The sequence below is a fragment of the Erithacus rubecula genome, assembly GCF_903797595.1.
Source record: "Erithacus rubecula genome assembly, chromosome: 3".
NCBI classification, from domain to species: Eukaryota; Metazoa; Chordata; class Aves; order Passeriformes; family Muscicapidae; genus Erithacus; species Erithacus rubecula.
Genome location: NC_136689.1, coordinates 30,705,308 through 30,849,486, shown reverse-complemented (window position 1 = coordinate 30,849,486; position 144,179 = coordinate 30,705,308). Strand labels below are relative to the sequence as shown.

At 37.3% G+C, this 144,179-nt stretch overlaps 1 protein-coding gene across 1 annotated transcript; it reads right to left on the bottom strand.

The window, feature by feature from the left end:
* Positions 1–34,399: 34,399 nt before the first annotated feature.
* Positions 34,400–140,809, bottom strand: CRPPA (CDP-L-ribitol pyrophosphorylase A). The gene is made up of 10 exons (XM_079302125.1): positions 140,530–140,809; positions 133,457–133,736; positions 114,893–115,042; positions 101,186–101,290; positions 93,859–93,904; positions 85,346–85,443; positions 83,720–83,809; positions 82,890–82,982; positions 78,583–78,711; positions 34,400–36,822 (listed from the first exon to the last, which is right to left on the bottom strand). Exons 1-10 carry the CDS (start codon positions 140,688–140,690, stop codon positions 36,718–36,720), a joined length of 1,257 nt encoding a protein of 418 aa, XP_079158251.1. The 5' UTR covers positions 140,691–140,809; the 3' UTR covers positions 34,400–36,717.
* Positions 140,810–144,179: the final 3,370 nt, after the last annotated feature.

Below are 144,179 nucleotides of genomic sequence, written 5' to 3'. Positions count from 1 at the left end.
AACAGACTATTTAACAAACTGATATTAAAGACACAGAAGGGTGAAAAAAACAACAAAACAAAAGAAGAGGGGAAAAAATAAATAAATAAATAAATAAATAAATAAACCTCAAGAAAATAAACCACACAAAGAAACCAAACTATACTAAAAAAAAAAATTAAAAATAAAAAAAGTAGAATGTGGTCCTTAAGTGAATATCAGTTATTACAGGAAGGGTCTTCTATTAGACTATGGGAAGTAATATGCATTCATAAATCCTTGTCTGTTGCTACCTGATGGATGGGCCAAATTTTATTTAGCCACATCAGCAGCAGACTCACATAAGAAACAGCAGGAGCAATAAAACTCATATGGATAGCTTTCATGCATATGAAAGTTTCTTGTACCACGTGTCACATATTCAGTTTGTAGGAATAAATATATTAACTATGTTTTTCTAACTGAAAATATTTTCCACATGCTAACAGACTTAAAAGCACATTTAAAAAGAAGATGCAATAATCAGATTTTAAACTTAGGCTTTAAATTCAAAGCAGAACTTGAAGTAAGCCTTTGGGGATGTTCTTCTATTTGAAGGAATGCACAATTCTTGTTACCTACTTCAAGCAATGAATGGCAACACTCAATCACAAAAATGCAACAGAACTACTTGGGAGTGTGAGAAGACTATGTAAAATACGTTTGAACACCAAGATCATAATTGTCAGCAAGATTTGGAAAAGACTGAAGCAAAAGTGGATTTGAAATTTTAAATAACAACCTCATATCTTTTCTTATGAATGATTACTTGTTTCCAAAGAAATTATTCATGTCAATTCCAATTCCCCAGCTACCAGAAAAATGGGATATTTATTACTGAAAATAACTTCTCTCAGAAATACAGGGTCAACTATTTCATCAAAGATGTGGCCAACTAGGCAATGTGCAGAATGAATGTTGTTGATTGGATTTCTTTGTTAAGGACTGGCAGAAAACAGGATACAGTAGTAGCTAAACTGTGATCAGATGGCAAAAGAAAATAGCAGTTGCTCATCGGTGCTATGGCCTGGATTTTTATTTGAGTGTGTACATTGGGCCTGTGTGGGCATGGGAGTCAGGCAAACAGCATGGGAAAGGAGTGAGAAGAAAGAAGCCCTGGTGATGAGCCATACAGCATTTCAGAGCAGTCTCTGAAAAACACCAGGGCAGACCCATTTATGAATCTCCTATTATTTTCTTTCTGTGAGGTTATTTTGCACGTTGTTGTCTTTGCTGTGGTGCAGGAATTTTCAGGAAAAATCAGTCTCTGCTTATAGATAGGTAGGATAAAAAATGCACAGCATGCTTTGAAAAACAACAGATGTTAGAAAAGTCATTGCTACTGTTAGAGTAGTAGTTCCCACTTGCAAGTAACATTCTGTTCTTCTTTGATGTGGTCTGTGTATATCTCCTGTTGCAGGAGCCCAGCTAGCAATAAAAGACCAACAGAAGTAGAACCAGGAACTGTAATAGGATGATACAGGTGCAAACTGTAAGGAGGTAAATGAAGTATTTTCCATCACTGGAATGTTTGGACTGGCACCATAGAAAGATCAGAAGACCTTTGTACATCTAATCTAGGAAAATGGGATAGAAGAAGCAAGGAACACACAAGGATTTTACTACTGAGCCACAGTGCCAACATGCAATGATTTCCCTCCCTTCTCTTTGCACTAACACAATTATGAGCTATTGACCCTCTTTGGCTCATAGGAGCAGTCATACCCCACCTTGCACCAGTGGTGCTGGGAAGATGAGCACCCTCCCTTCTCCTGTTCCTGTATGGCAGCAGGAGAAGCATGCTAGCAGCAGAAGATCATGCAACATTCTCCTTACATTATGACATTTAAAAGTTCTTGAGGTGGAGTTTTTACACTTATATTTTGTATCCTGGACTTATCTTTCCTGAATGAACTACTCTGTTTTTTAACCTGTGTAAATTACTGGCATTCTGTGACAATGAATACCACAGACTGATTGTAAAATTGTTACTTCTTTCACTGATCCAGCACAGTCATAATGTTGTGTCATTTATTCTGCCTTTTTTGGCTGGCAGTCATTAAAAGTGTGTGCCTCTGAGTCATTTGGCCTCTAAAATAGTTCTAGTTATATGTTGACAGTTTTCAGTAGGATGCTAGGAAATATTATAGGTTTTGTGATTTCCATTTCTGCCATCCTTTCCCAAACAGTTCTAAACTGAGTGAGAGAACTACAACAGACAGGCTTTTCATGATACAGTAGGACACAGAATATTATTTTATGCTCTATTGTTTGCAAAATCAGCATTAAAACAGTTTGTGCATTTTTGCTGTGTTATAATTAAACAAAATTATTGTTAAGATGGTTGGGATTGGTTGGGTGTTTGGTTTTTTTGGGGTTTTTTTTGGATCACTATTAAATGTAGGTTAAAAGCCACAGCAAAATTTCCAGATAATGTTTTCTTAATATAATTATTTTTCTTGACTTTTGAGACACTTCTTTTCAAAACCCTCCTGAATTGCATTGCCCTTAGGAACACAAAACAGGCAACCTGAACGAGTGCATAACTGGGGTATAGTGAAAACTAAAATAAAGCAAAAGCCCTTTGGGAATACATTTGTATCACAAATACCAGCTGGCGCTGGTTGATCCAGCTTTTGGCAGTCTCTGCAGCAATGTCAAAGACACAGTGTTTCAGAAACAACTGATGAGTCAGTGGCAAAAGGTTGAGGGATTAATTCAGAGGAGCCCATTTATTATATAATGAAATATTTCCGTAACGTCCCATATTTGACATCCCTATGAATACCAGCTACAGGCTGAGCTAATAATACCACCTATTATTGAAACTGCATTAACTAACTCCAGGATCTGACCCTCTTTCCACCTGCCTATAGACTTTTAAATCTTTAACCATTTGGAGCAGTAATTTTCCATGGTTTTTTTTCTGTTGTCCTGTGACCCACTTCTGGGTTTTTTTTTTTTTCAAACTAACAAATACTGCGTTTCTTTCCAAGAAAAGCTCTTGGGAAGAAAAATGTTGTTTTGTTCCTGTGAAATAAGGCCTGATGAACATGGTGAGAAGCTTTCTGACATTCATGCTTTGGAACAGGAATATGAAATTTGGGCTATAGGGAAGTTCTGAGAAGATTTTTTTGTAATTCTCATTATGGTCTTTTACAATTGATCCATCAATTGTAGCGAACTTCCTGAACTAGTTCCTGACATCTGCAATTTTTTTTGAGCTTCACACAGAAAATGTTTGAATGAACTCACACCATTAAAAGAAGCCTTGCCTTTCACCAGAAAAAAAAAGAAAATATTCAATAACTAAAGATGGTAAAACACTCAGCCAGAAAGGTTTTAATAACAAAAGGAAAGAATATTGTTCACTATCTCTGTGATAAAAATAGAAACATGCTTGGTCACACACCACATACAGACTGCTTCAGGAGTGCTTCCTAAGCTGATGTGTTGCACCCTGTGGAAGGTGGACATGCTCTCTATTGCTCTGACCTCTCAAATTTACTGCATTTTCACTAGCTAGGCATTTTCAGCTCTTTATCTAAAGTGGCAATTAAAGCTTCTTTTGCAGCTGTACTTCTGAAGCTGAAACTTTCATTGTATCATTACTGAAAGTTGAAATTTATTAGATCAGTGGAATAGTAAAACTGTTTTTGAGAAAGTGAAAAGTGCATTAAATATTAAAAACATAAGAAATAACTACTACCCCTGGACAAAAACTATTGCCTCATGACAAGATGATGAACACAAGCAACAAACATAAAGGAACAGGAAGAAAAGCAATAGCAGTTTGTCCTTTTCTGGAAAGTCTGGCTTGCTAGCTGACTGCATGGAATGAGTTGCAGGGGAAAAAGAAACTAGAGAATATGTAAAGCTGGGAGATGAGATCATCCCCCCCAAATAATCCTTTAAATTCATAGACACTTCTGGATTCATGAGGTGAGAATAACCAGCACTGAGGACTGTAAAATTCATTTGTAGCATTTGAATTTGCTAACATGCACTTGCAAACTGTCTCCTCCTAGAAGGGGGAGCAGGAGATGCCCTAGAAATCAAGGGTGAAGAAATGCAATCTTTTAAAAATTGCTTCCTAAAATGAGAGTGACAATAGCCTGCATCCAGACAGCCTCTGCTAACAGTCTACACCAACCCAACCTAGTGTTACAGCTACCTTTTAAGTTTTCATCAGCATATTATTTTACAACAGCCTGGTCCTGCAAATGGCTGTTCCCAGGTGCATAATTATTTACCCACAGAGTCCACTGAAAACAATGAGTGTCAGTGCTTAAGTGACTACCTGGAGGACTGAGAGTCCTGAAATTGTTTCTGCATATGATAGGCGAGTTGCATATTTGCAGGGGGATTTTCTTTCATATGTGTGTTTAGGGCTTTTTTGTTTCCAAAACTAAAATGGAGATAGGCCCACGTCAAAATACCCAGACAAAACCTTTTGAACTTTTACAGTGGATAGAGTCCAAACCTACAGCAATCTCGAAATTTTGCATGTATAGTGGCTCTTTATAGTGGGCTGGATCCAAACCTCACATTGAAAAATATCCCCAAGGCAGTAGAACTTGGATCTGTGCTTTCCGGTTTGAACCCAAACTGAAAGTGTTGCAAGAAATGGCTCATTAGCTTACTCTGTAACATTTGCCTCCAGAAATCTGTCACTGAACAAAGGCACGTCAACATCTGAAAAAAAAATTATTAGTTATTTTTGGATAACCTGAAGGCCCTTTAAGTGTTGTAGCTCAATATTTTTCTGGAAATCAAGGTCTATTGCAGAGCTGTCTTAGATCTCTCTATCAGTGCAGACAAGGCTGACTTTTAACACAATGAGAACATCAACATGCCTCTTGGGGTGGCCAAATTTATAAAGATAGCAAAACAGATCCTCCCTTGAGGTGAAAATGAGGGCATGATGAAAAGACAGTCAGATTTTCAGTGACTATCACTAAAAGCAGTAGCTCTTTTCTTTCTCTTTCAGCCCTTCTTTTTTAATGTTATGGTATATGTCTACCCCATCTGTCATGATAGGAACAATCCTCTTCCTCCTGTGTAGCTCTTGCCTTGTGAGCTAGCAGCTCTGCCTGCAAGAGCTGGGAAGTATCTGTAACTTCCAACCTTTGTCATTTGAAGTATAGGCAAAACCAGACCACAGATTATATCAGGATGACAAGTGTGTCCTCCTTCCCTCACCACCTTCCTGGAGCCACAGGGAAAGAGAATGTGTTCAGCTAGGCCCTAGCTCCTCATGGAAAAACAAAGAAATCAAGTACTTGACTGATTTGTGTTCTTGTGAAAGCAAATACAGATATTTATGTGATCCATATTGTGCCTTTGCTTCATTCAAAAGCTCGTTAATGTCACAGCCAGAAAGCATCTTTGAGAAGCAACACACTCCTATTTCACATCTTTAGCTCTGTTTATGGACAAATGCAATGCTTCTCATGACTTGACAATCACACAGAGAGACCAAAACATGAAAAGAAGGGAGGTTTTGATAACTCATATTTGTACCTTCTCAGTCCTCAAAGAGGCCTCTCTGAGGTACTGCACTGATCATGACCCCTGGAGCATTGATGGCTACATCCCCAAAGCAGTATGTCACCATGGATTTGGTCACATACTGGTCACAGAGCATTGATATTCTGACTTTGAAGACATGAATTGTGTGAAGAGGTTGTTTGTTTTCTGTTTTTTCATTTTGCTTTATTCTATTTGAAGGGAACCTTAAACTGATTTTCATAAAGCACTAATTGCTTTTAAGCTTTGGCTCAATGCCTATAAGTGTTTAAAACCTGTGTAAGGAAGTCATCTGTCTTAACCTATGTAAGGTCAAACTTATTTTCCATTTTAATTAGACATATTGGATCTGATAAGTCAATGACAGTGCTTCATTTTAATCAGCACAGAGAGGACTCTTAACCTACACAATGCATGTATAGCCTTTCCCAAACTAATTGTAATGAGTCTAGAAATTATAAAATCACAGGCACTCATTACAAGGCCCTGGAGATGCTGGGTGTTGTTTTCCTCCATGGGCCCTCACTTGTGGTAATAGAACATTGGAATTCTACAGAATAATTATCACTAAATTACAATTGCAGTAATGGATGTGTTAAGTCACTCTAGCAAGACCAGTCCTCTGAATATAATCACCTAAAAAGGATGTATAGTTATTTTTGCTTTGACCCAGTGGAAATGTTCAAAATATCCTTGTGATTTTTGAAACAGCTACATGCAATTTTTGGTACTTTCCAGAGCAGTTCTGATTAACCCAGTAATAACCAGAAGGTTGGTTTTTTTTTTTTTTTTTTTTGTTTGTTTTGTTTTGTTTTTTTTATCACGTGTATTTGAAATATTGCTCTGTGCACTGTAGCCTCTGCTCTTGAGTTTTCCTGCCAGATAAAGGGGACTTTTTGGAACATATTTGTGGAAGTAAATTCCCAGTGTTATGACAGCTGTTCTGAAATGCGTTGTGACAAAAATAGCCACACAAAATTACTTTTTAAATACTTTTTCCAGTTATTGAAGAATAACAGCAGAACTTATTTCTTTGGAGCCTGTACATCTATGTATCCATATTTATACACCCTTTTTAATGCACATTCTAGATTTAAGCTCTAAGGATCTGAGACCAAGCAGTCTTGTCAGGACTGCATTGTGGCAAGTCCAGAGCTCAGCTCAGCTCAGCAGGTCCCAGCAGGTGGGTTGGTGCTGCCCTGGTGTCCCCCAGGCTGATCCCAGCCAGCTGTGCCTGGCTGAGCTCGGCTGTCCCCAGCCCATCCCAGTGCAGCCTGCTCCCCCTGCACTCACACTGCCACTCTGGAAGGCCAGGGCTGTCCAAGCTGCAGTGCTTGGCACTATCAAAGGGCACACCATGCTGTGTCCCTGGCACATTCCACACTGAAAACTGGGGGTTTACACCCAGGAGTCCTTAGGGCTGTGGCATAAACACTGCTCAAAGGCTTCCATCACAACTCATCCTTCTCTCAACTTTCCAAAGGCAGCTGGTGTGTTAGTCAAGAAAGCATCACAAGAGAAGAGTTTTCAACCATTTTTAGATGATATATCATCTATTTTAAGGAAGTAGAAACAATGGAGGTTATATTAAGCCACTCCAGATGCAGACAGGCCCTCTTTTGGTCCTTCACACCTATAGGTTTGATTCCCTGATGCCTTTAATTTGAGTTGCTTACTGACATTACTGCTAAATTCTGTTTCTTCTATTTTGCACTAATGTGAGCATAAAGGAGCCAGAAAAACTGAATTTTGTTACCAAGGGCAGAAAACCCTTCAACAGATGGGAAAATGATCCCACTTGGCAAGAGGCAATGTTTGGTGCTTAAAAAAAAGGAAAAAAGCTTTTGGATTTCAGCCACCAAATCCAGTCCCAAATCTTGAGCTGTGCAGAGTAATTCCCAGAGCTCAAAATTGTAATGCACTGTTGTGGATCATCCATTAAACTGTCTATTGAATAAGCTATAATGCTAAGCAGGCTGAGGAGAGCCTATCATTCAGATTAATGCAACTCCAAATCACAAAACCTTCAGAAATCAATTTTGTAGGTAGGGCAACTTGGTTCTAAATAAGTTTGCTTGCTTTGAGAGCCAAGATGTTAGAGCATTAGAAGCCCAGAAGAATATGTCTATTTCTAGGGGCTGAATCATGGCCCAAGTATGCAACAAAATGGAAACAGAGTAAACACTAATAAGCAAAGAAAACAATATAATTTTCTACCTCTATAATAAAAACTTAGCAACAACATATAGAAAGCATTAAGAAAGTGCCATATATTCTTGATTTAAGGGTAATTTTTAAAAAGCTCTTTCAGTCCAGTGGGTCTCTAAGAATCCCATTCTGACTCTGTAATTCCTTGTCAATAGTGTGAAATGCATAATTTTGAGCTGTTGTCTGGATAAAGTTTTAAGCAGACACTGAATGTGTTCCCAATGTTGTCATCCCAGTATGAAATACCATACACACAGTATCATAGAAAAAGCATCCTAAAATATTGTGGAAAATGTGGGTTGACTTAAAAATTAACAAAAATACCATGTAACTCAAGATTCTTGAGCATCTAGTAACTGGGAAAGTTTTGGTTTAAACCATCTTAGCACATGAAAAGAATATTTTCCCCCAAAAACACTATGATTGAAATAAAATAGCATCATTAATCTGGCTGCCCTGCTTATAGATGAGATACACATACATATGAATATATCTGTATATGTATCTGTATCTATATATATATATCTTCAGTTTATAGATGCCAGTGGGAAAAATAATAAAACATTAGTGAGGTGAAACAGTTAATTAAGAGATGTGTTTCTCTATTATTTGCTTTGCTCATGCCATCAAAATAAAAATGTCTTAGCTATTAGGTGAGTTGACTTAAATTTAGGTCATACTGTTATCAATTTGCATGAAAATACTCAGAAGTATTGTTTTACTTACTCATAAGTGTGGACAGTCTGTAGGCAGCAAGCAGAGAGGGACAGGAGAAGGGAAGGAGAATACATACTTTTTATATTAAGTATTTTCAGTGGCTTTATAGTGAAAACTCAATTATATTCTTCTTAGTCCACAGCCATAATCTGTGACCCCATAGCAACACAGCCATCCTCACTCATCCTCCTTCTGATGAACTTAATTTTTCATATCCCATGACACCTGAAGCAGAAGGGACACAGAACATGTGTCTTAAAAAATCATTTCACTTTATATACCTATCATTTATTATAATATTATTTCATGATTATGCTTGAAGTGACAAACATGGGACCCAAAGATTGTATGCATATTAATACAAACCTTTATTATTTTTTTGCTAGTATTTTAGGGAGATAGCCAGGTAATGGGAATATACAGTAGCATCCTCAGTCTCTTTGTCCCTCATGAGTCTCATTCCATTTTAGTACAGGCTGGGATATTTGGATTCTGGGTGTTTGTAAAACACCCAAAATGAGTGCACAACAAATGGGAGCTCTGGTCTCAGATTCCTCCCTTTAAAAACTGAGTTGCTCTTGCTGGATAATGCTGAGAAGCATTGGGTCAAAAATTAGAGGAACTTTGTATCTTTGCCCTAGTTGAAGGAAATAGTAACAAGACAACCTGAACCAAACATGGACATAAGCAGCTTCAGCCCCCAGTGGAGATCCACATCAAGGTCATCTGTCAAATAAGCAACAGTGAAGTATGTGTGCAGACTATTTCTTGTGACATATGCCCTTTTCTGGCACTGAAAGTAAGTAGTCTTCATCAGACTGGGACAATTTGTTTTAAATTGCAGCTAAAATAGATACATTGAATTTAAAGTGATAGGTCAAAACCAGAAAGAAAAGTCTTATGAACATGATTTGTAAGTTTAGTGCATTGAAAGATGAATACAGAGGCTTTCTTAACAACCATGTGGAAACACTTAGTTAAAACTCAGTTTGCTTGGTATTGTAAAGACTATGACTCAGCTTTCTGAAATATATTCAGGTAGAGAAAATTTTCATAGAGAGCACAGTGGCCAGTAAACGTGTAATATCTACACTTTTTCTTTCATCCACTTTTTGATGAAACACCAGTGCAATTAAAGGATTCCACCACTACAGGTCCAAAACAGACAGAAAGGTAATGAGTGTTCTGTCCAGAAGCAAAGGGTTTGCACAAAAGAAATGACCCAATCCCACATCTGAGAAATGTAGACCAGTAATTTAGGGGCCATTTGCTTTTATATGACAATCCCAAGAACCCTCTGCTGGGACAATACACTTCTGTTTCACACTGCTATCAGAACTTTCTCAGTTGTGTATGAGACAATGAGAAAAAAAATTCAAGTTTTGTGGTGCAGGGTTTTTTTAATCTGTAAAATTAGAATGATACAAGCATTAATATTGACATTTCATAGCTGCTCCTAAATATCCCATTATGAGAAACAGATCTCCAGGACTCTAACCAAGAAAGACTGTTTTTACTTCCTCTAGGAAAAGGTCTGGATAATGCAATATTTTATTATGTCTATAGAGACATTATTTTTATAATACTCTCTTTTAAGGATCTTCCTCACAAAGAGTTCAGAATTTCAAATTAGTTAAACATCACTAGAGTAGTCCTTGACTTTTTAGGTCACTGGATTCAGACTGTGCTACATAATTTTTTTTAGTATCTCTCCAGAACAAATACCCTTGGTCAGCGAGAGCTATTCAACACTGAGGGGGGGAATCTGATTGCTAAAAATAGGTGTCTGCTGCCAGCTTAACCCTAAGGTATCAAAGACAGATACACTGCAACAAAAAACAAAACAAAGCAAACAAAAAACCCAAAACCAAACAAAAAAACCCCAACTCCTCCCCCCCAGAAAGAGGTGAAATGGCATTAGATATTTATAGTTGTATGTATATCAGATATACCTTTTTTGGGGTACTTGAATTGCTTCCTACATACCAAAGACCTCATCCCACTGAAGATCCATTAAGGAAATGTTTATTCATGATCTTTGTGTAACTGATTATGTGTAGGAGACTCAGGACAGATGCTTTTCTGTGAAGGACTTGGTCTGCCCAGCAAAGATGCTCCCAGAAGGCTTGGGGTTCACCACTGTGAAATCACTTCTCTGCTACAATGAAGACACCATAGCAGTAATAGCTCATGGCCTTCAGCACTTCTTAACAGCAATGGCTACTGCAGATGCCTTGAACTAGCCCAAATGACCTTGCCCTAGATAGTCTCAGAAATCCAAATAAAGAACTGCATGGACAGGGGCCTTCAGTAACATGCTGGCTGCAAACAGCTGGGGATAGTAACATTTTAAACTAACACAGCTGTCTGCAAATTGAACATCTGTCCACAGGCTAAGTATTCAGCTGTATAATAAATAGAACAAACTAGATTCACTCTGGATGACTTAAAAATATGATTCTTACTAGTAGATATCCCCATTAAATATTACAAGTCACTAAGTATTTCTTGCTTTACAAATATGGCAATGATCATTTTCCTACTTTGTGTCACAATTCTCTGTCAACTTGAAGAGAAACAAAGGAGCTGCAGAAGTTGTACAAAGTCACTCATACAGGATGTTACTTGCTAGGGATTAACACCTTTACTTTCAGAGCAATGGTGTTAATGACACACACGTATATATGAATGTATGTATATATCTTCAGATAAGTCCTCTTTAAACGGAGCAGACTGTGATGGGCTACAAATATGCAATAAGAAGTGAGTAAATGGAATGGATGGCTTGTTAAAACATGTTACTGAGACTGTCCTAATCATAGGATCACAGAACCAATTGGTTTGAAAAAGATCTCCAAGATCTTTGAATCCAACCAATGACTAAGCATGACCATGTCAACTAGACCACAGCACTAAGTGCCACATCCAGTCTTTCCTTAAATGTCTCTGGAACAATGACTCCACCACTTCCCTGGGCAGTCCATTCCAACCTCTAATCACCCTTTCTGTAATGAAATTTATCCTAATGTCCAAACTAAACCTCCCCTTATTTGACCTTATCATTACAGAGGAAGAATCACTTCCCTAGCTCTTCTGGCCACTCTGTCCCTGATACAAGCCAGGCTGCCATTGGCCTTCTTGGCCACCTGGGCACTGCTGGCTCATGTTCAGCCACTGTCAACCAAGGACACCCCTGGGTCCTTTTCCAAGGGACAGCCTTCCAGCCACTCTGCCCCCTGCCTGCAGCACTGTCTGGGGCTGTGTGGCCAAAGTGCAGGACCAGCACTGGCCTCATTGAGCCTCATGCCATTGCTCTTGGACCATCGATCCAGCCTGCCCAGATCCATCTGCAGGGGCTTCCTACTCTCCAGCAGATCAACACTCCCACCCAACACTGACCTGACTTGGGCAAAAGCCTATGACTACCTTGAATTGTATGTAGAGTTTGTAACATTACAGTAGTGGAACAATTCTCAACTAGATTGAGAAAAATTATCAATAAAATCAGGACCATCTTTTGATGAATTCTTCTGTGCCATGACTGTATCTATGACACATAAATATTCTGCTCCTGCCACACTGTATGGCCTGTATTTGAGATTAATACCAGGATCAAGGCAGATTTCATCACACAGTCCCAGAATAGTACTTACAAATAAGGCATTTTGGCAGATGTTCATTAGAATGGTGATGAAGAGACAAAATTATTAAATATCCCATTATCAATCATGAATCATGAAGTATTCTTATTCATTGCTCCACATACAAATCCCAGTGAAGAATGAAAATTGTGCAACAACAAATTCTCAATATACAATAACCCCATAGAAATGCAATTATATTTACATCTGTATAATAATCAGTGATTTAGTCAAATAACAGAAATAGCATTCTTGGCTGAATATTTTAAGGATGTCTTTGATCTAACAAATACATACACCCAGATAGAGAGACAGAGAGACATGGATGAATAGATAGATAGATAGATAGATAGATAGATAGATAGATAGATAGATAGATAGACAGATATCTCTACTTGAGTTAAATTCCTCCTTGTGCTACTGAAACTAAATAAATTAATAACATGTGCCTTTGTCTCTTTCTGAGTACTTGTGAAATAGTCTTAAAAAGGATTTCATCATACATAATGTCTAATTATTACATAGTTATAGAGCTTGTCAAAAGGATTTCTGTCTTCAGAGCAATCTCATCACATCACACATCAGGCCTCACTGCATCTTTGTGAAACAGCTGTTTAGAGCAGACCTGGACAAAACTCCCTCCTTGAAGACAGAGAGGCATGCATTTGTGCTGCTGTGTAGAAACAGTCACTTCACACAGTGAAGGTGCATCCTTGCCTCACACTGTGACCAATCCCTTGATAAGCTTTTTGATTTGTCTGCTGTGATGGCAGCAGGACCACAGCTAGAGAGCTTCTGTCCTTCAGACTGTTACACACCAAATGCAGGGTGGCTGAATTATCCTTGTCTATCCTGATGAAAATAGAAGACTGTAACTGCACCTGTGTGTGTGAACTGCAGGAGAGGCTTTCTTAGGAGACTCTGTTAGGCTCTGATGCAGAACAAGTTCCATGCATTTTGTCACAATGTCCCAGTTTTATGACCCTCACTGTCCTTGTCCCACTGACTTGAGATGGGAGCAGAACTTCCTCTCTTGTCTTCATCTCCCTTTGTCCTACCACCAACCCAGTAGGTGTTTTAGTTTTTCTGGTTTTTCTGGAAAAGATGCTCTCCAAGACTGCCCTTCAGAATAGGATATATGGAAAATTAGTTCAACTCAGTCAAAGAGAGTTGCTGTCAGCACTCTGCTGTCATCTTCTGCTTTGAGTACTATCCTAACTAGAGTGGTGTGCTTTCAGGGCTCCACTTGCTCCAATTTACTTGCAGAAATATTGAGCTGTCTCAAAAAAAACTCAGTCATATCCTTCAGCATTACAGCTGTTAGATTTTGATTCAAATTTCTCACTGACTGTGCAGGAGGCTGAAACCAACACAGTTTGCTTGTGCAGTTCTGGAAGAAAAAGCCCTGGTGTGGAATTTCTCCAGTTTGAGTTGGTGCCAACCAATTGGACAAGAGGCAAAGGGCAGAAACTGATGCACAGGAAGCAACACCTGAATGTGAGGCAGGTGACTGAACACAGGAATAGGCTGCCATGAGAGGTCATGGAATCTCCTTCCCTAAAGATACTCAAGATCCATCTGGACACAAACCTGAGCAACATGCTCTAGGGGATCATTATTTAGAAGTGAGGCTGGGCTAGATGACCTCCAGTGATACCTTCCTACCTTACCCACTGTGTGATCCTGTGGAATCTGTTATCCCAGAGATACCTGTTATCCCCACTGTCACTGCCTGGCTCAGCCTTGGCCAGTGGTGGGTCCATCTCAGTGATTTAATAACAATTCTCATCCTGAAAATGTCCCATAGGTGTGGTCAGGGAGGCCAGTTCCTGGTAGGATCAAAGTGGGGCCTTTTTCTACAGGATCTATGCTTTCTCCAAAGAGAGGCAGAAAGTACTTCTAGATTTCATATCAACTCATATCTGCTATACAGTTCCTACACCTTAAGGAGCTTCTGCAGGGAACTGCCCCAGAAAAATAAAGAGTTGGAAATGCAAAAGATGAGTTCTCATAATTTATCCCAGAAATGGCTGGATATTTTTCTCATCAATGCTAGGCTTTTTGTTTGAATTATGCAGTGTTAGTTACTTGTACCCATCACAGGAATAGATCATCAAGACCAAATCTTCTGTGGCACACCAGGATGGCAATTCACAATTTCCTGTAGTAAATAATGCATTATTTATTTTTATAAGCTATGGCAAAAATCTGAATCCTGCCTCAGTGCTTGCAGCAACCTAGGGTAGAGAGAGGACTGAAATGGGCCAAAACTACCTTTACTTCTCCCTCCCACGAGAGTAGGAGTCCTGTGCTCTTTGGCAGGTGACACAGACCTTCACCCCTCACTGCCACTAAGATCCACAAAGAGTATCCTCTAAATTTAAAAACAGGCATATTTTGAGAAAAGGAGTGAGAATAATATAGCCGTATAATAATACAGCAATAATATAATATTGCACCAGAACTGCTCTGGTATCCCATGAGAATGTCATAGCACCCACCATGGATCTCCTTGCCTTCCTGCAAGAAGCCAAGCCAGAAAGAGCTATTCCCTTTGGGCCAGGTCCCAGCACACAGCTTCTTCCATGTACAGGCTGCTTCCACCAGCACTGGGATAGCAGAGTCAGGGGTTTCAGAAAGAAAAATGAAGAAAAATTCATCCCCCATCTTAAAATCTCATATTTTAAGATTTAGTTCAGGTCACTTCCCATGACCATAAAACAAGGTCTAAATGGAACAAGAAGAACTAGAGGGATATTCTTATCCTAATGAAAAAATTAGTAGGCACACAAGCCCAAAGGGGCACAATGGAAATAATAAGCATTTCTTTGCTCTGGCAAACTGTCTTAGCAATAAGAGCACCAGAGAAGAGGCTGTCAGTGGCTAAAAAGAAGAAATCCCCAAAGTGACCACAACATTCAAGGAAGTGTTCAGGCCTGAGTCAGCTTCAGTTAATTAGGTAGCTTCAGATGGGAGAAACCATTTATAGGAAGCCCTGATTCTGAAAAAAACCAAAATCCCATGTACTCCATCTGGCATTATGATGGGTCAGTGAATATCAGATAGAACAGAGAGAAAGAAATGGGGCAAAAGTTTTAATGGTGGCGAGGAAAAGTCTTTAACTCCTTATGACCATCTCATTAACTTCTCTCATGTCCATCAGTTTTCCCCTCATCTAGATACCTTAGATTGGCTGGTGGGATGACTCACTCATTGAGGTGAATAAATTCTTTCCACCAAAAAAGCAGAAGGTGGCATAATGTTTATCCTAGTGGCCTTCATAATCATTCCCCCAGTGTTCCAGGGACAAGGCAGAGAATTAGATGCATGATGCACAGTTTTGTGGTGTCAACCTAATTTGAAACAAACATAAGTGGGGAAAACAATTCTCCAAATCTCTTATTTATAATTCAATGCTACTTGTGTGATCCTATCATTCCAAATTAGTGGATTAGGTAAACAAACTCCTCTAGAATAATGCTGCAGTGATGGTTTCTTGCATTCTGTTGGCTTGTGTCTAATTTATTTTATTCCTATTAAATTTGTAGAACAGACTCTTGTATTTTCCAATAACTTCTAAATTTCTACAATTGCTGAGATAGTGTCTCAGACAAAGACCTATAGGGCTGAAATAAAAATAGTGAAGGGTTCAAGATGACATCATGTTTTATGAACACAAGACGTGACCACAAATAACCTACAATAACCTTTAAAATTAGTTTTTTCCTGACTTCATAAAACAATATTTTATTTGGCAGGCCCTTATTGGCAAGCACTTTGAACAGTTCTATTTGTTTTCTGTAACCAGGAAGACACAACCAGTGTTTTCACATAGGTTTCCTCAGTACTGTGGTTTTGCCATTTTTTGCCTCTTTATTACTGCCTGCTGCTGTTGAATATTTTTCTTTGGGATGTTTATTAAGAACAAGGATATGAATTTTAAAAAAATCCAAACTTTCTTTGTAACAGCACTGGTGAGTTTCTTCCACTGAAATATTACTGTATCAGAAATAGATCATGGTATCTAGAATGATCTGGTTGCTTTAAGTCTAAAGTTATGTAATAACATGCAGCTGGCTACATGTATATTATGAGAAACTGAAGGAAATCAGCCCATATGTCCTTTGATGCATAAACCAAGACCAAGATTTAGAAATCCACCATAGCTTGTAACACCATATGAAAGAGCAAGGGGCTTAACCAGTGACTGAACTAAATAAAAAAACAAAAAACAAAAAACCCAAGCATTCCAGTTAAAGTAAATTAGAAATGAACATCATTGAGTGACAGAAATACTCCTGGTTTCTTAGGGGATTGTACTCAGGATTAGTTGCTGTTTCATTCCACCATCACCAGTGTTCCTGGTTATGAGAGCCACAGCTTGAGAGATGTGTTTCCATAGGAGCTCCTGCAACTGAATGGGATTGCTCTCTGTACCAAACACTCTGCAAGCTTTTGTTGTTCTGAGTTGTGCTGTTTTAGACAAAATGGACCATTTCCCCACCACATCTGTAGGGGTAGTTATGCTGCTCCCAGTGTTTCAAATAGGTTAATTTGGGAGTTTGTGGAGTCTAGGTAGTTTGGGTTACTCTATATATATATATATATATATATATACTTATATAAAGATACATATATATAGTTACATGTAGATATATAAAAATATAAATCTCTGTAAGATTTTTGTTCAGTATATTTTTAACTAAGATAGAAATTTCATCTGCAGTCCCAGATTGCACTATTCAGCAAATTCAACCTTCTCTGCTGCCCCTGTCCCCTCACCAAAAAAAAAAAAAACAAAAAACCAAAAAAAAGGCTTTGTATGTTTGAGCCATGCAATTAAATTGAGCTTTTCAGCTTCTGTGCAGTTTGGAGCTCCTAGAAATCCCTCTTTCTTCTGTACAGTGTGAAGCTTGAGTGAATAAGGTAGGGTACAATAATTAAACTTGCTCTATTGACCTAACCAAAATTAACTGGCCATGCAACAATGTAGCTGTCCATGTAAAAACAGGAAGTCAGATTTCCCCAAGTAACCCTTATTCACCATGAGAAAAACAGCTGGTGCTCTCCCTTTACATGCGAGTGTGTGGGGCATGGATAAAAGATGTATAATTCTGATATCCTCTCTTTTAAAGGGCTGTGTTTTTTTTCCAGTGGAAGTTTTCTAGCACTCAGTTCCTGAGAGGTAGGGCCCCAAGATAGTCTGGTCAAAAGAGTTAGAATCATATCTTTGTAAGGAGAAGTCTGTGAAATCGAACAAAGAATCCACATTAGTACAACATGAATAATCCTCCCTGACCTCCAACGAGAAAAATAATAAAGGATTTATTACGCTTTTTTTTCCTCCCTAAGAAAGAGTAATAAGAAAAATCCTCCTTACAACAACAATAACCACTGTTTCAGAATCAGAGCCTTTGTGTCACTGTTTTTCAGTAGTTACGCTACATTTCTCCCAGCACACTGCTGGGATTTTTTTATTTTTTATTTTGCTACGCATGCTCTCACATCTGCTCCACATGTGTGATCAGCGACTGGGTTTTCGGAGCTGAACGTCCTGTTAAATGGACAGAGTGAGCAGATCATTCCTTAGAGAGCAGAGAATCTGCCTCTGGTGGATTGCTGCCAAATGCAATGGTGTAATAAAGAAAAGAAAGCTGCTCGTTCGGATTGCTCTGAAATGAACTGTGTCCTCTCCTAAAATTCCATCTGGTTAAGATCCCGGGAGGCACAGTCCAACACACCTAGGTCTGGCAGTCTGTGCATTTGATGGCTGTAAATGTCTCTGTGTAGGTTGACTGGGGGAAGGCAGGATCATTAAGAATTAGAAGAGGTGAAACCATTGTACTCTCATTCCCTTTCACCCACCCAGACAAAATTACAGATGAGGGTTGTGGAGTTGAATGTACCTTCTGTTGCTGACACTGACAGATAATCTTTACAATAGGTGTTGTAGGCTTTGACTTTCTCTGTGTTGTCTAAAAGCTTTGTTTTCAGCTGGTGGAAACCAGCAGCAGTCAGGACTGATTGTCCCTCTGCAGGTTTGGCCCTTACCACATTAATCAAGGGCTTCATAATAAACTATGAAGGAGATTGAAGTGAGCATTTTGGTATGTGTGCAAGGAAATCCAGCTTCCAAAAATCAAATCACATGAGGGACTGATAAGAGATGTACAAAGAGAAGAAATCAACAGATGCTTCCCAGTTTGGGCCAGTCATTGCTTGAATTAATGAAACCCAACTTATATTGATGCCTTAAGTTTTACCTTTCATATTTTCCAGATTCTGTACTGCATTGGTATATAACTCTGAGCTTCATATAAAGTGTTAGCAAGTTCTCTTCACAGTTTAGTTATATAAAGCAATCCTTTTCCAGCTTGAGAACCAAGCTTCGAGCCCAAAAAGTGTAAACAACAGCAAATTGAGGAGAGCAATCCAGAAAGATAGAACTTCATAACCTGAAGCTGAAATTGGACAATTAACCCCAATATGTAAATGGACCAAAAGTTATAAAAGTGTGAAAACTCATGACATGCCATCCATCTCGGGTGTAGCCATAGCCAGGCTCTTGTACTGACTAAGGTGTATCCTTTGAAGGTCTTTTAATAAATACCTATTTTATTCCTTTAACACTGTCTAGCCTTTATTCTAGGTAGTCTCTCAAGGCTTCAATATGGTCCATAGGTCACATTAGAGTCTGCTGCAGATTAATTTGGCTCTTCACTGATGTTGGCAAAATTAAGATTCACTTGCAAAATGCTGCAGTATCCCCGAATACAAGTGGATTTTCTGAAGTACTACCAGTGCTACTGAAAGGATTCTTTTGTGAGTTTAGCAGTTGTTCTGCACCAGGCAATAGTATCACACTGGTTTAATCCATCTCTGTAATAGATGTCCTGTGGAACATGACAGTTCTATACTCAACAAACCAAATATTTCATTTTAATTTTCTTCTCAGTCTACATGTATCCTTGTGAAATAAACAGGGCCTGGGAACAGTCCTGGGCATTGAATTATGTTATTTTATGGTGTTAAAGAGCTAGGAGTCCCCAGCAGCCTCAAGGCTGCTGCCAGCTACCCTTCAAACCACTCCCAGGCACAAATCAGAAGCAGGGGATTTCCAGAACCATTCCCAAAAGACAATTTGTAAGCAGACACATGGTTTTGAAGGATAAGAGTGTTTACTGGAGCAGAGCTGGCTGCCCTGTACTCATTGGCCTTGGCTCCTGGGAACCCTCTGGGAATGTCTCAGCTGCCCATCCATAGGCCTGGACAATTCTCATCAGTGAGACATTATTTTAAGGAGAGGCAGAGTCTACCACTGTTTGAGACAGAATTGTGGGTTTGGGTTTTTTTTTTTGTGTCAGAGACAATTTTCTTTGTAAAAATTCACAAATCATAAAGCTCTGAAATTATTTTCAAGGCACCCCTCTGCAGTTACCACTGGACAGGGTTTTGTTTCTGTGATTCTCCTGGGAGCTATTGGGCAACTGAGCCCCTGCAGTAGTGTCACAGATGGGGTGGATCTCACAGCCTCTAGTTAGTGTAATCACACTGCCCCACTGAATGCATCCTAAAAATCTTTTGGTTTGCTTTTTCTTTACCAGAGGTGCTTTAAAATAACTAGCTGTCAGTTAAATTGTGAATTCCCATTGTCCTTGTTTATCCATATGCTTGTAATTGTGCTGGTTTTGGCTCAAGATAATTTTTAACTAATTTGAAATCATTAATTTGAATATTGCTTACCACCCAGAAAGAAATGGCCAAAATCCAGGATTCTGCCTTTGAAAGACTTTTCAAGAACTTGGATCTAGCTCAAATACAAATGAATTATTATTTTTCAAATTTCTCAAGCCAGATATTATAAAAAGTTGCATTAGAAAGAATTACAGAGGGGGGTGTACCTTAAAGAAGTTTCTCCTTTGGCTTAAGCTGTTATTTTAACAACTATAAAACTGAGAAAAACATTACTTTCACTAATAGCTGTGCTGGGTCATCAGGTCTCAGACCAGTTATTCCAGGGAAAATCTCACATTTGACTGGTATTTTCTGGGGTTCCTTGCAAGAACCTGCAACCTGGCAGGAATTCCTGACCCAATGGAAGGCTTTGTCTGAGCCAAACACTTTCAGGATCTTTGCTCCCAGGCACTGGGGACAAAAACAGAACCAAGGGCCAGGACCTGAAGGGCTTCCAGCCAGCTGGTGGTAAGCCCTGATGCACACACCTGTGAAGCCATGGACTTTTCCACCTTGACTTTCTGCTGCTCAGATTTTGAGAAATGCAAGGCCTTTGGTGTTCAGTTCCAGAGTTGATGAACCAGCTTTCTTCAGTTAGCAGTCTCTGACAGATCATCCCATTAGACTATTCCTGATACAAATTAGTGGATAGACACAAGGTAGAAAAGAAAGCAGTGAGAGGAGCTTTTATTAAGTAATCACTAGGACTAATTAGTGTTATGTGAAAAAGTGAATTCCTAAAGCCAGATGAAGGTTGTCCAGTTTGGCAGTGGGAGATAGCTGGAGAGGGGGCTTGCATGTTTTCATCCAGACCTCAGATTAGATTTAAAATAAGTCAGGATCCATCTATGGAAATCATACTTGCAAAATAAGTTTAAGTAAATTAAAATTTAAGTAACAGAAAGAGCTCTCCAATTGTTTCAAATGCAGATAGTCTCTTGATCAATTATTATATACAAAAAAAAAGAGGATTTAGCAATTAGCTAGTTGAAATAGGACAAGACCATTAAGACAGAAGATTCACTCATTGTCCAAATCATGGTGACAGCATAATAACTACTGAGTAGGTGAATGAAATAGATTACAGAGCCCACCATTTGAAACTAACCCATTCTGAAGTTTCTGAAAGTTCACTTAGATGTTTTGAGCATTTTCTTGTTTTCTCCCTGCTTTTCTGTGTCCACATTTGTGCTCAGCCTTCCCCTCTGTTCTCCTTGAGACTGAAATCTCCCAGGATTTTAGGGAGCATGCATCCCATGCATTTTCCTTGTCGTGGCCACAGCACTGCATGGCAGAAATGTGGCTCCCACTGCAGGAGGTTGGGGTCACACCACCTGTGCTAACAGTGCAGTGCCTCCTGCTAACCAAACCTGTTTGGAAGGGGGGGGGGCAAAGAATCATCTGGAAGTGTACATGAGAAATGCAGAGTTACTTTAAACAGAAAGGATTCCTTCTTTGAAATTTTATCAGACTTGGAAACTGTTTCCACTGTCTTAGGTGGGGTTTTGGATTGAGTCCTCCATATAGGTACAGTAGAAAGCCCCTAATCAAACAAATAAAGTCAAACTGTCCTATACTTTGCAGTTCTGCTAAAACTTATTTAGTATTCATTGAAATCTTTGTCATTTTATAGGGTTACATAAATGAATGGAAAGGAATACATAGGAAGGAAGACATAGTGTTGTGTATGATAAATAGGCTATTTTAGCACATATGGGGGTACAGAGGCAGAGCTCTTCAGAGCCATGCAGCTGCCTGCTGCTGTACCTGGCATATAGCTTTTCAGATCTTTCTAGATCTAGATCTAGATAAAACTTTAAAATAGACTCCATAATACAGTACTGTGCCAGACCACACCACATACATCTTCATTTTGCAAACAATATGACAGCATTAGGGACTAGTGAGAGAAAGAAAAAAAAATAATAATGAGGAAAAGTATTTGCCAACTTTATCTCCTCAGTGTTCAGTACTGTTTTTAAATGCCTCAGCAAGTTGTTCTTAGGTGAAATATAACAGTCTGCCAAGTCTTGAGAGTAAGCATTTTGTGTTGGTCCACCCAAAATGCATTCACATAAGAAACTGGAGCTTATTCAGTGTAACTCAGGTTCAACCATCTCATTTTCAACATAGTTTGTTCTTCATGGCCTTTCAGATCCATCACTTCATGTTTGTTCTCAGTCTCTTAAAGCTTCCTGTCTGCTCTTTCATGTTTGACATCTGGCTTAATCAGACTTAGGTTATCATTATATTTGTGAACACTTCTGATGAAGGTGCCTCTTTTATTACTTACCTGCAGTCTGGTTTTAAATATTCACATCTTAAATATTGACAGGTTCTGTTCTTATTCCCCAAACTGCATATTGCTTACATGTGTTTCTCCTAGGCCTATGGACATTCAAATGGAGAAAAAAAATTATATATATATATATATTTGCATACAGATACTTTTTTATATAGATCATAGATTCTACAGATAGATAGATACAAGTGCATATGATATATATATATAATATAGGCAACCCTTGAGATTATATATTTTTAAGAAGATTTGGCTCTAAAACTGAATATTTCTGAATTACAATAGTACGTGATCTCTCTGTAAACTTCCTTAATGTTAGAACAGACTTCTTGACAACAGAGCAGCACAGAGTCTCAGAGCTCCATGTAATTGAGGGCCCTTGCCATGTGTGTAAGGTAGTGGCTGTACCAGGAGGAGGAAGATAGTATGAAAAATGGGAAGAAAAGCTTTGCCTCTGATATTATAGAGCAGAAGAGGAAAACACAAAGGGTGCAGGTAGTATTGTTCTAGAAAACAGAAGAGGGATATACAGAGATTTCTGGTCTCCTGTGGAAACTGGGGTCGATGAGATTTGTCAGTTTAAGGAAGACTAGGAAAAAGTAATCCAAAGTAGGAAAAAAAGCCTTCCACTGGAAAAGCACACATGAAGCTCATGATAGTATGGGGCTGGAGATGTTGGATTTGAGGCTGAGAGTAGCTGCCTATGAAGGGAAGAGAAGCTTTGCAGCTGGTGTAGCAGAAGGGAGCTGGGCCAGCAGGACATGCAGCTGGGGCTGAGATTCTGGAAAGGAGTCTGACCAGAAGGCCTTGACCATTCTGAGAAGGGTGTGCAGTGGTAAGTGCTGGCAGCAAGCTCCCAGATCTGTCACTCCCTGAAGCTATCTTGATTTCTAACCCTGAACTGCACACAGATCACTAAAGGATGGAGATCTGTACAGTGTGGCAACCAAAACAACGCATGAGAACCTTTATCTCTTTATCTTAAGAATTTGGCTGTCCTTATAGCAACTTGCTTGGAGATTATCACAGGTTGTACTTGTGACTTAAACCCTGTCCCAGTTCAGAAGATAAGAGTACAATGGTTTTTCTGGCAATTACTGAGCTATATAGTTTCTCGGTCTCCATTCCTCAGAAGAAATCTGATAAATTACCTTGGATAATTTGTCAAAACCTCCACTCTTGTTGTCTTTTAGGACCTCAGAAACTGGCCAACATTCAAGGAGTTTGGACCATTACAAAGAGGAGAAACTGGTCCAGAAATCAATACCTCTCTCACACAACTCTGTATATTTATAAGGACTGTATTGAACCTCTTTTCCTGAGAAGAAAACTCACAGTTATTCATTATATCAATGTCCTTCTAAGTTACCTCCCCACAAAGACTCTCCCGAGACTTTCCAGGATTGAGCAACAAACTGTTTGTTGGTATCTGCTCCTTTTCCTTCAATACCATGAAAACCCATATATTGTAGAGGAATCACAAGTAACAGAAGCCAGGCTGATAGAAGATCAAATTAACACAGTCATGCCAGGCCTGTGTTGCAGGTGAGATAGTAAGATTTGCAGAAGGCAGTGCTTATAAGTGCTAGCCCAGAACAATGCACAGGGAGTTGATTTTTGGGGGGGATAATGTTTACAATTTCCAGAAGCAACACCTTGTAAAGTATGGCTGGACCTCTAGGTTACTGTGGGGGATATCTAGGCATGTCTTTTTCCTGCTTCCATTTATTTTTCTCAGTTAGGCAGCCATTACATTAAATGACACCTTTTTGGCCATTCACACAGACAGCTGAGATTCCTCAGTTGCTTTCAATATGTCCTTGTGTTAGTGTGAAGACCAAGGGCACTCCATGAACAATTTGTGTACTTGATTCCAGGTGGTCAACACTGCCAACTTTGGGGGAGCTGCACTGCACTGTCTGTGACTGAAAGTACAAGGAAGAGTTGCAATTTCAACAGCTGTTTTCTCTTTCTTTGACTAGCATAGAGAAAGGGATAGTTAAATCATATGCTGCTTTACAGTTCTATCTGGAGTAAGCTGCTGATCTTCAGTGTGGACAATATAGATTTTGGTTGGAGTACCTGTGAACCAAAATTAGTCATGTTAGTCTCTTAAGCACACCTAGTCAAATCCTTTAAAACAGCTGGATTGTCACAGACTTCTGTAGAAATGGCCAATGAGCTATTATGGGGAGAGGTCACAATGTAAGGAAAGGTGGGACCAGACATAGCAGCAACTCTTGGTGGTGTGCTGCCTTAAAGAAGTGTAATTGCATTATCTTGCTGTCAAGGCTATAGGTAAATCAAGACTCAGAAATTGTGTCTCTGCAAAATGGGAACAGCTCTCCCTGGCTATTACACACTGCTTGCTGTGACCTCTAATGGATGTTTATAAATTACATGGGGATCTCCCCATGCAAAATGTTGCACATAAGCCGCTGAAAATCATTTTTTATTGTGTACTTGTTTAAGCTAATGCTAACAGTAAGTAGTGGAAAACTTTTATCTCTGTTTCAAACAGATCAGAATAATTGGAAGGAGCTGACTAAGTAAAATATGTGAAATCTGAAAAAAGTCTGCATGAAAACTGTGATGTGTTCACAGAAAGAGAAAGGGATTCTGCCATTTATTAGTGCTTGTATTTGATCTAATGAGAACAATCAAGAATACAGCAAGCTGATACAGCTGATACAGCTGATACAGTATATTGCACTGGTAACAGCCAGCACTTAAGTTGGATAATGTATGTAAAAATATCTGGTATGTATAGGTTATTCAAAAATCTCAAAAAGTGGTCTTTAGAAAACTTTGACATTGAGCAAAGGAGTCCAATCAACCTGGAGCTATGAATCTTCTCTGAGTGGGTTGAGGCTCTTATTAACTACACCTCCAGCACTAGTGCTTAAAACAAGTGGATGTAACAAACAGTGCAAAAGAATAAAGAGATTGATGACAACTGAGACTAACAGTGACTGGCCCTGGCTTAAACACTGGACCTATAAATTAACACGTGTGCAGGTGCAATTCCGAACGTGCCTTTGTGCATGTGCGCGTACTTTCCGTGTCTGCCAGACAGAGATCACAGGGACCTGTTGCAGCTCCCTCAAGCCCTGCCTGGCTCTGGCAGTTGTTGAGGAGCTGGTAATTGTTTCCCCAAACTACATACCAGGTGCAGCTCCTTTGGCTCTAGATTGTCATTCACGAATCTGCTCTGGACCCATTTGGGAAGAGCCCACACCTCCTGCACACACTATCCTAGAGAAACAGGGCAAGTGAGAACCAGAGAAGAAGTATTTTGATATGGAACAGATATTGATCTTCAGTCTTTGCTGATTTTATCCTTAGCCATTAATCTGTGACTGCACGACATTTTTTTTTTAAGATAATGATTTATCACAAATGTAATTTTAAAAAACTCTGCGTAGGATTTGCTGAACAATATACTTTCTTTTCATAAGTTTTAATACAGTTTAAGGTATGATGGAGGTACCTGTGAGCCTGGAACTGACTGACTACATCAGAGGCCAGAGATTTTAGGCTTTCTTTACCTGGAAGCCTGCAACCTGAACCTTGGTATATGCCAGGAGGCTACCCTTTCCCCCTACACCCACATCCACCTCATAATATCATAAAGTACTTTGCATTAGCTAAAGCCATCGACCAAGCTCTATCACACACAACACATAAAACACAGCTAATGGGATAAGCTGCCTAGGCGCTGGGTAGGAGCAGAACCGTGCGCTCCCCAGGCTTTGTGCGCTCCCGGGCTCTGTGTTTTCCCCGGGCTCTGTGCGCTCCCGAGCTCTGTGCGCTCCCCAGGCTCTGTGCGCTCTCGGGCTCTGTGTGTTCCCCGGGCTCTCTGTGTTCCCCAGGCTCTGTGTGTTCCCTGGGCTCTCTGGGCGCTTCCCGGGCTCTGTGCGCTCCCGGTTTCTCTGTGCGCTCCCCAGGCTCTGTACGTTCCCCGGGCTCTTTGTTTTCCCCGGGCTCTGTGCGTTCCCCAGGCTCTGTACGTTCCCCGGGCTCTTTGTTTTCCCCGGGCTCTCTGTGTTCCCCGGGCTCTGTGTTTTCCCCCGGCTCTGTGCGCTCCCCTTCTCGCAGCGCCCGCGGGAGCCCCGGGAGCCGCGGCCGCTCCCGCCCGCTCCCATTCCTGGTGTTCGACTCCCCCTGCAGGGCGAGCCCCTCCGCTCCGCCTGCTGCGGCTGTTTGCTCCCTGACCCCTGCAGACACCCTCCACTCACCGCCGCCTTCACCAGGAGTGGATGGAAAGGCTGTACAGTTGTTTCAGTGCCTCAGAAGAAGAGGGTGGTTGTCCTTCAGGCACTTGGCAGAGGACAGCTGCAAGGTGGGGATGAGACCTTGCTCTGCTCTCCTCTGAAGCCAGCATAGAAATACCGAAATGCTAGGCCATGGCTTTGGTGAATTGATTGAAGCCTGTGTGTTTTAAGCAAGATAAAAACCCTGACATTCCAATTTGGTTCCAGAGATCACTTCAACTTAGTAAGACAACATGTTTTCTTCCAAAACAATTCATTCAGGTGGAATATTGCCAAGTGTTTTCTTCTCCTCATCCTACCAAGTGTCAGCCTCCACCCTAGGCAGAGAGCAGTCAGCAGTGAAGAGGGTGTGGGGATGTTTCCTGCTGCTGGTCCCTGGGGGAGATGGTCCTGAGCTCAGCCACCATCCCTAGGCCTGGTGGGCTGGGAAGGGGCTGAGCTGGCACCAGGATTGGGCTGAGGGTGCAATGTACCTGCAGCAAGGTCTGTGCAGGGATCAAGAAGAAGGCTCTGCCTGGAAGTGAATGATAAGAGCTGCCTGTCCCCAGCCCTCTCCTCAGATACCCCCCCCAGCCCCACCTCTGTTTGCAATTCACAGCCTGGGCTGGCAAGGTTGCACACACATGGGCCAGCCCTGCTCCCCTAGTGCTGCACACATAACCTGAAAGTCCAGTCCTCTATTAAATGCTTTCAAAAAATCAAATTCTTAACAGCATAGTGTCAATGAGTCTGTTCAAGAAGGATTTCAGCTTGATTCATATTGCTGATAAAAAACTTTAATATGGATGAGCATTCATAAATCTACTGCATGACATCAAATGAGTCAAATGAGAAACATGGCTGAGTAAATTTAATACACAGATAAATTCTGTGGTCCAAGGTCCTTGCCTATATTTCAGGTACATGAGTAATACACCTATTATCTCTAGAGCCACTGAAAAATGAATGCAAGCAAAACAGGATTTCCATGGTTCAACTGGTTAATCAGGGGTTCCCTAATAGACAGAGTTGTTTTCGGCACTTGAGTATCATCTCAGCAGCAATAAATTTTACAAGACAGCTTCTTCAAGCATTTATGGCTTTCAATTTACAAAATACTTCATAAATATGAATACATTCACAGTAAGAAATGCTGCTGTGGAGCAGCCATTATTCATATTGCATAGAGAGAGAGGCTGAAGCATAGTGAAGTTTACCAACCTGCCAGTTCTCATTTTCCCTGAGCAGTGCCCAGGAAACCAGATTCCTTGATTTTTATTGAAAGATGGGACCATGTGCACCATATTCCCTTTCCTCTTTTATGGGATGACACAGTGGGGGCCTAAAGGTCTCTGTGATCTGGCATTGCCTCACCATTCTGGGGTTTTGTGTTTCCTCCAGCTGCACCTGCCTTCTTGGCCTTCCCCAGCCTCTTACAGCATCTGTGTCCAGCCTCAATCCTAGGGTGGTTAATTTAGGCTGGAGTTCCTTGGAGAAAACAGTCACTGTCACAGTCACATTAATGTCTCAGTGAAGATCAGGAACCCGAATTAATACATTGTGTATTGCAACATGTTAGTTTCTTCCAAGATACTTCTGTTAGACAAGTGTCTGAGTTCAAACTTTGTTTCTACTAATGAAACAGCAGTGATAGTGAGAGCCATAGCCCAGAGAGCTTGCAGGATTTATTCTTGTTTCAATTCCACATATAAAAGATTTTATATATGGACCTGTTCTAATACACAATGGAAGCCCGTGCCAGAATCAGTAACCAGCAGTCACTCTTGAAAATGTCACTGGTATGAAAAATAACTTTGATATTTTAAATAGCAGATCACCTTCTCAGCATTTCTGACTTTTCCATCTTTTAATTCCTTTAATCATTATTATGATTATTACTGCTCTTGTTATTGTTATTAATTCTTTCACTTAATTATACCATACTTATTCTTTCCTCCCCAAGAGTCCAGTTCTAGATAATTCAGGAATGACCTTAGGCACTGTAGAAACTGACCATTTCTTCTTTCATCTGCCGAAATTTTTATGCACTCTTGCACACTTCTCTTCAAATATAAGTAGAAGGGCTATGGTGCACTATTTCCGAATTTTGTATGTCCAAAAGTTAAACATGTTTTTGAAATTAGTTGAAGATAATCAAGGTACAATCAATTGAAACAAGACACTTTTTCTCACCTTCTTTTATAACTATTTTGGGTAGGATGATTACTTCAGATGATTCTATGCAAAAATATGATCAGCACTTTCTGAAAGCAAAGAAGTTACATGTAGTGATGAGACTCACAGTTGCTTTAAAGTAGTTTATACAGTCATCTGTACATAACTTCTACCTGACAGCAAATATGCATGAAACTCCAGACCTGACTGCAGATGGATGCCTGCATGTAGAGAAACCAGCAAAGATCTCACATAGGAAGGCATCTCTGTTTATTTCTGTGCTCTCAGCTCTTGCTGTGTAAGAGGCACCACTGTGAAAGCACAGGATTACTGTAATGCCTGTAAAATGTGAGTGTATAATAAAAGTCACAACCTAGCCTACAGGCAACCCCAAAAAATTTCCAATAGTATTGACAGTTTTACAGTTTTTCTTAACCTTAGGCACTGAATTCTGCAACCAGGAAAAGCACATTGACTGCACAGACACAAAACAGAGTTTTAACTGCAGAGGGCATGAAAGAGCTACTGAAGAGCAGAGTGCTTTACTTCCAAGGCATTATTACCTTCAACATAATTTTCTACAAGCTTAATATTTTTCCACACTGAATATCTACAATATGGCATTTTTATCCTGAAAGATCATCTCAGGATCCCTTTGAGTGCCTTCTTGTGGAGAAATACAAACCTAATAAAGAACATAAATTGTTAGATTCATTCTAAAGGATATTTCTTTATGATAATCATAGACTAGAAACCATTCAGTTATCCTCACTGACTAGTGTATGTGTATGTCAGAGATTTTCTTTCCCATTTTACTTCACACCCAAAACAGGGTTTTTCTAAATTTGCATACATGCTTGGTAGTGTAGGCTGAGCTTACATTCACCTGTTTCCAACTTACTGCCATTATGCCCAGCCATTCATTAATGCTCACTTGACTCATGGACCACATCTATCATAGTGCAATACAGTTAATATTTTCTAGGTTTTTTTCTGATGTTTCTAAGGTTTTTATAAAATTTGACTTAAGAGTCATTAAAAAAACATAAAAGAAAAAAAAAAAGAAAACTTGAGCTTTTTAGTAAAGTGCAAATTAGCATTCAAAAAACCCCCTTGAATATTCATCATTTGAACATAAATTGTTCAAATATCCATTAATTCTGTAATTTAGGGTTTTCCTGAAAGCTGAAACTAATCTTACTCAGTGTGTGTTTTGAGAGGAATGAAAAAGGTCTGCAAAGCCACTACCAAAAATTCAGCCTGAGGCAGATACATGCTGGCAGGAGCCATCCCAGACGATAACAAATGTTTTGCCATCCTCCACCCACACAGCCTGATTAGTATGAATCCCCATTTTTCCATTAGCCCACATGCTAAGGGTGTTTTCCAGCCTCTTCTTGAAGGTAGTTGCATCTTTGTTCTTCACTTTGTAGCTGACATCATGCCCAGAGTTTTTTCATCTCATCTCAACACCTTATGTTATCCCTGCTGGGAATCAGAGAAGATGGAGAGAAAAATATTGGCCCTTCCTCTCACATTACATTTGTTGATTAGTTAACTTGGGGAAGATTTTGGATAAAATATTGATGGGCACCAGCAGAGGGTGCATTGCTGCCACTTTAATGACCATTCTTATATTGTAAGTAACTGTAAGCAACCATGGTGCAGCAATGCTTTGGACAAGTCCTGCACATTCCAAGGCTGTGGAGCTGCTTACACAAAGGTGCACAATCAGAAGCAGGATTAAAGACCAAAGTGAGCAAAGCCAGTTGCTTCAAAGATTAAGAAAAAACCAAACAACCAAGGAGAAGTAATGTGTATTTTCTGCTGTGCACTCAAGGCATTTTGCAGCTTTTCTTGAAATATCCATCATAAAAGTACTTCTTTGATCTGTTCTAAGCAGCCACTCCCAGAAGGGGTGAGAGACACCTCGTTTCCTTCCTTCCTTTTTTTATCCTGACCTACCAGTCTGGAATGCAGTTCACCTCTGAGCATTTTCAGATTTATCATTTTCAGAGAGGTTTGCATGTCACAACACACAACCAGGCTTACTTTGCTGCTCACAAAGACTGCACATGACAGCCAAAGAGAGGAGCCACATCCAGGGTCTGACCCCCCTGCACTTCAGTCATGTATATTATGTGACCTTGTCTGCCAAAGGGGCACAACAGTGTTAGAATAACAAATACTCATCTTGCCCTCAACACAGGAAGGACCTGAAACTGCAAAGTTAAGAAAAGAGTGCCCCACAGCTGAGTCACCGTTTAGGCAAATGGGATCTGTGATTCTATTGCTGCAGCCCTGCTGTGCCTCCAGCACATCCCTTTGCAGCAGGAGTCACAATGTACCTTCTCCCCAAAAAGACATCCCACCTGGTGACTCTGCTGAGAGCTAGCCACTTTTTGCAGGGTTAGTTTCCAGGCAGGTAATAGTTTTTCAGGTTCCTTGTCTGAATTTATACACAACAGCAGAACCCTAAATGCTAGCATACAGGAGAGAGGGACAAAATACTGTGTCCCATAGAGGCCAAGTCTTTTTCTAGTCCTGCACAAAATCATCCTTTTATGCTTATTGTGCTGTCATTGGATTCAGAGTGAGTACTCAAAGACAGATTTTAAATTCTGAACTGCCCTTCAAAAGTGTCCCTATAACCCCACGTACCATAGGCCTGTGGGTGCTTAAGCTGGAGTCACAACTAAATTCCAAAACATAGTGGGTATTAATCAAGACCAGAATGTTCCCAACCAAATGGCAAGGGAGTTGAGCACAGCATAAATACACACTTAGAACTGCAGCACAATAAAAATAATGATGATGATAATAATAATAAGCCCCTAGCACAAGCAGCATGGTTATGTGTGAGTTAGCTGGAGATGGCCGGAGGGAGGAGATGCCGTGCATTCTTGAGTGCACTGCAAGGATATTTCAGTCCCACTGACTTCAGTGGGGCCTCAGTGAGGCCATGCCTCTGCTGTGGGAAGGAACTGCTTAGCACAGCATCGTGGGGTTCCTTGCTTTTTGTCTCTCAGCAACCCCTGGCAAAACCACTGGTTACTAAGTGAAAACACACTTTTTCCAGTCGCCAGGACTGTAAGCCATACCTGGATTTGGCTTTTTCTTCTTTGACTCTTTGTTGCCGCTGCCATTCTGATAGATTTGCGAATCTGGCTCCTTGACTAGGTGCTGACTTTACAAAGCCTAGTTTGGCTACTGAAGCAGGGGAGGGGGGTCTGGCCTCGGGGTGGATTATTGCCCCTCAGCGGGAAGGCTCTGCTTGCAGCTTGACTCCAGCTAAGAGGCAGCGCTCCGTGTCAGCCCGGCAGCGGCACGCAGGAGGTCTGTCCCTTCGGGCAGCTGCTGCTCATCTGCCGGCAGCTGGCAGAGGAAGTGACATCTGTTTCCAGTCCCAGCTGTGAGCAGCACGGAGGTGCCAAAGCCCAAACGCCTCAGTTCTCGATCCAGGAGCCAGGAAGGGCTTCTGGTGCCAGACCACGGCCTGGCTTGCAAGGGAAGGGAGGGGAGATCATCTCAGTCGACGATGGTGGGCTGGGAGGAATGGAAAAAGAGTGGCAAATATGGAGAGAAAGAATAAGCAACAGAAGTGGGGGAAAGGATTGGAAAAGAGCACAGGAGAAAACGGGAATGGCTGAATTGAAAAGGAAATAAGAAATTTGAAGTGGCCAGTCAGAGGCACAAAAACAAAAGGAAGGAGGAAGAGTAATGAAAGAGATGCAGAAGCAATAACAAGCCAAGACAGAAGGTTATCTGAAAAGGCTGCTAAAGAGAGAAATGCCTTCTTGAGCTGCCATCTGAAGTGCTACTGAACCTGGAAAGCATTCCTGCCTGCATCCCTTAGCCTACTGTGCCATTCAAGGGGTCTCCCCTGCAGGTTTTGCCATCTGGTGGAGCTCTGGTATATTCTCTTTTGCCTCCTTGCTTCTCTACACTATTTAAATTCACATCACTTTTTTCTTGTCCAAGTCTCTTGCTCTCTCATTTATCTTTGTAACTGTGTTATAATTCAGTGTTGTGGCATTTAAACAAAATTATAATTTTAGTTTCTGAGACAGGAATAGGATGGACAAATCCATTTCAATCTAAATATTGAAAGTACACTTAAATTAACCTTGGAATAAATATATTAAGAAATGCCATTTGCTCCCCAGATTGGCGTATGCAAGAGAAGTGACTTTATTCTATCATGAAAAGTATTCTCACAGTTGAGACTGTTTCCTAAGCACAGGTGCTGAAATGGTGTTTTTTAGATCTCTAAACTAATTGAGTATTCCTGGAAGAAATAATGAAGGAAAATGTATATTTACAAGTGCTGTACAGCCCTGTCAATCAAAATCAACCTACACTGGGAAAAATGCAGTGTCAGTGACTGCTTCTTTTCCTTGGTGCTTGCCAGAAGCACAAGATATACTGAATTCTGGTAAACAATTGGTCTGGGAAGTGGGCTCAGGGAGACAGATGTCATAAAAAATTACCAGTCTGAAGTTGAAAGTACAGGCACTGGGGCACAAGGATTTGAACCCATTTTCACACTTTGCCTTTGGTGTCTCACTGTAGGCATCCAGAGCAGGGAATTAGGCATTGAACTGTGTGCCTTTACAAATTATTCAAAATCAGGTGCAAATTGGATTGAGTTGGGCAGGAATAATCTTGCCCCAAATTCTGGCCTACAGGAACACTGTTAGCCTAACCTTATCCTTGAACCCCCAAACCTTCCTCAACAGCAATGAAGGGATTGTCTGCACATTAGTGGATGCTTGATAAGATGAACTAGAATTTTTCAGATCCAAGCTATGGATGAAGAGGAAGGAGATACAAAATAAAAAATTATTTTGCATGTCTCAAAGTGAACATGCTCTTCCTCAGAAATAAAAGCCAAACAAAAAGCGGTGAGAAGTGGCAAGTGTCTGAGACAGGGAGAACAGAGCAACCAAAGTATGACCCTTCTCTGGTGGAGTGACCTACAGACAGGAAAGGTTGTATCTTCAGAAATTGCCAAACATTAATTGGAAATGTTATGTCTTTGCAAGCTTCTGTTTGGATGGCACCTAGAACAGCACTGTGGAAATGATGAGACTTGGGTGTCACACAGAAATACAAATTTGAATACACCAAAGGCTTCATGGCATCCAGAAAATTTTTGTTCTGCAGCCTACATTAATTATTAAGATGAGCTCAACCAAAGTTGACTCTATTATGTCACTGACTACAATAGGTTACATCTCACTTTCTTTCTGTTTCTTCTTGGTATAGTTTTGGAGTGTTGGGGTTTTTTGTTTATAATGCCACCATCTCTTCTACCCTTTTCATTTCTTTCTTCTTCAGAGGACCATCAAGCCACTGTTTTTTCAAGCTAGGTTGTCTGAAAAGCTAAAGAAAAAAAGACTAAATAAAAAATCTCTACCTAACTGATTGAAGACAAAGTAACATAGATTTCAGATTTCTCATGAAGTTGGTTAATTTCAGTATACAAATCTAATTCACTCAACTTTGCAGTTTTGAAAAGCATTTCTAGGGGCACATTCTGGCATTCTGCATTATCTTTTCTCATGAACACTACCCAAGGAATACTAATTAGAGTGCTTGAAGAGTAAGGTAAGCAAGGCTGGCAGAGTCTGAGCTTCTATTTACTTTCTGTTATCTCTGTCCAAATGTTCAAAGCAATATGGGTGGTGACTGATTCACTAGTTAAATTCAAAACAGCATGTGTGTACGAAAGGCTGCCAAGTTTCTCATGTATACTGCTATTTGTGAGAAGCTATGCACAGACAAAAAACAATCAGCCAGTTTCTTAATTTCATTTTATATCTTTATTCCCATTGTAAGTACTAACAATCACCCCAAAAACCATTTAAATTTGGTTTGGATACACAATAGCATTAATCACAGTCCAATTTCTTTTTTTTTTTTACTGCAGTTTTAGTAGTTCTGTTGTTGGTGTACTTGCTTCCAGCAAAATGGACTTTCCAGTGTTTGTAGATTATTTTAAAAGATTACTAAAGATTTAAAAGGAATAACGCAATGATTAACAGTAGATTAATAATGCTTATTATCTTCCATTTAGGATTAGTACTAAATATATTGATTGACCCAAAACTTACTTTTTCTTGTGCATTGTCTGTTCTTTTTTCAAAATAAATCCATAAACAACTATTTTTTTTTTATTTTTTTTTTTTTTTGTTACAGCAGTTTATTGTGGTATACTTTTTAATTGGATTGAAATCCTCTTAGGAAAATGAGGTAAGTAAAACAATCCTAAAAAATAAAAGTTCTGTTTAAACAAATGATGTTATACACAAACAAATGTTAATGCAGTATCACAGTGTATAAATTAGAATTGATAGAAAACATGAAGGATTTTCTAAATTCACCTTCTTATTGTTTGGGGAAAACACATCACAGATTGCATTTTAGTCTTCGAGCAAACAAGAATAACAAAATCCAGTCAAAGAGACATCTTTCATCATGCCTTTTAAAAGCCTGTGGGACGAATTCCTTCATCAAATTTATTAATGTAAAAGCACATTCAGAGAATTTATTTGTGAGAGCTGTCCTGTTAAATTATGAATACCAATAATAAATTCTTTAGTTCTTAATTTATTTGTGTGCTCTGCATATGAACAGACATGAATATATGGATGAATAAAATATGCCTATTGTATAGCCATACACAGAGCTAATATGAATGCTTATGTTGTACAATGTCAGAAAAGGACAAATTATTAATCAAAGTAGAGAGAAGAAAGAAGCAAAGAAGAAAGCAGATGATGCACAAGAACTTTCTTAGTTACCTTTCCATACTTGTGTGTGGAAAAAAATGTCTGCTTCAGGTATAGAACTGTAAGCTAACAACTCTATTTTATTGTGCAATGAGGTTTGGTACCGAGATCTGCTTCTAAAAGGATTTAAACCAGAGATATAAATAGTCATGTGAAGAGAAAGAGGAAAGGGACCAAGCAGGGAGCTTGTTATCCTAAGTTTTGTCTGAGCATCAGAGAGAGTGGAACATGGTGGAGTAAGGGTGAGGGAGGTTGTTTTTAGAGGAAAACTTGCTGAACTGACAATGACAAACTGAATCAGGGACTCACTGGATGCTTCTGGTGGGGATACTTCTCCAAGATCTTATTCCAGCCATATCAAGTATGTAAGACACTAACTAGCCCCTTCACAAATTGCAGCAGAGATAAAATTCCTGATGTATAGGGAAAGACGAGTTTTCAGGGAGACTGCTCATATTGCTTTTATTGGTTGCAATACCTGGAGATACTCCACATAATAATCATCCACCATTTCATCTTCCTGTCCCAAAGATCCACACTTGACTATTAATGCAGTGTATCTTTGAATTCATAATACTTGCTCTCCTTACTGCTATTTACTACATACATCTGCTAACCAGCAAGAGATGAGAATTGCATTCTTATACATGAATAAGAAGACTCTTGCTATTTCATGGAACTACAGGAGCTGTGAATGATGCCACATGGGCACTGAAGAAGTGTAGCACCAAGGAGGATACAACCAGAGCATAATTCATCTGGAAAACCAGGGGTTAGCACCTCGTTGTACCCATGCCTATCTTTTCTTTGACTTGAAGTTATCTTCATTCCACAGGGAACAGGTACCTGATCTTTCCAACACTTCCTGCAATATGCATTTCTCTTTATGTCAGGAAAGCTACACTCTGTAAGGAACTCTACATTCACTAATAGGTATTACAGCAGCAATTTTTAAATAATTTCACATAAAGAAGATGAGCTATGCTTTAGGATTAATTTATCCAAAATAAAACTTCAGTCATGCAGTCCTAGAGTACCAGATACACACACAGTTAAAAACAATTCTGCATGAATGCTTTGGTGTCCTCTGTGCACCTTTTAAAATATTAAAAAACATTTCAGTATCATTCCTCACAGTATATACCCAGTGCATCTCAGAATTATTTGTATTTCCTTTTACACTTTGCACATAATATTAGATTGCATTTTAAATATCAAAAATATGCTGTTCAAGGATCATAATAATAAGTGGCACAAATCCAGAGTTTTCAAAAGAATAAAATGGCTTAAGACCTTTGGTGAACAGATGATGACTAACATTTCCAAAAGCTACACGATTTATGGTCTTATGCTACCAACAGCTGGCCAATAAGCTCCGGGTTTCTGTCCTTTATTAATGCCATGATAAGAGCAGCAGCAGAATTTACTGTCTCCTGAAGCAGCAAAGGGTCCTGGAACAAAAAGAAAAGGAAAAAAAGGAAGTAGGGAAAACAATATATTTACAAAAGTGGAAAAAGTAAATATTTTAAATCTATTTTCATTTACACCAAATTACCATATGATTGCTGAAGAAACAAAGCTCTTTATTGGAAGAAGAACCTCTAAAACTTTTATTTTAAGGAAGTGTAATTTCATAGATGTAACAATTTTCTCCAATTTCCTTGATGCAAAACTGCTAGAATTCTACCTACTCAGAGACCACCAAAAACTTGATTCTGCCACTGGCTTCCTAAGTGAATTTTAAAATCTAAAAGGAAGTAAAAATTTTGGGGTTGAAAACATGGAACAAAATGCAGAATTTAATCAACTAGCATAGTTAAAGACCGGCAACTTTAGGCACATACTGTGTCACATCTGTAGTCTACCAACTACTTGAATTCACAAAGGCATTTAAGCACTGAGATGTCAATGGTTTAGGCTGATTTTTGTATCAAATAACTTCAATAAGTTGTCTGGTTTTGATAGGTGAGTATAGAAAACAACTAAGGAAACAGCAATTAAATGAGACATTGATTCTGTGTTCTAATTGAGCACTCCAGCTTACATTTGAAAGATTCTTTTATCTAATTACTAAATTTTTTTAATTGTATGGACCACAAAAGGTTGGCCTCTTGCTGCCAGTAAGATTTCCATTTGTCCGCTGGGAAAATAGCAATAGGTGTAGTCAGGCATGGTGACATCCTTGGAGTGAGAAATAGGAGAGAACAATTTCTGTGAAGTAACAGAGAAAAGTCTAAAAAAGTCTAAGGTAGGGAGAATCTGCTAAGAGAAATCAAGAGCAGCTCTCCATAGCCATGATGGATAAAACAATAGGTTTTACCTATCCATTTATTCAATTTATTCCATGATGGAAACAATAGGTAAGGACTAGTATACAATGGACAGATCAAGGAAACTCATCATGAGGGTCCTGTAACATGAGGATCACATCCATGTAAAATGTGATATAGAGGATACAGGAGGATGGAGCAGTTTAATTCCATAACTTTTCATCTCTTTTTCTAAGATGCTGCATGAAGGAAGAATTTGTAGAGAACACTTAAGAAATTTGGACTAATGGACATAGAAGAAACTGTTTCTACAACCTATACAAAAACACAATATCAAAACTTGGGGTTTAATAAATAAGGCAACTGCTGAAGGGACCAGCTTATTCAGCTAGCACAGAGGGGAACTGGAGACTAAGAAGTTGCAGTTGAAGGGAAAACTGCAAGGAAAAAGCTGTCCCTGGAACATTCTTAGTGTGGAAAAGGATCTAGAGGTGTGTCACAAAAAATGATGAGAGGGTTGGAGCACCTCTCCTATGAAAAAGGGCTAAAGGGTTGGGGTTGTTCTGCTTGGAGAAGGGAAGGCCCTGTTGTAATTTTATTGCAGCCTTTCAGCACTTAAAGAAAGATGGGGTGAGACTCAGAGTGGTCTGTAGTGACAGGACAAGGGGTATGGTTTAAACTAAAACAGAGTCAATTCAGACTAGATACAGAGAAGAAAGTTTTTATGATGGGCAGGTAAAGCAATAGAACAGGTTGCCCAGAGAGGTGGTGGATGCCCCGTCCCTTGAAACATTCAAGGTCAGGTTGGACAGGGCTCTGAGCAACCTGGTCTAGTTGAAGATGTGTCTGCTTACTGCAGGGGGGTTGGAGTAGGCAACTAACTTTTAAAGGACTCTTCCAAACCAAACTAGGATTCTATGATAATGCTCTTATTAACTTTGTTACTTAAATGAAATTGAGCATGCCAGAGAGGTAACTGGATCAAATTAGCAATAGCTAGTATATAACTAATTTTTTTTATCATTCTTGAAAAAACGGTTTTTGTATTTGCCTAGAATCTTGTCCTAAATATCATCAAATAAGTAAATTACAATTTTTAAATTTGCAAAACATTACACTCCTCACAAATTCACGTTATATATTCCAATATGCAGTATATACCAATATATTCCAATATACTTCCAATATAAGTAAAATTATTTATAAGAGTTCTAAAAAACTGGCAGAATAAAAATTTTCATGACATGTGCCTTGCTTTTCACTGAGTGACACCTTCTAAGTTAAGCAAGAAGTGCAGAAGCCTATTGAGATCCTGCTCCTTCAGAACCTTGTATCATGGACCAAGGGTGCAAAGGCAAACTCAGAATCCACTGCTGTGGTTCAGCAGAGTGTTCAGTCCCTCATTTCCCATGGGTATAAACTGCTGGATAAAGTACCAGGAGAGTGGAAGTCATGCAATGGCAAACACTGCAAGTGATTTCCAAACCCAGCAAGGCAGCTCTTGCTATTTACAATGCCAAATCTCCCTGTGCCCTTCATCACTTTTTGTTCAGTTTATCTCAAGAAGCATTTTACAATCACAGATACTCTCTTCCAAATGGGCTTCCAGCCATATCTGAAGTTGGCTGGAGGTGTACAGTATTTTTTTTCCATTTCACAGAAAGAAATAAAATACACCTGGCCAGGAATGCTCTTAATGTTTTTCTCAATAAATCTTTCTACATCCTCTGTTGGTTACTGGATTTGGTACACATTCCTTTGCAGCAATAAATTATAGTTTCTGAACATAAAAGGAAGTAAGAAAAGGAAATTTAACTTTCACAAGAGAGATTGAAAGTGACACCATAAGATTCCTTTAGACTGAAAAAAGCCTTTTCTAAAGCTAAACCTAAGGCTTTAGTGCTATTTTCCATGTTCTGAAAGAAAAAACATGCAAAGAATTATGAGCAATATTTGCAAGGCAGGCAGTGTGGCAGAGTAATGTGTACAGAAACGTGCATGCAGGTGTCTAAAAATCACTGAAAATGGCTGCTGAATTGAAACTGCTTCAAAAACAGAAGCACAGTAAGTCAGTAGCACAAATTAAACCTGCATGCTTTACTGTTACTTCACTTCTAATAATCTGATTATTAATACTATCATTATAACTCTCCCTGTCTAGGATTGGTAACTGTGAGTCTGTCTTTTGGAAATAACCAAAAATGTTTTTCTTTAAAGGAATATATATAATCTCAATTAGGATAACAAATGTAATAGAAAAGATACTCTAAGTACAGCTTCAGTTGATGGTTTAACTGGCTTGTGAAGTATACAGTGAGGATTTCAATAAGGCAAGCCTTTAAAGTATTTATCATAGGAGTTACTAATGTTAGATTTGTGCTGACGTTCCATCCCAGTATTATTATCCTATTCTAATCTCAGGGTCACCCATTCACTGAAGAGTGTCCAGCACCTGGGCCCAGGAACCAGCCTCTGAGTGCAGGAGAAATCAGTTCCACAGAGGTCAAGTATGTGTTGACTTTAACTTGCTTTTTTCTTACAGCCACAGTCTTACAGGATGGAAGTAGCAAATAACATGATGAGCTGGACTCCTCCAGGAGTTTTGACTTGTCTATCCTTCATCTTTCTGAAAATCAAGATTCACTCTTATGGTAGGAATCATTATTGTAGTATCTGATGGTCACTGGTCACTGCCTGGGCATAATTTAAAACTTTTGTTGATCATTTCTAGTCATTATCACAACCACCTCCAACACCTCACCCCAGGGAAAAAACCAAAAAAACAAAAAAACAAACAAAACCAAAGAAACCCTCTCAAAAAAACCCCAAAAAACTCCAAAAAAGAAACCAAACAAAAAAGCCCAAAGAAAACCACAGAAAAAAAAAAATTAGCAACAGAAAGGTAACACATTGTTCAAAGTGTAGTCATAACAATGACTGATGGAACAGCTAAATTACATCTTAAGTATTCTCTCTTCCAAATCCTCCTAGGACTTGACTTCACTTTGCTCTGCCATTACTCTGCCTGTAAGTAGATTATTTTTAATGTAATTTGAACAGTAGAAGTTTTTCTCAAGAATATTGAAAAGAAAAATTATAGGATTCAACAACAACCCAGGAATGGAAAAAAAACTTCTGTGGATCTTTATTAATTTACAGTTAAACAAACAAGTGAACACTTCAAGTCCTCTGACTATACCCTTAAAACACTCATGGTTTTGACACTGCAATGTTATTTCTGGCAACAATGTTGATTACAGCTGATAGTGCCTACAGGGAAGCTTCAATAAGGATGCCAGGACAAACTTAATCTACCACACCTAACTCCGCTGCACATACAGGCCTCCAAACTTCTTTTATATTCAATGGCAGAACACTAAATCTTTCAAAAATCTCATTATTAGCTGCAGGAAGTCAAATAATCGAGCAGAACCATGTCTTCACATGTTTAATTGCCTGACGTGTCTGCCTACATTGTAACCACGATAAAGCCCAGGATGTCAGAGCAGGAGGATCAATACAAATCCTCTTGCAGCCACAGGAGCTCCTGCACGTTACTGCCCACCCACAGCCCAGCACTGCAAATTCCAGGCACAGAACATCCTCCAGTCAGAGAGTGCACAGCCCTGCACACACTGGGCTCATCAAACAGAACAGCTCTTTTCCTCATTAACCAAATCCTTAAAAAAGACTGTGACCTTTAAAGAAGACTTGGAGGCAGTAATGACTTTAATGGATTAATAACTGAAGTTCCACATGATCAACTGGTGTGCCACAAACTCCTCTCAAACCTTCATGATATTCACTGTCTAGTCATTTCATCCTGTTGATTTAAATGATCCTCCTGTAAAAAGAAAAACCAAATCCCCCAAACATTTCTTGGCCATTAATAAAGAGATTTTATTTTATTGTTTGAGCAGATTATTAACTACATTTATAAGCTAAAACCAAAACTTTTACCACTTTATATTTATGTACTTTGGAAAAGAAAGTATTCAGAAACACTGCCAATGTTATAAACTATAAATCCACATAACAGCACTTTGATTCCAAAATAAAATATCTACTTTGTCTGTTATTAAATAGTAAAAGTATTCCAGTGTAACCATATTGTGTGATGGCTGTAACTCATAGTCAGAATTTATTTGATGTAGAGTTTCTGACTGTAGGGGTTCTCTGGTCTGGAGACCAAGACTGGGAATGACTACAGGGACAGAGTTAAAGTTGTGTTTGGAATATGTAATCTGATATTTTACAAATGTGCATTTATTTAAGAAACTGTGAGGGTATCTGAATATTTACTGACATTTCCCGTACGATTCATTTCCTTTCTTCAATCTGTTTAGGATTTATTTTTTACCCCAACTGGAACTTCACATTTATGCATTTTCAATTTACATAAGTACTAGCTCAGTGTAAGAATAGTTTGAAAAACACACCTATCATTTTCAGCTCAAATAAATAAAGGCCCTGCCAGTATTACCTCTGTCTTATAAAGAATAAAACTGCTGTGTTCCATTATTTGCACTCTGTCTTGCTGTAATATTATTTGACATTCCATGAAATAAAGGGGTTTTTTAATTAATAGAATTGTATAGTCCTGATTATATGGCTGACAGAAAGCCTGAAAACAGGATTTAAAGACATTGCTAAACTTAGGCAGTATCAGTATTAACACAGTTATGTTTCTATCAGGAACAAAAAGAGGGTCAGAGCATGTGCTGGCATGCTGGTGTGCTCCTGCTCTTGCTGTTCCATTGTAAGCCTGGAAACCCTGGCACAGTTTTGGCTCCTGACAGCTAACATGTTTCCAGACAATGGCTGGGCATGGTTCAGGGGACAGCACAGGCCAAGGAATGCTCCCAAGGGACAGGATGAATGAGGCCTCCCTCTTTTGGGAAGTGAGAATGTAGCCATATGGAGATGAGACATGCTGTGCCTTTTACCCCTAGGACAAGAGAACCATCCCTGGCCTGTTTTACTTACCAGCATGGATACAGCCTATGTACCACAGGGAAGTGACACTTGAGCATTTCTGTCCCTACCAAATGTGTCAAGAATGCATAGAACCACAATCAAACAGTGCCCCCCAGACTGAGGACAAATTCCATGTTGATATCACATAAGCACAGCCATGAAAAAAATGAAAACTAACTACTCTGTAGACACCTTTACCACTAAAACAGAGGAGAGAGATTAATCATACTAGAAGACAGCAACTCTGCTGCATTGCACATTCCTGCCACCTTAGGGAAAAAGACTGGAGCCAACAGAGGGAACTCATGCCCACTGCTCCTTTTCACAGTATGGATATGGTGCTCACCAGGTACACCAGGAAAAATGGGCAGAAGAGAAAAGTGCTCTGTTCTGGAAGTCATCTTGCAAAAGACCATGTTGGCAGTACAAGAGGAGCTGCTGCTAATTTAAAACTCCATGGAATGCTGCAATTTGTACTAAGGCTATACCAGGTCCCTCCAAAACTCGCCTGACATCACATACTGAGTGTTTGATTTATGTTCTCCACTCAGAGAAACTGAGTGGAGGATCTAGCCTCAAAAACCTCAATACTTGACATTTTCTCCTTCAATGAATACTTTTAATTGAAACAGTTGGTCTGAAGAGGGATTGAGGTTCTTCCACTACCAGAAATCAATGATCTAACATAGTTTGCTGTTTAATCACACCATGAGGAATTCATCAGTAGATTCACAAAGAAGCATTTTCCCCCCCTCAAGATATGTACTGGCATGCATCTACATATTAAAGCAACCTCCATTTCTGTAATAGTACAAATTAATCTGAAGTCTCCTTTCTTCTTAAAATGCTTCCACATCACATTTTTAATCCATGTGCCAAAGGATCTATTGATAAGTGTCGTCTCATACATGATATCAATGCAAAAATTTATCTCAAAAAGAAGCAAGCTATGCAGATCATTCTAAAAGATAAGAAAAGTATTTCTCTGAATATTTTTAAATTTGCTTTCAAGTAATACATAAGTAATTAAGGTAGCACTTCAGATAGGGAGCTGGGTTCAAAATAAGGAATCAATTTTCATTAGTGGATACTCCTCAAGATATAAATAATATTGAAATCTAGATACTAAGGATGCAATAAGGATTGAAAAAAAATGATGTGGCACTGGAAGAAACAAGCTGTCACTGTGCTAATGTAGTTTAGCAGACCACTTAATTAGTGAACTCTGAAAGATGAGAGTTAACTCCTTGCAGTTAAATGGTCATACATTCATGCTAATCAAGCCAAACCCAAATAAATTGTGCATAAATACATGAAACTGTACTGTAACTCTCTCTCATATGTTTGATGAGCCATGCTTCTTATAGTTTATACGAAGAAAATTGAGAGCCATGAACATTTAAAATGACTGTGTGAATCTACTGAGGACAAACAAATAATTTAAATCTTCTGGAGTCTGTGAGGATTAAGTCTCTAGTGCTTTTGCTTCTGTCTTTTCCTGTAAGACTGACAGATTGAAACCTGAAGGTAAACATCACTCTTTTGTTTAAAAAAGTCCAACAAAACAGTACAAACAAACAAATTCTCATATTGGATTCCTTTATCTAGTATGATAAGAATAGACAGATTCACCCTAGGTCATCAGGTTTAAAATAGGTCCATTATCTGCATGTTCTACAGCACGTAGATGACCACGGTTCAGTTCCCTCCTTCAGTTCTCCAAATCTTCTCCTCCCCCCACCCCGCCCAATAAAAAACATTGTGTGATCATGCCAAATGATCAATAAAAAGTCCTGGACCAGAAAATTCTCTGAATAGTTTGTTATGAAGAACCCTTTCAGTACATTCAATCACTGCAGCTTAGGCAAGAGTTTTCATTCAGCACTTAACCACTATCTGATTGAAGCTCTTTGCAAGACTGAGTGTGCCAGCAGTGACAGCACAATGCCAGTGAATCATCTTGCCCTGTAAGCTACTCCAAAAGCTACTTAATGCTTGAGCTAGCAGCCAGTTCTGCCACCTGAATGGGACTGGTACAAAAGTACTGGCAGAAATAGGCCATTTAACAGAGTGGTTGCCTGCAAAATTATATTATGTGTTTGAGGTTTCTTAGAGGTGGTCTCTTAATATACTATGTTACCAAATAATCCTATAGTTTGAACTGTATTCATATTAATACATGTTACTGTGCTACCTACAGGCTCTAATGAGGTGTCACTCTGGTAACCTTGCAAAAAACATCATTAGGGTTTTTAAGGGGAAGGGAAAAATCATTTTTGTCATCAGTACAGGCAATGCTCCAGAGGCAGAGGAACCTTGCTTTCTGCTCTGACAAAGCTGCACTCTGTGACCTGCTGAAAATCTTAAGATTTGTCTGAAGTTGACTGAAGCAATAGCAAGTTATTTCTCTGTTTTCACAAAGCTGTGGATTAATCTGATAGCATTAACAAATTCAAGTGGAAGTGGGATATTAGCCTTCCACACAGCAGCAGCATATAGAATCACAGAATATCCTCAGCTGAAAGGGACCCACAAGGATCATTGAAGAACCAGCTCCTGGGTCTGCACAGAACAGCCCCAAAAATCACTCCATGGGCCTGAGAACATTTTCCAAACACTTCTTGAACTCTGCCAGGCTCGGTGCTATGACTGCTTCCCTGGGGACCCTGTTCCAAGTGATATCCAACCTCAACCTCCCCTGACACAGTTTCATGCCAGTTACTTGGGTCCTGCCACCAGTCACCACAGAGAAGAGATCAGTGTCTGCTCCTACACTTCCCCTTGTGAAGAAGTTATAGCACCATTCCCCTCACTGTGTTTGTGTGCTGGGGTTCTCTGCTGTCTCTTCCACTGTGAGAGTCTATCAATACTTTAATGGGCTGGAGCATTAACTTTTGCAGCTAGCCAGGAATACAGACCCACCACACACACACAGAGAAAAAATGGGTTAAGAGGTGCTGGCCTCCTGCACAACACCCCAATCATGCAAATCATTTACAGACTGCTGCATTTCTCCAGGCACCAAGCTAAGATGGAGCAGCTACAGATCTGTATGACTGCATTTGACACGTGGGGCTATTAGCACAGCTAAAGCAGATCAGAATAATTTAGCTGGTTTTCCCCTATTATAAACAGAGAAATACAGCACTTTCAAGCTCTGTTTCACTTGATGACTGTTGTTTTAGCCCTAGCTGGCAATAAGAAGGAAGGCAAAAATGAGTATGTGAAGAAGACAGAGAGAAGTGATGAGAGCAAGTCAAGTAAGATCTGGGGTCATCTAGGTAACTGTAACACAATATAAAAAAAAATTAAAGGAATTCCAAAAACCTACCTAATAGGGACAGAGGAAACAATATAGCACTTCTTCAATAAACTTATAGCAGAAGCAAAAAGTACATATTTACAGTATATTTAACACAGTATATTTCAATATTAGTTTTTCCTTTCTATACCATATTGCATTGACAACATAGATTGGTTGTGTCACTTTTCAAGAAAAAAATGTAGTTCACAAACATCTAATAATATGATAATATGTAGTACAAGACATTAAATGCTTTAGCTATCACGTTACAGAACTTTGCATACAAATGTGCTGCAACAGTTTCATATACTTCGTGACATACAATTTGTGATTTTGACTATCAGTGTTAATAGAAAAAGACTGGGCAAATTTTACTTAGTGACTAACAAAATTTTAAGGTTTTTAGAAAGAATGAGCAATGTATTTGAATCTCCTGGGGATGCTAAAAATCAGTGCAGAGGAAATGTGAGCTTTTGTTTTCCTTTCTTCCAGTCTAAAACACATCTTTCTTCCCTTCTATAAGTGCTAACTTTATATGTAATATTAAGCTTAATAGACCTCCAGATCTCCAAAATTAAAAGAGGCATGTGCCCATTTGTTAAAATGGACACACGCCAATAGTCAGTCATTAAAATCTTCATTATACAACTCCTACAGACTGTGAATAATCTGAAATATAAGCACACTGCTGCAGTAACTAATTGATTGGAAACATTCCTTATGATTACAGATAATTTATTTGAGATAGTTCAGAGGAAAAACCATATGGCCTTCTAAAAAGCAACAAAAAAATTTCTCCTTTGGGGAAAGAAGTAAACAAAACCCAAGAGATACTGAGGGACAAAGTATGCATAGACATGCACTGGGCCATTGTTCACATCCAGCCTTGTGGCTTCCAAACTTTTAGGATGATAAAATCAGTTCAGTGGGGTAAAGGCCACATTCCAATCCTGGTTACAGAAATACAAACCAAAGTAATGACAGTATTACAAGCCTGGCTATTTTGCAGTTGCAGAGACTGAATTTCAACTTTAAGCTCTGTATTTTGCTACAGCAGATCTAATGCATAATTGGTTTTACACTGCTCTCTCAAAATTTCAAAAGCAGCTTCAAAGTTACTCAAATGTCAGTGTTTTGGGCAGTGAGACACAGTGAGAGAGAGTGGCTGTTCAGAAGCTCGTTGTTAGTTGTTTGATACCACAGATTTCCCTAATTTGATACTCTTAATTGAATCTAGCTAGTTGCATGCAAAGTGGTTCTCAAGTTGCATCATCTCATCATTCTGCAAGGAGGGACTGATTACAGAATAAACCAGTAAAACTTTGTAAGTTACACACTGAAATATGAAAAAATATTTGAATTATATCTGAACAGCTACCTGAACTCCTACAGCTTTCATCTTATCACTCAGATTCTACTTCTCTGACTGCATCTCTGTGATGTTAAGGCATAGTTTATGTTCATCTCTGTCTTTTTTCTGTCTGTAACTGAGGCTCTACACCCTGCTGGAATGCAAAAATATAAATTCCTTACAATTCAAGTCTTTCATCTAAGGCCAAGTTAGTTTACATTTAACAAAAGAACACAAATTAAACCAAAAAATCTCACACAGAAAAACCCAACAATGAAAAAACCCAACACAGAGTGATGAAAAAGCATTCAGAAATGAGACAAAAAGGTTACAGACATGAGGTGACTTCTCTCCTTGAAGAGTAAGAGGAGAGGAGTCAACAGGGGTAAAACAAGTTACAACAGAATTTAGTAATAAGATTTATTCCCTTTGTCTCTCACACCAATATTAGGTTTTAACACATCAATTTTGCAGTAATTCTAATTGTTCTCAACATTCTTTTGCACAAAACACAAACTTGTTCCAGCTCCAAAGCAGTCTTCACACAGTGAATGTAATAAGCAGAAAAGGAACTTAAATCTCTTGCAAGCATGAATAATTCCATGAACACAGGTATGCTCAAATACACTCAAAACTGCAGCAAATGGAGAAAGTGAATTTGCACTCCATTGTTTTCTTTCAGGTATTTTGCCTACACAAAGTTTACCTATTCACTTAAGACTGGATAGTTTATCTGACCAGCACTCTAGGACATGAACTGAATGAGTCCCTACTCAGAAGACAAAGGAAATAAGAATAATAATTTCTGAAAATGCTGATCCAAATTCTCAGTTTCTCACTTCTTTATTTCTTTGTCATCCTTAGTCAAAAGTCATGCAAATAAAGCGTCTGTCCTTTCTAAAGTTTTCAGCTAAGCCATAGTGGAAGCATATGAATTTTGAATAATTAATCTCAAAGAAAGGATGAGTCTTAAAATCTGGTGTGAGCAGAAAGCAGCAGTGAACAGTCTTCACCTAATCCAACAGATGGGGCAGGGAAATATAAAAACACAGTAAGCAACCATCATGGTAAAATGCTCTCTTTTCATTAAGTAGCCAAGAGGAATGGCAAGCACCAGACACTCCATATCTTCCCATGGAGGTGTGGATGGAAGTAAGGCCATTTGCTCTCTAACAGGTCCGTGAAAGGAGGCTGTAGCCAAGTGGGGTGTCAGACACTCCTCCCAGGCAACCAGTAATAGGACAAAGAGGAAATGGCCAAAAGTTGCATCAGGGGAGGTTCAGGTTGGATATTAGGAAAAAAAAAATTAACAATAGTTAAGCATTAGAACAGGCTACCAGGGAAGTGGTAGCTTTCCACATTCCTTGGAGGTGTTAAAAAAATTAGTAGACATGGCACTTTGCAATGTGATTTAGTGGGCACTGTGGTTTTCTATCAAAGGTGGGACTTGATGATCTTGGAGGTCTTTTTCCAACCTCAATGCTCCTGCTGTGATGGCTCTTCTGAGTCTCACTCCCACCTGATCATGTCTCTACTATTAAATTAAATGGAGGAATCTCTCCTGCCACTAGCTACTGATTTAACCATGGCATAGCTGGGGGGTAAATAGCCAGTTAAAAAAAAAAAAACCAAAAACAAAAAAACCCCAACTTTTGAGTACAAGCTCAGTGATAGGAAGGCAGGAAAAAGCACATAACTTGCTTTGCAGCAGAACCATGGCAAACAGATAAAGCGGATAGTCGCATTCCTCATCCTTATCCTTCAACTCAAAATGCTTAATCCTTACAAGCTATAAGGGAACCATGTGCTTGTTTTTAGACTCTAGTTTTCTCTTAGGCTATGAGGGTCCAGCTACGCCACAAAGATAGAATTCACAGATGCTCTTTTATATAAAAATCAGGGTTTGCCAAGATTAACTTCTCTCTCTTTCTGCCAACAAGTATCAGCCCAAATCATGTAACACAATAGCCTGTCTCTATACAAAAAGAAAAAGCACTCAAAATGAAAATATATCCAAGTGATAAAACTGCTGTAAAATAACAAAAAAATTGTGCTTTTAGAAGAAAGGCTATTTTAAATCTTTAAACATAAACAGAATTTTAAAAAAGGAATGAGTCCTGCTTTAGAAGATGGATTAATTTTACTCTATAATTAGATATTTTATTAAAAATAAGGCATATGAAATATTTTGATAGCTATGAACAAGTCTGTTTTTATGAGATTAAGCGTTAAGCCTGTTTTTCAGGTATGGTGCATCTTGAGTTGCATAATAGAAGAGACTGTTTTACAGCCTTTAACACTTTCAATTAAACTGATACCAAAGTTTCCTTTCAAAAATCCTAAAACCATCTTGTGCCTATTTGCCACTTAAAATATGTCTGTGACTGGCTGCACAGGTAAGTTTGGTTCTCCCTAGTACCTTCTGTACTAGGCATTTAGGAAACTATCTATGGAAGTTTCCAAGGGCATGATTAAACATGATATGTAAGAGTTTATCACATCAAAGTTTGGGTCATCCAAAGCTAATTGAAATCCATGGACTGAACAAGTGACCAATGCTATTTTCACGGTGATGGATGGCAATAGCATTTTTTCATAAGAAAATTGATTGCCATTTTTTCAAAATAGTATGGTAGGAGGTGATATTGCAGATTCTCTTGTGGACTGGCTGCATGTGAAATGGTTTTGATTTTCATCTTTCCCTATAAAAATTGAATGTTATTCATCTGAATTACTGTTGCAAATATTTAGAAGTGATGCAAGAATCATGATAATCATTAGTCTTGTATAATTCACTTGCAAAATGTCTAAAGTATTTTAAAATATGATAATTTTCAACAGTATTTAAAACAAACTGAAGAATAATTTAGAGGGTTTAACAAAATAGTTGGATTATTCTCTGAATATAAGTAAAAAATGAAAGCAAACAGAACACTAAGTAGCCTCCACCCTCATAGCAAAAAAATTGACAGCCTCTAACCATTGGAGATCCTGGATATAATATTTCTGAGGAATTTAGAATTTATTTTTAAGTCAATACTTCTTTTTTTTTTTTAAATAGAAACTGTATAATAATAACATTTATATTTAAGGGAAATGTAGTTGCTTAATTTTGTGGAGTTCTGGTCTTGGTATCCACAGTTACCAAGGAAATAATACACACAAAAAGGTCAGTTAGTCAAGTGGGAACACTGGATGGCACAAATATGAATCCCAGCACTCACCATGTGAGCTCAGTTATGACAGCCTGCAGAGCTATTATGTCATAGATTTGTTTGGTAATAAAGGAAAGGAGTGTAGCTCTGTTTAAGCCTTATCCAGAATTAAACACCAGTTCTGCTGTTCAAATAATTTAGGTGTTAGTTTCAACTAGAAAGCACAACTTTTACTTTTCCTCTGATTTTGATTCACTCTTTTTTTTCCCTTCCAGCTTCAGTATTTGCTTCCAAGTTCACAGCTGCCTTTAGAAGTGCATGTGTCTTTCCACATGGGCACCGATTTCACATTGTTCATCTCCTCAGCCTGTATTGATTAGATAAATGCGTGGTTTGGCTTTTCATGGACACGCTTTAAAAGTTTCCTCCGGACAAAAGAAGTAATCCCTGACTCCATTTCCACTAAATCCTCTCTTGGTTCAATATCTCTTTTGTCTTCAACAAACTGTATTCCCTTGTGCCCGCTCTTGGCCTCAGCTTTTACCCTGAGTGTTCTGCTTCCATAAATCTGCTGCCTATTCAGTCAGCAGAATAATGTCTGCAGCAGTACAGATGTGCCACAGCCTCTTCTCTTGACATTCCCAGTTGTCCTCAGTCACAATGTCCCCTTCACAATAACTACTGAGATTATCTTGCCATTACTTACTTGAAATTTACCTGGTAAGAACTTCTGCATTAACTTTTGCTGCTTAACACACTTTTAATCTCATGAAAATGAGATTCAATTCTTCCAGTCAAAAAATCTAACAGCAACATGTTCCCTTCAAGGTCCCTTAGGAAAACACAGGCTGTCTTGTGCTTGAGGTTGTCTGTGGATTTGATCCAGTCTAAAGATGGGACTTAAAAATCCTAAGCTACTGCATTTTGATTATTCCTCACTGGTTTCTGCATATCCTTTCCTATAACCAGATCAGACACTAGCAGAAAGGATTTCCTGAATTGTTTAGCCTAATCTTCACCTGAAAAAAATATTCTTGTGTCCATGCATCAGTGATTTACTCTTCTAATAATACTGATGGTGCAGGACATTTTTACAGTATATAAACTAAACAATATTATAGAAAAATGCAGTAGAAAAAAACTTCCTGTCTTCCCTGAATTATTTATTTTTTTAATATTTGCTCTCTTACCAATATCCTTGACAATATAAGCAATGAGTTCCAAAATCCACACTTTTCAGACACAGGTCTCGCTTCTACAGAGAGAGTCATTAAGTCCAAACTCACTACTGAAATATTTTATAGTTGCAATGCATATATATGCCAAGAGTATTATCCTTATTGAGAGTAAATTAACTGACTTATTCTTCCTTTTAATTTTTTCGATATATTTTTATAGAACCTTAATACTAGGATGGAAATTTGAAGTGTCAATTTTAATTTTTGTGCATTTATTTCTGACCAATCTCAAAGCTTTATTAATATACACTAGAATTAATTTGTTCAAGCAAACTCAGAAATGAAAAATGGTGTTGTACCAAACAAATATCAGTTAGGGGCATTACAATTTTGCAATGACATTTAAACTGATTAATCAGAAAATCTCTAAATATCAACCTAAATATCAGAAAGAACATATTTTAAAATTCAGAGTTATTTATAAAATAAACTTCAATTACGTCAAAAATCATCTTTCTGAAAACATTTCTAGATTCATTCTACTTTATTAGGATGCATTTAGGGAAGTAATAAATTTTAAAAGCATTGTATATGAATCCTTGTTTCTGCAACTACCATCATATTAAGTAAATAAATCACAGAATCATCAAGGCTGGAAGAGACCTTCAAGACCAGCAAGTCCAACCATCAACCCAGCACCACCATAACTATCCCTAAGCCATATCCCCCAAGTGCCACATCCAGTCACCTCTTGAACAGTTTCAGAGACAGTGACTCCACCATCTCCCTGGGCAACTTATTCCAAAATCTAACCACTCTTTCAGTGAAACATTTTCTTTCTAATATCTAAATATGTGGCAACCAAATTCATATTCTGCAGTCAGCAAATATCAGGAGCTCTCAAGCCAAATCATTCAGTAGGAGCAATCCTTTATTGTGCTTAATTGATAATGTTCTGAGAAAGCTGTCATAGACCCCAGTCAATTCTCAGGGTCCTTGTGTTGGCCACTGTGATGTTATATTCTGCTTTGACTTGAGTATGTGCTTAAAGGAACCAATGCTGTATTTACACAATAGATAATACATAAACTGTAATAAGTTATGACAAGCATTGTATTTCAAGACAATTATAATTTGCCTCTAGTAGATTTATAAGGCATGGGACTAAATACCTATTGAGTTTTACCACCCAAGAAGTACTGTTTTGGACTGAAATGCCTGGATTATATTACTGATATAAAATGGAAAATAAACTTCAAAATAAGGAAAACAAGCAATAGACTGATTTGTGAATGATGTCATTGCACACCAGCTCCAGGACATTAATTTTATCAAGACTGAAGCTATTTATAACAGCAATTGCTATCAGTTAGTTTTCAATTTCTTAAAGTGTTAGGCAAAGAGAAAAACAGTTCAGATGAAAAGAACTAGAAAAGTCTCATAAGCAGCATTACAAAGCAGAACAATTGCACAGTTGTGAGGTTCTATCTGCACCCCCTGTTTACAGTTCTGATTTGATAACTCAGAATCTGAAAATAAGATTTTTTTAAAGTTCAGGTATACAGAATAGTACTTATTCATGACCAGTCAAAATTCAAGTTTAAGTTGCACGCATTCATTAAAATAGACAGTCCATGAATCCTTGTATTTAAGTCAGGTAATTCAAACTGCTGTGTCACTTTCAAACTGAGGTTTGTAACTTGCGGAATCTTCTAAAGTTTATTTTGGAATCAGCTCCTTCTCTTGGAAGTACTGCTAAAACATAAAAAGCATCACAAATCACTATCAGAATAGATTAGCCAGCTACTGCTCAGATTGCCAGTTCCACCTTATGTAAAGAGACACATCCAAGATTCAACATCAACAGATCATCAAGCCTTGGCTTCATTTATTTCATTGGATGAAACCAAGTTCCTGCAGAGGCTTTTGGCAATAACAGACTCCCTCAGCCCTTCAGTGGGTAGACATACACTTTCTGATATCACACACATAACAAATACCATGCACTTCAGGTGTTTGAAGCTTTCTTGGAAAGGTGTGACTATGTCTGATATGAATTGCTCATTTGTCACAAATATATCCACAGTGTACTTAATCTAGGATTCTACATCTTATTGGTTTTAAGCCAAAGCATTACTGAAAAAAATCTGCACCTCAAAAGTATTCTAAATTAGTCTTGATAAAACATGTAAAATGCATACCATTTTTTCTACTATAAAAAATTTCAACTATGTCTACAAATGCCAGCCATCAAAAGGAAAAATCACCATGAACAACATGTTCACCCAAAGTACATTTTGTTCACTATTTCTGCTACCTGTCTACTGCTTTCTCTCTCATGAAAATTCTGCTTTTTGACTGTGGCTTCAGACATCACATGAAAAGTAAAGAAAACCAGAAAGTGGAATATTACTGTGAAGCTAAATGAGCAAACTATAGAAGTTGATTACAGAAATAAAAGTAAAAGTAGGAATCAGATTTCAAAAGGCAACATAAAAAAGTGAGAAATCTAGATTATACACAGGTCAGAGGTACCTTTTCATATTTTATTTAATGTGAAAGTAACAGTGAACTACAGCCTTCTGGGGTACATCTACAAACAGTAACTGAATGACAGCAGAATTTACCAATATGGATAATATAATGTGTTATAGGTTAATAGATAAATTGATTTATAGTAAGAATAAATTCAACTCTGGAATACAGATCATCTTTATTTCATAGGGATTATTTTCTTAATTTCTATTCCATGCCCAAGAACAGAATAGTTAGCAATAGTATTTAGGAGAGAAGGCAAAAAAAGTTAAAGGATTAACACTGAGTAGATACAATTCATTAATAATCCCTAACAAACCCTATGTAATAATTTGATCTAATATATATGGAAAATCCTTTAAAATAAAGGGTTTTAAAAATATCCTTCTGTATAATATCAACAGTTCCGAGTGCTTATAGGGATGAAAGCAAGATGTAGCTACAAAAGTTGTGTAAAAGTTCTACAGGTTAAGTAACAGATATATTTTTAAAGATCTGTGACTGTCTGTGTTCAATTAAATTAATTTGTTCAAAATCTTTATTTATTACACAAATATAAGAAAATTCAAATGCCAGGCTACTTGATTCCAAAGATAGTTCAGTGTAGCAAAGAAGGTTCTACAATCCAAAGCATTAAGTTCCAATATGAAGTGGTTTAGTTAACATTCTAAAAAAAATGAGAGTTCTTAGATGAAATGTCATTGTGTTATTTTTACAACTTTCATAAACTGAATGTAGAAAATTTTGTAACTGAAAACACAGATCTAGATAATATATCTAATAAGAATTCAGCAGATTTGAAATATTCCAATAACAGGATGGAGATAAAAATCTTTAAACTGGAAAAAGCTTAGATTCTTTCTTGTGGTTAGTAAAAGGAGTGAGTCTGCACATTAGAAGTCTCTGCTTGCAGTATTTATTATACCTATCCCTCAAGATAAACTATTTTAAACGTGAACATTTAAGACTCCTAACACCTAACTGAGCATAATTTATATGAGAAATTCCATAAGCTTCAGTGAGGGTCAACCTAATGTTAATCTCATTTGCTAAGTGCCTAGGTTTAATAAATGAATGACAGAAAATATCAGAAACATTAAACATGCCTGCCAGATACTGTCGCTTAATTCATAGAAGGTATACAGTGAAGCAAGAGATAAATGACCAACAGTGTTTGTAACACACAGATACTGCCAGTTCACCTAAAAGTTCATTTTAACAAATGAACAAAGGAACTCAAAAAATGTCAGCTGCATTATCTGTAACTCCATGAGTTTATTGGGTCTATTCCCAAGCAGTACTTATCACACTCAGTCAGTTAGGCAGAGATAATTGTTAATAAAAGATGTTTTTTAGTTCAATCTGCTCAACCCCTGGTACCAATCTGTATTTAACAGAGCACTTCCATGTTGCCTGAAGTCAAGTTTTCAAATTGGAAGCAAACACGCTGGAGGAAAGAAACTCGACTCTTCCTGTGCCATACCTTGTTTCCCCATACTTCAAAGTTAGAATCATTTCTCAGGAAGTACTTTTCACATCCCTTGTCAAGCCCAGTTCCATCTGTGCCTTAGGTTTCCTGACCCCATCCTTATACATCCAAACTACATCTCTCTACACTGACAAGGTTACTTGTCCTTGCTTCCACTGGCTGTGAATTTCTTTCCTACTCCTCAGTTTGAAATCCTTGCTCAGATCTCAAGACATCCCTTCCAACCTCCTGACAGTGCTGTAAACAGGCATCAACCTGCAGGTATAACTGTCAACATTTACTAGCAAAAGAAGCAAGCTGGGGGCAAAACACCAATACAAAAGCACAATGTACTTCATTATCATACTTTCTAAGCAGTGCTGTTCTCAGCTGTACATCACATCTCAGTGCACCAGTGAAATCACTGCACACATCCACACTGCTCTCTTAACATACCTCTTGGAATTACCTATTTTTAGAATGTTATTTTGCATAGAGGTGTATACTTTTATATCTCATATCAAACACAGTCCTGCTTGCTTAAGTTGCAGCATGTGTTTCAGCAAAACTTTCTATCAGCAAACAGCAACAGAGTTTAAATGGCATTTATGTAGAAGGTGTTTAACAAGCACCTGACAGAACACATTATCTGCTTGTTACTAGGTTATTATTGATGCTGCCTGTGGCCAGCAGGACCAGAGCAGTGTTCATCCTCTTGTACTGGTGAGGCACTGGTAAGGCCACACCTCAAACCCTGTGTTTGGTTCTGGGCTCCTCACTACAAGAAAGACATTGATGTGCTGAAGTGTATCCAGTGAACAGAGCTAGCGAAGGGTCTGGAGCACAATTCCTATGAGGAGCAGTTGAGGCAGCTGGGGACATTCAGCCTGGAGAAAAGGAGACTCAAGTGGGGCCTTATCACTCTCTACAACTGCCTGAAAGGAGGTTGTAGCCAGGTGGAGGTCAGCCTCTTATCTCAGGCAATCAGTCACAGGATGAGAGGAAATGGCCTCAAGCTGTGCTAAGGGAGGTTCAGATTGGACATCAGAAAGAATTTCTTCACAGGAAGTGTCATCAGGCATTGGAAAAAGTTGTCCAGGGAGGTGGTGGAGTCACCATTCCTGAAGGTCTTGAAGAAACTGCTGGTTGTAGCACCTAGTGCCATGGTCTAGTTAACAAGGTAGTGTTGGATCACAGGTTGGATTCAATGATTTTGGAGGTCTTTTCCAACCTGAGTGATTCTGTGACTATTCACAGACAAGCCTTATAATTGTTCATCAAACCAGCAGGTTGGCTACCTTGTATATGTTGTGAGATAGATGTTTACACTTAATAGAAAATCACATTCTGAACTCTGACCATTACAGTCAACAAGCAGACTGTGTAAAACTGTACAAAATTGCTATGTTAATACCAGCTGGCTTTAAATGTTTCTGCATGCTGTGACAAAATATTTTTTTGGTAACTGCATTCCCATCACTTTGAATTTTACAACATTCTCTAGTTAATGACCAAAATACTACTGAGCAATAACAATGCTTATTGTTTTCACACTTTTTTCATCTTCAGTCTATCAAAACAAATTGCCACAAATAAAGCAGATGATGAACTCTGTTCCTACCAAGACAAGAACCTTATGTACATAATTTTTTTGTGAATTATGAATTAAACCTCATGAAGCATTTCCCACCACAGTTTGCTTTGCTCTCAAATTAGGCACACAGTACCTTCTCTACCTGCTTCACTATTGTGTACTTCACTATTGTATTCCTTGCAACTACAGTACCAAGCACAATCCTGAAAATCCACCAAGCAAATATGGGTCAGTGTAGGCTGCTCATCTCACTGTAAAAGTATATGAACAGAAATGGAACCACCAGCTCCACTTAGGATCATGCTGCTCTTGGGTAGATTGCAGAATTATTCAGATTGCCACACATACCCAGTGGAGAGGGTTTAGTGAAGTTTGGGATATGTCAGGAAGAATTTCTAATTATCAATATTTGAGAAATTCTACCTGCTCGGGCCAGCCTGTTCAGAATATTCTCTTTTGATGAAGGACATGAACAAAATAACATCTGGAAGTCTTTTATATCACCCACCCATGTTTAAAAAAAAAAGCTATTGTCTGTCTTGATGATTCACGGTTATAATTTTTCTAGTAACTGTCAACTTTCTGTTACCAATTATTTAAATATCAAAAAAATATATTCCTGAGTATATACCTGAGGCAATAAAAAGGAATAAAAATAAGAGTTGGCAGTTATTACTTACATTATAAAAATCTTGATTCAAAGAGTTCATGCAATTAGTAAAAGAATAAATTGCATAGTGTACCTTTCAGCTGTGTTTAATGCTGTTTTCATTAACATTGCATTTAGACTGTATTTATGTTCAAGTCCAACAACAGGGAGTGAGAGTGACAGGGATCCATTTCATGGATCCTGCCATCTGGCACAGGATCCCTCAGAAGAGTCACAGAACATCTGTGCAGAATAGCAGATGCTCTTGAGGCAGACAGATGACTTGTGTGAGGGGCATGGAGGTTAAAAGGTCACTCAGATGGGTGTCTCACTGGGCTGCAAGATGTTTCCTCCCAAGAATAGCCACAATACTAGCTGTATCCAGGCTTTTTGGGTTTGTCTTGAGCCAAACATCCATTCCAGACCACTTCTGCTCCATACCAGTAGTCAAAAAAAGAGGAGCTGGGTGGAAACTTCTGAACAGGAGTTGGAAAATAAGGGAAATTAAGATAATTTAGAGTAAATAATAAAAGTAACAGGTTATTCTATTGCTGAAGGGAATAAGGGACAGGGACTATTGGATTATAAAAAGAATGTTGCTCCTGCTGCAGGTGAAAGGAAAAGAGAATTTCCTGTACCAAAAAGATGACAGGAGAATGGAAGATTGCCTGGCAAGATAAAGGCAAGAAGGTGTTGTGAAGAGAAGAGAGTTGTTGCTGCTTTCCAGTGCAGAAGGGACAGAAGACTGAAGCCCAGGTCAATATTTTAACCCAAAGAACCCAGGTAAAGAGTATCTCCCAGGGTTCCCTAAATTCAGCTGTCTTCACCAAGAAGAGCAGCACAGTAAGAGCAGACCAATGCAATGATGCTGCTGAGGACCTTGTAATTACACAATATATATTTTGTAGATTTTTACTTCAGTCTAGTTCAAACCTCAGGTCCAGATAAAGTATTTTCACTCCAGAAATTCCAAGGATAATTATCCCACAAATCTTTGGTTTCCATGAGCAGATATATCAGGTGGATACTTGGTGAAGCACTTCATCATCCTTCATCATCCTTTTGGCTGTCAGACATGGTAACACCAGGAGGCAAAGGCAGTGACATGCATCTCCTTTATAAGCCTCATATATGGAGTCAGCCCTTTCTGTTGTTTTTTGTATCTGCTTTGAGTCTTCCTGTCTCTCCTTACACTGAAGTGCCACCATAAAGCCATCAGGAGTTCCCTCCCTCTCCCACAATTCCATCTGAAGTAGATACTCTGTGAGAATACCCCAGATGAACTGACTTCAGGGAGCCACTTGAATCTAAGGAGAGAATTTTTTTTCTAGGAATCTCTAACACCACTGCTGCTTTGATTCTAGTCTGGTGCCAGCTGGAGGCACCAGAATCTCTGGATGAGACTGCATCATCCTGGGACATAGGATAAAGCATACAGTACACACAGAACTTCAGGATACTGTCAAAAGCTTACAGTCAAGGCCTTCTGCTATGAGTTGGCATTGTGCTATCACCATGCTCATTATAAATTACAGGTGCCTATGATTTTTTTTTCAGTTACAGTAGGCAAAGGTATAATCAAGACTGCTGGAGCAGGTTTTCAAACAGTATTTTTTGAAAGTGCATAGGTAACTCTATATAGACAACATCTTTCCTCACATGGAGCAGTATGATATGATCAAGTCTTGAACCCAGAGATGTTCACATTACTCATGAAAACTCCGGTGGAACTGGTACAGGGGGGACAATGATTACTGACAGTGATGTCAATGGCAAAGACAATGAGGTTTTATTAGTCTGTGGTACGAGCAGAATATTTCAGTAGTATATTCCACATGGAGCAATACAATATGGTATGATTCCACAGTGGTTCCCTTTGTTATACTAGTGTTACAACTTAAAACAAACAAACAAAAAACGCCATTAACATACTTAACATTTGTCAGCCAAGCTAAGGTACTACAACACCAATACCAGAGGATTACTTTGGGAAGATCCATCTGAGGCTCTTCCTTCTATACTGTTCAAGTATTGACACATCCTGAAAATATTTTCAATTTGGCAGCCTAAAGATATATGGGAGAAGTTTCTTATTCTTGCAAGTCTTAGTAAATCTGTGTATTTATTTTGGGAGTTAAGTTTTACTTTGCAATTCCAAAGGAATAAATGGCCCTGCCATTGTTTTATGTTGCTTTTATTATCTTACTTTAAAATGCAAAGTGAAAGTGTTACTTCGCTAATGTTAATTTTTATAGTATTATCAACCAGTCTGCAAGAACAGTGGGGTGTTGGGTTTTTTCAATAGGATATACCAGCGTCACTTCAGAACTCATTTAATTGACATGAAATTATTTTTCCCTCAGCATCTCAGATGATAATTGGGTCTCTACTGAATGTCTTAATCAGTCATTGAGGAAAGCTTTTTAACATGCATATGCAGGGAAATATGATGAGTAGTGTGGCACAATCATTTTCAAAATTGAGTAGCTGTTATGAATTACATTTTGTAAATATAAGCATAAAACTGGAGGAAATATCCACCACTTTCCTGTGCAAACTCTTGCTCCTGAGCTATCCATGATCAAGATATTGAAAAATTGTTATACCAACATTGACTGTAACACTAACTAAATCCTGCTTCTCAAAACCAGACATGCAGACAAACCCCCCATTCTCCTAGGACTCACAGGTTCCAGGCTTCTACCCAGTCTACTTTAAATTCAGCTTCCTTGAATATAATTAACCAAACCCCACATTGTTTATAAACACATATAAATAATGGAATGTGGTATCAAAATAAATTCTGAAATAATGTATAATTAATTTGCATGCCATAAAGAGAATATATTTTAAATAAGTGTTTTTCTTAAAAACCATAATTGTGGAATATCAAAGCAATGGAACAAATCAAAATCTTACAAGGAAAAAAAACTGGCAAAACAAAAAAGAAACCAAAGCCCCACTATTCAGGCTAAAAGCTCAGAGTGAGGTACAATCTTTCTATTCCAAGCTTATGATGGAGAATTCCTCACCACTTTTTCTTTCTCTCTGTATGTTCATTCCTCCCAGATCTTCTTACAAAAGATGACAGAGAGACTAAGATCTGTATCTCCAGATCTGGCCAGACACAGCATTCCCTAGAATGTGTTCCCCCACACAGAGCATAGCATCAGTGGTCGTGTCATCAATCACAGATACAGAGAAATGAATATAAATGTGCTTATTTCTAAACCTGATAGCTTGTTCATACTTGAAAAGAGATAAATCACTCTACAAGTATCTCATAAATAATGTTCACTTACAACGAAAGCATTAATAATTGCAATAGTATGTACGAAGATCTTTGCAGAAGACTATTCACCTATCACAGGGTGTGGAAAGAAAAAAACTAATAGCATGAACAGTTCAAAAACTCTGAGACACAATAGACTTAAAAGACACAAAGTGCTGTGGGGAGGAAAACGTGGAATCACACAAGAAGTTGTGAAGTAAAGCTGTGAATCCGTACGCATTCCACTCCTCCGCAGATACCGACCTGGGGCTACTATATGTCTGAAAGAGGGAGTCTGTGGGGAGATTTATGAATTAACTGCACTGCATTTTCAAAAACTGCTATTCATCATCCCATGGTGTTTTCAACAAGGGCAGTCCAGCTAAAATGCCTCAGCTGAAGCCACTAAGTATTTGCTAACTTGATACTGATGTCAATTCCAGGGTGGAGAAAAGGACAGAAATTAAGGATTGTGGTAGGCTAATTTCACAGGAATTTTGCATAGAACACTATTTTCTGATTTTTACAACTCCTTTCTGCTACTTGAATTTTTACTCCAGCTCACTCTTCCTCTTTGCTTATACTAAAACCATTGCATCCTAGTTTATTCTCTATTGAAAGATGCTGATAATCTCTAGCAAGTGGGTAAAATAGAATAACAAGAACATGATCTGCATTGCTGGTACTTTTACTTACATCTGACTGATCACGAAAAAAGAACAGTTTTGTTGTTGCTCCCACTTTAGCACTTGAGCCTCCTCTATGGCATGATGAACAGATACTCTTCATCAATACAATAGCATGCCATGTTTCAATACAGGGTGCATTTGTAACTCCTGGTAGGCCTTGAGTGCTCCTGCATGGATGAGCATATTTAGCAATGTCTTGTTTTAAAATAAATATTAGAAACTTGAGTAATAAATATATAATCATCATCTGGATAAAGATGCCTTAAATCCTACTGACTCTGACTTTAATTATAGTAATAAAAGTATTGCTGACTGATGAAGAAATATACTATTTATGCTTCAGGGATTGCAAATCAACACTTTTTTATACTCAGTCAGTTAAAAATCCAGTCTGCATTATAAAACTTCATTGTTATATAAAATAACTCACCTCTGGACTGCAGTGATTAATCCTTCTGGATTTCTCCTCCTATATTATCTTTTTATGATGATCTATATTATTGCCATGATAATAAACTCATCAATTCAAGACAATATTTGGTCTTTACTGGATAAAACATGTTTATGTAAAATGCATGCTCATTGTCCTAAATCATATCTTCAAGATAACTTTCATATGTAGTAAAACATTGTCTCAATAGATTAGAGAAAATATTTCCAAACATGCCTACAAAGCACAACCCTTAGAAACCTCTTATCTTATTTTAATATCATATCTTTAATCTTATTTTTCTCACTATATCCCTGGAGTGAATATTAAAAAGTAGACCTATTTTACAGTTGCCAAATGGGGATATATCATCTGAACTGCAAATTTAAATTTAAATACTTTAGATCTTCTAGAAAGATTAAAAATATGAGTAGCATTTTCATCTATATTTATGAAGTATGTATTGATAGAGTTTCCAAATTCCATCATTAGGAGTAGAAGAGCCTTCCTTCATTCAGAGATGATGTGGTTATTGCAATGCTTTTCCTGCTCTCTGGAAGGGTTGTTGACCATGGTCTACATTCAATTGAGCCAGCTTATAATTAATTTTATATTACATGCCTTTTTGAGAAAATAGAGCGTTCACTGTATCAGTGTTCATTTTTAAAATACAAATGTTAATTCAAGTGTCAGAACGCAAATAATGAAGGAGTTTCTGTGCATACTATTTCAGGATATTTTTGCATAAAGCATTTTAATAGCATATGGTTATTCACTTTTTGTCCCACAAGACCCATTGGGAACAGCACTAACAAGTGTGGCAAACTACCAAGACTGGTAAAATGATTATGGACTCCACTGTCTACTCCACCCATGCCATAAAAAGCCAAGTTCATGCTGCTGCCCTGCCCCCAGTCTTTTTTATTTCTCTCTTCTGCAATGTTTTCTCCTGTCTTTCTTTTTTCACCCCATCCCACTAAAATGTCTCTTTACTCCTTATTCTCTCTTCTTGACACCAGGTGGTTATGAACACATGAAAACCCTATTGCAACTAGAACACACTGTATACCACCACCAAATAGGAGCATTGAGCTACAGTGTCTTCCCTGGGGAAAAAAAAAAATGGGGAAAAAATGCCAAAGCCTGTGTGGGGTCTGTTCAAAGTCTTTGTGGAAAGGGCAGCCATAAAGAAAGCTGAAACCCATGGACAATAATCCATGATGAATACAGAGGAATGTCTGCAAATTTCACCACTGTAGCTTTCACTAGCATCAACAGTGTATGTACAAGAGAGAACGTTTATACAGCTGAATCACTTGGCCAAATTTGGATTAATCATCATATCATATCATATCATATCATATCATATCATATCATATCCTCAGTTGGAAGGGACCCACAAGGTTCACTGAGTCCAATACACAGGACGACCCCCAAAATTACATCATGTGCCTGAAAGTATTGTCTCTCAAGAAAAAAGTAAAAACTATTCCTAATATTATGCTGGTTCTCCCAGCCAGAAGGCAGCTTACCTTCCTCAGGCAAAAAAAAAAAAAAAAAAAAAAAAAAAAAAAAAAGGAGGAAAGAAGAATTTACAATTAAATTTAATTCATTTACTGTAGCATCCAATCCCATCTTGGCTCATTGCTCAGACTGGACAGAGTCTCCACTAGCAGGAACTCTATCAAGGATCCCTATGAATGGGCAGAAGCTACTATAGTGGCTGCATAGAAGGAGGAGCTCATCAAATACAAAAGATGCAGCCAAGACATTGCTCACTTTACACAAAGCACAATGTTAGGACAGCTAGAAGTATTTTTAAGTAAGTGAACAAATCACATAGCTCTGTGTATAGCACTGCATAGAGTAAATACACTTTCATGTGCTAAGAAAACAATAAAAGTAAGAACATTCCTTTCCTAATTGGAGAGCCACCTCTATGCATGGCCAACAGAGTCTTTCCTAATGGCACCAAAATAAGCACCCTGTTTTTAAGTGGAAAGCTTTTGTTCAGTTTTACATTCATCTTGTACTAACCTTGATTACCAAATAAAGTAAAATCCTACAAATAGCATGAATTTAAAATAAACACAATTTATAAGGATATCAAGTTACAGTGCTTACTAAAACTTGTAGAAATAATAATCATGCTGCTACCAATGATAAAATCGCAGGAATAAAAGGATTCATAGGACTAGTACCATTGAAGTGCACTAGCTTAGCCCAATGCCAAAGTACACAATCATAGGATCACAGCATGGTTGGGGTGGGAGGCACCTCGAGAGGTAATCTAATCCAACCCCCCTGCAATGAGTCAGGACATCTGCAACTAGATCTGACTGCTCAGAGCCCTGTCCAACCTAACTGTGAATGATTCTGGGTTCTGGGCAACCTGTCCCAGTGTTTCACCACCCCCAGTGTAAAAAACTTTTTTATTTAACCTTAAAAACTCTCCTTCAGTTAAAAACCACCAAAGATTCTAGTGCTTCTCTGCAATAACTTCACTTTTGCCCATACACTTGATTGCCTGTGCTCTTTGGTGGAAAAACATCATCAAGGAGAAATAGTTGCTATATTATCAGGATACAGAGGGCTTTTTTTTTCCAAAACACTTGCTCCAGGATTAAAATTAAACTGTTGCTGCACTTCAGTATGGAAACAATGTCAAGAGCCATGTGCAAACATTTAATTTCATTTCATTTCAGACTAAATTGATCCTGTTATGTTTTAGCAATGTTTTAGAATGGACACTGAGTATGATTCCCATTTTGGCACAATCTGGTGCAAACTTATGATGTAAATTAGTACTCTGAGGTCCTCTGACCAATGTTCCCTTCCCAAATGAATCTGATCCTTCACATCCTTAATTATATTGGCAAGTACTCTCTTCAACACAGCTGTACTGCTTCTAGCAAAATGGAATATTGATACAGAATCTTTGGGGAAAAGAAAACCAAGGCCAACTCTTGATGGTTTCACCAATGCTTCAGTTTTTAAGAAAAAAAAAGTCTTATTTTAAAATAAGTTTCCCACTTGTTTTTTCTGTAAAGAAAAAGTTATCTCAGCTCTGTCCTGTTGCAGCACTTTAATTTGTGGTAGTCTTTTATTTGAGGCAAGAGTGAACATTATTTTCAAAAGGCAATGTGAAGAAAGATCCTGACTTACAAAAAAAGAAGTATGTTACTGTGATTTGGGCAGTTGTTTTTCAATAATAACCCTGCACATTTCTATGTGTCTCTGTGTTCTAAAAGATGTTGCTCATATCCCACTTAATCAAGAATATGTAGGTGGTAATTAGGCATGGAGCCAGCGAGTCTCCAAGCAGTTTTTCTTAATGTTGTAATATTGATTAGTACAAAATATGCCCTTGTCAAATAGAAGTATAAAATAGCCTAATTCATACCATAAGGAATCCGAAAAGGAAAAATATACAGAGTTAATTACATAACAATGTTTGCCAAGCAGTGAATAGCTGAAATAGATGGGTATACAGCACAAATACATGTTTTAGATGAGCTTTATCAAGTCATGTAGGCAAGATGAATAAAGTTACTAGAACCAGTACAGAAGGAAGGCAAAGAGAGCAATGTTTGCATAAAGGAATAATCTTGCATGTAGAATGAAGGAGTTGGATGCTCTTTTTTTTTGTCATTTAATTCCTATTTTTCTATGCATGAAGAAAAAGCAACGTTTTTAGCTACTTGTTTTGTTTAGCAATGACATTGAGATCCATTTCTTTTAGAAACATACCAGTTTCAAGGTATTACAGACAAGGTTACAAGGAGTTGCTGGCACATGAAACCACACTGGCCTCTTCACTAGAAATGCAAACCCTGGTAACAAAGCAGCAGTACAGCTACAGAATTGCCAACTTCTCTTTGATATTGCTGTGATTGACACACGAACTTTCAGCAGCTGGTTTTTTACACCATTAAATTTCATTCGCACTCTCAGTCCTGAGATGAACTATTTCAAGCAAAGAGATTATACTGTTTAGGATAGAAAGAGAGGTTTTTAATTCATGCCTGAAAAAAGTAGTGTGGCAAGGTATTTTTCGGCAAAACTTTGATCAGTCAGATAAGGAATTAAGGAAAATTAGAAAATCATCTGAGTTCACTGAGCCAATTATTCAATAAGCTCTAGAAAGATCATAATTAACATTTGTTGGATGATTTTAGGCAGTAAAATGCCTTGTCTCTATCATGAAGGGAAAAAATCTAAACAAACTACAAACAAGCTTTAGTAGAATGTCAAAAAAGCTAAGAGGCTGCACCTAGAGATAACTGTTACCTTGTCCAAAATTTCTATTTATTGCAAAATTGATGTAAAATCTGAAAAAAATGACATGCTAGTAAGAGTTACTAGTTAGTTAATCAGCAAAATCTTACATCAACTGGATGTTGATGCATGGTTAGCCCTTATTTATTAACAGCTAACTACTTAAAATTGGGTTTGGGGTAAACTTTAGGAAATGGAATTTTGACATACAAACAAACATGATTAATGGAACTTCAGAGTGCAATAAATCACTTCAAAACATTTTGAAGCTTTATAAACAAAGCAGACTCCTCTTTTTCCAAAAGATTTAGAAACAGTACATGCAGAGAACATATACTTCCATGAAAAAATAGCTCTTCATGCTATTTCTTCTAGAGAAATCCTAGTTTAAATTATTTTCATAAGGTGATTGTAGAGGGTATAGAAGCATAACAGTAAATTTGAATATAACTTTTCAACAAGGATTTGATATGGCTTTATGAGAATGGGCTTGAATTTACTCTTGTGCTACACTGTATTGCAAGACATATCAGGGCAAACTACCTTTAAAACACTTTATTCAATACCTAAGGCACTGACAAAATTCTCTGATTTTGGCACACCACTAATACCAACCAGAGATTGTTGTTCAGAAGTAGGTTTTCACCAGTAAACTCTTATCAATTAAGCAATTAGGACATATAGTAGAAATGACAGTTTTAAACCTGCTGAAAGTTTATTCTCAGTACAAGTATCAGTGACGGACTGCAACTCTCTCAGCACAGAGACTTTAACTCCACTATTTAAAGCACAGTCTCACTGAAGCTTCAACTTTGCTCCCTCAAAGTTGAGAGCTCCTGAAATGCACATTTCTCAGTATCAGAGTAATTCTAACTTATCATCTGCCCTTATGCATACAAATAAAGCCATGGTTTCTGTCAGACCAAACCTGCCCAGGCAGAGATGAAGGGTGGGATCTGAAAAGTGATCCACAGCATTACATGTGTCTCCCATGATAACTGACCTAGAACCAGGCTCTGTTTAGAGTTTCATTTATTTCACCCTCTCCTACAGGATCAAACACCTGCATACAAATTTACTACGCCATATATCAAACATTAATACTCTGCCTTACCTCCCTTTGTGTTCCTGAAAATGTTCATATGATAGAACATTGGCTGGTGCAATAAGTTTCTCCTACAGATGCACTTGCAATACAGCATAACAAAATGGTCAAGAAGTTTGAGAGCAAATGTTACAAATACATCATAAAATCCTTTCCTATCCAAAAGTAAGTCCCTGCTTAGGCTCCCATTCCCTAATGGAATTCTAATAATATTACTTTTTGTTTTGTTTCCTGATGTATAAGACAATGCTTAAAGAATGTTTTGAACATAAAACATTTTACCTACAACAAACTCATAATTTCTGCTTACATAATTTAAGAATACACTGCAAACCTTCTCCATAAAAATTTTTGAGTAACTAGACCCTTCATACCAACCACTGTTGAACAAGTCCTGAAAAATCAAAATCAGCAAAGTTTGATTGTAGAACCTCAATATTTCAGTCTCTTTGCAGAAATGTAATTATTTTTAGGCCACATTTATGTCACTGTGTTAATTATTCATCAGGAAGCAAAATAAAAGTTACAGTCCTAACACAAGCATCTGCAGCATTTTATGGATGATTTTTAAAATCCACAAAATAAATGCAAACTCTGAAACATTAATACCTTTGCTTCAGTTTTAATATTGAAAGACAGACTCCTCCTCAGTTACTGCCACTACTTTTAAGGAGTAGAACTCAAGATGTTTTATCTCTGGGTAACTGCATCACCTGGTTTTCCCATAGTATATATAACAAGGTCGGAAAAGTTACAATTCTCATATATATATATATATATATATATACACACACATTTATTTATATATATATGCATATATGTGTGTATATATATATATGTCTTTAGTACAGAAGTAGAGAAAATGTGCAGATTGAAGTCTATTATCTACAAAATGATGAAAAGCTGCACAAGAACAGGAGTCTCCACAAGAAATGGAGATTCACCCTGACCCCCCACCTTTTGAAGTCCTTGAAAGAAGAAATTTAACTTTTACAGAAGGAACTAACATCCCCTCTGCTTCCAAAGGCAGAGTCAAAAGAGAGAGTCTACCCTCTACTTCAGAGGAAAAGGCACATGCTGTCCATTTTGACATCAACTATTTTAGTTTATTAACTCCATGAGCTTGTAAACATAGTTATGCCATAATTCCACAAGAATCTTTGTGCCTTGAACACAGCAAGCATAGAGCACACTTTGAGGACAAAAATCAAAAACTGGAACTGGTATCTAACCTAGTCGAAGGAAAGTTCTGAACTCATTTGACCTCATTTTGAATAATGAAAAACCTCGTAGGATAGGGAAAAACATCTAAAATTGCACAGTTCTGGGGGCAAGTCACCATGAAGTTGGTATGTAGTGAGCCTTACAAAGCATACTTCATTATGCTGCTGTTGTTTAAGTAGAAATCACACATTATCTCCATCTTTCATATCATTTGCTAAAATTTTGCCTACAAAATTCAGTCTGGTCTGCTAAATTTAAGCACAGAACACTGGAATTAAATAATCAAGGAAAAGACACTTGAGCTCATAGCTGCATAAGAATGGAAAGACTGAGTCAAGGAAAAAGCTGAAGGCAGAGGTTCTGCCAAAAATGTGCATTCATGCTGCTGCCAGTACCACACAGGTTGAATAAAACTCAAATGCAAACAATCCCATTTTTTAAAAGATCCTGCTTGGTAGAAACTTCAAAGAGCAAAAGAGTTATAAATCAAGAAGATTTATAAAAGTACATTGTGAAGCAATGGGCTCTGATGTTCAATAGAAAATATGACCTCTGACCTGGTGAGAAAGTACACTGTAAGGCTTGGAATATGGCTACAATATTAGTTAAGAGGATAAATAAAAATTGGCTTAGGAAAGCAACTCCTCAAAGAATGCTTTAAAACCAAATTTGATTAGTTCAGAATGAAAATACTGGAAAATCAATAATGGTGACACTTTCCACTTTTATTCAATCCAAGTATTTGACTGGAAATAACTTCCAGGAAATACTTCACAACAAAATTCAGATGAAAATCACTATCCAGTGGAGATTTCCTATGATCTTTTTCTGACTTCTGTTAAGCCTCAATCCATGCATTTCCATCTCTTAAAAGAACAGTTTAATATAACTTCAAACACTCTGCATATCATAGTCTTGAGATACAAACATATTTTCATATTCAGATGTTCCAAAACATATTTAGATAAAAGCCAGCTGAAATGTTTAGAAACTTAACATTAGTGAGATGAAGTTGCCATGAGATTTTCTCCTGTTATCTTTAAATGTTAAAAAATAAATAGCCCTCAGCAACCACAACCCAGCACCAGAATGCACTGTGATTGTTCTGGCCTTATCACTCATGAAGAGAAGCAACAGGTTCCCAGTGGTGTGCATCATCTCCAGTTTAAAAATTGCCTTATTAGGCACAACAGTATGGTAATAATTTCCAGTTTACAACAAGAAAATTCTGAAAATATACAGACAACTACAGAACAGAAAGGTGTAACTCCATACCAGAAAATTTAACAAATACTCAACAGTAATAGCAGAAAGCAAGTTAAGATGATGATAAAGTCAACATGTCTTTGTTTTTAAGTTTGAATGTGCATTCTCACTTTATTTCTTCAAAGAAGTGGGTGACAGTTGATTGAATTCACATTCAACAAAATTCACAATCAAAAAAAAAGTTGTTGAATTCACATTCAACAAAATTCCTCCCCAACGATTTTAAGAAAACGAAGGTTCCAGGACTTAAGACAGAAGACCTGCCAGGGATAAATCCTTGTTCAAAAGACTGAGTAAAGTGGGTAGGAGAATACACTTAGTCCTCAGAACAGAACCAACAGAGATCAGGTGGGGTTTGTTATAGGATCTGTATTGTTCAACACATTCATAAACAAATTGGAAAAAATAGCAAGTAAGAATATGAGTGTAATTATGATACAAAGTCTATTAGCGTAGTGGCTGACTTGTAATGCAGGAAGTTCATTATAAACTGAGTAACTAGACAATAAAATGATAAATGAAGTTGAATGCAAGTGAATACAACACATTTTATTTGCACTTCACTTTTTAAATTATGAGATCTCAGCAGACCAGAAGCAAGACCCTGTGCTTAAGACACTACTTTGTGAAGAACCCACTCTCTTTCTTTGTTTTCCAGTCTATGTAATTGTTCATTAGGGGACACAGTGGAGGCTAAAAGTTTACACAGATCTCAGAAGACAAGAGCATGAAACAGAAATCCACCAGGGCTAATCCTTCCACAGAAAACCTGTCAGGCTCGGGAAATACTTAAGTTAGCAATTATTGAGTGCAAAGAGAAAATTTAGGGGTGTCAAATATGCTTGCCCTGATCTGATTCTCTCCTAGGGATTTCCTTACAGTTATGGTTGGACCCAAGACAATGACTTAGATAAACTTCTGATCTGGTCCATTATGGCCACTTTGATGGTGACATATTGCAGCATAATAAATCCCACTGCAGTGAAACCCAAATCTGGGATGTATCAGGACAGATACTTCCAGAAGAGATGGGTGACAAATCTGAAAAAGGTACAAGTGCAAAAAGCAGCTCCTAGGATAGACAGGGTATCACTGGGATCTGGTGGCTGTGCATAGGCTGGTGCATTTTTCATTCTTGACATTACTGGGCTTTTGCATAACTGGGCTTTTGTGTAACATCACATATTATTTTTAAATACTTTAGCACTGGGTATGATCCATAATGGATGACTTTCACTGAACAGACAGACATAAGCCAGAAATAAGATTTGGGGCTTAGTGTCTCAAATATACACAGAAACTCCAACCACAGATCTTCCAGCCCTTCCAAAGAAATATCCCAAAGTTAGCCTGAGGCTGGAATACTTGACTCCTGCATGTATATCCTATCATACTGCAGAAGAGGATGAAAGAGGAAATTAATACTTCCAATATAGATTTGATGGTTACTGCCTCTGCTGCACAAATTTTAGGAATAACCACACTGCAGGACTGCAGTAAAAGCCTGCACAATTGTTACAGTCACTACAATGTACAGCTCAAAGGGAATTTTTGTGTTTAAATGGCTGAAGAACCTCCTACATTTTCCTGGTACAATCTAGTGATGAAAATGTGCTACAACCTTTGCAAACTTTCACTATAAAACTAAACTTTGCATTGAAACTGGAAAAGTTATCTGAAGAATTCCAGCCATAATAGTAATGATGTTAATGATGCTAATGTTTCATGTTAATTGAAAAAGTGCACTCAAAATACAAAAGCTCATTAGAAAACTAACACAACAGCAAGCTGTTAACATTTTCAAAATTAATCTTAAGCACACAGAACAATTCTGGAAAGCTTCTTTGTTACTGTTGCTTTAAGTAATCAGAGCTAAGCCAGAAAAAAAAAAAAATTAGTATTCTGTACTATAGGTATTTTAGCTGCTAAATGATGCCTCTGGGGGACAGCATGGAAGCCAAGTGAGATGATTACTTTTTGATGCCCAACTTAGACAATACAAGAATGCAAACATCACTTTAAGTGAAGAATTGCAGCACTAACAACTCAAAAGTGCAACTGTCCTTAAACAGATGCAATGGACTTCAGAGGTTTCTGTCAGGCAGGCTAGCAATGGAAAAAGAAGTTAAAAGCCATTTGTTTGCAAACAAGATTTTGTGTTAAAAGTCCTTTCATCTTAAATGTTTATGTTTCCATTAAGAGATAAGAGGTCAACATCAAAGCTTTAATAAGAAATAAAAATCAAAATAACTCATACTATCATATTTGAAGATAAAACTCAGATTTGATGCTCATAGTATTTGTTTTTACAAATGGTTCCAATTCAATGTTTATTTCCTATTACAATAAAGTATCCAGAAAAATTAATACTGTCATACTTTTCTAAGCTCCTATATTGTATATCACATATTTTCCTTTCTACTAGAGAGTTTGGTAGTTCACCTTAACTCTACTTGCTCCCCAAAATTCTTCATACTAAGAAGCTATTTTAGAGGAATATGTTTTATACTGCAAAAATATCCACAAAAGAAATAACTGGCAACATTTATTGACTAACACTGTCACAATGGCTGAACTGAGGTATAAGAGCAAGGATATTTAAGGCTATTTTATGAAGTAATGACTTTTAGAAGATGTCTATATACCTTCACCACTTTGACTGACAAGTCGATGGAAGAACTCTGGTTTCTCCAATTATAAGTTAAATAAAAAGCTGAAATGAGTTCTAAAAAGGTCATGTGTAAAAGACATAAAATATTAACCTCATACCATGCAGCTTGGTAAACTCACAGAACTCGTCATAGCAGAGACAAATTGAGCAACTCTCTGACCTTTCTGTGATAAAACCCTACACAATTATCCTTCAATGAAAGCCCCAAAAGTTACCAATTATTTTTCTGAAAAGCCCATCTTCCTCATAGTGAGAATTTGCTACTTCACTGAGAAATTACTTTGTGGGCATCTTCATTTGAGTGCTTTTAGAAGAGTTGCAAGTCGGTAGAAAATCCATTAGTTTGTTACCTGTTTGCCTAGAAAAGGAGGAAGACTTGAGGGGAAACAAGAACAACAGAGAAAGGTGTCAAGAAAATAAAAGAGCATGTATGCATGCATTCAGTGTAGACACACTAAAACTCTGAAATAAAAGAGTAACAATCCCAATTTTTGATCAATATTCTCCAGTATGAAGCTTCAGGATATCTAATGAAATGAGCAGCAGCACAGCAAAGCAGCTGTGCTTCCCACAATGTCAGGCACCAGAGTGTTGCAAGCAAAGTGAGGTTGCAAAGTTCTGTATTTACAACCTTTCCTGACTCTAAGCCCTAAACTTCCCCAACATTTTGGTAAAATTTGAACTGATACATTTAATTGACTTCCACTTAATTGACTAATGTGCCAGAGACATGTTCTTTTCAAATTTCTTGATATTCTCTGAATGGAACAAAACAGATGCAAAAGGCTTTGTTTGATCAAATTGACTTCCATTTTGAAGCCATGTTTGTAAATCTTTCTCATCATGTCAGTTCTACTTATTGCAAAATATGCATTCATGACTGATTGCAGATAGTACTAATAATTAAGGATAAAAATGTGTCAAGTTTCCATAAATATAAATTTCTGGTTTTAGTGGTGAATGACTGGCTATGAGTTTGTATTAAAAAACCTACAGATTCTGATTTCTATGGGCCTATCCATAGAGAAAGTTTCAGACTGATTTGATTTTCCTCCTTGTCCCAAACTCTATGAAAACAAGACCATTCTGGGTCATCACATAATTTGCACAATTCTCCTTGATGAAAGAATGAATAGCCCAGAAGACCACAATATTTAAAAGTTCAACTTCTGCCTCTTGAAAATACTAAACAGTAATTACTTGGTCTTAAGGATTTCTAAGAATAAATGCAAATTTCCATATTCATTACAATCTATTATGTCACTGCAGCTGAAATGAAAAAAACCCTCATTTTGAGAAAAGTGACGTCTCCAGGCAGCATCCCAATCATTTAAATCAGATTGCAATCATTTGACCAATTCTATGCTGATTATTATGTGAATTGAGAAGTATGTGGGAGTCATGTAGGGCAGAACATATTTGTTTCTAATGAGTTTCCAAAGTTTTATTTTGTGATTTTACTTCATTTGCCCTCCAGGTTCATTATCTCACTGCTGTTTGCCAAACCACCTTCTACTTTGTGGATTATCCCATTGAGGGGTGTGTTCTCTCTTTTGAGAAACATTGCCTTAATGTTTACCCATAATACTATTTTAAGGGATCTTTGATGAAAAAGAAATCATAAATGTTTACCTTTGTGGTTTACCAAGACAGACATAAAACACTCCTAGCACAGCAAGTATTTCTTGAGCCATCAACCACACTGAAGATGGGCCTCTTGTCTTCAAAAAGTATTTAAGGCTACAGTAAGTGTCCAGTATGTTTGCATAAGAAATCACCCACAGTTCAGGTTCCTTTTAGTTTCAAGCAGCTTCATAACAATTACTCTATTGCATCATCTGTCTCTTTTTAGTGTAGGCACTGTGATTTTTCTGATAGTCAGTGAATAGTTCCTTTATCTTAAACAAATAGAAGTTCTAGAGGGAAAAGTATTTGGGCCCACCTTACCTAGGCAAGCCTTACCACATATTTGCTGCTCTGACACAACATTCTGTCAGTGCTTCTCTGTAATAGAATTATTTTAAATTAATACAGTTCTATAGCTGAGATATATTAATGTTACTTTCTTATTTTAAAGCTCTCTGTAGTTTCCTATGTCTATCCAAATGTGCTTTATTTTGGACAATTACTGTTTCTTTTTACTCCCTGTGAACAGTAAAGAATTCACTACTGAAACCTACAGACCAAGATTTTATTTCTGTAACGTTTACAAGTTGTTGGATTTGAACACAAATGCTGAGAAATGCTTCTTATATTCTCTTTGGATTATTTTGTTGATTTTTATTTGTAATTCAGTAATAAGATTATTATCATTATTACCATTATCATTATTATAATTATTACTATTATTTTTATTATTATTAAAGGGAGAGGAGCAGTAAATAGAGAAAATAAGGTTTTGTTGAAACATTACTGTCATATTCAAGCATAATCCCATTAATTACCTAGAATTTGTTTTAAGATAATAATATGTGTGTGTGTGAGGCCCAATTTCAGTATTATTCCATTGCTCAGAATATAGAAAAACAACATGCAGCTGAGGTATCCTCCCAAATCTTGTGGCTCCAAAGATAGAAATCAATACTTTTAATAAATATCCAGCCCTGCATGGATGCAATTATTTGACATTAGCTTTCATATTCTCTGGGCTTTTAGCAGTTCTTAAGGCTCCTTCTAAGTACTACTTTGTTTATTTAAGAGTATTGGCTTTTTTTCATAGGTTTTCCTCCCAATATTCAGAATTTGCTTTCTCCATTTCATCCTACTTGGTCATTATTAAAGCAAATATTCTTATTCTATCATATAATAATATCATGCCAGTCATAGCTATTTTCAAGATTAACCTGTCATTAAATTAAGGAGTTAGAATTTTCAAGAACCCTTGCCAGTAATATCGTCCATAAAAAATGGACCTTTCTCCCTATTTTTAATTCACCTTGCTTATCAGCTATTTCCTTCAAATTATCTGAAAAATAGTCAAAACTAATTCCATAATTTCAGACTCTGGATACTGAATACTCTTTGTCTTTTGAATGTGTAAACCACTTGTAAAATTGCAGAACTGATTTAGAACAGAAAAATAAATATTTCATAAGTGCCATTTAAATTAATAGCATTTTCAAGATGCAAACTAGAGGTTTTATGAAGTGGATCCAATCTGTATATCAGTATCAGTAATGTGGTATCCTATGCATGATCTTTGTAAGAGAAATAACTATTTGTGTACCAGCTGTGAGCATGCACTTGTCATAGGTAAAAAGCAGTTGATTTATACAGCACATTAAAGCCTTTCCTTTAATTCTCCTGATTACCTTCTTAGTGTATCAAATAGTCATAAAAATACTTGACATCTTTTTCTAGATACCAAACAAACACTGCATTTAAGAAGTGAAAATAAAGGCTCATACTTTTTCTTAGGGCTTCACAGCTCCTTCAATACCATCAAACTGAACTCCTTAGTTCCAAAACATTAAAAAACACAACTTTATTTTCAAAATGTATTTCTTTCAAAAAATTTGCCTTTCTAATGCAAAATCCAAAAGACTAACCCTATTTTCTTTTATATCAACATATTCTTACACCCACTTAACATATAACCCTTCTAAACATAACATAATTTCACATGAACAATACTATAACCATGTCTCAATAAATTTCCTTTTTTTTTTTAAATTAGGAAGTGTGTACCTACCAACTGTGTATGCCTGGTAGTGATGATATAAACCTGTCAGCTAGAGAAAAGCTCCATGAAGTAACCTCATCACACTTTTCCTGAAATAAACTATAGCTTTCTGGGACTTCAAGAGAGCATCTAGTGACAGAAGTTATTGCAATAATAGGTTATCCTGAATTATCATAGGTGGTTTTGGTGTTTCTGCTTCTTCTGGACTCTCAATTATGCTTATATGAAATTCCATCCTGAAGCATGGAACTCACATACAGGTTCATCTATTAATGGCTTGCACTAGAAGTAAAATGCCTTGGTGATTCTCAAATCATGCTTTGGACTTAAGATTAAAAAAGAAAAAACAAACAGTTTTAAAGATGTTTTTTCATGCAACAAATTGCTTTTATTCACAGTCTCTTAGTCCCAACCAGACCTGCAATAAACTTGGGGCTATGTCATTTCTAGATTCATATGCCAAGTCTTTCCATAGGTCTTTACCTAGAAACGATTATATTCTGTATAGATCTGCAGCCAAAATTAAACTTAATACAAATATCACATATATACAAATATATATGATGTGTACAGCCTATTTTTTTGTTATCAATCAAACTAGACAGCAGGAAGTCAAGACTACATGCCTTTGTAAGCAAGGACATGTTTGAAAGTCATTTTAAAACAAGACAGCCAGAAATAGTTTACTTACTTTGAAATGTTTTACTCTATATAAGACCTTCTCCATGCTAACAAGTGATGATTCTGCCTGCAGTGATCTTATATAATGATTCTAGCTTTTTGTTTTAAAAGAATGAAGGAAGCAGTCTGCTGCAATCTTCTTATCACCACAGATCAAGAATTCCCACTCAGATCTCAACTGCTCTTATATGTGCCCATTAATATTAAAATATCTTGGTGCCATGCACATCAAAATCCACTAAAGATTATAAAAGGTTTTTCTTTCTTCCAGTCAGCTTTAGTAACTGTTGCTATCCACATATGTCTATTTGATTCACTTGCATGTAAACTCATATACACACAACAAAGTCTAAAAGGCAAAACCTGCCATTAGACTAAAGCAATATTTGAAGTGTTACTTTTTATCATGATAAGGTGAGTCTTAAAGCTATATTTCCATAGTTATTCGAATTATTTTGTACCAAAAGAAGCCAGAATTCACCTGAAAAAAATAGGGTTTGATAGCAGCAGAAAGAAAACTGAACAGCTGCATGTCCTTCAGTGTTTCACAAACAAGAGACAAACTAATGTCATATAATAGCAATATTTGTACTGTGATGGCATTAAAAGTCTATACAAGCACAAACTGATAGGTATAGGTATTGATAGTTCTTATAAAGCAATAGAATTAGATGGCAAAAATCAAGTGCTTGGTATACCAGAAAAATATATAAAATTAAAGCCACATTTAATCAATTATATATAACCCCAAACACATAATTCAACCTCCCAACAAAAAGCAGTTAGGATCACACTTATTCTTGTTTTTAAAATTTCTAGCTTATTTCTTCCTTTATTGTTTACTGAGTTAAGAAGCTGCAAAACTCTATCTGCACTGGAGGCAAGGCAGCCCACTCTTCTGGCTGACAGAACATGCTTCCCAGGCAAATGGTTTCTTTTTAAATAGCTTTTGTGAGTACAAAGTATGTTGGAGTGCTAACTCTTTTTGCCTCCAGCAGAGCAATTTGCTACTATTACAGACACTGTTTCAACACCTATACTCCATGGCCTTCCTGTCACCTGAGTACCAAACTGTTCTGATGAGAGACATAAAATACTGCAGACCATGATTCGATGTACTTTCACAATTTTTCTCCTTTTCTAATGCTGAAAAAAGCAAGTTCCTAAGCAGAAAAACAAAAAGGATTCTGATGTTTTCATTGATTTCTAAAGAATGTTTACCATTTATTCCTCTCTAATCAAAAAAGCTTACATTTTTTATGTATAACTACAGGCTTGTCTGAATTTTGAACAAGAACAGGCAAGAATCTTCCCAAAAAATCCTTTTCGTGTCATATTTATTTCCCTTTGATTCTGTTTTAAATAAAGATTCTATCATTAATCATATAAATTGCAAAAGAAGATAATTTGCACATAGAAAGATAATTACATACCTTATATTGGATAAGGAGACCGTAAACTAAAATGTTTTTCTTTTTAGTTTCTCTTGCAAATTTCTTGATGGTAGTTAGGTCTTCCATCCCAATGCTGACAGAATTATTTTCTGAAATATCCAAGAGCACCTGCAAAACAACAGATGAAAAAACAAAATCCACTTTTTCCATACTGTGCCATTTTAGACTGACAGTTTTTAGTATCTCATTTTTATGTGTTAAGCACCCATAAAAATAGAGATTAAAAAAGGTTTTTCTTAGATAGTTTCTACTTACTACTGAATTCCACTACTTACACATTTAAGGACATGAAAACTAATTTTTTCAAAGCAGAAGAAACCAATATGTCAGAACATGTCATACATCTTAAAATATTCAAGTAAATTTGAAAACCATCAGCATGCTTTTATAAGCTCTAGACTTTCACAAGAGATTCAGTTTTGTTTTGATTTGGGTTTTTTACTATCAGAGGGATATAGAATGCACATCTTTCGTAAGCATCTTGAAGGTTTTTAAGACAGAGCTGAATTCTCTGAAGTTTAATAGGAAATTTATTATCCTTCAGCATACCATATTAGTTGCCTAAATTGCATTAATTTCAATGTAATACTTTGAGTTTAAAACACAGAAACTACCTCAAAAGAAAGTAGGGATATGACTACCCTGAGCTCTTGGGCAGGGAAAGGCAGGTCTCATTTCCATCAGGGATGCTGCACAAACATGACAGGTCTTGAACAGGTCCTGCACTGAGTTCAAGAAGTATTTGGAAAACATTCTCAAGCACATGGTGCAATTCTTGAGGTGTTCTGTGCAGGAGATGAGTTCCTTCCAACCTGGCATATTCTATGAGCCCATGGGTATCCTGTGCAGAGCCAAAAGTTGGACTCAATGATCATTGTGAGTCCCTCTAACTCAGAATATTCTGTGCTTCTGTAACTGGTATTTCCAGGGAGGTATCAACCAGCTCAATCCTTTCCCAAACCTTAAGTATTCCACATTTTAATCAATTTCACTTACAAGGCTTCTATTAGCTGTAGAAATCAAAAATAAGGATGATGATTTGTACATATAAGGTTTCAGTGCCTATTAATAGCAGAAGTACTTTTATTCCTGAAAGAAAGGAAAAGCATTTTTCTGACTGAATGATTCCATCATATAAAACTTATCTGCAACTACTACACAGAAGTAGGATTATAGAGATCACCCCAGAGATCAGTGCTTAGGAAAATTATTTCGAGTTCTCTTTCTACTTTATGTGTTCCATTTATACTGACAGAAAACAGGTCTTCACCCATTTTCTCTTGCAACACTTTTTTCAAAAGGGCTGTTTATTGCCTAAATGCATACTCACCAGAAGAAAAGCTATTGTCTTCTACTACACAAGCAGAGATTAAATTTCACACATACTCATTATTTTGTTATTTTCTACCCAAAACAAGGCTAAGTACTACTCATTTACAGCTATTTACAAGAAATTATAAAACCTTTTATTTTGAGAGAACTTAATCTAGCTTCTATTTACCATTAACCTCTTCGACAGCTTTGAAAAGAGATCTTTCTCAATCTACCTTTGGTACTGAAATGCAAATAATTGCAACTACAGAACTGAAGTACTAGCTTCCTTTCTTTCTAACCCTAAGCAAAGTAACAATATAGAATCAAATCCATTCATACCATTTACAAACATGAAAATGTATTGCTCAAAAAAGCAATGTCAGTTTAAGAATACGATTTCTCAGCATAATTGGAGAAGATACTGGCTTGATGCAAACAAATAATTGCCTGAAGTTTATCTCTGTGATGCCTATTTCTCCTGTAACATTAATCTATCCTTTCGTCCAGATACAGTAATCCAATGCTGCTTCAGCTTAGAGAAGCCACAAAAACAATCCATTCAGGCACCAGGATACTGGATGGACTTCAAATCTGTGGCAACTGATAGGTGGGAATAGGACAGAAGCCATGGTGGCAAGTGCAAGCTCATCCTTTTATTGGATCAGTGCTCACTGGCACAGTAATAAGATCTGTCATATTTACAACTAAAGCAGATGACTCTTAGATGGGAAAAAAACCTTTTTTTTTCTTAATATCAGATAATTATGAAAAAGTTGCTTTTGTCATGAAATCAAAGAATAGATAAGAACTTTCCAATTGACCAAATCAAATTACATTAGACTGCTCCTAGTTATGAATTTAGAATGGAAGCAGTTAGCAGTTCTCCAATTTATTCTTTCAAGAGTTTTACTTTTGAGAGTAGAAAAACATAATATTTCCCTTACAGCTGGTACCTAAGGCCTATGCATTTAAATGTCAGCATATTCCTTAAAATTCTCATTCACATTTGTCTGAGAAATATTAATATGCCCTTTTACATTGAAATAAAGTGTATGACAGGATTTTTCATGAACAATTCATTCAGGTGATAAGTCTAAAAAGTATATAGGAAAAAATAAAGTTGAGGAAAATCCCAGTCATGAGCCTTACTGAAGAGGATATCCAACACTGAATTTAAAGACTGCTGAAGGAAGTTTCTGCCCCACATACCATCTGTAATGAGTTTTAGAGATCAGGAGTTTAAAGAACTTCAATACTTCCTAGCGATTAATATGAGATAATGATTTGTTAAGCTAATTCTTGTCACTTAAAACATACCTTCCAGATCTCCTTTTCTTCCCTTCTCATATTTGTAAAATTGAGTGTGGTACTTCCAGCAGATGTCCAAGTTAAATTAGGCAACATACTTTTAACAAATGTATATCTATCAGTGTTTTAAATATTAGCAACTGTTCCCACCTAGTTATGAGATTTTCTTCTGCTGTCTAGTTCTTAGAAATTTCAAGTAGTTGCTAGAAACAATTGATGGATCTGGAGTATAGTAAAGGGATTAAATGTATTATTTTCTCCTAAGGCTATTTTAAAAGGAGTCTACCTAAAAAAATAATTTGTGCATGCTTCAGGCTGCTCAAGCAAATACACTTTCATTTAATGTGGTTCTGGGTTCTACAATGACTTCAAGACTTTTGCCCTATCTGAGGGGCAAAACCCGAGTTTCATGGGGAGATTGTGTAAGAATTATTTGCACTGCTATTTCTTAGGACATTCTAAGATCAGAATCTTTATAACTACAAGTACCAAACCAAAGTTTTCACTTTCCTAGCATCACACTAAAAAAATTATTTAATTGAAAGTCTGTACTGGAAAGTGCTATCAATTGGGCACAAAATACGTGTGCTTTTCATATCTTAGCATTAACTAGTTTATAAGCAATTCCAGCTTTATCTTCACACTCAAAATCCAACACAGATAGAAATGGTTTTTTATATTCTTGGTAAAGGACTAATGAAAACATTTTCAATCCAGAAAAGAGCATTTTGCATATTCAGTGGCTTTGTAAATGACCAACAGAATTGGAAACATGTAATCGCTCTGATTATGAAAGGAAGAAGTAATTTATCTTTGAAAATTCAGTAAAACAAAGTTTTACTCTGAAGTTCCAAGAAACAGGGTCAAGAAAAAAAGATGGTCTAGAAACAAAGTGCTGAATGTTGATCACAGAATCACAGTCAGTCACTCCAAGAGAAGAGCATACAATAGGTGAGGGTATAATAGGTATGATAGGTTAGGCTCTACAGAAGCATCTGGACAGGCTGGATACCTGGGCTGAGGCCAAGGGTATAAGGTTTGAGAGGGGAGAGTGTCCTGAACTTGGTTCACAACAACCATACCCAGCTCCATAGTCTGGGGCTGAGTGGCTGGAAAGGTGCCCAGTGGAAAAGGACCTGGGGGTGCTGGTTGACAGTGGCTGAGCATGAGCCACCACATGCCCAGGTGGCCAAGAAGGCCAATGGCACCTTGGATTATATCAAAAACAGTGCAGCCATCAGGACCACACATGCATAGGAAAAAAAAAAAGCCACTTAATTCTGTTTCAACTGAACATTCAAGCACAGCACATGCTTTGCAGCATCCCCAGCAGAGACAGAGCACAACAGCAAGGCAGGAGTTAACAGTTCAGTACAACCAGCCAGCCACAATGAGCCTTCCACAGATATATGTAACTAATAAACTGTCATTTGCTACTATCAGTTTGTTTCTTTGTAGGATGTAGTACATTTGTTGAAGTGTAAATGAGTTTCTTTAAAGACCAATTCACAATTTGAATTTACAATTGTATTCTGAGTTAGCAGCAGTTTAAACCTGGTCTATCTTTAAAAATATTCATATTAAATATTACTTACATTATATTAAATATTAATTTAAAATAATCAATGAGATGTCTTCTAGGGTAACTTACAGGAGTTACCTACCGAAATAAGGACAACTGGACACAAGAGAGGAATATTGGATTTTTCCAACATATCCACCAGCTCCTGTGTTTCTTGAAGGGCACACCTTTTTTCCTAAATTAAAATAAATGTTTAGAATTACTGAAAACAATAATTATTTCATAAAAATGGAATTTGAAGACCTGTTGTTTACCAAAAAAAGAAGAAGATACATCACTTTTTTTGTTTGGGGTGAGGGGGTTGGTTGATTAGCTGATTGTTTTTAATGCAATTCTATGGTATTGTCTAGTAAAGTCATAATATTAATAACCTTTTATATACATATATTTAAAATCAAACAAGATTAAGGTTCTTGATTGGTCTCAGATATGGTTCATCTAAAACCAGCCTGTTCCCATACATGGACCCAAATACAGATCACATGGCATGGACATGTCCAGAATGGGAAACACCAATTTAGACCACGGTAGCAATGAATGCACAATGAAGTTAGATGACTTCATGTATTACAGGCCTCTCCTTAAAATAATTCACTTCAATACAGCACTTATGAAAGGAACCTTTGCACTACTTCAGATTTTATCCCTCTCGTTCAAGAATTCATGGCTGGCTAACAACACAGTGACAGAAGTGGAACAAGAGGAGATGAGAAGACCAGTGTCTCAAAGGTCTAGTTTAGTGCACATCAGAAACACCAAACATCAGAATGGACTCAGTACATGAGGACAACAATAAAAAAAACCTTTTTACTCAAATATTTAATTATTATTTACCATTACTAGTAAGTTTAACAGTAAAATAAAAAGCATGCATCCTCACTACTTACATTTACATGCATCCTCACTACTTACATTTACATAAACAAAATTGTAGCACTGTCCTGAAATGATGTTTTGTAGATGGCTATCATTTTTGCTTAGAGACACTGAAATAGCTTCAACCTGATTAGACAAAAAAAAGAAAAAAGTCAAAAATTCTCATTCAGACGTAACTATCTGCTAAAGCTTCCACCACTGTGGCAGAGGTTGTTTATTCAAATTATTTAAAACTGGCAATTATTATTTCCAACACAAAACTGAAAATTGCTCAAAATTTTGGGGCACTCCACAGTGAAGCATGGATTCCAACACATGTTGAAGTATGTATACTGCTCAGGGCAGCCACTTGAGAAACAGCACTGTAAGCATCAGACATGAGTGCCTTTACATTGCTTAAAATAATTATTTTACAAAATCAACTCTCTCTCACTCAAGGCATTGTGCTTCATTTGAGAACAAATAAGCTTGTGTATAAATTCTTTCTAAGGTTAGAAATTCTGTATATTGGTAAACTTAAGAATTAACTCAGAGGTTTTATTTTTTTAAAAGTATATGGATGAGTGATGTCTTCCTACTAATAGCAATATAGTTTACACAGGGATAAAAAAGAGAAACAGCAACGCATCTGGTATCAGTGAAATGGACATATACTTCTGCCCCATCATACTAGAGCTATTCAGGCAAGAAAAGATCTTATTCAACTCTGCTAATTTTTTTTTTTACTTTTAGATGTAGACATTTAATAGACATAAAGCATGATTCCATGCTAAATACAATTCTTTCCAAATAAAAACTTTAAGTGCAATGGCAAATGACATTTCCATACATAAAACAGCAATACACATTGGTACAGAAACATATCCTTCTAATAATTAACACACCATGCAGAAGATTGATAGACATTAATAAAACCATTGCAGAATTAACATTATGCAAATTAGAATACCTGTATTTTTGAACAGTTATTCTCTGTCTGTTTCTCTGGGTAACAGGAACTTGTGATATCATCACATAAAATATAATTAAGAATCACCTCAACACCAGTCTAAATTTTAGCAATTACCAAATGTTAATCACCTTTGGGAAAATGGAAATATGACAGCTCTATTAGGAAGAATAATGAAAAAGGAAAAGATAGTTAAATGCCAGTAGAACATTCCATCAATATCCTAAGGCAAAGGCTCTTATGAGCATTCACTGAGGGAAATGTATTCCTATCACTCTACAAAAAAGCTGGTTAATTTGATTTTGCATTCACAGTTCTGCAGGAAAACGATACCATTCAATTGGTTCAAACTCCAAGTCAGACTTCAAAGTAACAAAAGCATTCCCTCTGTAACATATTTGTAACAATTTGGGCTTACTGAATTCATAAAATCTAAAGAAAACTGCCTCTCTGTTGTCTGGCTTCAATTACTCCTCTAATCTAATATGGACATTTTAAGTGGACATGTAAGATCCCCTCTACAGCACAACTGGGCTGAAGATGCTTCCTTCTTGGTAACTTCCACACCTGGTGTTAATCCCTTGTAATAAATACTACAGTGACACAGGAAGTCTCAGTTTCTGTTTTCACATTATTTAGACCACTTCTTAGGAGCAGAGGCAACCAGAAACATTAAATTAATCAGACAGTTGAGAGTGAAGAATTGTACTTACTTTTATTTGGCTTTTCAGAGATTCGGGAAGGAGAAAACCTACTTGTGCAAGAGTTTCCTTCTCATTGGTGATAACACAAACTTGTTGTGATAGGTTTTCTGTGATTAATAAAAAAACCTTAGTACTTCATGCAAAAATAAATTAATCCAAATTACTAATCTGCTAAACATTACCTTCAATCTATTGTTTCTTGACAGAACATTTTCAACAGCTGTAAATTTAAAGGCTACAAGGTACAGTTAATCTAACTATGTAATTTATTTTATTATACATCTCAAAATTCAAATTATATTTTATATGATTTTATACAACATGAAATCATTACATAAGGCCTGCCCCTAAAGCCCATTTAAATCTATTAAAAGATATTTGTTCAGATCCACATTGACACTAGATGACAATCAAGAAAACTTTTTGAAAATTTTATCCCTCTTATCACTTCAACAGATAACTAAATACAATGTAAGCAATTTTGAGTAAACAAAGGGGAAAAAAGAAAAAGCAAAACAAAATTAAAAACAGGAGATAATATAAATCCTATTCCCAACAATACATACAAAAAAATTGCCAAAAAATTTATTTCTGATACTGTTTAAGAAGACAGCAGATGCAACTGCTCACCTCAATAGCAAAGAAGTTGCAAAGTTGTGACACAGATATGGGCCCAGGCAACTTTCTAGATCTTTTACTGGTGGGCCAAAATACAGCATTTTGTTACTATCCAGAACAATAGTTTCAAGGTATTGCTTGCTCTGTTCCACAAAGCCAGTATCTCAGAAAACAATAATTCCTCTTGTTATTGAGTTCAGGTTTTAGATTCAGTGAATATATTCCTTTCTTTAAGCCAATAAATCCAAAATTGAAGTCTGAAACCCTCAAGTCTAATTCAGGACTTTATCCTTTAGATGCTGAATTAACACGCAGAACAAAACACAAGATTTCCAAAGTTTTTGGCATAGTCATTCCACAAGCAACTAGAAATTTCACACACGTAAAGTCTAATTACTTTTAAAGCAGACTTCAATGAAACTCCAGAGACAAAAATATACCAAACACCACCACAAAATAAATTAGGAGTGAAAGACAAGAAAAATTATAAAAATATGGGCAAACTGGTCTTCAAACAAGTCTGGATATAAACAATACATATTTGTTGCATGTGGAAAGTTATTTCTATAATTACATCCCACACAATATGTTCAATCAGATGCATAACTTCAGTAGAACAGAAATATCTCACTTTCTATTGTAAACCCGCAGGCTTCTTTATAAAAATAAACATAAATACCTGAAAATCAATTTTAAAGCTGCTGTAGAATTGACATTATTAGAAAGTGACTTGTGATTTTTAAGCAATTTTATGTGAGCAGGAAAAGTGAATTAACCACTGAGAATTCCAAAAAACAATTATAATGATTTTTTGAATCATGGATATTTATTATGTCCAATATTTATAACGTGGCAACAAAAATAGTGGTGGCAACTGACTTTGTATTAAGTTAGCAAGAATGGGGAGGGAGGAAGAAAGGGAGAGAACAATAAACATCTGCTTATAAACCATCACAACCAGATGGAAATGAGAATTAAAAAAATGCATGGCCAGTTCTCACAGGACTGGAAATCAGAGGATACCACAACTGTGGGAGAAATTATCTTCCCATAGATTCACTGGGTAAAAAAGTATATTGAACATGCATCACAGTTGGCTCCTACTAAATAGAGAATAACTTTATAGTCTGAAAAATGGAAAACCATATTGAATTAATTTCTTATCAGCAGAAAGAAACTAATGGGCAGATTGAAATCAGAGCAAGAGCCACTTGAATTTAGTACTGTACACAAAGTACAGATACAAGATAGATACACATAATAAACCAGACTAGCATATCAGATTTCAAGAACTCAGACTCTATTGAGCTAAGTAATTTAATGAAGAAGGTCAGATTGGAGCTATTACAAGAATTCACATGTGGAAGAAGGCTGTGGAATCCAAAAAGGCACCATAACTTAGGCTCAAACAGTTCTCTTTAAAAAGTAGTCTGTAATCAACAGCATCAGAAGTATTCTCACAAAAGACTGCTCAAAGGCTGCAGCTATAAAAACCCATCTCACTACTCTCTCCAGCCCTCTTAGATCTCTAATTTCCTGTAAAATAAATGAGAAAGGAGAGACAAATACAAAAAAGCACCTAAGATTTGCAGGCTGAGTCTAATAAAGAAGAGAGAAAAACCAAGGAAGTGTGGAAAACTATTTTTTATCTGGAGAAAAAACATAATGTTATAAGGGGAAAGTATGTTAATAAAGTAGGAGACCCATAAAGGAATGATAATACACTCCATGATAATATGCTCCATGCTTTTAAACGATCAAGGAAAAGAGTAAAGGAAGTCTGGAAGACAATCATTTATAAAATCACCATAGTAAAGCAACAATCCTGTTCTGGTTGAGGTTTGAAACTCAGCTTCAATTTAAATCCAAACTATTTCGAGTGGTCAAAAAAGATCCATGTGTGAATTTAGACTGCATCCTTGCTGCATTGTGGGAAGGAAGACTGAGTGGAGCCTTCCTTCCCAAGACTGCTAAGATGATGGAGCTCTGCCACCCACCACAGTCACACTGAACCCAGTGAGCACACTGGAGTGCTGGCTTGTAACTCCACGGATTACGAGTTTTGCTGCCTGCCAGTAAAGCTGACTTTCCTCAGCATTTCCTTCCTGGTTTTCAGAATTCTATTTGGGTGAATGAAATAGTCATTCTGGAAAGCCACAACATGGCCATGTCACAAAGAATTTAAACAGTCAGCTAAAAACATTTTGTTTGCTATTGGACCAATGGATAATTGAGGCTGGAAGGAACCTCAGCAGGTCTCTTGTTCAAACTCTTTCTCAAAGCAGGATCACCCATGAGGTCAGGCCTGGTCACTCAGCCCCTTACTGCTCTGGCATACAATCTCTCCAGGAAACCTGTTCACTGCTTTGAAACTTTGAAACTTGGGTGAAACTTTTATCAAGTTGGAACTTCCCTTGGTTGGGTTTTTTGTGTTTCCGCCTGTCCTCCCACAATGAACCACAGTTCTACTTAACTACTTTCTGCCATAATTTCCTTTTCATCTGTGTAATGCTTTTTAAAATTGTGTTCTCACTATCACATTACATATCAGACTCTACCTTACTTTGGCCTCCTCTTCCTCTACTTATTTAATCTTATTATTTCCCGGAAATTTCCTCTCCCTAACACACATCACCTATTTACTGCCAGCTTCATTTCAGCTGTACCTGATAATGGAGTAGTATTCCCTATTCACATGCACCACATTTGATCCCTTTCAACACTTTTAACATACACTCAGAGCATATTTTTTGCATTAAATAAAAAATAGTTAAAACTTTACACTGTCAAATTTAAACATTAAATTTCCCTATCAGGAGTTTTCTTCATTAAAGCTAAATTTGATACAATATTTCAGAATTTATTCCATTAAATCTATTTTTTCTACATCAGAAAACATAATTTTCAATTTTCCACACCCTCCTTTGATATCCTGAAAGCTTTAGATCACATTATTATTCAGCAACACCTGCCACAGTCTTTATCCTAGGATCATACCCAATTGTAAATTAAAATGCGTGCATGTTTATGAAACTACCATAGTTAGATGATATATTAAGTGTACTGTAATGAAGACTTAGAAGTTTACCTTGAAGAGCATGCCACAAACAAGCAGCAATTGAAATAATATTTTATTTGAATAAAGATAATAAATATCATATCCTAGAGAATTAATATTGTAAGAAAAAAAAACATCTGAGTGGCAAATAGGTTTTAGCCTACAGACATAAATTTTTTCTCTTAATTGCACATATGTGTTTGTACATACACTTGTTTTTGGAAACAAGTATGCCACACCATTCTAAGTCTCCTATTACAATTCCAATTATTTTAGAAGCACATCCTAATCATCAAAATGCTTTTGAAGTTCACAGTGAATTCCAAGTAGTAAAATAATTTGTCAGAAATCCATTTTCACTTTCTACATAGCGATGGCTTGACTGGTCTAGAAATTCAGTATGGTTTCCTCTGGCATCTTTAGAAACATCTTTGTTATGAGGTGCCACTACTGTAAACATAAGAAAAATTAAACTGTTGAAAATGTAATTTGAATAATATAGGTAACCAAAAACATCTAACTTTTTTTGTTGTTGTTGTTTACCTATTCCCCATGTCTCTGTAGCCACATAAACTAAAAATCAAACTTAACACTGACCCAACCAATATTAGTACACAGGAAAGAAAGCAACATTTTGTGGTAGAAGGCAAGAAATGGGGGTTGTTTTCACCTAACAGTAGCTATCCAAGGAGTATTCCCCACCTGCCAGTTTATTTCTTTGGCTCAGAGCAGAGAACAGACATTGCTTCAAGAGCATGCCCATGAAAATGCAGCCTATCTCACATAATATCTCTGTCCTTTGCTAAACAAGGCTTATCTCAATTTCTAGTTTTATAAAAAGTCACATGGTTTCTTCACAGAGCACAAGTCATAATATGTAGCTCCCAACAGTCATAAACAGTTTGAAGGCATTACAATATTTTTTTCGGCACTTGCAAAAATCATCATTTTATCTATATCAACAGATACTTCTTTAGCCAAATGTGAGGGCAAATTATCCAACCTGCAAATGCATGCTCTTGTGAAAAAGTAATTTATAAAGTAAGGCCCTTGAGAAAGGAAAACAAGGAGGAGGAGGAGGACAGAGAGTCAAACTGTAAGTTACAAACTTCTTCTGAGAAGCACCATTTAAAGTTTACATGTTGGAACTAGAGTTCAAAGTTATCTACCTTGAGGGCAGTAATCCTAATGGAATTTTTTTAGGATGTTTTGTATTAGCTTGATCTTAACTACATTTCTAGATGAGTCACCCCTATTGTAAGACAATGTTTTCTTACTTCAAGACTATTAAAAATAGGCATGTGCCACCTTGTCTGCATACTCTACAAGTTTGTACCTGCTTAGCTAAGAAAAGCATTAAATTTGCTTTTTATAAAAGTTATAAAAGAGAATTGAGGAAGTCAAGAAACTAAAAATAAATGTCTTAAGAAAATAGTCTCAAAAGAAAAACAATTCATTAGTCTATTTACATCAGTGGAATGCTTCTTTGTGATGCCTTGAATGATATGCATGCATATAAATATTTAAGGTAAAACAAATGCATGAAGGGATGCATGTTTTTCTTACTTTCACCTGAGTCAAGCTTAACAAACTGAAATTTCTTGAATTCCTGAAGAAAACCAAAAGTTTTGATCCTTAACAAATACAAACTGCAGATAACATAAAATTTGGAATTGTAGTCACAAAATTAAATGTGGATGCTCAAAAGTTCTTCATCACTACTGAATTCATCCAGAGATAAAATGTGCATCCAGCACAGCAAATTGGGTAACTTAATAATAAGCAAATCAGCCGTGAAGACTGAAACAGCAGTGGGGAGCAGTGTAAGGCCAGAGCTCTTAGTACCCAGCACCCTCCTAGTCCATGCATTCAGCTTCTGGGACATGTCCTAAGGACCCTTACAGCATGAAAGTGGCATTTAGAGAGCTGGCATCCTGCAACTCGACATGTAGGACCTCCCCATCAGGCACCCTACATGACACAAAAAGTGATAAGCAGGAGCACCTCACTTACAGGAGCATGTAGAGATAGGGCAAGTGGGAATGGCTTCAAACAGAGTAGATTAGATTCAGATTAGATATTAGGAGGAAATTCTTTACTGTGAGAGTGGTGAGGGACTGGAACAGGTTGCCCAGAGAAGCTGAGGATGCCCCATTCCTGGAAGTGTTCAGGGCCAGGTGGGATGGGACTCTGAGCAAGCCAATCTAGTGAAAGGTGCCCGTGCTGATGGCCATGGGCTTGGAACTAGATGGTCATTAAGGACCTTTCCAACCCAGGCCATTCTATGATTCTGTGATTCTACAATACAGCACCACGTAGTAGGTTCTGAACTCTCAAGAAAAGCAGACACTGTGCTATAGTCAATTAGACAGATTGCAGGAAAGGCCTAACTGAACATGCCATTCTCTAAGGTGACCTGTCCTTGAAGGTTTCTCATAGGTGCAGCACAACACAGCAGAACATAGATAACAAGATTTCTTCTGTAAAACTAAGACATAAGACAAAATTATACCATACAGGGGTACATCAGAATGATGCCCCAAAGGACAAAAATACATTCTCCTCTTAAATATGCTTTAAGTGTGGAAGGAACTGTGCATAAATCATCTGCCCAATATTAATTTACATGGTTCAACTGCCCACTACCAAAATAATTCATGATATAGCCACCTGAAGGTCTAAGATTTTAAGCCTTTTGAAGGGCACAAAATAGATAAGGCACAGCTTTGAAACTGCTGTCTTGGAGGACTAACAGTACCAATTCAAAACCCCATTAAAGATAATTAATTATGTAAAATAGCTCTGTTATCCAGTGTCCTAATTTGCTATGAAAGATTCATTATACTGCTTGCATAACAAGCAAAGAACATGTAAGGCTTCTGCTTCCTGAACTCATGCAATGCAGCAAGAAGTAAATCTAAACTTCAACAATCTTAAAGTACAGATTTTCATAGAGCCCACCATAAGACTACTGTACTTACTGAAGCAGATATATTGCATGCTGCCACAGCAAAGGGACATTAGGAAAGGAAAGGGATCAGCCTGATTGAGCCTGATTGACCACCATGAAGGTGGTCATATAAACTAATATAACAACTAATCTCATTTAAAGATCTATGAGATTATTGAAGCCCTTGTATACACATGGAAATTCATTTGGATGAAGGTTAGTTTCATTCCAAATTTGCAATTTTTTGACCACTGATTCCATCTCCGTCTTCTTCACTGTGCCCCATCTGGCATTTATACACACTGCTAAGATCCCTGTGAGCCCTCTCTTCTCCAGACACATATCTCGAGAAGCATCTCACAGCATATCCTCATTTTACAGATGTTCCACTACTTAACCATTGTCATGGTTCTTTGCATTATTCTCTTCAATAATCATTTCTTCCCCGATGTGGAAACCCAGAATTGGACCCAAAACTCCAGATGTGAGCTCACCAGTGCTGAACATAGAGGAAGGATCACCCTCCTCAGTCTGCTGGTAAATGCTCTGCCTACTCTAGCCCAGGGAGCTGTTGGCCTTCTGTGCCATAAGGGCATGTTGCCAGCCCCTGTTCAATTTAGGGGTGCATTGACAGTTCCTGTTAAATTTCTTGTCCACCAAGACCTCCCAGGGCCCTTTCTGCAGAGCTGCCTTCCAGCTGGTCAGTCTCCAGCCTGCAATGATGATTCCCAAGGGCAGGAGTTGCATTTCCCCTTGCTGAATCTCATGACACTGCTGTTCACCCACTTCTCCACTCTGCCAAGGCCCTTCTCAGTGGCAGCACAACCACCCTGCTACCTTCTTTCCTTTAAAATATTTGGAATTCCCAAGCTTGAAAGCTAGGAGTGTGGAACTTCTAAGAATCCTATAAAAAGCAGGATTTTCAAAAATTCCAGGCTTCTAGCTATGAAGATGAGAGCCCATTGCCTGTCAGAACCAGAAATTTCCAGGCTTCCCAATTCTATCTTTTTGATTTGTGCCTATAAAATAAATTTAAGTAGTTCTAAAAATTCATCTAATATGAAATATATGCCCACTGTAATAACAAGAGTGAACAACTAGCCAGTCACTCACTGTTCCCAAATAGCACACAGATTTTGCTCTGATTTTCTTGCATTCTTTTCTCTGGAAAGGAATTTTTAATCCAAAGGGAAGTCCCTTTCTCTTCATCAGTTTCTGGGGTTTTATCCCTCAGTTCTCAACAAGGAGTCAGGCAAGAGTCCCCTGAATCACTGCCCATCAATTTACAACAACCATCTCATTATACAGCATTTGAGAATTCTTCCTTCCTACATTGTTTTTAGCGTGAGTCCACCTAGATAAATGCTAAATGCAGCCTCAATGTTAAATTGGCATGAAAACACTACCATCAGAAAAAAAAAAAAAAAAAAAAGGTTAACAAACTGTTCAACAAAATATTTATAAATTAATGATATACCTCAGTATCTCATACTTGCTATATAAATTTAGGCAACAACTGACTTTATGTAAAACAGTGAAGAGCCCTAAAGAGTTAATATTTAATTTTCACTCTACTACACAGACTAGAAAGATGAAACATATTCAGAATCTACCTGCAAATGAAAGGAAAGAAAACATGTTTATTTCTTATAAGGCCCTCCAAAATTAATCTCTATTTGACTGTAATATACACAGCTTTTTATAAGGGTTTGTATTCTGAGAAAAGTAAATAAATATGCATAATACAAATATTCCAGTAAATAAGCTAAAACAACTTGCCTAAGCATATTTTATCCATTATATAACTTTTCTTAAGGACATTTCAAACTATCACACACAAATTCTTAATTAGAATCAGGAATATGCAAAGTGACAGTCACAAGGACAAACACATACCCTTAATGATTGATTCAGCTGCATACAGATCCCGCTTGTAGGTCACCTAAAGGACAGACAAGCCTCATTAGATTTAACACAGCAGGAAGGAATGTAAAACCAATAAAACAATGCCCTGAAGGCAATTCTTTGCATTTTAAACACCATAAACAAGTGATATTGTCAATTTCTTAAGTTCGGTAAAATATTTCTAGCAATTTATGAGAACAGAGGTTGCAGAAACTACTGGAGACTTGTGAAAATCCCTTTTCCAAACACTTAGATCTGCTTAGAACTCATTTGAAACCTAAAAGTATTTTCAATCCTTTGAAAAATCATGAAAACATGATAATGCATCTATTTTTCTACACATCCACTCTACTCCGATTTTATTGCGAATAGATTAAATTTTAACAGGACTTGAGATCATAAAAATGACAGCAAGGGAGAAACCTTGTTATTGCTTTTACTAATACAGGTGCAATTTTTCAGTAGTGAAAGACTATTACTGTTAATGAGAGTCCAATTAACCAGTGGGAGTCAGTGAGACTACAAGTAGACAGCATGAGCTTTCAGAGAATTAATAAACATCAAATTCCTCTTGAAGACATTAATCAGATTAAGTGAGAAGAACAACAAGATGCTGAGTATTTACTTGGTACTTGCAAAAACACCCTTCATATCTGTCTTTGTACCCTCATGGTGGCTGACAGTCGCAATAATAGGCTTTGCAAATAAAGTAACAGAAAATTAAAGTCAGCATCTACCCAAGACATTAACAGCCTTTGCTAGCAATGTCTTCACAATGACAAGCAGTGACTTGAACTGACATGAATCTTAAATATTTGTATTTGTTTCTACTGCAAATTCATTTTATGATAACTAAAATTTTTCTAGACTTTCTGAACTTCTTTACTCCAGAGTCTGAATAAATTTTTTCTTTCTTTTTGAAATGAACTGAACAGAATTCCAAAAGCTTTAGTGCTGCAAGGTAAATCTTACAGCAGGACACCACTAACAGTATCAGCATCTTAGTTTCCAAGTGATTATTTGATTTTAACGTAAGGATTCTTGTAACCACTTTCCTTTCAATTTCATAAGTTAAGCTCTGTATTATGTCTCCATCAGACACAGATGAATAACATTTCATTATTTCCCCAATGCATTATATTCTTTTTAAACGAAAAACCAACTTCCCTACAGTTTGTCCTGCAGGAGGAGCTGCCAGAGAATGAATCTATCCTGCTAAATCTTATGTCTAAATACAGACATTTACATTTTTACTTACTGTTGAGAAGAATTAATGTCTTGTACTTACATTTAAGGATAGAGTGACCAATTGAGTGACTGTTTTTGCTGATAAGTTTATTTCTATTCACCAGATTCTAGAGGGCTGCTATACTGAACTTTCAGTCAAGTGTAACAGATTATAATCTCTAAATCTTTCAAGAAACAAGACTAAAGTCTGTTAGAAATGGTCTCACACTCTAACATTTACAGTCTCTTTGCTGTGCAAAAGTTTTTTAAAAACCTTTTAAGCAGTCTGATCTAAAAAAATGGTAGGTGTAGTCTTCAAAAAAACAGCACAGGAGAATAAAATTAAGAACAAATTTTTAAAAAATCTCAACTGAAATTCTGAGACAGACATCAATAAATGCTTTTGTTTCTAGAGAAATAAATCTTTGAAGACTGTATCACATGCTTCATTTGTATTCCTTTCATAATCTTTGATCCTAGAAAATAATTTTAGATACGAGCTCCTATAAGTTTTGTGAAAATAGCAGAGTTCACAGAAAAACCCTTCCAGATACCCTCTGTGACCCCTTACCAGTCAAGGAGGGAAAGTTTCTCTACACCTCTTTCAATTTGACTAAGATGCTAAACTCAGTTCCCTGAATGGTCCCTATTTATAACAGTTGCACAGAGGTTGAACCCAGATTTGTCCATAGCATTCTAGATGCACTTGAAATACTACAACATCTCTCTTCTAATTTCATGTTCTTGTTTCTCTAGCCATGGCTGACATAGGATATTTTGCCCACACAAGGTGGAAACTTCTTATTCTCTGTGGTGCGTACACCACATTCAAAGCCACTGCCTTCCAAGAACAATCTACTAAATATGACCTATACTTCATTTGTTTCTAAAATCTGTTCTTTATATTTGGCTGCAATGAAAAGCATAGTCTTTTTTGAAAATGTTTGCTAAGTAATCCTTATAAATAGGCTACTTCTGATCAATTATATTTTTATTTACAAATCCTTAAATCTTTGTTGGCAAACTTTATCAGACAACTGTTAAATAGCTTAGAGACAATAACAATTTCTGCAGAAACTGGTGAGACATGATGAGAATTATCTTTTGAAATATATCAATTATCTTGTTTTTCATCTATTTAATAAGAACTGGTATAATTACAGTCATCCTATTTTTAATTAAGATGTCGTGTAATAACAAGTCAAACTTCTGCCAGTTGTATATTGCAACATACAACTACCATATTTATCAGCCAAGATTATAGTCTTGTAATAGAGTCTTGAATTCAATTTCACAAAATAAATAAATTCCATGTTGGTTGATATTAATTACTTTAATCTCATTACTCTTTATTGATCAAGTTTTGCCTGTAGCAGTGCACCCTTTCATTTTGCTGATCGATATCAAACTCACAGGCTCCAAATTACTCAAATTCTCATTTTTCATGTGATAATATTAATTTTCATTTTGTCCTCTTGAACATCCAGTGGTCCAAGGTTTTCAGAAAGTTATTGCTGCAATCCACAGTATCACTAGGCCAAATATCAAATATAAAACTCAACAAAAATACCTCACAGTTAGAGAACATGAAAACATGACCTGCTTAGAGCAAAGGCAGAATTTATTCAACATCTCTACTTTTCTGTATAATAAATATTTTACTTGCTTAATAAAGCCTTGAAAATAATCAGAGAAGTTTGTTTTCCTGTGTGCCTTTTTGTCAGACTACAAGTTTTCACTGCCTACAAAGATATTTTAGAAGTTATTCCATGGGATGTTTAGAAGTCTTCTTCAAACTGATATAGCCCGATGAATGGTTCAGACTTACAAAAATATATATTAAATGCAAAAAAATAATTCTTTACTCAACAAATAAAATAAAATCATGATCACACAAGTAAACACATGTACTGCATTTCTGTTTAATGAAGGTTTTCCCCTCTTAGACATTGTACAGATCTACTTTGTATGGGATAGTTTTGTAGGATTAGAAAATAATCAGTTGCTTTTTAGAAATAGTGAGGATTTTTCACATTGTCAACATTGTCTGTAAATCTGTCAAAATTTTTAAGAAGTGTTCTTACATTGAATTTTTATCTACAGTACTTAAATGCACATATTAGAGTACAACAAATACATTCTGTTGATTTTACACTTCAAGAGAATATTGCCCCAGAATATTTAAGATCATTTTCCTTCCAAGGTACGAAACACAGAGAAACTTAAAATGTGGTGTTGCTAGAGACTTTCTGGGGCATTTTTTGCCATCCTGATCCCAAATATCTTATATATAGCTATATAATAACTATCTCTAAAACAGAACTTATAGATATTTATAACAATGAAGTAATTTGAATTACTTGGTTGTTTTCACTAAAAAGAATAATTTTAATTTTGCAATTTGTTCCCAGAAAAAAAAAAAATCTATCTACTGCTTTAGCTCCAACAATGACTTTGAAATGTTACATTTCATAATGTACAAGTGCTCAGGTAGAATAATTAATGTTAATTCAAAAAGATAATATATAAACACACATAGCATTTTCCCACAGCTTTGAGTCATTTAATGTTATGTAGGTTGTGCACCTCATGCATAAACTGAGTTCACACAAATATCTGATCTGCTCTTTAAAGACTGAAGGTCCACATAGGATGAATCTGGCTTTTATACTTGAACATTAGAAGCTGTTAATTGACTGCAGTCCTTCTGTTATGCATCCTCTGAAACCTCAACTGAACAATGATTATTGAAGTTCTCATTTATCTGGATAGAACATCTTTTTGCCTTGTGTTGAAAATATAAGACTGGAGCCATTGAGAAAATATCAGTTCTTGGCATATGAAATTTCATTTAGATCAGCATTTAAAACCTAGCAGTAAATAATAACAATATATTACAAATTACAGTATTATGGCAGCTAAGAAAAGACACTTGTGTTTCTGAGAGCTGATTAGTAACAGCAATACTTCCTAATTATTTTATAAGCAAGCACCACTTGAGAAAACTGGCAGTCCTCTGCACTTCATGAAACTGCAGACAAAACATGACTGTTCTCTTCTTTCATGGTACTGCTCCAAGCCACCTGCCAAACACCTTGGTACAGAGTGAGTAACACCAGGTGCTACTCAAGAAGGAGCTGCATTGCTCTGTAGGCTCTAAAAATTAGTGTTTCCTGCAGAAACAATGTAACATTTCACAGACATTGTCATTTTTATGCCTTTCACTTTTAATGTATTTACAAGCCACAGAAGACATCAATGACTTTCAGCTACAAAATTAGCGGCACAGAATGTAAGAAGGTACTTTAATGACCTGGCACCAGAATCTTTGTGTTTACTGTATGTAAAATATTCACTGCTCTACACTGCCTGCAGCACAGTGTCTGCACATAAATGGGTGCTCTTGCTACTGTCACACTCTGCACAACACTGTCAACACTGAGACTTTGCTAGGTTGACTTTGGATGGATACCAGGTGCCCACCAAAACTGCTCTGTCATTCCCCTCTTCAAGTGAATAGAGGGGAGAAAATATAACAAAAGGCTCATGGGTCAAGATATCAGCAGGGAGAGATCACACAAACCAGACTTAACTCAGGGAAATTAGTTTAATTTAGTTTAATTTATTACAAAGCAAATCAGACTAGAATAAAGAGAAATAAAACCAGATATTAAAACTTCTTCACCCTATCCCTCCCTTTTTCCCAGGCTCAACTTTACTCCCAGTTTTCCCTACCTCCTCCCCTCCAGTGCCACATGGGGATAGGAAATGGGGGGTTGCAGTCAGTTTATCACACAATGTCTTTGCTGCTCTTTCCTCCATAGGGGGAGGATTTTCCTTTCCTTCCCTTTTCACATTATCATTTTCCAAATGTTTATAGGCTTCTTTAAAGTCCAGTGCTACTGCAATGGGTCCCACATGGTACAAAGTTGACAGCATCAGGATTTTGTTTCATAAGCAGAGGTGGACAATGACACTTCAACAAGTCTCTTTTAGAACAGAGATGTGCACAATTTCAGGTCCAAATGAGCTGAGGACTGGTTACTAATGCTATTCATTGGGGCCTGATACTAGGGACAATACTGTCTAATATCTTTATTAGCAACCTGAGAAAGGGGAAACACCCTCAGAAAACTAGTAGATGACAACAAATAAACTCAAGGGTCCCACAGAAATTTAGAAGGATCTTGAAAGCCTGGTAAAGGGAGCTGAGAAAAACTTTGTAGTCTGTAACAAACATATAAATACAGCATCCTGCATCTAGGACAGAAGGACCCTGGGCAGAGGCAGTCCATGCTGATGCTGAAATACAGAAAACAGCTTTATAGAGAAGGATCTTCTAGACAAACTGAGCATGAGTCAGCAGAGGGGAGCAGTGGAGAAAAGGAATCCAACAGGGCTGTATCAGTAAGGAAACAGGTAATACAGGAATTATTCCCCTATATCTGGCCCTTCAGAGAACACTCCAGAGTAGTGTTTGAATTTTGGGTTCCCTAGTATAAAACAAAGAGGAACAGACAGAGGCCAGTAGAGGGCTGCTAAGATGGTGTGAGAGAACTAGGCTTGTTCAGCCCAAATTACAGAAGATGGAAAGTGGGAAAGGGTTAATTAATAGCCATAGTGAAGAATAAATTGGACTTTTCTTGCAGAGATTTCTTCCTTTTGGCCTTTCTTCCTTTCCCTGTGCAAGAGGCAGTAAGATAAATGTTGATGAAATAACATGAAAAAGTCCCCATACAAAATGATATTCATTAGAATTGTCTTCCCCAGACAGCCTGTGAAATCTCCCTTCATGGAGATATTCAAAACTTAGCTGAACAAGATCCTGCACTACTTAATATAACTAACCTGATTCCACTTTCAGCAAGGTGTAGGACTAGATGACATCTATCTGCTTCATTCAGACTTAATTATTCTGTCATTCTAATCTACATTTATCTATTGGACATCAGTAGTATCTACAGACAGCAAAGAATCAGACAAACATTATAATAAGCTAAAAGAGCATTACTGGTGTGTTTTGCTACTGTTCATATACATACCATGTATGCCACATGCTTTGCAATGTGGACAATGAAGCCACCCAAAAAAATTATGTCATGTAAATATGCATGACATAATCTGTCCCTTAGAAGACTATATATGAAAACAGATCATATACTGCTTCAGAAAGACTGTATGTCCCCAACAAGATATCAAAATAAATTCTGTAAACAACCAATGCACAAATAGATTTTGCTGTTAAATTGCACAGGAAACTTGCACTGCAGATTCAGGAAATTTCCTTCCTTTGTAAGATTTATGGTTATACTATTAGAAATAACATCTCATTGGAGGAAATTTACTCTCAAAGACAGAAGCAGTCATTTGAGCTGCTTCCAGATCCTTCAATGTGGTAACAAATAAAATAATATAAATAAAATAAAATATAAAAAACTTCAAAATTGCTTGACACTACAGCTACTACAAACAAATAATGTGCCACCATCCAAAATAATGATATGTGATACTTTGAAGTAGAAGGGACAAATACTTTGGCACTTGTACACACAGCTGTTTGGTCAGTCTTCAGAAACCTATCAGATTACCAGACAAGGTAAATGATGTTTAAAAAAATTTAAAATATTATTTGAAGAAGTCTTAAATATTACAGTCTTACTGAATGTAATTAACTACTCTAAAAATCAAATTGTTGATAGCCAGATATTTAGCATCAGAAAGAAAAGTGATGTCCTCATAGGAAAAATAGAGGAAAATAGGCAAAAATACACAGAAACAGCAGGAGAAACCTCATATCATAAAAGAAAATTATTAGTTTTGGAGATTACAGATTTACAGTTTTACAGATTCTGAGGTCATTCAAATATCTATGTTTTACCTATTTAGAGGAAAATGCTGTCTTCAAGTAACACCTGCCCAAGTCTCTCTACAGTAATGAGCTCTAAAAAGAGCTCAGACAAAACTAATTCTGAAAAATGAAACAGAAAAGCCTAAATTACAATTGAAAGCACATCTAAATTTTTATAGTAATATTCAAATTTTATTCATTTAAAATTATGTAGATAGAACTAGATATTATTATTTTCTTTACCTTCCAGAGGTCAGCTGTTCCTTCCACAAGTTTGGCATTTGTTTTGCAGTATTTCAGAGCCAGATGCAAACATTCAGTTCCATAATCCAGGTCGTAGTCTGTACACTGTAGTAATTAAAAAAGAAAAAATATCCTAAATTAGTCTTAGATACTTCTAAGCAATAGCACATTTTCTTTAATTAATTAAACCTTATGCCTCAACAGTCCTATTCACAGTAATACATCTGTATTAGGCACATAGGTTCAGCATGGATCAGAAATAAAACAGTTCCAAGAAGCTTATGCCAAATTGTGCTATTCAACAAAGTCCTTCAGAAGTAAATAAACACTTTTGAAGCACAGATGAATTCAGTTAGGTGCTGCAAGTTTCTTGCTAAACCTCTACATTGTTTAATAAATGAATGAGAAGATACATGTATAAAAAAATTCTTGATGAAGTTGAGAGAGGACTCACCTACAGACACCACTGGCCCTCCAGTGACAAACCTTTAGAGTATGGGTACAATTTAATAGATGTAGAAACATGGATCTTCAAATACTGTTTTGGTTATTGCAGAATCAAAAAAGGGATGGTAGTAACTAAGAACCTCTATTCCTTATGTGATTCCCTCTATCTTTTTCTCCAGTTATCTGCACAGAAAATAGGAATCTTATGATCCTTACAGATAAAGAAAAAAAAAAACAACAAAACAAACAAACAAAACCCACACACACAACAAACAAAGGTTCATCTATCTTTTAATTATCTAGAAAAGATGTTCTCTTGACACACCCTTCCCAAGCAGCTTGGCTTCCTATTGACACTGATTATAAGAACCTCATTAATGAAAAACTGAGTAGGGAGAAGAATCTTCTAAGCTTCATAGGTAGAAAAGTAGGAACTGGGAGCTTATCAGTCAGGACTACCTCAAGATGAATTAGCCTAACTAAGATAAGAAAGTTCTACTCTATTTTCATATTGCTAAATTACCAGTCCATCCACAAACACAAATTTCATGTAACGAGGATAACTTAAGGTAGCATCTTTCATTTAAAAAGGAGGTATTTGAGAAGATCACAGGTGGGCAAGCACACTATCCAGTCTCTATTTCAGAGTGAATTGTCAACAATAAGTAAGAAAGAACAAGACAACAATATGTTATTACCTTCCCAGAATGCTCCCTTTGCCTCATATAAAGCTATTATTCTGGCTTCAGAAATCCCTATAATAAAAAGTCCCTGAGGGACACACTGAACCAGAAGCAACTGCCTTAACAGCACTCAGTGAATTACAGGAATCCTAAATTCACCCAATTATTTTATTGAATAGCAGTATTTTTTTAGCAACTGTAGCAGGGAGTATCTCATTCATCACTCTTTTCATCACATGTTCTGCTATTCTAACTGAAAAACTACCTTCTCAACCCTTCAAAATGCTCCACCACATCTCCTCTCACAACTTTCCACAGATAAAGAGATCAATATCTATCCAGTCATTTCATGTGTAGAAACTACTTAACAACTTTGATCAATCCCTATGAATTTTATCGTATCCTTCTACAAACCTTCTCTGTTAGCCCTCCTCTCTACTACACAGCAGAAAAAAGATTGGTACCTGCATTTCCTGTTCCAAATTATTTATGAACAAAATAACTGCACATGTCTCAGTACAGACCATCATGAAACTCCTGTAGTGATTTACTGAAATGAAAACTGGTCATGCACTTGTCCTTGTTTCTTATCTTCTAACAAATAATCTACTCTGGTATGTCCCCTCTCTTATTCCAAATCTTGAAGTTTCCTTCAAGAGATTTCGATAAAAGCTTCTGTGAAAAATCTTATAAACACACTTAGGTTGTTATTACCTAAATCAACCTCAAACAAGATGCCAGTAAAGTCCTTAAAGAATGACAATTAGCTCTCCAATACATAAGCTTTCCTTTACAAACAATTCCACTGTGTCAAATTTAATCATGTGTCTGCAAATTCATGCTTCAAAGATACTGTGCCCAGTAATTTTCAGTACCTTTCAGGATTTGAGAAACTGAAATTGTCAAGTATGCAAAAATTCTAGTGGATTAAAGGAGAACCAAAAGAGAGTACTGCAATACAACTTGCCTTTCTTTTTATTAAGTTCCTGAAGAAGTTTATTAAAACAGATGAGGAAAATTTTTAGGTTTTCTTCTTGTTATATAATGTATCAGTGAAATTCAAGGAATTCATTGGCATTACACATCTGAATTGCAATACTCGTACACGCAGACATCCTAGAAAAAAACATAGCTATCACTTTTATATTTTCTAAATCAGTAAATTCTGTCATTTTAGCTTGTCAGCCAACTTAGAAAAGCACTTTAAATGTTATTGTTCTCTATAGTTTTTTAGTTTGAGTTACAAAAAAAAATTGACACAAGAACATAGAGTAACTTAAAAAGAAAGGAGTTTAAAAAAAAACACTTTGGAACATTTTTAAATTAAGCAGAAATTTAAATAAACAGGATACAAAAAGAGGTCAATAAAAAAAAAAAGATAAAGGAATAGGGAACTCTATCTCCAAAATACATAAAAATGCAGTAATCCCTCAAGTAAAGAGGTATGGAGATAAAGTGGCAGTAAAACAAGAAATGGCCTGGTAACTTTTAATTCCATGTTTCCTTCTTTCATTTTATTTTTAAGGAAAATTTTCTCGTAGAACACAAATATTTTTCACTAATGTGGGCAACATACAAATTTTTAAAACCCGTGTATTTTTATTTTTGCTTCAGAAGGGAAGACAAAATTTCAGAAATAAATTTAGCTGTGAAAGAATTTACTTTGAAATAAAATTAAGTAACAATTTTAAATATATGGATAATTAATGCAGCTAGGGCAAAACTAAGCACTTTTAGCAAGGTATTAATCATGGATAATTAGAAGGGAGTGGAGAAGTTCCATAAATGGGCTAAGGCATCTTGAGAGTATTGCTTGCTTCAAGGGATGAAATATGACACAAAGCAAAGTAATAATTAAATACATATTTCACTAACACTTGTATATCATGACATTTACCACTCTAATTATCTGTAATTGTTTCAACCTAAACATATTGTCAGAGTGTACTGTTCTCCAAGTCTGATACACTGATGTCAGAGGAAAACAATGAAATTAAGTAGCAGCACAAGGCCAGCTGTTTATATACCATCTCCTGCTAAACATCTTCACATGTGAAATTTTAAATCCATATTCAAAGTGCAGAATTCAAAATTTTCTATCTTGACCTAAGAAATTCAGTTAACAAATCAGCATTATTAGAGAGCACCTATAAAAAAGGTTCCAGCATCAGGCACAACATCCCCAGCCAGTCAAGGGCAGGGATTGTCCAGCTCTGCTCTGCTCTGAGGGTGGAAGCTGTATGAGGACTGGCTGAGATCACTGTTCATCCTGGAGGAGAATGAAGGGAGATCTCATTGCAATTATAACTTCCTAATGAGGAAGCAGAGGGGCAGACACTGATCTCTTCTCTTTGGTGATCAGTGACAAGACCCAACAGATTGGCCTGAAGTTGTATCATGGAGGTTTAGGCTGGATATTAGGAAGCAGTTCTTCACCCAGAGGGAAAGAGCAGGCTCCCCAAGGAAGGGATCCAGCCCCAAGCCTGGCAGAGTTCAATAAATATTTGAAAAATGCTCTCAGGTGGTGGAACTACTGGGGATATCCTCTGCAGGGCCAGGAGTTGGACTCAGTGACCATTATGGCTCCTTGCAATTCAGGATATTCTATAATTCTACAAAAATTCCAGAATATTTGTGAAGAAAATTCTTACTGACCAAGGTATACAACCATTTTCATCCTAAGTCTTCTGTATGTGATTCAGTGTACATCTAGATTCAATTTACAAAACAAAAATCTGTTTAAAACTCTTACTCTTTCTAAAGCCCCTTTATTACTGAAAGCCTTTTTAACATAAGTTTGACAGTGTACAGTTAAGTGAACTTGACAGGCACACATAGCTTTGTGAAACAATAGACATAGTTTAAGTTTCAGACCACAGATTTGAAATTATGGAAACAGCTGGAAATACTGGCACAAAACATCCACAAAAGAAAGAAAACATAATAGTTTAGCTCTTTAAATGGCACAGAAGAAAATATGTTATTTAAAATGCTTTTGTACTGTTGAATATTCAAAGAAATTCTACTAGGTAGTTTTGGGAACACTTTTTTGTGGGTGGTTTTGTTTGTTTTCCAAGACTGGATGTTTGAATAAAGTGCTATGAGTGGAACGAGATACAGATTTCAGCATTACACAGTCTTCTTCCTTCTCCCCCCAAAATTAGTTTGAAAACATTTTGAAAAATACTACTACTTCCTAAAATGCAAGGTCTTTTGTTGTTCCTTGTATATAAATAGAATAAGAGGTTAGAGAAAAGAGCAGTTATGCAGTCTGTGTCTCCCTGGTATTTACTAGTAGTCCATATGTTTACTTACTTCCAATACAATACTCTGAACACTAATTTACTGTATCTTTATATGGGAGCTGGTAACTATACAACAGACCCAGCACAGATAAAAAGTAGGTTCAATACAGGACTGTTATTTTCTAATATTTTCATCATTCTTTAGTTTATGACACAAAATATTCTTTTATGCATTAACTGAAAGAAAATTTTCAGATATGCTCCTTTACACAGGGATCTTTAAAGCCTTTGTAGAGCCAGCATTTATACTTCTGTAACTCTTGACAGTGTAATATTTAGCACTTTTTCCACTGTCAGCAGCAACTCCATTTTTTTATCTCATATAAATCCATTCAGGAACAATATGAGAACACTTGCACTTAAAATACATAACTAATCAACAATAGCAGAGGTTTAGGATTCTTCCAGATCCTGCCAAATCCAGCTTCTACTGCTGAAGTGCCAGAGTACATCATGAACACTCATCATCAGGAATATTTTACTGAGTTAAGAAAAGAAGTAGACACAAGCTCTCACTGAACCTGAATTGGCCTATTTTTATCATATATTATAAAGATTTTTGTTTTGTCACACTCTGTACCGCTGAAACAAAAAAATGCTGAGTTCAAGAGTGGGCTTGCAGCAAGCACTCAGCTTACAACAGTATGCCACAGCTAAATGAGAGACAGCAGAAGCAGCAAACAGAAGGAGGAAACGTGACTGAGGAAATACTGAGATCAATGTAAAACCAGATTATCTCATCTCTGAAACTATTTTTACTGTAATTATTAAAGCGTTGTGACGTACATCCAGATGCAGTAGTAGTGAAGAGAACAAAGACACAGCAATTTACTCCCTAACAGAATGAATCAAGTCTGTTTTTATGCAGACCTGTATCTATATCCCAACACCTTTCAGTGCAATAACTGCAATGCCTTTTCCATACATGCCATGATTGCCTGGCAAACTAACATTAAACCACTGAACATTTCCTGATCGCTCATTGGAATATTTTGTTATTCATATTGCTTCCCAAGTACACTAAATACCCATATTTTAGTTACAACATGAAGAAATAAGAAAATAGTAATATTCTATGTGACAAGAGTAGTAGTCAAAACACTGTGTTAGGACTCATTGTTTAAACTTTTAAAATTATCTTGCAAATTGGAAAAATACTTGGGAAATAATTATTTGGACAAGACAAAGACAAGAAAAATCTTGTCCTAATGTAGAAAATACAGATTATTTAGGTAAGTCTAAGAAAATTTGAAGATGTAATTGTTCATGTTCTCCCAATAGAGAGATTTCTAAATACATCACATTATAAAATTAAGAAACCAACACATAATTTAATTGAGGTCGGAAGCAGAGGTGAGCCAAATTCAGACCAAGCTAAAACGCATTTTTTAATTTAATTTTTTTTAACAGATAAGGTTATTCACTCGAGGAACAATTTCCCTAAGAAAAATTACCTCTTGAATTATGCAGTATCATAATGGGTCCTTTTTCTTGCCTTTCATACACCAAACTGTCAATAACAAGACATTAAAACCTCTAGCTTCACTGCCTTGTCTTGTTACTATCTCAGAACTACCAACAGATGAAATTTAGGTGGATGGTCTCCCATATGCGGGATACCAGGATCCTCACTCAGTACTCAGCATTTTCTGAGCTTGTGCCAAACAGGTGATTCTCATGGATACAGGACACTTACCAGGGTAAATCCAGTAATAGAACAGTATTCTCATAATCCAATCTAACTTCCAACTTGAATATTTGCATTGAGTTTCCTTAATATACACCTTCCAAACAATTGCTGAAGACATAATGCCTTTTCACTGCCATAGGGATGCCAAATTTCACCCATGGAGTGGAAGCTTTGCACCACTGCAGCAAACAATTCCAAGAGCTAATATGTGAATTTGCAAAGTTCTTTGAGATCCTACAGGATGAGGAGTGATATAAAATGGAAGTAATTATCCCATTAGCAAAAACCCTTTTTTTCTTGTGCAAGGCATTAGAATCTCTCCAAACATTCTTGTGGCAGAATTTAATTAGGGGAAGGTGGGGATTCAGACAATATCCTGGCTCTACCATTGCTCCAAAGAACTAATCAAGTACAGAGCTATCTAAACTAGCACAGTTTTCTCCAGACCACCAATCTAGCTTCACTTTTTGAATAAAAGAAAGTATTACTGACAAAATTTCTTTTAGCATATTTACCCTGAAAAGTATTCTTTAGAATTGGGTAAGATTTAAGAATAGGAAAAATTATTTATTCCTCCCTGCTCCTCAGGGCAAAGTTGTCAGGGTGAAAAGATGACAGATGAAATAATAAATGTCCTTGGAAAATACCTCAGAGCTACAACCTGTAGATTATACTACTTAGGATAGTCATTTAGGGGAGGCTGGCAACACTGTAGTTAAACAACATTTTGCATGCATCAGACTGACAATGAACAGAGAAATGCAGAACCTCTCCAAAACTGCATTATTGATGCAATTTTGCATCAAAACAAGAAAAAAAATTTACCAGCTTTCTGTGTGCATTAAATGGAACAGAATTCAGGTTCTATTGAAGTTCCAAATAAATAATTTTTTTTAAGTGTGACTAAAAGAAGTCATAGACTCAAAGCTGAAATGGACAACAACAGTGAAAGGATACTATTAATAATGTTAATTACTGTTAATAATGTGAAATTTCTCATGTAAGAAGAAATAATTTTCTTCTAACATTTAGGAATAGACAGATTTCCTTGTCAAACCATCACATCTAAAATCCTAATGACCTATGACCAAATCAGAAAGGCATCCTTTTTCTGGATTTCATATACTTAGATTGTGCATTGAAAAAGTCACAGATATTTGCCACCTTCGTAATACACAGATAATTAAAATTAGGGCTAGGAATTTCAAAAAACTTTGGCTGAGTATCCAGCCTACTTGAACTAACCAAGTAGGAAGTTGCACTAAAACTGTAATTACCTGTTACATAGGCAGATGGAAGAATGCTGCCTTTAGGACTCCATACAAAGAAGAACAATAGTTCATGGTACTGTCTTCATACAAATCATACTACAAGATTACTATTAGTCTAGCCAGCTTTTGCCTAATTCACAAATCACTTCTTGATTCAGTATTTCAGAATACCTTTAATGAGAAGGAAGAAAACCTATAGACACAACTGGAACGCAGAATTAGGACAAATACAATAATGATGTTACATGGCAAATATTTATAAGACCTGAGCATGTAACTATAAACTACAAAAGTAAAGTGTATGACCAGAGCCTGGGGATGTGGAAAAAGAAGTGGCCCTAAACACTGCAAAATCCATTTGAATGAGGTTAAATGATCATCTTATAACATAATACACTTAATAAAAGATTCCTGATGCTTTTTTTAAAAAGACAAAGATCAAGAAACAACCCAGTACAACTTATGATAAAATGTATATCTATTATGCATTGTTTGTCATATGTTTAAAACAATGGTGATCTCTTTTTCAGTGCTTTTACACTACAGAAATGAACAGCTCTAACCCATATCACTAATTCATGATGGAATAGAATCAGATGAAAAAATTATCCCCAAGTGAATGTTCACAGGAGATAAAATAATAAGTTGGTCAACCTTGATGACAACTTACATGCCTTGATACACGCAAAGTTTAATGTTTGGTGAATGTTAAAAATAAAGGTTGATGTGCCTTGAAGATTTGGATATCTTTAGTCTTGGCAAGGGGATGAGTAGCGGTTTTCTTCAGGATTCCAGCATTAGAATTAAATGCCCAAATTTTGTCCTGCTTGTATCTTGATCCTTCAATCCTTTTTCTGAATCTGACCCTTTCTCTCAAAGTTGCCAAGGTTTTAGCCAACAATTTGTCTACTACCGTTCATCTAATCACTTTTTGCTCCTGGCAATAATAATTTGACAGGCATTGATGTTTTTAACAAAGAATGAAGCCACAGGAAAATCCCCAAATCAGTCTAGACATTTTTGCCTCGAAGGACTGTGCCTGACCTATGCCAAAATATTGTTAAACTGCTACAGCTGATTCCACTTCCCTACTACAGAGGATACTAAAATGCTTCACACATGTTTGAAAAAGAATCCCAGTAATGTTGTGCCCTTTCAAAAAGTACTTTAGAAGTTCACAAAATCCACATGGAATACACTCCCTATTATTTACATACAGAAAAGACAATACTTTCAGCAGATACTTTTACAATGGCCCTAACAATAGCCAACTTCATTTCTTACTCTGGCAAAATCTTCCCTTAACATTTCTAGGGGTTTGTTAGAGGAGAATCATTTTAGGACTTCCTTTTCTTCTACTAATGACCAGGTTGGACAGTTTGCAGACAATCTCTTCTCCCCATCTCCACCCAATCTCTGGACATCTTGCAATGATTTTTCTGGGGAGTGAAAGAACATCTGCCTCCCAGAATTCAGCATCAAAGTATGTGCATGATTCTCTCTGACACACTATTGTTTTGTATCTTGTCATTACTATGTTTATATATAGCTTGTTGTCTCCTATGCAGGCAGATGCTGTAATGGCCCATAAGTAAATGTAATTGATTAATATTCAAAGAGTGGTTAATGTTGGCTATGAGCAGATACACTAATTCAGTGTAGTCCCAAAAAGTACTAATCTATACATATTTTTTACACAGACTAGATAGAATTCTCAAGATCAGACTGATCTGTGTGGATATTCTTTAAGGAGGTTTTAAACCTGAACCAGAGAAATGTCTCTAAACATGTTGAAGCTCATTCTCCTTCAACGAGTATTCCTACTTCCTGTTCCTTTTTTTTTTTAAACTTCAGCTTCATTGTTCTGGTTAGCTAAATATAAACTACCATACACTGCAAAAGGTCTACTATCAACAGATGACTAAACTAACTATGTATGTAATACAAACACCCCACCCTCCCCAAGAAGTGTGTAGTTCTTACAATAGTAAGAAGTTCTGTAGATCTTGAGGAAAATTGTAAGATAATGTATAAATGATAAGCAGAAAAAAAAAAAAGTTATTTTTTAAAAAATAATTCTTAAAAAGCTATGCCTTAATTCTGAATTAGTGATCAGACTTTGCCATACCATCCACATATGAAGGATTCCTGCAGAATTCTAATATGTCCTGCTCTTTTTTCAGGCGTTTGTAGCCATTCCTTCTTAGAAGGTTCTCAGTTTCCCTGGACTGGTGGCGAGCAACTCTCTGTTCTTTCATTCATGCTGTCAACCCCTTAACTATTGTATCATCTTACCAGGGCTGCTTGTTTGCATATCTGACATAGAAGCTGATCAGAATCTTCTACCTACCACTCCTCTTCTGTTTCCATTTTTTATTGTTTCTCTTCCCCATCATGAAATGGTAAAAATGTTCCTGCTACCTTTCTTGCTTTAGCAGATACATTTCAAGTGTTCAGTACTTTGAATATTTCAGTCATTATATATTGTGGTTGTTTGTACAGAACACATGGCATGACACAACAAGATGTTTTGTGCAAAAGACAAAAAAACCTTCGAGATCTTTGCATATTTCACAATATGTCAAAAACAAGTATTACAGAAATCAGTCTCAGCCTACTCTGATTAAAGGAAAATGGTAGTCTATCTGACTTCCTGATACTCTAATTCTTTTAAAAGGTACTGCTCCAGGGAACACTTGACTTCTGGTAAGTGAAGTCTTTTCCCCCACCCACCTCCTCCCAGGCTTGCAGGATCATACTTCACATTTGTTCCTATTTAAATAAGAAGTGGAACAGAAACATGAAACTACCTTAAGCAAAAATGAACAAGTCTGGTCTAAGAAATCTATCCCTTTGGAAAGAGTAGATTTTAAATTAACACTTAAACTTTCCTGATTTTCCATGGGAATGATAAAAATGGAAAAGAAACAGGATTTTTTATTAACATAATAAAATAAAAAACAAAATTAAAAGTTTAATTGGCTGATTTTGTCCCAGGTAATTCAAAATTGAAGTAAATAATGGATTTTGTCATTTTTACAACTTTTCCAGAGGTTTTACTAGTTATAAGAGGTTTGCATTTTTTATTTTTAAATTTTTTATTTGTCCATTTAGTGTGGTTCATTACATTGTGCAGGAAATGAGAACTCACAGATTAGGATGTACGAGAACTAAGAGTAGTGGTGCAACATCACATTTATCCCCTTAACAAATTTGTATATCCTTTTACCTAAAATCCCAAGGAAAATCCCTGGCTAACATAAAGCCTCCCACCCACAAGATCCACACACACTATAAATATAGTTCTTTCTCCCCTTGCAGTTGTTTGCATTGGTCACTTGTCCACCCTGAGCCAGACACACATTGTACAAACAAAAGTTGCAACTTTTATAAATTTTATAAACCTTATAAATTGTACAAATTTGAAAGTTAATAGTTATGAAGTCAGAAGTCTTGATATCATAACAGTTATAAATCAGAAAGCAACATATACCTGAACAAAGATATTTTTGGAATACATGTTTTAGGGAACAGGGAAGATGTAAGACTGAAAACTAAATTAAATGCATCACAATGAAATGCAGGTGAACAACCTGCTGAATTCCTCAAAATCTGTCCTGGATTTTTGAGGCCAAATATAAAGGGGATTCCTTGTAGTACACATATATTTTAAGGTAGTATTGTAAATCAATCTTTGGTATTTGTACATAAAATTAATTAGAGGAGATTCAACAATCAATACTATTAATACTATCTTTTTTATTTTTTATTTGAGCAAGAGTTGGAAAATGTTTTCTAAGGAAATTACTTAGTTTGGTAAAGATCATACAAATATATTTTTTTCATATCTTAATAGTGTTAATACCTTACTCTGTTCTAGTTCTAGATAAATTTAAAACAACCATAAAAGATTAAGGACTTCCAGTCCCCTCTGCCCAGACTGCTACCAGACAAGAAGAGACAAAAAGGACTGCAGATGGCAAACGTGTAAGAGTCAGAAAACTGACCTTCAACTGAATGTCACAACTTTGTGGTCAATATATTTAGAGATGTTACATTCACAAACACATCTGGAAGTAAACACTTTAAACCTATCTATTCACATCAGATGGCATTTAAAAAGAGATGGAGTTTAAAAGCAGTAGTCCACATTCCCCCAGTGTAACTGAAAAGCCTGTGTTACTAGAAGCACTAATTCAAATGGACAGTTTCTTTCCAAGGAATGCATGTTTGACGGTTGTTTTTCCCCACAGTGTTGTTGCATAAAGGTCACAACTGTATAAAATACACAGGCATAGGATCATGATCCCAGGCAGAGCCAGCCAAAACTAATTCCATTCCCAGCAATGAATGACTTGCAGCATGAGTAATAAAATTATTTTCTCTTCTTTGTTCATCTGTACAATGATACTTACCTTCACCAGGTGGTGGGAATTGATTATAGATATATTAATATTTAGGAAGCATCATAAGCTGCATCCATTCCTACAAAAATCTGTCCTACAGTAGCTTGACTAGGTTTTTCAGGACAACGATTATCTGTCTTTTTTTATTTGTTTGTACAGTTCCCAGAACAATAGGGTCTTAATCCTTGACTTGGAGAGCTAGACACCATTGAAACATAAATAATTAGAAAACAATATGAGTTGAGAGATTTTAGCAAAGTGTTATACTTCCCAAGGGTCCATGCACAGAGCATTAAAATGACCAGAATGTAGCCAAAGCAAAGGAAACTGAGGACAAGAAACCATAGCCTTGGTTGCTTCTAACAACTTTGGTGGTTTGTTCTTGAAAGAGCAGGGATACAAGAAAGAAGATTGATGGAATGCATATGTGAGAAAAAAACTCTATTCAGAGGAGCATAGGAACTGCAAATATAGCTGTCTTTTGAGTGAGACATTTAGGGCAAGAGCATTTTATGTATTGCCAGCTCTACCATATTTGCAAATTATAAGTAAACACAGTAGAAAAAGTACTGGGTTGTTTGGGGGATGGGGGGAAGGTGGTTGCAAGAAACAGCACATAAACATGGAATTTGCCAAAAGATACACACTTCAAAAAGGGTTGTACAACCAACAGTAGCAGTTGTCTCTTGGGATGTGTTCTTATGCATACAGAGGCTGCATTTCTTATGAGTATACCCACTACTTTCAAGGTAGAATCTCAGAAGTATCAGCTGTGTGTCATATACATAAGATCAATCCCCTGCTTCCTATCAGAAGCAAAAAGGTTGAAGCCAGTCCAATCACTTGAGCAGCTCTTCATTTTGGGTAGTCCTTCATCTTGAGCATCTAATATCTTCAAGTATGATGCATGAAGGGTATGACACAGAATTTATGCCAACACTTCTAAGGAAAACAATTACTGAACAATTAAGTAACAGCTTCTTCATTGCCTATCCCCAGATTTTTCTGTTGTTAGTGACTTCTAAGTACTGCACTGTCTGAAAGGGAGTATCAGAAACTTGGGCTTGTTTAGAATTGAAAGACTGATGGGAAGCATGACTGTCTGCATCAACATGAAAAATAATTCCTTCCAAGAGACAAATGAAGAAATGCTCTGCTTCCAGTCAGTCTGGAAGATACCTGGAGGACAGGCAATTTCCACAAGGTGATGAATGAAAAGGAAGTAGAGTGTTGAGAAGAAAGGCTGGAATGTTTCCAGTAAACTGTGAATGCAGGGTGGGGCAAATGAAAGCAGTCTTCAGGGCAAATTAAGGCAAAGAGTCAGGGTTTAATACATTATCCACATAATTTTCCTGAATTAAGTTAATTTCAAAGCAATATATTAGGAAGAAATGAAAAATTACAACAGAGACAAGTAAACATTATTTTCAGCCACTAATCAAAATATGCATAATATGCATACAACAAGAAACAAAATAAACATTTGCCTAGATGTAGCAAGTTATATTATCTCAGTATTTTAGAACAGCCTGTATCCCACTAAATTACTATAAAATGACATTATTACACTGTGCATCCAAAACCCTTTGATACTCTCAGTCAACAGTACATCATTTACATAGACACCTAATTTAAACATATAAACACACTCATTTAAGTAATTTATTTCATGCATTATAAAAATTCAAGTAAAATTGTCTTTCCAGCCATTTAGATCCATTACCCGTTCTTGTATTTAAAAGCTAACAATCAAAAATTTTAATAAATTAGAATGATGCAGCTTTTTTAGAGACTCATAAGCAATATGCATACAGTTTGACGTGATCTGAAATAAAGAAAGTTAACTTTTTTTCTTTTTAACTGAAGTAAATGGAAAAAAGGTCTTAGAAAGTCTTAATATCTTACCTGTTGGTATGCTTCATAGATTATATCAAACAAGAAAGCCTGAGGCATTTCACTTGCTCTGTACCTGGCACGTTCCAGTGAGTGGTCCAAGCAGCCATCAGCAGCAGAGGCAACAACAGTAGAAACTAAAGGACGGATTGCTCCTGCTGCCTGTGGAACAAAACACAACGAGCAACTTAAATGTTATCAATATTAGTTTATATCACAAAGCTTTAGTCGAAAACACTTTGAAAATTATTGTGTTTCTTTCTTTAACTTTTCTATTTCTCATAATCTGTAAATCATATTACTTAATCTGTATGAGACTTGCAAGATTAATGTAGCAATGGAAGATTGTATAAGAACACTTTGAAGGACAATTTACCAAAAAAAGAAAGAAATCTTAAGTCCTTCATACACATCTACTGCAAATATGTGTACAGATCTAAGATGTTCATTCTTCAGACTTTCTTCCCTGTACATAGCAGGCAGTGAGGACTGTGAGGACAGTTCTAGACCTAATCAGATAGCAAACAGCAGCAGACACCTAAGAATCCACAACAATCCACCTTGAAAATTCACAACACTTATTACTTTCATAGATCTCAACTTGATCTAAACAGATCAGAACCAAGCTACAAGAAAAGTTTCAGAAAATTGAGCTTGTTCCTCTGTGTTGAATTCACCCTGTGAAATACCAAGTAACCACACTCACCACTGAAACATCAGAGAAAATTCAGAAATCACATACATCTGAAAGTACTTAATATCCAGCAGCACTGTGCTGCAGAACAGATAATTAAACACTTATATTTCAGTTTTAGTTTTGCTTAGGTTTGAAACCAATTAAGCATATACCTTTGATTTGTTCATTAATATATAGTATTAAAGATCTGTGGCATCTCTGAAACAGAACTCTCCTATATGGCATTTTGATACTAGAAAGTTACCTACACTTCATCAGTAACTTATCAAATGCCCACGTGCTTTGGTGTAGCTTAAGACAATTGGGATGAGAGTGGTCCACACAATAATGAAGAAAAGAATGCAATGGCAGGACACTGCTTACCAAGTCACAGGGCATAAAGCATGCCCTCCATCAATGCTAACCACTGACAACAGCATCTTCACACTATACTGCTTATCATGAATTTTTAAAATTAGTTTACAAAGAATAATTTATGCTGTTTCCAAACATGTGGAATTATCCAACATCTTAAAACAGTATACCTAGGAAATCATTCCCAGTGGTGAATTCTAATACTTTTTACTGCAGCCACAGATCTTCTGAAGTTTAGTGAATTTTGACACAGAAAAAAATGCTACAGTCCCTTATCACATATCAGCAATTTTACTTATCTCAGTTGGCAAATCCTGCCCTAATATATGAGTCCTGTCCATTCTTAGAAGATTTCTGACTTCAGATAAGCAAAAAATGGCAGGAAAAGACAAAAAAAGGCTTTGCCATCTCAGAAGAGAAAGAACAAGTTTTCTTTCCTCCCCCTTTTACACTACTAAACAATAAAACAAAGGTGAAATGCAGCCAGAGTGTTGAGCACTTTATGAGCTCTAAACTACAGTTTCTCAGTTCATTTTTTTACAGAATGAATACAGAGATGTGAACCAATTTCTCATGCTCAAAGAGTTCTGATATGCATGACCAACCAGGGCAGGGTGAAGGAAAAGATTCAAAAGATACATGTGAGAAGAGAAATACCTGAACTACTTTCTCAAAATCTGGAAAGCACTTTTTCTTTCTAATACATGGAAAGATATACCTATACAAAAACTACATGGAGTAAAACATTATCATCCAAAAGCAAAATGTGGTACAGGAAGATAAGTAAAAATTTTGGAATCATAAGAACTGTCTGCATAGAATCTCAAGTCATCTAGGCCAACTTTCTGTCCTAGGTAGGATCAATTTTCTTTCTGTAATAGAAAAGACAAACTGAGAAAACTAAACACCACTATAATGTTAATAATATGTCAATGTATTAAATGAGGTGTAAATTTAACAGATGTACTTAGAGCAAAAGCTGTGCATAGCAGAAGTAGAGAGACTAAATTATCTGCAACTTGTCCCCTCTCTATTCCCTATGATTCAAGGACATGGGTTATTACATCTATATCCCAGCTGCTGGGCATTTGGACTATGTTATTTTGCTCTGCCATCATATTTTAATTGGTCACACACACACATACACAAAATTATAAAATTAGAAGGTCATGGGAAAAGAGAGAGAGCAGCATGCTACCCACAGTTTTTCTGCAATTAACTATATATTTGATTTTTTTTTTTTTCTGGAACAGTTACCATTCCAGAAAGCTATTTAGCAAAAGAGGATTCCTTGGGCTGATCCAATATTTTATTACAGTTTTTAACAATCCTGTCATGTTACATTTTCAGCATAAAACAGACTGGAAGAATACAATGTGACTTGCGTAACCAAATCTCACAAGTGAAACATGCACTCTGAGGAACAAAAAACCAAACTGCAATTCTAAATAAAATTGAATACTCAGAATTATGCTCTTAAAAGAACTCTGAAACACATTGTTTTCTTGCCATCTGGTTTATTGCACAATAAAAAATTATGAATATCTGTATTGGTATCTTTGTGACAATACTGAACCACAACTCCCACTCTGCTGAGACCTAGCTTTCCAAACAATTCAGAAAGACCTAATTTCTACTAAACCCAAATGCAACATTTTTTTTAAACTCTGCAATTAACTTCTCAAGTAATTGAAAGCTTCATGGCACTTAACAAGTGCATTTTTCAAACAACTACAGCTTTCTTTTACAATACCCCATAACTGAGTCCAGCATGGCAGGCTGAGTTTTTCCCCCTCTCTTCCTGCCAGTTCAATAAGAAATCACAAATTGGCCACTCAAGCTATACCTGGCACTGATTTAAAACATTAAATTTAATACAAAGAATAAAATTAATGGCTGACTTCCAATCATGGAAAGAAGAGAAATTCTGTGTATGCAGAAACATGATAATAAGCAGTCATCTGATTTCAAAAGAAAACCCCAGATTTTATTCCAGAAAAGGACAACTCAGTCTGTGACTGATAGCAGAATGGAGAGCTCTGGTACTTAGTAAAGTCAAGAAGTTTCAACTGCTCAGAAATCCTTCATATGATAGAGAGCTGCTGTTCAAAAGCCCCAAAAGCTGAGCTTGAGCATACTTGCCAAGGTGCAGCACTGAGTCAATACCTAAAAATCCTGAGACAAGATACAGAAATCGATTGTCTGTTTTGCTCATTACCAGCTCACTTCCCACAGGACCTTTCTCTGTCTCACACACATGGGCTCTTAACCAGATGATATGACCCAGCCCAGGGTGGCATTTACTAGCCCAGTGACACATGAACTACATTAATTCCTAAGGCCACTTTCAGACTGCATGAAATTGGGACCAAGCAAGAGAAAACACTGGCCTGTGGCCCTGCACTGTTTCCCTATGGCACAGAAGAGCTGAGTCTCAAACCCAGGAAACTGCATCTGCAGTAGTGCTGGCAACATCCCTGAGCTAGATTAAGCCTACAGAGTTGCCAAACCCATGCTGGCTTACATAGACCTCACCACATGTGCTTCTGCTTCCAAACCAGGCTCATTGTATCTTCATTCATGTTCTAAGCATAACATTAGGCATTTAAAAACAAAAGAATTGAGCTGTAAGTTTTGTCTTATATTCAGGACAAAGAGGGGCACATTTTTAAGATGTATTGCTCATTCTGCAGTACTTCTTTCTGGTTAGCACAAACCCCTCCTCTGAAAAGCACAAAGACTTTCTGAATTCTACCTAGCAGCCTTGCAACGAACTAAATGGGGAATTTAGGTATTTAAGACAGGGCTACAGATTACATTTTTTCATTCAGAAATTTAAATATTAGGGCACAGTAGGGATAATAATACAATAAGGCAGTATTGTAGCTAAAGGGGCTTTTGTCCCTCATAATTGTGGGATGTAGTGAAGAACACAATCATGCAGCTAGTCCACATTTATTCAGTTACAACAGCAAGAATTTTAACCTTTGCAAGGGATTTCCCTGTTGGTTTTTGTGGTTATATCAGTAACAAAAAAGTATTTCCGTATCAGTAAAAGAGAGTATATACAGAGTTTCAGGTATTTGAATGTTATTTGCTCTAATGTGAGACGCACTGACTTGCTCTTTATGTCAGGAGTGCACAAGTGTTTGGCCTGGCTCTCAGGCAAGGACAAAGAAAATCTGTCCTCATAGAAATTTATAAGTACTTGCTTATGTAACTGTAGTTCTAAAAATCCTTTTTGCACTTTGAATTACCACAGCATAAAATACAAATCCTGTGAATCTAAAGCAAGTGCATGGGTCTTATACTGACATTTCTCTACTCAAGAGTACTTGTCTTCCAATTTCTAGTAATTTTGAGCCAGACCTCAAGTAGGTTTGCTTTCAAAATCATGCAGAAAATGCATCAAACCCACTTCCTGCATATGAAGTGGATACTCAACAGATTATTAAACTGAATTTCTTTTTATGTCCACTTTACAGCCTTCAAGCTGCTCTACTTCAAATACAGTCGAGCACTAACCTTAGAACATCCAGGAAATGCCTTTCTTTCCCCTATTTTTGCACATTTTGTTAAATAAATCTGTTAAAGTATCCAAATATGAGGGACCAAGCTCTTAAAATACTGCTTCATAGCATGAGACATTGAAACAAAAACCACTAACTGATTAGTTTTCTTTTGCAGATAAAATACCGGAAGAAAAAAACAACCTAATTTATGACTTCCTTAAAACAATGCTAAAATGCAGAATTCTATCAACTTCACAGGAAGTGACAGACTTGTGTCACTCAGAAGCAAGCTCATCCACTGATCTGAGGAAACTGAACCCACTTCCAGAGTCTTTTAGAAACAACAGGTGTCTTTTATGACCCATTTTAAAATGCACAAATCAAAAACAGTTACAAAAAGGTTCTAAATCTTGTGCTCATTTTTTTTGCCTAACTACCTGGACCACAACATGCATTCAAGAATTAAGATTCAATGGTCACTGAAAAAAAGGTAGAGAATGAAATGCACAAGGAAAGTCAGTACAACAAAGCTTCACAAGTATTTTCAGTGGATCCAAGGTGTACTAACACACCTTTTCACTAAACAGTAACATATTGTTCTCAGTTTATCATATTTTCACTTAAACAAGAAGTTGTTTAGATATGTGTATTCAGTGAGTCCATAACCAGGGTGAGCTTTAAGATCAGACAACACAATCAGTTCAAGGACTGCTGAATCAAAAAAGTATTAATGACATCTTTTATTACAAAATGAAATATGAATTTTTAGATCACAGAAGCCAACACACAACATAACAACTTGGCTAACATAACGCAGTATAGATAACTTCTACTGAATATTCATAAATAATTTAAATCCTAATTTTATTTACAATAATAAGATAATATTAGGCAGCAAAATCCAAACAGAACCCATTAAAATTTTCATAAGGATTAGGGAAGGAGATGGAGTTTTTATCAAAAGCAATAAATTATCCAGCTTACAGATCTCCAAAACACAGTGCAGCATTCGCTTAAGACTAACACACTCCACCTACAGCACAACACACCAAGAACAACTTATCAAAGAGCCAAAAGCTCCAAAAGAGTATGAAAATCAACACACATCATTGATTTGGTCATTTTGGGTAGCCAATGTTGAAACAGAACAATGCTAAATAGCTACAAATCTCAACAAGTTGAATGGCATGGACTAAGAAGAAAAAAAATTGTAGTGGCACAAAATCCTTACAAAAAATGTCAGAACTACAATTCCTTTTGTTTTAGAACAGTGTGGCAACAAGTCCACACAACCACAGATCCTCCAGGCTGGCCTACTAAAAAAAAAAGTATGCTATGTCTTTGGCATACTTACCTTGTGTTCCAGTTACTAATGCAGACCCATACAATCCACTTACACAGCCAGCCTGGAATCCTCAACTTCAAGTGCATGGGAATGATAGCCTAAAACTTTACAGGGTCTAGTCATAAATGAGAAAAGCCTTCCATCTCCCTAACATGACTTCTTTTCAGTTTTTAATTACACCAGCAGTGCTTTTCTTCTCCATTCATAGCTTCTGTCTCCCTTGAAATTAATTTTCACTATGCTATCTTCCAGCTATCTAGTAGCATTAGTAAGGGTATGTTGTATGTTTTATTTATTTAATATTTTAATAATCTCAACTAAAAATTCAATGTTTGAATATTACTTAGGAATAGGCATAATATGAGATAGAGAAAAGCAAGCCTTTGAGTGCTAAGTTTAAAAGAAAGTTACTATTTTTAAGCTTTTACATGTTTTCTCAATATTCATATTTATAAATTTTAATTCTTTATTCAGACTTGTTTTCAAATCTGACAAGCAAAACAGAACTGAAGCAGGACTCACAAATAATTTAGCCACCCTGCCTTGGAAAAAATAAACTTTGCTTGCACATATACACTGAAAATAGAAGTACATTAGAAATACATTTTCATAATTTCAAAGCAGCTAACTTCTTTGAAACTGTATACTGGAGATTGTGGGGCTTGTCACACTTAGTGGGACAACTATATCCATCTTGGAACACCATTAAAGTCAGTTTTATAATTGTGAACATGATAAACATACAAGGAATTTTATCTAGCTTTTCCATGAAGACAAGGATTGCATTAGGACATTGGTGAACTTGGTGAACAATAACAAACAATGTCAATTTAGACAAGCTAGGTATCTAACAGTTTACAAATATATCCTGGAATGGTTTTTGTTGGGTGAAAGACTATTTATATGTTTCCAAACACTACCATCACATAAGGACTTCAGTCAAAATCAGGTCTGGTTATAAACCAGCAAAAGAAGCTCAGAATAACTCTGATTACATCCATCTCATTTTATTCCATCAAACTCACACACTCACACATTCACACACACACACACACACACACACACACACATTCACATACACCCAGACACACTCAGGCATATTCACACACACTCAGATAAACCCAGACACGCTCACACACACCCAGACACACTCAGACACAGCTGGATACACTCAGACACACGCACACACACTTGGGCACACTCAGACAAATTGAGACATACTCGAGCACACTCAGATGTACTCAGACAAAATCAGACACAATCAGACACACTCAGGCACACTCAGACACACTCGGGCACACTGACAAAATCAGGCAAACACAGGCACACTTGGACACACTTGGGAACACTCAGACACAATCGGGCACACTCAGGTACACTCACTCAGACACAATCAGACACACTCACACTCAGTAACATGGGCACACAGACACACTCAGATACACGCAGGCACACTCAGAAGCATTCAGACACACTCTCAGAAACACCGAGGCACATTCAGGCACACTTGGGCACACTCGGACACACTCGGACACACTCGGACACACTCAGGCACTCTTGGAAACACTCAGGAACACTCAGACACCGTAACACTTGGGCACACACAGACACACTCGGGCACACTCAGACACAAACACACTTGGGCACACTCAGGCACTCTTGGAAACACTCAGGCACACTCAGACACATTTGGACACACTTCAGCACACTCAGGCACTCTTGGGCATACTTAGACACACTCAGAAAAACTCAGACACTCACACACACTCAGACACACTCACACATGCCCAGACACACTCACACATGCCCAGACACACTCTCACACACACACACACACACACACACACACTCAGACACACTGAGGCACACTCAGACGCACTCACACACAATCACACATTCAGACACACACACACTCTCACACACACTCACACACACAGACACTCTCACACGCACTCACAGGCAGTCAGACACGTTCTGCAATGAGTGATGCATTTTACCAATCACAGAAGGACTCTCTCCACTAGAAACAGAAAACAGAGGAGATAAATGGGACTCAGAATCTACTGACTGTTCTTTTTGCTTCAGATATCAGAAAACAATGTGTTCCATATTTTCTATGCAGCTTTTACCCTTGCTGCTAGGACAGTCAGATATCTCATAGTTCGGCTGCATTAGCTGCTGATTTCACAGCCATCTACAGGATGAAAAAATACAGAAATAAACAGGGTATCTCTGATGCATGAAACCTGCATTTCTATTTAGACATTTGCATTCAAACTAATTGTCCCTACATGAATCAACATACTTCAGACATATTCAGTAATTACCATTCAAGTTAGAAGAATTGTCTCTACCAAAAGATTTCTTATTTTAAATTTATCAATTAGAACCTTCAACTCAAAATTTTAAAACTTAATTTTAAGATGTAGATATTTCACATATGTAAGAGGATGTGCTTTTCAGATTTCTTCTATACCTAATAAAAAAAAGGCATATAACCATTTTTGTAAAATAAAGCAGTTAGAGAATTACTTCTAATGCACATTTAAGGTATAACATTAACATATCCTATCTTATCTTACAAGAAATCTTTTGTTTCTTCTTTAGCTTTTTGTTTTCTGTATTTTGTATCCAGCTCATATCTAGGGCTACCTTTTTTATTTCCTTTAATCAGAAGTTTCAATCTATTAAAAGTTTTATGATTCCAGTGCAGAGATGGAAGATTTAGGGTATTTCCTCTTCCAATTTACAGAAATCCTAGCAAACCAACTCTATTTTAATGGACAAGATGGAGGCAGTAACAAAGCCATGACAGAAACCAGAAGCCACCACACCTATACAGAAGTGCAGTTGAAAACAACAATTCAACTATGCAAGCAAAGTTTTTTAAACTTAGGTGTGAACACTTGTTCAAGCCCAAACTAGCCAAGCTTCTAAACTGCACTAATACAAGCCTGCACATAGTCCTCAGAGTTCATAACCTCATTCTGCACCCAGAACCTACCTACTTTCAGGATAGCAAGGCAAGGCAGCAGTTTGGTTGCATGGTTTCATCTCAAACCTGTCACCATGAACACCCATAACTCATTCTGTAAATGTCATGTCCAAAAGACCCCCTAAACCAGCTGCACACTTCTCTTGAATGGCCAGATACAGCACAGAGCCAGTCAGGACTACAGGACAAGCAAGATGACTCAGTAAAGAACAGCACACCACAATAAAGGCAGAGGTACTCTCATTCGCATGCAGAAACATAAATGTGAGTCCAGGGCATAGCATACTTTCACCCACACTCACACCCTGACTATTCCAAGTAGCATAGACATAACTTATGTGACTGTGCTGTGGTGGGGCCAGGATTCCTTCTACCTTTCCCTTCTACTGACAAACAAGCACAATCTGCAACCTGGGCTGTGTATCCATCAGAAATTAAGTCTGAAGAAAAAGGATTACCTTCTTTCTGCAAGGGTATCTTCTGCCTGTATATTCTTTAACAAAAAGAATAATTCTAAATTAAATTATTTTGAATTTTGTTGGGGAAAAGAAACAAAAAACAAAAAACAAAATTCATAATCCTTATGGCTACAGCATATTTGAGTCTCATTAGTGAGCACTAGAATTTCTTTTATGTAGGCAGTATCACCAGCCAGTGCAATTTCAGCTATCTTGATACATTTGCACTGGCAGCTTTTAATTGCCCAAGGACAGAACTGGTTGAAATGTTTAACAAGCCTAGTCTTACACAGATATTAAACCTAATCATCAGCTAGACAAAAAGAAGGTTAATTAGAACACATGTAAGGAGTTTTGAATACTAGGAAAAAAGGCTTGTATGCTAAACTTCACCTACTTTCCTTAAAGTCTGTTTACCCAGCTGTCTAAAGGCAACAGTCAAACTCACTAAAATTGGGCACATGTTAATCTTAAACTAACACCAGGAAGGAAGAAGTTATAATTGTGTTTATTCCTAGCTGAAAGAGAGGGGATGTTTAATCAGAAATTTAATACACACTTTGATCCAATGTTAATGAGCTGACACTGTGTTGTACATTGAAATGACTTCAAAGACATAGGATGCCTTAAACAAATGTAATGTATATTTATGACAGTGTTTAAGAAAAAGAAAACATTTCTTCTAATGAGGTCAACTTTATCAGAATATACTATCTGAGTAACTGGGGATAGCACATGTACATCAAGACATGTCAGAGCCCCGATTAGCTAGAGCAAACTGAGGAAGCTAACAGCAACTGTTGCTCAAAAACTAGGATTGCACATGTTCTTTTTTACTTTACATAATTTCTGTTCTTTTGTATTTAAAGCATTTACTTCTAACCATAAGTAAACATTGTTTTGGTCTTATCAACCATATGCTAAATTTTAAATGTTATTCTGTTGAACAAATGAGATTTCTCAGATAAAATTAAAAAGATTCCCCTCAAAAAGACAGAACAATAAGAATATATAAATAAAAAAATATAGATGTTTAAAGTAAGGGAACAGAACTAGATGCATCACGGGCTGCAATTTTTCAACACACAGAACTGAAAACAAGCTCAAAAATGTACCATAAGTGGAAAAGAAGCAAAACCAAGTACATATGCACTAAGGAAAAGAGAAGAGTGATACTACAAATAATGACACAATATTTATGTGAACATTTGATTTCATATTAAAATTGGATTTTATTTTAAAAAGCAGACTGAAACGAAGTTGTAAGAATGTCATTATGTTTATCATGTAGTTTATCTTGTATCATGAATTATCACAAATTTTTAAAACAATGAAGCATAAAATTACAAAAGTTCACAGTATTAGACCAATATATAAATTTTTTATTTGTCATACAAATTTCTTCTAGTGCATTCTTTATCTGTGCATTCCTTGTGAGAATTCAAGCATGGTCAAGTAAGATAGTGTTTTCCAAAGATACAACAGTACAGTACACTACACAAAATATATTTTGTCATATTATTAGACAAAAAAGGTCTTACTACCTTAGTCAACATATTTAACTTATTTTTTTGTCACAGTGCAATAACTGGAAATTTTTAATGACATGCTCTCATTTAACTAGATTTTTTTTCTTCTAGATAGATTTTTAAATAAATATTTTAAAGTTTGGTATAGTCTGTATAATGCTACTAAAGATGTTTATTAAGTATATGATACACACCACACATGGCATCCCTCATCTCAAGAGCAGCATGTGCTGGTGAAAAGTTTCAAGACTTTCTTATGACCATTTATTCTTTTCAGTTGTACATTATACACAAGTACAATGGATTCTGTAAGATGTATAATTCAGTTAAAGCAGTTCAAATATTTCAAAGAAAATCACAGGGCCAGTAACCCACCATCAGTTTTCAATATTTTTGAAGCATTTTAAATCATACTTACAACCTAACATTTTGGCATTCATTCAACATAACTGACAAAAACATGAGCTACCAGCACTTTCTTGTTCTAACTCATGCTACACTGCAAATCTAGATGGCAAAATTTAAGACAAACATCTGCTCTAAAAATTAATGAAACACGAAACCAATAAATTTTGCCACTAAAATCAACAACACTGTTTATTTTACTTTGACTGCACAGTAATATCTTGCATTAACAAGTAATGAAGCACAACTTACAGTCAGCAAGACATCTTTCATACCCCAAATACTGATTTACCTAGGAAAAAGCTATTGGTGAGCGTGCACTCTGCCACAAAGGATTTTACATATTACAGTAAATCAATATAAGGATGAGTTAGCATTTGTATACAGTTGAAGAGAAATCATTATGCAACTGTCACAGGAGTTAAAATTGGTTTTAGGAGTTCATACTTTAAGAAGAGTATTTTACCTCCAGACAGCGTGCATCATTACAAAATCAACATCATGATGTGAAGGCTACTGATCCACTGCATATCATTTAACACGATTTGCATCATTTTATGAAGAAGAAAAAAAAGTCTCAATGTGTTGTAGGAACACTCTTGCACAATTTAATCAACCAAATGCAAAACTGCAATGTTTAATTTATGACTCTTATCCCACGCATACAGTCCTGAGCAACCAAACCCATGGGTTCTAGAGTTTGTGGTCACACAGTGCCCTAAGCAACTCTGCACTTGCTTATCAAATGCCTTTGCCTCTTGAACTTGCTCAGTTGCTTCTCTCAGAACTGCTTGTGCCTCTCCTTGCAGGAAACCTTGGACTCAAGTTTCTTTCCCCTACAGTCCATTAAAATCAAAATTTCAAGTCACCTCTTTATACAGGCTTCATCTAACAGTTTCTGTTATCAAGGGCCTTGTAAAATGGATCACTACACTTTACCATGTCAGTTTGGCTCAAATAATGACTTTAATACATGTATGTGTGGACTTGATACCTCATGAATTCTCTCCTACATGATCCAAGGCTCCTCAAGGCATTTTTATTTCTTTCTGTACTATAGCCCACTTACTTCTTGGAAACAGGAGGATTAGCACAGAACCAGTCCAGCAAACTATTACAGCCTATGAAACAGGCCAAGTCAGATTTCAGAAGCTTCACCTAGCCTGCAGAGCTGGTGTTGTCCTTGCCACAACCACCCAGATTACAAACTCAGCCAAAATACAGCTGGGAACATTTCTGCTTGAAAACTCAGATAATCTTTCTTATCAATGCAATTGGTGAAAAGGAATAAAATTTACATGCCTAATCCTTAGTCAGAGAGGCATGGCTAAGAACCTCTTCCAGATCTTGCTATGCAAGAGTTGCTAGAATGATCCAAGGTCTTTATTCAGCTTCTCACATATGCTGGACAATATAAGATCTCTCTTATTTTAAGGAATTATTCTCTAAACCTTGTATCTGCTACAGGAAGGAGAAATCTGAGTGCTAAATGGACTTTTCTTTGTTAAGGCTGCTTCATTTCCCAAACGTAATATTGTTTTCTCAGATAAAGCATATAGATTTTAACTAGCCTCAAATAAACAGCAGTACCTATATGTCTTTTCTCTAAATTTAAAGGGGATACATTTTATAGACATTACATTAAAATGACCCAACAACCACTTAAGTACAGGAAACTATGCTCAGAATCTAGTTTCAGAATAAACTAACCCTATTAAAACAATAAAATAAAAAGTGTGTACTTTCAGAAACTAAAATGTGATAAATTAAGCCATCTTTTAAAAATACTAGATGTGGTAGAACTAGGCCAGTTCTGTTAGTAAAATACACAAATGCTACCAAGAAAAAAAGGGAGATTATAAGTTAAGTTTCTGTCTATGGTTTATGCATTTGAGTTGGGTGAGCTGTATCCTTCGTAATAAATGTGGTGAATCATCTAAAGCACTTTCATTGAGACTGGGAAATGACAGAGCTGTTTTTCCCCTTACCAATGCTCTCCCACCATCAAACATTACATCTTGTTAGGACTAAGACTACAAGTATTTGCTAACAATGCATTAGTTCTCCATTCAACATGGAAAACAATTAAGAACTTGGCTGAAAAGGTTTTAATTTCTATGGGACCAAAAATGCCATAAGCTATGGAAACATCACAAACTATGGAAACTATCACTGTTTCAATAGTTATCCATTAAAAAGGAAAAATGCATTGTGTAACTGGTTTTTGTACATCAGTAAAACCACACTTCATTTCTTCACACATTCAGCGCTGCTAAGGAGCTCCTGATCTTTACAATAATGTAGAATCATAATATAGTTTGGGTTGCAAGGGACCTTTAAGGGTCATGTAGTCCAACCCTGGTGCAATGGCCACAGACATCTTAAAATCTGAATGAGACCAGGTTGCTCAGCCTTGTTTAACTAGACCTTGACTGTTTCAAGGGACAGGGCATCCATCATCTCTTTGGGAAAACTCTTCCTGTGTTACACCTATCCCACTGTAAAAAAAGTATTTGTCTCTATCTAGTCTGACTCTACTCTTTTTTAGTTTAAAATCATTACCACTTGTGCTATTTCAACAGACCCTGCTAAAAAGTTTGTCCCCATCTTTCACATAAGCCCCCTTCAAGTACTGAGAGGCCACAATAAGATCTCTCCAGAGCTCTCTTGTCCAGGCTAATCAACCACAACACTCTCAGCTTTTCATCATAGGTGGTGTTCAATCCATCTGATCATTTCTGTGGCCCTCTGCTGGACCTGCTCCAATAGGTCTACATCTTTCTTATGCTGAGGGCATCAGTGCCAGACACAGTACTCCAGGTGGTTTCTCACAAAAGTGGAGTAGAGGGACATAAACACCTTCCTTGACCTGCTGGCCACACCTCTCCTGGCCAAGAACACAGCTGGTTTTCTTGCTGTAAGTGCATACTGTCAGCTTACGATCAGCTTTTCATCCACAAGTACCCCAAGTCCCCAAGTGTCCTTTCAAACCTTTCAACCCCCAGCCTTTTTTGATACAGGAGCTTGCACTTGGCTATGTTGAGCCATGGTGTTCACACAGGACCACTGCTCGAGCTTGTCCAGGTCCCTGTTCATGGAATCCATCAGTCAGGCATATCAACCACAACATTCTTCTTCATGTCATCTATATATTTTCTCAGGGTGCACCTCATTCCAATGTGTCTGCACCAATGATGAAGATATTAAAGAGTGCTGGTCCCACTATGAGTGCCTGAGGGACATCACTTGTCACCAGTCTCCAACTGGACATTGAGGTGTTAACAATTATGCTCTTGATGCAGCTGTCCAAACAATTCCTTCTCCACTCAATAGTCCACCCATCAAACCCTTCTTTCTCCAATTTAGAGAGAAGGAGATTGTGGACCACTGTGTCAAAGACCTTAGGGAAGACCAGAGAGGCAATATCCATAGCTCTCCCTTATGCCACTGATGAAGTCACTCCATCATCAAGGCCACTAGGTTCATTAAGCAAGACTTGTCCTCGCTAAAGCCAGAGTGGCTCTCTCTAATGTCCTCCCTGTGCCTTAGCAGGCTAAAAGGATGTAGGTCTTAAAATGTTATTTTATTCTCAAATTGATAAGTAAGAACCCTACAATTCATTAATAATTACTTTTACATTTACATTAGTCACTCTCCTAAAGTACAAAACTCATTCCATCCATGTCAAGATGGTAAGAGTAAAAAAAATGTCATCAGTTCTTGATTCTGATTTTGCACAGGGGCATGACGGGACACTGAGCCTGTCAAGCATGCAATTAAAGCAGGTCACTTCTAAGAACATAGGCAGAGAGTAACTTCAGATGACCCAGTGTATAAATATGAATCAAAAATGATCTTGTCACTGATGCAGCCTTTGCAGTTGGCTAAAAAGCAGCCTCAGAATACAACAGAGGAGAAAGACCACATGTAAGATATTCTATTTATGGCAAAGTCATAGGAGATAAGAAAATAAAAGGAGAATTGCTCCAAGACAAAAAAAGTGCAAAGAAAGCTCAGAAGGGGCAGAACCACTCCAGCATTCTGTCCCCATTCAAGTACACTACGCCAGATCATCTTATTTATCCATCCAAGCCATCCTCTGTCAGTGAAGAAAAAGAGGTGGTTTTTGGTTTGCCACCCACCAGGTTTTGCTCATGTAACTCAGCAACCATAGATAGCAAAAATTGTGGGTGAAAGAACAGGATGCATAGGGGTCCGTGTTTCCTGTTCCAGTCTTCTGCTACAGCAAGAGTGATAATGGCAGCATGAGAGGAACAGACTGAGCACAACACTTAGTGTTTTCTGTCTGGGAGTATTATTTTGACCAACTGCCTCTGTGAGTAGGAGTCCTTGAGACTGAGTAGCACTGTACAGCTGTACTGGCATGCAAGCTTTGTTCAGGTCCTTGCTAAAGCTCAGAATAAAGTAATGATGTTAGACAGCTTCCAGAAACCAGCTTTTAAGAATGCCACTTTGACTTAGCTCTTTCAACATAACATACTGTACTTTCAAATCCAGTTTATGTTAACTAGAGGAAAAAAAAAGCCTTTGGATGTGCCTTCTTTTTGTAAACTTTCATTAGCAGAACTGACGAGTTCCCCCCACCTTCCTGATTTCTTTTTTATGTAAGCATTTTTCATTTTAGTTATGTCGTTTAAAATGCAATGTTGGCAATGAGATACTGCTAGAGGCTTTGGACTGATGCCTTCTGAAGCTTCCATTTTTCCCAACTTTTACTGGCTGTAAAGAATTTGTTTCTAGAAACATATAATTTTAATTGCAAAATTACCCCAAAAACATAAATGGAATTTAATTGGTTACAAAGTAATATTTTGACATAATCAAGGAGTTGTTTGGGGGTGTTTAAAGCATAATTTATTAGTTCTGGTTAAGGTACACATTTTTATTCCCACAGGCAAATAACAAACTGATTAGTAAGCATAATGAAACAGCTTATTTGTCTGACAATTGGCAGCTAGAAGTGAAATAACTTACTTGATCAATTGCCATTTTAAAGAACATTAAAGCTTCTCATAATTATGTCATCTATATGGTATGCAGACATATAACAATACAGCATTAGCCTTATTAACACAAGTCATTTAATACGATGTTTTCTGCCAGGTTTTGTACCTTTCTACATAATGCAAGAGGAAGTAATTGCTTTTTGTACTGAAAGATTGAATAACTGACATCCTTTTAGATACGTGAAGAATTTGACCATAGGAAGAACTAAACATGATAGCTGCTCTCGATCAATTTTTTTCTTATATTCAAAACCATGCATACCAGTTTTGAGAAAAACATAGCTTTCCATTGAGTTCTTCAGAATTCTGTAGTTCTCAGGTGAAAACAGACACCTGTCCCTGGGAAGGTGGTTTTCCAATTTGTTACATAAAATGAAATTCTCACGTTCCTCATATCAATCACTTTGTCAGGTAACATCAATAGCACCCAGCTCTTAGAGACTCCGAGCACACATCTCTCTGATGGCCCAGCCTTGCTGAAGTCAGTGGATCTCAGCCAACACAGAAAGCCACCACAGAGCAAATGATCACCACACATATTTCAGACAAATGTTATGCAATGGAATAGATTATTATATATGTACACAATCACCTTTTTGAGATCAATTGATACTTCAGTGATCCAGGTTAGGATATATTTGCTGGTCAGAAGTTCAGATGAACTAGAATACACTGACTTGAGAAGGTCTGTGGAGATTGCCTTGGTTCCCTCTACTTTTCTACTTTAAATACCTTACATCCAATTAAAAAGAAACCAGGAGAATATTATAATAAAATCACAAAACTTTCAAGAAAAAAAGTGAACAAGTTAAATTAAAATGAGATATGATACTTAACATGCAAAGGCAACACAAACATATTCAGAAAAGTTATTCTCATTTCAACCCAAAACCAGTACCATTAACTCCACTTTTCTATCATTCTCAAAGAACCACATTTAAAACTGATTTACAAAGCAGATTTATTTTAAAGTCTTTGGGAGCGAGTCAATTTTGAAATGCTATTTTGTGCTATATGAGAAAGGTCAAAAATCTTATTAAAATTCTAACAGAATTTAAGTTTTAATAACTGGAAACCTATGTTCTAGATCACTGAAAATTATAGTGCAGAATTTCTACTGTCATTTATTATTAAGCCTATCTACAAAACTACAGGCCTACTAAAAAGAGACTCTATATATTTAGATTTGCAACAATGTTCTGAGAGACTTGACATAATTTGATTTTCATAATGAATATTTTAACAAGCTATATATTCTTCTATACCGTGAAGGTGTAGGAGCACTAAGGAAACACCACAGTTCATCCTTCAGACTCACTATTCCACTGTTAAAGTTGTGAACCACCTGTCAGTTATCTTTTACCACATTTTCTGGAAAAGACAAGCAGTGGTACATTTTCCTAGTTTTCTAGGACCCAAACAATCTGCTATTACTAATGACTTCTGCCCCAAACCATGTCCTTGAAACAGGGAAGTGTTACAGTTCTCATTAATGGAAAATTCAAGAACAAATTAAAGATAGAAAATTTTGCAAACAAGCCCGTGGCTAACTTGTGATTTCTTACATCTCTGATTTAGGCAGTTCATCTAACAGTTCTTCTCCAACTCTACCAACTCTTCCCTTTGGTATATCACTTACTTTGTCAGAAATCTTTTTGGTTTCTGTGAGTAACCCCAGCCCTCAGATGGAGTATTAAGAAATTATCCAACCTACAGCTGGAGGCTTCCCATTTACCATGTTTTCCCGCAGTCTGAAATGCTTACATGTTCTAGAACAATTTAGCATTAATACAGAGACAACTCTTTTGCTGCTTATTCAGGACTTGCACACAAGTTTGAGATGAAAGCATGAAGTTTGCAAGTCAACCAATGCAGGACATATTTGGGCTATTATTAGTAATCACTAACAGAATTGCTCTAGCATTTGGTGATAATTCTGCATGGAAAAAAAAAGGTAAACTATCATTATATAACCTATCCTTCAACTAACAAATTGCTGACTGATTCAATCTCCTACTGACAGTCTCCATGGCAACAATTATTCCCTGTAGCAAATAATAACTGCAGCATTTAAAAATGTCAACCTCCCCCACCTGACCTTTCTGCATAATAGGGAATCTGGATCTGTTCTACTAAAAAAAACAACTCATAACACATTAATAAAATTGCTAGAAAATTCCTGATTTATCGATTGTGATTTTCAGCTGTACAGTACAAAGCACATTACAGAGTTGCATTGCTGTATAATACATACCCCGTGTTCTTTAGCAGCCATAACCACTTTTGAAATAATATCTTCTTCAACAAAAGGCCTCACAGCATCATGGATAATCACTACTTCTGGCTTCTGGAGCAAATGGCTGGAAAATCCATTCTCTGCAAATACTTTCAGTCCATTGAATATTGACCGGTGACGGGTTATTCCACCTTCTACTACTGTAACTCTTTTGTGGCCGTATTTTTCAATGATAGTCTTCATTGCTTCAATATATTCAGGAGAAACCACCACAATAATGTCAGATATCCAACTTACCCTAGAAAAAATCGGTACAAAACCAGAAAAAGTAGACATGAATGACTAAATAAAAGTGGAGATATATGAAACAAAGAAATTTGTAACAACAAAAATTCAAGATTTTTGTTATACTTTTTTTAAATAAAGCACCTCTCAATGCACTCAAGTCCATGCTTTTGTACTCCACAGCTTAAGGGAGAGCTTTATCAGATTTATACCAATAACACTGGAGTTCTGGGAAGGGACTTGCTTCCAACAACCACTTTGCAGAGATGCACATTCTGATAACTCTTCAAAAGCCTTGAAAACACTTCTTACTCCAGCATCATCCTACAGAACTTCTAAATTAATCAGGGAGTATTTGCAGTTTCTAATACACTGGTAAATTCTGTGGCTTGGAATACTCCATGTTCCAGTGAAGCCCACGGTGTACAAAGAAATAAGGCAATCAAGAAAAAGCCTGAAACAAAGATCACTATCAAGACAGGCATGAGCAGTAATTGACAGAATGGTAATGAATGAAAACTAACACATATATTGACAGGAAACATTACACTGGTAGTTTGAAAATATATATATATATATTTATAAACACAAAGGTTTCTGCTATAAGAAGCTAGAAAAATGTAAAAGCATAGCTCTACTAGTTAGGAATACCATATCAAAAATACATTATTGTGGATCTCCAAGATTTTACTGTTGGTATCAGTCTAGGGATGTGAGGGGGTAAATGAATAACCCACAGACCACAAGATTAAAACCAATCATAACTGAAGCTAGGTTGAAATCATACTTCTGTCAAAGTACATAGTAATACAAATTCTAGTCATATGTGGCATACTGTACTTCAAAACCACAGAAATACCATAATGCAAATCCATTGTAGTGTCTTATTTTTTTAAATGCGTATGTAGAGAAAATTTTTAACAATTAATTGTGTTGTATTCCCTGTTTGTGTCTTCACAGATGGCAGAAGAGCATTTTAGCATGTCAGACAAGAAACTCATCAGATGACCAATGATTTAAAAAAAAAAAAAAAAATTTACTATGTTAAAATTACCCATGTGTGGCTTACAAATCCAACTAGGGAGAAAGAGAGACAAGTACAATACAATGTCTCAAATAAATCTAGTAAAGCTACTGAAACAAATATTGCAGACACGAGAAGAATGAAGATACTAAGAACTAAATATTTCCAGTTAGGAAAATAAGAGTACGAAATTCACATTTCAGAAACACACAGGCTCAAAATACTGATAATTGCAATGACACATGAGAAGGCATTGCCTGGGAACTACTCTTACTTCATAAGTAAAATTAATCTGTGTTACAAACCAGTTACCTAGAACTGTGAAAAAACAAAGTATTTTCCACCTTATGTAAGGGGGCATGGGGGTTATAATTAATAATACTGGAAAACTATGTCAATCAATTGCAAAATAACTATTTAAAATAAAATGAAGTGCTATTAACATTCCTCAAAAGAAAAATACTTGTCCTTATGTTCATTTAACTATTAGCAAAGGCAGAAAATACAGCCAAACCAGCATATTCTCAGCATTTTTTAAGTATTGAAGTTGCTCAGATGTAAAACCTGAAATCATGTGGTTTCAAGTTTCATTTCAACTTGTCACTCACCACAGGTCCATCAAAAGGTTTAAAAACCTCTCATATGATTTCTGACATATTCTTAATTTAACAACAAAATGTAGCACTTCTGTATGGCTTCAACTTGGAACTAGGGCAAACTAACTGGATTCATCCCAATTCTTCTTTTAAATACTAAGAGTCAGTCATTTAACAGAGCAAAATTCAGGAAGAGCTATTTCACACTAAATGAGAACAAGAGCTCTGCATTTTGATTTGCAGAAAAACTGTAACCTTACACAGTACCCAGAAACTGGACAGTCTGCACAGTCACTGACACTGTAAGAAGAGCACTGACATTGCCCTTTCTGGAGTCAAATGAAACAGATTATGAAGCAACTGGGTAGTACACAGCATCTCCTGAGACACAAGGAAGAGAGAACACAAGTACTGGCCAGCCTGTGATAAATCTCTGCGCGGGGGGGTGGAATGGCTCAAGGCCTCCAGTGGTACAATGTACCAAAAAGTGACGGGATGCAGTCACAGCTCCACCCTGTGTCTGCATAAACACATTTGTAAACTTGAGTATGTCCTTAAACTCATTCTGGACCCATGCTCTATAATTAGAGCTGGGATTTAGGGATGTAACATATTCATGTAAGAGCATAAAGATATCCTCTAGATTGATTACAGCTCAGGTTTTGTCCCACTAAAACTCATGAAAAGTACTCATCCACTAAAGTGTGCTACAAATTCTAATGAATGAGAGCTGTGCACCACACAGGTTGCTAGCTTTTCTGAAGATCTGCTTATGGAAATGTTGCAAAATGTTTTAAAGAAGTAGAAAGATTTCAGTATACACTCAATCTGGCAGTAAACATTTTTTCCCCCCTCCCTCAATTTGTCACATCCTTTCCTTCAGAAAGGTTTCATACAAAAATAATAACCTACTCAAGACCTGCTCATATCCAGTTTTAAAACACCATTTCAATTTTATAACTATAAATAATAATATTGAAATAGTAATAGTGGATCAAGCTTCAGAAAGAATCAGCACAATGCATGAAAAAGATCACAATGCTGCCTCAAGGACACACAACTCTAGTGCTTCCATACAACACAGGCAGTGGTTCCAAAGTGGAAATCAAGTCTGACCAAATGAAACAAAATGACAAATCCAGTTACAATCACTTTACAACTGCCTGGGAGGACCCCAATACTAGCAGAAAGCAAACAATGAGGCAGAAAAGGATTTTATGTTTGTTTCCTGCAGCTATCCTTCTCGTCATCACTACATATAGACTTACTGCCTAGTAAAAAACAGTATTGTTCCAGTAAATTTCAAACAGAAGTACAAACACTTATACTAGCTGAGCTAGAACTGAAAGCAGGCGAGGTCGTTAACTCAGCAACAGATTAAGCTATTCCTTCAAAACACAGGCTGCAGAGGAAATGAAACAAGCCCACTTTGAAACTGTATCATCTACATGGCATGCTGAGGTACAAATGTGACCCAGATTTAACCCTCTACCAGTTCACTCGCATAGAAACCAGTGCTGAAATCTGATATAAGGCTTAAATACTCACACTCAGTTTCTTGCAGCTCTCACTCTGCCACTAAAAAACTATTCAAGATAACTTACTGAGACCTACAAAACAAGGCCAGAATCAAGCAGTCGCTACAGAGATGACTTTAGCAATGTTAGGATCTTTCACTGTCACAGAAACATTCAGAGGTGCAAGATAAATCATTATATCACTTATATTAACCTTACTAAAAACCAAATGAGAAAAAGAAGCATCAAAAGCAAAATCCGTCTGCAGAATGCAAGTGTAGCTTCCCTTTATTCCATAAAATCTTTGTAATGAATTTATTGATATATGAAAAAATATATTCATACAAATGTATCTCTTATAGTACAAAAGTGGAAGCAGGAAGCTTTTATGGTATATTAAGAAAGTCTGGAGGCTCTCATATACAGAAATCATTCAATATTTTTCAGAAATAAAATGCTCCTTATGAGACATGATAAAAAAAGATACCTCCATAAAATTTGCTGCAACTACTTTTTGCTCATAAGCTATTAAAAAAAAAATAAAATAAAAAAAAAAATAATAAAAAAAAAAACCCAGCAAATAACTATGCAAGACACTTCCAAAGAGATGCCCCTTTGGAGCTTTCCCAGGGGATTTTAAGAGACCTCCTGTTTTAAGGTACTACAATAAAGAAAACAAAGCTGTCTGAAACTTCTATGGAAAATTTTAATTCTATCAATGAAGATATTAACTCTGCTTTCCTCTTTTATAACTACTCATTGTACTTGCAACAACTGGTGAAATATGAGCACAGCAAGAATAGCAGCAGCATATTTGTTCCACAGTGATTTTAAAAACAATCTTTACCTTAGTTTGCTTTCCTCTCTATGCATACAGAGCTAAGATTCCTCCCTGTCTCAGAAAAAGAATTGAAAATGTTCTATTCTAACAAACATACACCAAAAAAATTAAATTAAGGAAAAACTCTGCTAGTTGTAACAGAAGCAAAAACAAGAAATGCCATTCTAAATCAGTTGAACTTGTTGCAAAACCCTTGCATAGTTCAACAAAAGCAGGAACAAATCCAATGGGAAAAAGAGACATAAATTTTCTAACATTTTAATTTTAGCCCGAAGGTAGGGCCTGACCTTCCTATCAGTGCCACTGCACTGGCAATTAAAACCAACGATTTCTCCTAGTTTTATTCAACTCCTCGTCCTCAGGGTATCACTGTGATTATTATTGGCAGGCCAGTGTTCTACATGCTGTTATCCTATACAACAGGATGCACTGCTTATTCATTCATGTCTGCTCTTGTCTCATCTGCCCATTTTTCCACATTCATATTTAAATCTCACTACTTCCAACTGAACAGCATAAAAATCTTTTTTCTACTGATCTTTAAAAAGCATGTGCAAAGCAGCTGCACATCCTTGGACTGTTCATATATTTCTGTCTGTACACTCTACCTCTTTCCCAGATTTAAAAAACTCCAGAATAGCCACACCAGTGCAGATGTCCAGTTCCACACACTATTTAGTTAGTCCAGTTATTACACACTAATGAGTCAATGACCCGTTCAATTACATCAGGTAAACAACAGACGTGAGAAGATAGTATCAAGCTAAACACAAAATCTGCCTTTTCAGGGTAGATTAGGTGATAAAATGCAGTTCCTCAATATTACATGCTTGTGCTTACATACACACAAAGTAAGAACAAGGTACATCCTTTGCAGTTTCAGAGCCAGGAGTAAAAGCATTGAGATGAAAATGAAAGCCATCCCAAGCTTTGGAGTACATCTGTTCCCAGATCCTCATATACACCTACACCAATCAACACTCCAATTCAGCAGAGGTGGCAGGCAGCTCTGCCTGACAGGGCACTGGCAGGAGCCTCTGAGCTCCTAAGCAAAAGCACCAAGTTATTACTCTCACAATCAACTTGGTTGAACTACAGAACCCAAAATCAACTTTCTAATTTTTTGCAGCTTTAGGACAAATATAATACTGTCACTCAAAGTACAGCTATTTTCTCAGAGCTTACTGTCAGCTTAGATGCATAACATTTCCTTCCCAAACCTCACTCTGTTCTCTTTTCCAGGTCTCCAATACACTGAGTGAGGATATAATTCTTCTCTGCAGCTTCCCATGACATTTTGGCAGAAATTACAGCTCTGGCAAGCTTTGGATTGGACGCTTTGCTTACTGATGTGCTTAGCTTTGCTGCTGTTAAAAATTAAATAAAGAAAATAAACAGTATTTCTTTCATAAAGTAACAAGTGACCTGAGGGAAGCCTCTCTGGGGGGGAATGGAAAAAGAGTCACAATTATGAAGTTGTACAAGTTTCTATGCGTTAAGAAATTAACAAGATGCTGGCAATTTTGTTTCTTTTACCAAATCTCCACTCCTCCCCATTTATTCTCTCTAAAAATCTAAAGGTTTGTTTTCCTACAAGTTCCTGCAACACATCTAGAATTCTCCTTGACACTCTGCTCCTATCTGTGGCGTTCCAAGTGACACTAGATACAAGACTTACATTATGTGAATATTTGACAATAAAATATTAACTGTCAGTCACATGCTTAGAACTCAATAATCTTATGGAAAGGAAAAGCCTGGCTGCTTAGAAATCCTGTTACTTTAATCCTTTGCTCCAACACAGAGTCATAGAACGTTAAGGGTTGGAAGGAACCCTAAAGATCATTTAGCCCCAGCTCCCCTGCCACAGGCAGGGACACTACCCACTAGACCAGACTGCTCAAGGCCTTACCCAACCTGGCCTTGAATGCTAGCTGGGCTGGGGAATTCACAAGCTCCCTGAGAAACATGTTCCTCACCACCTGAGCAGTAAAGAATTAATTCCTAATACCCAACCGAAATTTCCCATCTTTCAATTTGTACCCATTACTGCTTGCGGTATCACTACAACATAAACATGTAGAAGTTACACGTGCACCTTCACACTATGTAAGCCATCATCTTCTAGTCCAGCCACTGTAACTTAAACGATTTTGCTTCAGACTTCCTGCTGATGCAAGATGTTTTAGCATGGGCAATAGTGGAGCATTATGCAGTGCTGTACATCAGTGAGTTCGTTCATCCCATCATGAGGAGTGGATCATTTCTTTAAGCCTTTGGACATTATAAAGACCATCTCCTATGGCAGGATAGATCTCTTTTCAGGGCTGATGGATAGCCCCTGCGACTGTTTCCAACAGCTGCGGTGTGCTCATAGCTCACCAAACCAGACAGTGCAACTACACAAACGCTGGAGCTTCGAGGCTGAGTGGCTCGAACAGATAGATGATCTCCATGAGCCAAAGAATGCGGCACAGCCTCGGAGCACGGACAGGGCTGGGGAAGGAGGGCGGAGAGGCACCCGGGATGGCAGCGCTACAGCCAGGCTGGGGTGGGGAAGGGCCCAGATCCCACCCGGGACTTCTTCCCAGGTGAGGGGGCCCAGGCACAGCTCGTTCGCTTCCCGGTCTGACCGGGCGAGGAGGGACGGAGAGACACCGCAGGGGGAACCAGACCCGCCCTGGTGCCCAGGGCAAGAGGCGAGGGCAGCAGGACCGTCTGCGATTCTCCGGGGCTCGGAGAGGGCAGCAGCACCGTCTGCGGCTCTGCGGGGCCCGGCGAGGGCCGGCAGGAGCCCGCGGGGTGCGGCCGGGCGCCGGGCTCGTTACCTCTCCATGGCCCGCACAGCGTAACTGACGAGTGGCCTCCCCTGCACGGCGCAGAACTGCTTGGGGGTGGCACCGCCCAGGCGCTCCCCGCTGCCGCCCGCCGGCAGCACGGCCGACACCAACACTCCGCCGGGCGCGGCGCCGCGGCTGCCGGGCTCCATCTGCGCCGGGCCCGGCGGCGGCTCCGCTCCGCACCCCCCGCGGCAGCAACAGCGCAACCGCCCGCCCGCCTGTTTTATTCGCCCACGACGTCCGCGATCCAAAGAATCCAGCGCCCGCCCGCTCGCCTGCCCCCGGCGCGCACCGGGCCCTACCGCTCGCCCCCCCCCGCGCTACGCCGGCCCCCACAGAAGCTTCTCCGGGCCCCGGCAGCCCCGCGGGAGCGCCCGGGCCGCGGCGGGAATCGCCCGGGGAGGTGCAGCAGGGCGGGAGCGGGCCCGCAGCGGCACTGGCCGGGCACGGCCGCCATGGGCCCTTTAAATGGCGGGGCGCGGGCGGGCGGGCCGCGCTGAGGGGCGGGGGCCGTGTGTCCCGGGCTGTCTCGCCGGGAGCGGGCCGGGGATCCTGCCTCAGTGACGGGGAGAACACGGCGAGTGGCGCCGGGAGAACGACGGGCCGAGCTCTGGGCCTTGTGTGCTCGTGAGAGCCCTAGAGGCTGGCAGGGGGCACCTGCTGAAATGTGGGGATTCCCTCAATCCTAGGAGGAGGAGGCTGGAATAGGATCACATTGGAATTTTTAAGGTTGGAAAACGTCTTAAGTCATGGAGTGCAGGGGTTAACCCAGCATGGCCGTATGCACTATTAAACTACATTTCCCAAGTGCTACATCCATACACCTTTGGAACACTTCCAGGGATCGCGACTCCACTACTTCCTTGGGCATCCTGTTTTAATGGGAACCCTTTCAATAAAGAATTTTTTCCTAATATCCAACATAAACCTCCCCTGGTGCAACTTGAGGCTATTTCCTCTTCTGTCCCTTGCTACCTGGAGAAGAGGCCGATTCCCACCTGATTTCGGGCAGTGCAGAGTGATAAGGTCACCCCTGAATCTGCTTTTCTCCAGTATAAACAGCCCCAGCTCCTTCCACCACTCCTCACAGGTCTGTGCTCCAGACCTTCCCCTGTTGCCTCTCTCATAACACTCCAGCACCCCAATGTCTTTTTTGAAGTGAGAGGTCCAAAATTGAACACAGCACTCTAGGTGTGGCCTCACCAGTGCCAAGTATAGCAAGACAACCATTCTTCTGGTCCTGCTGGCCACACTATTTTTGACACAAGCCAACATGCTGTTGGCCTTCTTGGCCACCTGGCTCATGTTCAGCCAGCACCCAGAGGTAAAACTCAGTGGTAGTCAATTTACTGCGATGATCTGGGATGTTCTAGCATGTCTCATGGTGTTACTGCAAGCAGTGATGGCTCTGACATGTTGTTTGGAAAATTCCCAGGGCTGATACCCATTAAACGGCAGAGGAGGCACAGTCTGGTGGGCACCTGTCGAGACCTTTGTGAGGTGGCAGCTGCCAGGGCAAGGCAGGAAGCTGAGTTAGTGCAAGTCAAGGTCAGGGAGGCATCAGACCAGGGGCAGGCACAGAGGACAACAGTAAAAACTGCTTAAAAGTCACTCCCAAGGCAAAACAAAGAAAGGAGGGTTGAGAAGAGGATTACTTCTAGCTTTTTTGTAACAGCCCTTACCAGTGGAAGAGGTGTGTTTGTACTTGATAAGTTAGACTCCTTAACTCAGTCATCCAAGCTTGAGATGGGGGCATTCGGGGCCCTGGCCCTTGCCTCTTTGACATTATTTTCAGGAAACGTTCAGTGTCTTATATGCAGGCTATCCTAAAATAACCAGTCTTTAGAATCTGATTTCTTTTTTATATATATCTTTGAGAAGATAGCTTATTTACAGCTTTTCAGGTTTCTCTCACCTATGTTAAGAGGAACCTAAGAAAAACACATACAGGGGCCTTTCTGAGGAGTAAGCATGAAAGTTCATGTGCCAGTGCCAGCTGTGGACTGGAGTAAAATGATCATATGGGCTTATAGAGGAGTCATAAGTAGGAATCATACAATAAGAGTGAAGTGATCCCTCCTAGCAAAGGCAAGACTTCACGGGTATTCTCCATACCTGCAGTAGCAGTAGAGTCATGCACAGAAAGGGCACTTTACATGCAGAGGTGTCAGGCTTTTGGAATGGAGACTTTTCAAAAAGAAGGAATTAGCTAGAAATTGAACTACCTTCCTCCCAACAAGTGTTGGTCTCATTATCTTCAGGGCAGTTTAGCATGTGGATTTTTGTAAAAAATCCATTGGCTCAACAATTATATTAAACTGTTTATGTGCTTTTTTGCTGGTCTTTTCTTCAAAAGTATTTCACTACCTAATTCCTGACTGATGACATATATTTGTCTGTTGTCACTTTTCAGGACTTCCAAGTTTGCACAGTGAGTCAGCATAATTTCATTATTATAAGATGCCCAAAATAATGTTTCTTCTTAAGCTAGGCACTTCCAGTATCTACAATCATCTTGGATTCTGATTTTTTCTTGCAGCAGTTTTATACAAATGCATTCATGGCAGCTTACTCTGCAGCAATCCTATTATTAGGGTTTTTTTCAGTGTATCATATTCTGAATTCCTGTCTCAGATCTTCATGCACTCATTCATAAAAAACACACCTCTTTTTGCCTTACTGTAAGGAAAAAAATAAGTTCTTTTTACTCCCATGGCTTCTCACACTGTACATGAGCTCTGAAGAGTAGGTAAGTAAGACATTCCCAACACCAATACAGCCTTCCGCTTTTCCCCTTTCCTTTTTGACATTGTTGTTTTACATGTCTTCACCTACACCCACAATCTGTTGTGTCCAGTACCTTCTTTCTTGTCCACCCAATGTTTCCCCACTTCATTTCATTCATTAATATTAACTTCTTCTGTGAAGGGACATGTGCCAGTTTGGTTCTGTTCTTGCTCTGAAGTCCATTTTCCTTACTATGCTAGGGATATTACACTTGATCAATCCAGAATAAATTATATTTGATGGATGGACTTTGGTGGATACAAACTTCAGTGTCATCAAATCTGTTGTATATTATGGTGGGATTGTAAGATTTTTAAGAGCCAAAAAGCACTTTGAAGCTGCTTTTGGCTGCACTTGAGCATCAAATGTTTCAGACATTTTCATGCTTTCCACAGTTCCTATGGAGTCAAAAGATTCTTGTCTTGTGTTGATAGCACCAGGTAATTTTTCCAGAAGCCCATCAAATTCTTGGGCTCTTAGTTTTACTGTACTTCTTACTGACATTTCTCCTTTTTTTCTCTCTTTTTTTCTTCTTTCATATCATCTTAGACAATGATATGGAAGGAAGAGTATATTAAACATTCTTATCTATTTATATTATGTTTTACCATGAGTTAAGAAAACTGGGATTTAGGGGTTTACATTTTTTTAATATTCATTTGTTAGTAACATGCAGTGAAGGACTTGCTGAAAGTAGTGACGCTTTGTGAATACATAATTTATCTTCAGTTCCATTCCATTATACATTTTTTATTGAATCAATCTAATATTTTAGTTGCTGTGCATATATGTGCATACTCATATATAAACATTAGAAGTGGGTAAAATGTAAATTCATGCATCCAATTCTG

Bases quoted from the DNA above. Each gene is read 5' to 3' on its own strand.
- CRPPA (XM_079302125.1), bottom strand. From the start codon at position 140,690: ATGGAGCCCGGCAGCCGCGGCGCCGCGCCCGGCGGAGTGTTGGTGTCG. The intron at 115,043-133,456 runs GTATGTATTATA...TTTGTTCCACAG, and splicing joins TGGCTGCTAAAGAACACGGG to GCAGCAGGAGCAATCCGTCC. The intron at 85,444-93,858 runs GTATGTGTTTGT...TATTAATCACAG, and splicing joins AGCTGAATCAATCATTAAGG to AAAACCTATCACAACAAGTT.